At 43.0% G+C, this 126,512-nt stretch overlaps 2 protein-coding genes across 8 annotated transcripts; one reads left to right on the top strand and one right to left on the bottom strand.

Moving 5' to 3' along the window:
- Positions 1 to 23,038: 23,038 nt before the first annotated feature.
- PRKAA1 (protein kinase AMP-activated catalytic subunit alpha 1) lies at positions 23,039 to 95,599 on the top strand (the record flags this gene model as incomplete). Of its 7 annotated transcripts, XM_080636593.1 has the most annotated exons (13): positions 23,141 to 23,183; positions 26,361 to 26,438; positions 26,986 to 27,127; positions 30,436 to 30,529; positions 32,169 to 32,313; positions 34,035 to 34,122; positions 34,979 to 35,203; positions 40,888 to 41,374; positions 42,756 to 42,882; positions 50,393 to 50,621; positions 74,961 to 75,042; positions 85,531 to 85,662; positions 92,830 to 95,599. In XM_080636593.1, the coding sequence occupies 10 exons, from the start codon at positions 30,470 to 30,472 to the stop codon at positions 93,178 to 93,180; spliced, it is 1,926 nt and encodes a 641-aa protein (XP_080492719.1). In that variant the 3' UTR covers positions 93,181 to 95,599. The 7 variants fall into 7 exon arrangements, with proteins under 7 accessions (XP_080492723.1, XP_080492718.1, XP_080492721.1 ...); XM_080636592.1 differs by lacking the exon at positions 26,361 to 26,438 and having other exon boundaries at positions 23,045 to 23,183; XM_080636595.1 differs by lacking the exon at positions 26,361 to 26,438 and having other exon boundaries at positions 23,045 to 23,183; positions 85,562 to 85,662; positions 92,830 to 92,964.
- Positions 95,600 to 100,316: 4,717 nt separating this feature from the next.
- On the bottom strand, positions 100,317 to 110,061 carry PTGER4 (prostaglandin E receptor 4). The gene is made up of 2 exons (XM_080637130.1): positions 108,668 to 110,061; positions 100,317 to 101,195 (listed from the first exon to the last, which is right to left on the bottom strand). Exons 1-2 carry the CDS (start codon positions 109,496 to 109,498, stop codon positions 100,602 to 100,604), a joined length of 1,425 nt encoding a protein of 474 aa, XP_080493256.1. The 5' UTR covers positions 109,499 to 110,061; the 3' UTR covers positions 100,317 to 100,601.
- Positions 110,062 to 126,512: the final 16,451 nt, after the last annotated feature.

Genomic DNA, 126,512 nt, shown 5'->3' with positions numbered 1-126,512 from the left:
TGCAGCAGAAGTGTCAGTGGTACTGGCAATGCCGGTGGCGTTGCTACCCCCACCTGTGCTGCTTTCTCCCGCGCTTCCCGGTGCTACGCACTCCATTTCCTGACTTGCCCGCTGGGTCTTCCACTTCCTCCACCCAGAACCCTCTCAAACTCGGCGCAGAGCCTGCAGTGCACGATGAGCCTCGGCAGTGCCATGTTCCTGAGCTACGGGACTCAAGGGATGGGGTGCACCCACTGTGGGTCTTGTTACTCCGTGGGGCTGAGGAACATGACCGCGAGATGTGGCGAGGCTCAGTCCCACAGAGGAGCCGAATCACAAGCCTCTCGGCTTCGGTTCCCTGGCAAACGGTGGGGATGCCTTGCAGCAGCATTTTCCTCAGGGGTGCTGCGCTTGAAGCAGAGCTGCTGTTCCCTGGAAACACCGCACCCTGGCAGGATCCAGGGGCTTACAGCTGCCCCGGGGAGCTCTGTGTGGCGCTAAGGTGCGGATGCTCTTTGCAACGCACGGGGAGCCAGCACTGTGGGTCAGGGACACAGCAGGGCAAGAAATCTGCAGTCTGTTCTTGTCCTTGGTTTCCAAAACCGATGTCTCTGGAGATAAACGAAATGCTGGGGGGCTTCTTGCGTCTGGCCATGGAAAAGCTGCACAGTTTAGAGCTAGCAAGGAGACCCACTGGCTCTCAGGAGGCGTCTAGGTCTGATGATGAGACAGTACGAGAAGATAAGGATGGAAGACCGTAGGAAAAAAAGGTCCTCAGCTTTCTTAACAATATTAAGGGGGCTGGTGGATGTTGATGCTCCCATTAGGATCTCCTTCCCATCACTGCTACGATTTGCCACCATGCGCTCGGCTCTGGCCCTTTCCTTTGCTACTCCTTGTTACCACGGGTTATACCGCCTGCTGCTTCTAAGGACGCCAGGTCCTATTTTGGCGTTCCCGTTGCTCCCCCTAAAAGTCTGTTTCGGCCAGCTCCAGGCCTGTATCTCTGCTGCTGTTTCCAGCTTTGGCAAAACCCATAGGACCATAGAATGGATTGCACGGGAAGAGACCTGTAAATGTCATCGAGTGGACCTTGAAACACAACCCGTTTTGGGAAAGGGACCACGTCCTATGGTGTCTCCATTGGGTGTCTGTGATGCAGCCACCTTTGGCAGGCAGACTGACACCCAGTGCTTGGGGCTGGAGTCAGCCATACGCTGGGATTCTCCTCTGGGTAGAACAAGATCCCCGAGAGCAGACTGCTGCCCGTGACCTGCTGTGGCAGGAAGCCGGGGAGCCCAGAGGGCTGTCAGCGGGGCTGGGGTTTGGAGAGAGCTTGTGGGACTTTGTCCTGACGTCTCCAAGGGAGGCACGAGGTGTTATGTAGAGGACCCTCTGGCTGCATGCGCCTGGGGAAGTCAGCCACAGCCAGAGCAACCTCGCGCTGAAGCAGGATGAGGCGGCTGGGGCCTCGGTGACGGGTGTGAAGCACTGATACGGGGCACAAACAAGAGATGGGGGGTAGGCGGACAGTGGCGTTACGGTGATGCCAGGCACATGTGTGAACGCCCAACCAAGCGATGGACGGTGGTGCTACCGAGCAACGGGCTCTGATGTCACCGAGGGCTGGAGCGTGACATTCCAAGCGATGGATTTTGACATCCTGTCCCTCGTGGCTTATAGGCGGGCGCCGCGTCTCACCCGTCGGCTGTGGCCGCACTCCAGCTGAGCGAGTTCGTGAGCTTGGAGTGTTGAGCGAGGCTGCTGCTGGAGCTGAGGTCGTGCTCAGGAACTTCTTCACTGCAACTCTCAGTGCCCGACCCCAGAGCCGCTGGAGGATTTTACCCGCCCTGTCTGGTTCAGGCAGCCGGGACACAGCGCAGGAGCGCTCACAGCAGCAGAGGTGAGCTGTGCCCGGAAACCTCACCCTGGGCAGCCAAGAGGGTTTCCCTCTTGAGGAGCCTGGACGTTTGTTGCAGCCCTCCCTGGAGCAGCGGATGACTGACTGTGGCCTCTCTTCCAGCGTGACACCCGCTGCTGCAGCGCCAGGGAGAGGGAGTGCCTCGACACCGCCTGCTCCCCCCAGCCCACCGCAGCCCATGGAGAGCACGGCCACGGAGCTGGAGGACCACTGTCCAATATGCCTGGACAGCGGGGAGGGGGCCAGCTACGTACTGCCGTGCCTTCACCAGTTCTGCTACCCCTGCATCACGCAGTGGGCTGACAGCAAGCCCGAGTGCCCCCTCTGCAGGAGGAGGGTGACGTCCATCGTGCACTCGGTGCGGGCGGACGACGACTTTGAGGAACGTGTCCTGCCACCGCCTGCGGCGGCACCGTCCGTCATCCGACGGACGGCAGGGGCGACGGCACACGCAGCCGTCCAAGGCCTCCGTGGCCCTGCAGCACCCCAGACACCAGCTGCGGGACACCTGCGCATAGAGCCACTGGGCGGCTTCCACGTGTACGTTTGGGCTTTCATCTTCCGCGCCCACCCCGCTGTCCTCGATCCCCTGCTGCCCTGGCTGCAGCGGCAGCTGGGGCAGCTGGTGGAGGACGCCCAGGCAGTGCCGGCAGCGCCGGCAGCGCAGAGCCGCGTCATTTCCAGCCTGCGCATGTTTGGGTTGGATGAGGAGGCTCTGATCCAGGTGCTGCAGCCCTCGCTGGGCCGGCGCACGAGGAGTTTCGTCCACCAACTGATCGACACCGTCGTGCGCCAGTGCAGCGAGGAGGCCCGACACCGCATGGGCCTTGGGAACGCCCGTGCTGCCGGGGGCTGGGAGGGGATCCCCGAGGCTGCTCCCGGCTCCTCTGCCTCCCGTGGGGGTTCTCCTGCCCCCAGACCAGAACTTCGTGGGGGTCCCGGCAGCTCCCGCAGTGCCCGCGTTGGCACCCGTGGGGAGCAAGCAGAGCGGCAGGAGGACGCGCAGGAGCCTGTGCCCGGGTCCTCCACTCCCAGCCGCAGCAGCCAGAGCTGCCCTGGGAGGCCCCGGCGAGCCCTGAAGAGGAGGGCTGGCAGCCCCGAGGACCCCTCCCAGCCGCCCAGGAAGCCACCCCGCCGTCGGTGACACTGGGAGGCTGCCTCAGTGCCCGGCCAACATGCAGACAGGCTGCCAGGAGGGGGTCGAGCCAATCTTCAAAAGATCCGGCATCCGGCCCCGTTGTTGTTATTATTATCATTAGTTTTATTATTTTTAATGATTACTTATTATTCAGGAAATAAAGAACATCATAAAAACTGCAGCAGAAGTGTCAGTGGTACTGGCAATGCCGGTGGCGTTGCTACCCCCACCTGTGCTGCTTTCTCCCGCGCTTCCCGGTGCTACGCACTCCATTTCCTGACTTGCCCGCTGGGTCTTCCACCTCCTCCACCCAGAACCCTCTCAAACTCGGCGCAGAGCCTGCAGTGCACGATGAGCCTCGGCAGTGCCATGTTCCTGAGCTACGGGACTCAAGGGATGGGGTGCACCCACTGTGGGTCTTGTTACTCCGTGGGGCTGAGGAACATGACCGCGAGATGTGGCGAGGCTCAGTCCCACAGAGGAGCCGAATCACAAGCCTCTCGGCTTCGGTTCCCTGGCAAACGGTGGGGATGCCTTGCAGCAGCATTTTCCTCAGGGGTGCTGCGCTTGAAGCAGAGCTGCTGTTCCCTGGAAACACCGCACCCTGGCAGGATCCAGGGGCTTACAGCTGCCCCGGGGAGCTCTGTGTGGCGCTAAGGTGCGGATGCTCTTTGCAACGCACGGGGAGCCAGCACTGTGGGTCAGGGACACAGCAGGGCAAGAAATCTGCAGTCTGTTCTTGTCCTTGGTTTCCAAAACCGATGTCTCTGGAGATAAACGAAATGCTGGGGGGCTTCTTGCGTCTGGCCATGGAAAAGCTGCACAGTTTAGAGCTAGCAAGGAGACCCACTGGCTCTCAGGAGGCGTCTAGGTCTGATGATGAGACAGTACGAGAAGATAAGGATGGAAGACCGTAGGAAAAAAAGGTCCTCAGCTTTCTTAACAATATTAAGGGGGCTGGTGGATGTTGATGCTCCCATTAGGATCTCCTTCCCATCACTGCTACGATTTGCCACCATGCGCTCGGCTCTGGCCCTTTCCTTTGCTACTCCTTGTTACCACGGGTTATACCGCCTGCTGCTTCTAAGGACGCCAGGTCCTATTTTGGCGTTCCCGTTGCTCCCCCTAAAAGTCTGTTTCGGCCAGCTCCAGGCCTGTATCTCTGCTGCTGTTTCCAGCTTTGGCAAAACCCATAGGACCATAGAATGGATTGCACGGGAAGAGACCTGTAAATGTCATCGAGTGGACCTTGAAACACAACCCGTTTTGGGAAAGGGACCACGTCCTATGGTGTCTCCATTGGGTGTCTGTGATGCAGCCACCTTTGGCAGGCAGACTGACACCCAGTGCTTGGGGCTGGAGTCAGCCATACGCTGGGATTCTCCTCTGGGTAGAACAAGATCCCCGAGAGCAGACTGCTGCCCGTGACCTGCTGTGGCAGGAAGCCGGGGAGCCCAGAGGGCTGTCAGCGGGGCTGGGGTTTGGAGAGAGCTTGTGGGACTTTGTCCTGACGTCTCCAAGGGAGGCACGAGGTGTTATGTAGAGGACCCTCTGGCTGCATGCGCCTGGGGAAGTCAGCCACAGCCAGAGCAACCTCGCGCTGAAGCAGGATGAGGCGGCTGGGGCCTCGGTGACGGGTGTGAAGCACTGATACGGGGCACAAACAAGAGATGGGGGGTAGGCGGACAGTGGCGTTACGGTGATGCCAGGCACATGTGTGAACGCCCAACCAAGCGATGGACGGTGGTGCTACCGAGCAACGGGCTCTGATGTCACCGAGGGCTGGAGCGTGACATTCCAAGCGATGGATTTTGACATCCTGTCCCTCGTGGCTTATAGGCGGGCGCCGCGTCTCACCCGTCGGCTGTGGCCGCACTCCAGCTGAGCGAGTTCGTGAGCTTGGAGTGTTGAGCGAGGCTGCTGCTGGAGCTGAGGTCGTGCTCAGGAACTTCTTCACTGCAACTCTCAGTGCCCGACCCCAGAGCCGCTGGAGGATTTTACCCGCCCTGTCTGGTTCAGGCAGCCGGGACACAGCGCAGGAGCGCTCACAGCAGCAGAGGTGAGCTGTGCCCGGAAACCTCACCCTGGGCAGCCAAGAGGGTTTCCCTCTTGAGGAGCCTGGACGTTTGTTGCAGCCCTCCCTGGAGCAGCGGATGACTGACTGTGGCCTCTCTTCCAGCGTGACACCCGCTGCTGCAGCGCCAGGGAGAGGGAGTGCCTCGACACCGCCTGCTCCCCCCAGCCCACCGCAGCCCATGGAGAGCACGGCCACGGAGCTGGAGGACCACTGTCCAATATGCCTGGACAGCGGGGAGGGGGCCAGCTACGTACTGCCGTGCCTTCACCAGTTCTGCTACCCCTGCATCACGCAGTGGGCTGACAGCAAGCCCGAGTGCCCCCTCTGCAGGAGGAGGGTGACGTCCATCGTGCACTCGGTGCGGGCGGACGACGACTTTGAGGAACGTGTCCTGCCACCGCCTGCGGCGGCACCGTCCGTCATCCGACGGACGGCAGGGGCGACGGCACACGCAGCCGTCCAAGGCCTCCGTGGCCCTGCAGCACCCCAGACACCAGCTGCGGGACACCTGCGCATAGAGCCACTGGGCGGCTTCCACGTGTACGTTTGGGCTTTCATCTTCCGCGCCCACCCCGCTGTCCTCGATCCCCTGCTGCCCTGGCTGCAGCGGCAGCTGGGGCAGCTGGTGGAGGACGCCCAGGCAGTGCCGGCAGCGCCGGCAGCGCAGAGCCGCGTCATTTCCAGCCTGCGCATGTTTGGGTTGGATGAGGAGGCTCTGATCCAGGTGCTGCAGCCCTCGCTGGGCCGGCGCACGAGGAGTTTCGTCCACCAACTGATCGACACCGTCGTGCGCCAGTGCAGCGAGGAGGCCCGACACCGCATGGGCCTTGGGAACGCCCGTGCTGCCGGGGGCTGGGAGGGGATCCCCGAGGCTGCTCCCGGCTCCTCTGCCTCCCGTGGGGGTTCTCCTGCCCCCAGACCAGAACTTCGTGGGGGTCCCGGCAGCTCCCGCAGTGCCCGCGTTGGCACCCGTGGGGAGCAAGCAGAGCGGCAGGAGGACGCGCAGGAGCCTGTGCCCGGGTCCTCCACTCCCAGCCGCAGCAGCCAGAGCTGCCCTGGGAGGCCCCGGCGAGCCCTGAAGAGGAGGGCTGGCAGCCCCGAGGACCCCTCCCAGCCGCCCAGGAAGCCACCCCGCCGTCGGTGACACTGGGAGGCTGCCTCAGTGCCCGGCCAACATGCAGACAGGCTGCCAGGAGGGGGTCGAGCCAATCTTCAAAAGATCCGGCATCCGGCCCCGTTGTTGTTATTATTATCATTAGTTTTATTATTTTTAATGATTACTTATTATTCAGGAAATAAAGAACATCATAAAAACTGCAGCAGAAGTGTCAGTGGTACTGGCAATGCCGGTGGCGTTGCTACCCCCACCTGTGCTGCTTTCTCCCGCGCTTCCCGGTGCTACGCACTCCATTTCCTGACTTGCCCGCTGGGTCTTCCACCTCCTCCACCCAGAACCCTCTCAAACTCGGCGCAGAGCCTGCAGTGCACGATGAGCCTCGGCAGTGCCATGTTCCTGAGCTACGGGACTCAAGGGATGGGGTGCACCCACTGTGGGTCTTGTTACTCCGTGGGGCTGAGGAACATGACCGCGAGATGTGGCGAGGCTCAGTCCCACAGAGGAGCCGAATCACAAGCCTCTCGGCTTCGGTTCCCTGGCAAACGGTGGGGATGCCTTGCAGCAGCATTTTCCTCAGGGGTGCTGCGCTTGAAGCAGAGCTGCTGTTCCCTGGAAACACCGCACCCTGGCAGGATCCAGGGGCTTACAGCTGCCCCGGGGAGCTCTGTGTGGCGCTAAGGTGCGGATGCTCTTTGCAACGCACGGGGAGCCAGCACTGTGGGTCAGGGACACAGCAGGGCAAGAAATCTGCAGTCTGTTCTTGTCCTTGGTTTCCAAAACCGATGTCTCTGGAGATAAACGAAATGCTGGGGGGCTTCTTGCGTCTGGCCATGGAAAAGCTGCACAGTTTAGAGCTAGCAAGGAGACCCACTGGCTCTCAGGAGGCGTCTAGGTCTGATGATGAGACAGTACGAGAAGATAAGGATGGAAGACCGTAGGAAAAAAAGGTCCTCAGCTTTCTTAACAATATTAAGGGGGCTGGTGGATGTTGATGCTCCCATTAGGATCTCCTTCCCATCACTGCTACGATTTGCCACCATGCGCTCGGCTCTGGCCCTTTCCTTTGCTACTCCTTGTTACCACGGGTTATACCGCCTGCTGCTTCTAAGGACGCCAGGTCCTATTTTGGCGTTCCCGTTGCTCCCCCTAAAAGTCTGTTTCGGCCAGCTCCAGGCCTGTATCTCTGCTGCTGTTTCCAGCTTTGGCAAAACCCATAGGACCATAGAATGGATTGCACGGGAAGAGACCTGTAAATGTCATCGAGTGGACCTTGAAACACAACCCGTTTTGGGAAAGGGACCACGTCCTATGGTGTCTCCATTGGGTGTCTGTGATGCAGCCACCTTTGGCAGGCAGACTGACACCCAGTGCTTGGGGCTGGAGTCAGCCATACGCTGGGATTCTCCTCTGGGTAGAACAAGATCCCCGAGAGCAGACTGCTGCCCGTGACCTGCTGTGGCAGGAAGCCGGGGAGCCCAGAGGGCTGTCAGCGGGGCTGGGGTTTGGAGAGAGCTTGTGGGACTTTGTCCTGACGTCTCCAAGGGAGGCACGAGGTGTTATGTAGAGGACCCTCTGGCTGCATGCGCCTGGGGAAGTCAGCCACAGCCAGAGCAACCTCGCGCTGAAGCAGGATGAGGCGGCTGGGGCCTCGGTGACGGGTGTGAAGCACTGATACGGGGCACAAACAAGAGATGGGGGGTAGGCGGACAGTGGCGTTACGGTGATGCCAGGCACATGTGTGAACGCCCAACCAAGCGATGGACGGTGGTGCTACCGAGCAACGGGCTCTGATGTCACCGAGGGCTGGAGCGTGACATTCCAAGCGATGGATTGTGACATCCTGTCCCTCGTGGCTTATAGGCGGGCGCCGCGTCTCACCCGTCGGCTGTGCCCGCACTCCAGCTGAGCGAGTTCGTGAGCTTGGAGTGTTGAGCGAGGCTGCTGCTGGAGCTGAGGTCGTGCTCAGGAACTTCTTCACTGCAACTCTCAGTGCCCGACCCCAGAGCCGCTGGAGGATTTTACCCGCCCTGTCTGGTTCAGGCAGCCGGGACACAGCGCAGGAGCGCTCACAGCAGCAGAGGTGAGCTGTGCCCGGAAACCTCACCCTGGGCAGCCAAGAGGGTTTCCCTCTTGAGGAGCCTGGACGTTTGTTGCAGCCCTCCCTGGAGCAGCGGATGACTGACTGTGGCCTCTCTTCCAGCGTGACACCCGCTGCTGCAGCGCCAGGGAGAGGGAGCGCCTCGACACCGCCTGCTCCCCCCAGCCCACCGCAGCCCATGGAGAGCACGGCCACGGAGCTGGAGGACCACTGTCCAATATGCCTGGACAGCGGGGAGGGGGCCAGCTACGTACTGCCGTGCCTTCACCAGTTCTGCTACCCTTGCATCACGCAGTGGGCTGACAGCAAGCCCGAGTGCCCCCTCTGCAGGAGGAGGGTGACGTCCATCGTGCACTCGGTGCGGGCGGACGACGACTTTGAGGAACGTGTCCTGCCACCGCCTGCGGCGGCACCGTCCGTCATCCGACGGACGGCAGGGGCGCCGGCACACGCAGCCGTCCAAGGCCTCCGTGGCCCTGCAGCACCCCAGACACCAGCTGCGGGACACCTGCGCATGGAGCCACTGGGCGGCTTCCACGTGTACGTTTGGGCTTTCATCTTCCGCGCCCACCCCGCTGTCCTCGATCCCCTGCTGCCCTGGCTGCAGCGGCAGCTGGGGCAGCTGGTGGAGGACGCCCAGGCAGTGCCGGCAGCGCAGAGCCGCGTCATTTCCAGCCTGCGCATGTTTGGGTTGGATGAGGAGGCTCTGATCCGGGTGCTGCAGCCCTCGCTGGGCCGGCGCACGAGGAGTTTCGTCCACCAACTGATCGACACCGTCGTGCGCCAGTGCAGCGAGGAGGCCCGACACCGCATGGGCCTTGGGAACGCCCGTGCTGCCGGGGGCTGGGAGGGGATCCCCGAGGCTGCTCCCGGCTCCTCTGCCTCCCGTGGGGGTTCTCCTGCCCCCAGACCAGAACTTCGTGGGGGTCCCGGCAGCTCCCGCAGTGCCCGCGTTGGCACCCGTGGGGAGCAAGCAGAGCGGCAGGAGGACGCGCAGGAGCCTGTGCCCGGGTCCTCCACTCCCAGCCGCAGCAGCCAGAGCTGCCCTGGGAGGCCCCGGCGAGCCCTGAAGAGGAGGGCTGGCAGCCCCGAGGACCCCTCCCAGCTGCCCAGGAAGCCACCCCGCCGTCGGTGACACTGGGAAGCTGCCTCAGTGCCCGGCCAACATGCAGACAGGCTGCCAGGAGGGGGTCGAGCCAATCTTCAAAAGATCCGGCATCCGGCCCCGTTGTTGTTATTATTATCATTAGTTTTATTATTTTTAATGATTACTTATTATTCAGGAAATAAAGAACATCATAAAAACTGCAGCAGAAGTGTCAGTGGTACTGGCAATGCCGGTGGCGTTGCTACCCCCACCTGTGCTGCTTTCTCCCGCGCTTCCCGGTGCTACGCACTCCATTTCCTGACTTGCCCGCTGGGTCTTCCACCTCCTCCACCCAGAACCCTCTCAAACTCGGCGCAGAGCCTGCAGTGCACGATGAGCCTCGGCAGTGCCATGTTCCTGAGCTACGGGACTCAAGGGATGGGGTGCACCCACTGTGGGTCTTGTTACTCCGTGGGGCTGAGGAACATGACCGCGAGATGTGGCGAGGCTCAGTCCCACAGAGGAGCCGAATCACAAGCCTCTCGGCTTCGGTTCCCTGGCAAACGGTGGGGATGCCTTGCAGCAGCATTTTCCTCAGGGGTGCTGCGCTTGAAGCAGAGCTGCTGTTCCCTGGAAACACCGCACCCTGGCAGGATCCAGGGGCTTACAGCTGCCCCGGGGAGCTCTGTGTGGCGCTAAGGTGCGGATGCTCTTTGCAACGCACGGGGAGCCAGCACTGTGGGTCAGGGACACAGCAGGGCAAGAAATCTGCAGTCTGTTCTTGTCCTTGGTTTCCAAAACCGATGTCTCTGGAGATAAACGAAATGCTGGGGGGCTTCTTGCGTCTGGCCATGGAAAAGCTGCACAGTTTAGAGCTAGCAAGGAGACCCACTGGCTCTCAGGAGGCGTCTAGGTCTGATGATGAGACAGTACGAGAAGATAAGGATGGAAGACCGTAGGAAAAAAAGGTCCTCAGCTTTCTTAACAATATTAAGGGGGCTGGTGGATGTTGATGCTCCCATTAGGATCTCCTTCCCATCACTGCTACGATTTGCCACCATGCGCTCGGCTCTGGCCCTTTCCTTTGCTACTCCTTGTTACCACGGGTTATACCGCCTGCTGCTTCTAAGGACGCCAGGTCCTATTTTGGCGTTCCCGTTGCTCCCCCTAAAAGTCTGTTTCGGCCAGCTCCAGGCCTGTATCTCTGCTGCTGTTTCCAGCTTTGGCAAAACCCATAGGACCATAGAATGGATTGCACGGGAAGAGACCTGTAAATGTCATCGAGTGGACCTTGAAACACAACCCGTTTTGGGAAAGGGACCACGTCCTATGGTGTCTCCATTGGGTGTCTGTGATGCAGCCACCTTTGGCAGGCAGACTGACACCCAGTGCTTGGGGCTGGAGTCAGCCATACGCTGGGATTCTCCTCTGGGTAGAACAAGATCCCCGAGAGCAGACTGCTGCCCGTGACCTGCTGTGGCAGGAAGCCGGGGAGCCCAGAGGGCTGTCAGCGGGGCTGGGGTTTGGAGAGAGCTTGTGGGACTTTGTCCTGACGTCTCCAAGGGAGGCACGAGGTGTTATGTAGAGGACCCTCTGGCTGCATGCGCCTGGGGAAGTCAGCCACAGCCAGAGCAACCTCGCGCTGAAGCAGGATGAGGCGGCTGGGGCCTCGGTGACGGGTGTGAAGCACTGATACGGGGCACAAACAAGAGATGGGGGGTAGGCGGACAGTGGCGTTACGGTGATGCTAGCCACATGTGTGAATGCCCAACCAAGCGATGGACGGTGGTGCTACCGAGCAACGGGCTCTGATGTCACCGAGGGCTGGAGCGTGACATTCCAAGCGATGGATTGTGACATCCTGTCCCTCGTGGCTTATAGGCGGGCGCCGCGTCTCACCCGTCGGCTGTGCCCGCACTCCAGCTGAGCGAGTTCGTGAGCTTGGAGTGTTGAGCGAGGCTGCTGCTGGAGCTGAGGTCGTGCTCAGGAACTTCTTCACTGCAACTCTCAGTGCCCGACCCCAGAGCCGCTGGAGGATTTTACCCGCCCTGTCTGGTTCAGGCAGCCGGGACACAGCGCAGGAGCGCTCACAGCAGCAGAGGTGAGCTGTGCCCGGAAACCTCACCCTGGGCAGCCAAGAGGGTTTCCCGCTTGAGGAGCCTGGACGTTTGTTGCAGCCCTCCCTGGAGCAGCGGATGACTGACTGTGGCCTCTCTTCCAGCGTGACACCCGCTGCTGCAGCGCCAGGGAGAGGGAGCGCCTCGACACCGCCTGCTCCCCCCAGCCCACCGCAGCCCATGGAGAGCACGGCCACGGAGCTGGAGGACCACTGTCCAATATGCCTGGACAGCGGGGAGGGGGCCAGCTACGTACTGCCGTGCCTTCACCAGTTCTGCTACCCCTGCATCACGCAGTGGGCTGACAGCAAGCCCGAGTGCCCCCTCTGCAGGAGGAGGGTGACGTCCATCGTGCACTCGGTGCGGGCGGACGACGACTTTGAGGAACGTGTCCTGCCACCGCCTGCGGCGGCACCGTCCGTCATCCGACGGACGGCAGGGGCGCCGGCACACGCAGCCGTCCAAGGCCTCCGTGGCCCTGCAGCACCCCAGACACCAGCTGCGGGACACCTGCGCATAGAGCCACTGGGCGGCTTCCACGTGTACGTTTGGGCTTTCATCTTCCGCGCCCACCCCGCTGTCCTCGATCCCCTGCTGCCCTGGCTGCAGCGGCAGCTGGGGCAGCTGGTGGAGGACGCCCAGGCAGTGCCGGCAGCGCCGGCAGCGCAGAGCCGCGTCATTTCCAGCCTGCGCATGTTTGGGTTGGATGAGGAGGCTCTGATCCAGGTGCTGCAGCCCTCGCTGGGCCGGCGCACGAGGAGTTTCGTCCACCAACTGATCGACACCGTCGTGCGCCAGTGCAGCGAGGAGGCCCGACACCGCATGGGCCTTGGGAACGCCCGTGCTGCCGGGGGCTGGGAGGGGATCCCCGAGGCTGCTCCCGGCTCCTCTGCCTCCCGTGGGGGTTCTCCTGCCCCCAGACCAGAACTTCGTGGGGGTCCCGGCAGCTCCCGCAGTGCCCGCGTTGGCACCCGTGGGGAGCAAGCAGAGCGGCAGGAGGACGCGCAGGAGCCTGTGCCCGGGTCCTCCACTCCCAGCCGCAGCAGCCAGAGCTGCCCTGGGAGGCCCCGGCGAGCCCTGAAGAGGAGGGCTGGCAGCCCCGAGGACCCCTCCCAGCCGCCCAGGAAGCCACCCCGCCGTCGGTGACACTGGGAGGCTGCCTCAGTGCCCGGCCAACATGCAGACAGGCTGCCAGGAGGGGGTCGAGCCAATCTTCAAAAGATCCGGCATCCGGCCCCGTTGTTGTTATTATTATCATTAGTTTTATTATTTTTAATGATTACTTATTATTCAGGAAATAAAGAACATCATAAAAACTGCAGCAGAAGTGTCAGTGGTACTGGCAATGCCGGTGGCGTTGCTACCCCCACCTGTGCTGCTTTCTCCCGCGCTTCCCGGTGCTACGCACTCCATTTCCTGACTTGCCCGCTGGGTCTTCCACCTCCTCCACCCAGAACCCTCTCAAACTCGGCGCAGAGCCTGCAGTGCACGATGAGCCTCGGCAGTGCCATGTTCCTGAGCTACGGGACTCAAGGGATGGGGTGCACCCACTGTGGGTCTTGTTACTCCGTGGGGCTGAGGAACATGACCGCGAGATGTGGCGAGGCTCAGTCCCACAGAGGAGCCGAATCACAAGCCTCTCGGCTTCGGTTCCCTGGCAAACGGTGGGGATGCCTTGCAGCAGCATTTTCCTCAGGGGTGCTGCGCTTGAAGCAGAGCTGCTGTTCCCTGGAAACACCGCACCCTGGCAGGATCCAGGGGCTTACAGCTGCCCCGGGGAGCTCTGTGTGGCGCTAAGGTGCGGATGCTCTTTGCAACGCACGGGGAGCCAGCACTGTGGGTCAGGGACACAGCAGGGCAAGAAATCTGCAGTCTGTTCTTGTCCTTGGTTTCCAAAACCGATGTCTCTGGAGATAAACGAAATGCTGGGGGGCTTCTTGCGTCTGGCCATGGAAAAGCTGCACAGTTTAGAGCTAGCAAGGAGACCCACTGGCTCTCAGGAGGCGTCTAGGTCTGATGATGAGACAGTACGAGAAGATAAGGATGGAAGACCGTAGGAAAAAAAGGTCCTCAGCTTTCTTAACAATATTAAGGGGGCTGGTGGATGTTGATGCTCCCATTAGGATCTCCTTCCCATCACTGCTACGATTTGCCACCATGCGCTCGGCTCTGGCCCTTTCCTTTGCTACTCCTTGTTACCACGGGTTATACCGCCTGCTGCTTCTAAGGACGCCAGGTCCTATTTTGGCGTTCCCGTTGCTCCCCCTAAAAGTCTGTTTCGGCCAGCTCCAGGCCTGTATCTCTGCTGCTGTTTCCAGCTTTGGCAAAACCCATAGGACCATAGAATGGATTGCACGGGAAGAGACCTGTAAATGTCATCGAGTGGACCTTGAAACACAACCCGTTTTGGGAAAGGGACCACGTCCTATGGTGTCTCCATTGGGTGTCTGTGATGCAGCCACCTTTGGCAGGCAGACTGACACCCAGTGCTTGGGGCTGGAGTCAGCCATACGCTGGGATTCTCCTCTGGGTAGAACAAGATCCCCGAGAGCAGACTGCTGCCCGTGACCTGCTGTGGCAGGAAGCCGGGGAGCCCAGAGGGCTGTCAGCGGGGCTGGGGTTTGGAGAGAGCTTGTGGGACTTTGTCCTGACGTCTCCAAGGGAGGCACGAGGTGTTATGTAGAGGACCCTCTGGCTGCATGCGCCTGGGGAAGTCAGCCACAGCCAGAGCAACCTCGCGCTGAAGCAGGATGAGGCGGCTGGGGCCTCGGTGACGGGTGTGAAGCACTGATACGGGGCACAAACAAGAGATGGGGGGTAGGCGGACAGTGGCGTTACGGTGATGCCAGGCACATGTGTGAACGCCCAACCAAGCGATGGACGGTGGTGCTACCGAGCAACGGGCTCTGATGTCACCGAGGGCTGGAGCGTGACATTCCAAGCGATGGATTGTGACATCCTGTCCCTCGTGGCTTATAGGCGGGCGCCGCGTCTCACCCGTCGGCTGTGCCCGCACTCCAGCTGAGCGAGTTCGTGAGCTTGGAGTGTTGAGCGAGGCTGCTGCTGGAGCTGAGGTCGTGCTCAGGAACTTCTTCACTGCAACTCTCAGTGCCCGACCCCAGAGCCGCTGGAGGATTTTACCCGCCCTGTCTGGTTCAGGCAGCCGGGACACAGCGCAGGAGCGCTCACAGCAGCAGAGGTGAGCTGTGCCCGGAAACCTCACCCTGGGCAGCCAAGAGGGTTTCCCTCTTGAGGAGCCTGGACGTTTGTTGCAGCCCTCCCTGGAGCAGCGGATGACTGACTGTGGCCTCTCTTCCAGCGTGACACCCGCTGCTGCAGCGCCAGGGAGAGGGAGCGCCTCGACACCGCCTGCTCCCCCCAGCCCACCGCAGCCCATGGAGAGCACGGCCACGGAGCTGGAGGACCACTGTCCAATATGCCTGGACAGCGGGGAGGGGGCCAGCTACGTACTGCCGTGCCTTCACCAGTTCTGCTACCCTTGCATCACGCAGTGGGCTGACAGCAAGCCCGAGTGCCCCCTCTGCAGGAGGAGGGTGACGTCCATCGTGCACTCGGTGCGGGCGGACGACGACTTTGAGGAACGTGTCCTGCCACCGCCTGCGGCGGCACCGTCCGTCATCCGACGGACGGCAGGGGCGCCGGCACACGCAGCCGTCCAAGGCCTCCGTGGCCCTGCAGCACCCCAGACACCAGCTGCGGGACACCTGCGCATGGAGCCACTGGGCGGCTTCCACGTGTACGTTTGGGCTTTCATCTTCCGCGCCCACCCCGCTGTCCTCGATCCCCTGCTGCCCTGGCTGCAGCGGCAGCTGGGGCAGCTGGTGGAGGACGCCCAGGCAGTGCCGGCAGCGCAGAGCCGCGTCATTTCCAGCCTGCGCATGTTTGGGTTGGATGAGGAGGCTCTGATCCGGGTGCTGCAGCCCTCGCTGGGCCGGCGCACGAGGAGTTTCGTCCACCAACTGATCGACACCGTCGTGCGCCAGTGCAGCGAGGAGGCCCGACACCGCATGGGCCTTGGGAACGCCCGTGCTGCCGGGGGCTGGGAGGGGATCCCCGAGGCTGCTCCCGGCTCCTCTGCCTCCCGTGGGGGTTCTCCTGCCCCCAGACCAGAACTTCGTGGGGGTCCCGGCAGCTCCCGCAGTGCCCGCGTTGGCACCCGTGGGGAGCAAGCAGAGCGGCAGGAGGACGCGCAGGAGCCTGTGCCCGGGTCCTCCACTCCCAGCCGCAGCAGCCAGAGCTGCCCTGGGAGGCCCCGGCGAGCCCTGAAGAGGAGGGCTGGCAGCCCCGAGGACCCCTCCCAGCCGCCCAGGAAGCCACCCCGCCGTCGGTGACACTGGGAAGCTGCCTCAGTGCCCGGCCAACATGCAGACAGGCTGCCAGGAGGGGGTCGAGCCAATCTTCAAAAGATCCGGCATCCGGCCCCGTTGTTGTTATTATTATCATTAGTTTTATTATTTTTAATGATTACTTATTATTCAGGAAATAAAGAACATCATAAAAACTGCAGCAGAAGTGTCAGTGGTACTGGCAATGCCGGTGGCGTTGCTACCCCCACCTGTGCTGCTTTCTCCCGCGCTTCCCGGTGCTACGCACTCCATTTCCTGACTTGCCCGCTGGGTCTTCCACCTCCTCCACCCAGAACCCTCTCAAACTCGGCGCAGAGCCTGCAGTGCACGATGAGCCTCGGCAGTGCCATGTTCCTGAGCTACGGGACTCAAGGGATGGGGTGCACCCACTGTGGGTCTTGTTACTCCGTGGGGCTGAGGAACATGACCGCGAGATGTGGCGAGGCTCAGTCCCACAGAGGAGCCGAATCACAAGCCTCTCGGCTTCGGTTCCCTGGCAAACGGTGGGGATGCCTTGCAGCAGCATTTTCCTCAGGGGTGCTGCGCTTGAAGCAGAGCTGCTGTTCCCTGGAAACACCGCACCCTGGCAGGATCCAGGGGCTTACAGCTGCCCCGGGGAGCTCTGTGTGGCGCTAAGGTGCGGATGCTCTTTGCAACGCACGGGGAGCCAGCACTGTGGGTCAGGGACACAGCAGGGCAAGAAATCTGCAGTCTGTTCTTGTCCTTGGTTTCCAAAACCGATGTCTCTGGAGATAAACGAAATGCTGGGGGGCTTCTTGCGTCTGGCCATGGAAAAGCTGCACAGTTTAGAGCTAGCAAGGAGACCCACTGGCTCTCAGGAGGCGTCTAGGTCTGATGATGAGACAGTACGAGAAGATAAGGATGGAAGACCGTAGGAAAAAAAGGTCCTCAGCTTTCTTAACAATATTAAGGGGGCTGGTGGATGTTGATGCTCCCATTAGGATCTCCTTCCCATCACTGCTACGATTTGCCACCATGCGCTCGGCTCTGGCCCTTTCCTTTGCTACTCCTTGTTACCACGGGTTATACCGCCTGCTGCTTCTAAGGACGCCAGGTCCTATTTTGGCGTTCCCGTTGCTCCCCCTAAAAGTCTGTTTCGGCCAGCTCCAGGCCTGTATCTCTGCTGCTGTTTCCAGCTTTGGCAAAACCCATAGGACCATAGAATGGATTGCACGGGAAGAGACCTGTAAATGTCATCGAGTGGACCTTGAAACACAACCCGTTTTGGGAAAGGGACCACGTCCTATGGTGTCTCCATTGGGTGTCTGTGATGCAGCCACCTTTGGCAGGCAGACTGACACCCAGTGCTTGGGGCTGGAGTCAGCCATACGCTGGGATTCTCCTCTGGGTAGAACAAGATCCCCGAGAGCAGACTGCTGCCCGTGACCTGCTGTGGCAGGAAGCCGGGGAGCCCAGAGGGCTGTCAGCGGGGCTGGGGTTTGGAGAGAGCTTGTGGGACTTTGTCCTGACGTCTCCAAGGGAGGCACGAGGTGTTATGTAGAGGACCCTCTGGCTGCATGCGCCTGGGGAAGTCAGCCACAGCCAGAGCAACCTCGCGCTGAAGCAGGATGAGGCGGCTGGGGCCTCGGTGACGGGTGTGAAGCACTGATACGGGGCACAAACAAGAGATGGGGGGTAGGCGGACAGTGGCGTTACGGTGATGCCAGGCACATGTGTGAACGCCCAACCAAGCGATGGACGGTGGTGCTACCGAGCAACGGGCTCTGATGTCACCGAGGGCTGGAGCGTGACATTCCAAGTGATGGATTGTGACATCCTGTCCCTCGTGGCTTATAGGCGGGCGCCGCGTCTCACCCGTCGGCTGTGCCCGCACTCCAGCTGAGCGAGTTCGTGAGGTTGGAGTGTTGAGCGAGGCTGCTGCTGGAGCTGAGGTCGTGCTCAGGAACTTCTTCACTGCAACCCTCAGTGCCCGACCCCAGAGCCGCTGGAGGATTTTACCCGCCCTGTCTGGTTCAGGCAGCCGGGACACAGCGCAGGAGCGCTCACAGCAGCAGAGGTGAGCTGTGCCCGGAAACCTCACCCTGGGCAGCCAAGAGGGTTTCCCTCTTGAGGAGCCTGGACGTTTGTTGCAGCCCTCCCTGGAGCAGCGGATGACTGACTGTGGCCTCTCTTCCAGCGTGACACCCGCTGCTGCAGCGCCAGGGAGAGGGAGCGCCTCGACACCGCCTGCTCCCCCCAGCCCACCGCAGCCCATGGAGAGCACGGCCACGGAGCTGGAGGACCACTGTCCAATATGCCTGGACAGCGGGGAGGAGGCCAGCTACGTACTGCCGTGCCTTCACCAGTTCTGCTACCCTTGCATCACGCAGTGGGCTGACAGCAAGCCCGAGTGCCCCCTCTGCAGGAGGAGGGTGACGTCCATCGTGCACTCGGTGCGGGCGGACGACGACTTTGAGGAACGTGTCCTGCCACCGCCTGCGGCGGCACCGTCCGTCATCCGACGGACGGCAGGGGCGCCGGCACACGCAGCCGTCCAAGGCCTCCGTGGCCCTGCAGCACCCCAGACACCAGCTGCGGGACACCTGCGCATGGAGCCACTGGGCGGCTTCCACGTGTACGTTTGGGCTTTCATCTTCCGCGCCCACCCCGCTGTCCTCGATCCCCTGCTGCCCTGGCTGCAGCGGCAGCTGGGGCAGCTGGTGGAGGACGCCCAGGCAGTGCCGGCAGCGCAGAGCCGCGTCATTTCCAGCCTGCGCATGTTTGGGTTGGATGAGGAGGCTCTGATCCAGGTGCTGCAGCCCTCGCTGGGCCGGCGCACGAGGAGTTTCGTCCACCAACTGATCGACACCGTCGTGCGCCAGTGCAGCGAGGAGGCCCGACACCGCATGGGCCTTGGGAACGCCCGTGCTGCCGGGGGCTGGGAGGGGATCCCCGAGGCTGCTCCCGGCTCCTCTGCCTCCCGTGGGGGTTCTCCTGCCCCCAGACCAGAACTTCGTGGGGGTCCCGGCAGCTCCCGCAGTGCCCGCGTTGGCACCCGTGGGGAGCAAGCAGAGCGGCAGGAGGACGCGCAGGAGCCTGTGCCCGGGTCCTCCACTCCCAGCCGCAGCAGCCAGAGCTGCCCTGGGAGGCCCCGGCGAGCCCTGAAGAGGAGGGCTGGCAGCCCCGAGGACCCCTCCCAGCCGCCCAGGAAGCCACCCCGCCGTCGGTGACACTGGGAGGCTGCCTCAGTGCCCGGCCAACATGCAGACAGGCTGCCAGGAGGGGGTCGAGCCAATCTTCAAAAGATCCGGCATCCGGCCCCGTTGTTGTTATTATTATCATTAGTTTTATTATTTTTAATGATTACTTATTATTCAGGAAATAAAGAACATCATAAAAACTGCAGCAGAAGTGTCAGTGGTACTGGCAATGCCGGTGGCGTTGCTACCCCCACCTGTGCTGCTTTCTCCCGCGCTTCCCGGTGCTACGCACTCCATTTCCTGACTTGCCCGCTGGGTCTTCCACCTCCTCCACCCAGAACCCTCTCAAACTCGGCGCAGAGCCTGCAGTGCACGATGATGAAAATTGAGAAATGGGAAATTATTTGAAGTCATCAACACAAAATATTTGAAATCAGAATTATCAGATGATACTCTGTTCTTTCCAACTTTGTTATTTTTGGTAGAATTTTGTTTACATATTCTTTAGGTATTTTTGCACTTGATTTGGCAGATGAATGAGAAAAATATGGTAGCTTTTAACAGTGATAAAAATAGATTAAATTTCAAACTTTTGTTTTCCTTTAGTATATGATAGTCTGTATTTTTATTTATGCGTCTCTATTTTTCATAGTGATCAAAGCAATAATGCCAATCTAAAACTGTGTATGTGCAACCTCAACATATTATAAACTTTATCATCCGAATCCATGCAATTAGAAATCAGGAAGCTATGCATGGTACAGCATGCACAGGAAGTGGCCGTCCATGTGTTGTTTTGTTTTCACACTGCCTTAATTAATGCATCATATTCTAGGTGTGAAATAGTATGTCTGTGCAGATTGTATACCATTCAGAAAACTTTTTTGATACACATTTGTATTACTATTTACACAAATGAACCTGCAAATACCACATTTCCTACAATGTTACAGATTAGCGCCTTCCACAAGGCCATAATGGTCTTACACAAAATACAGCTCCAGGTTACTGCTGAAATTCTTAAGCCATTACACACAGCCTCTAACTTGGAGCCAATGTCCCTTTCTGAGTACTCTTATAGACATCCTCCAACTTTACCCTTCTGTACTGGACTTAACCCAGCCAGTCCACAGTAGCCTGGAGGAAAGAAAGTAATCACCAAATCACTGTCCAGTTGGCAGGATGGGATCTTGGGTCACTATTAAATCACCTTGCTTGGTATATACGAGCATTTTACAGGAATATGAAGGGAGAAAAATAAAAGAGGGGAGAGAAGAGAGAGAGAGAAACAAAGCAAAACTCAAACTAGGGTTCCTGCCTGGCTGCCGTAATGCACATTCCCAAAAGATCAATAAATGAAGAAAAAAACCTGATAGTGCTCTCAGCTTGTATGTTGTTTTTGGCAATAATAAGCAGCAACATGAGATAAACCCCATGCAGCTTGCACACCATGTCACATTTGTCACCTCTAAAGGTCTGACCTCTCTTCAAAATTCAAAGAGTAATTGATCACTGGAGTCCTGTCATCTGCTTAGGTACAGCTGTAATTGAATTTTTGGTTTTATTTACATGTCTGGTTTTGTATTTCTGTGATGTCTGCTGACTGTTCTTGGTTCTCTCTATAGCAGATGCTTCTATGGCACCACTGAAGGCTTCTCAGACGTGAAACTATTACTTTCGACAGAGAACATTTTCAATGAAACAATGTCTAACCTTGATGCTGATTATTCTTCTGCTGTGCGATATGGGAGGCAGATTGCTGATAGGTAAAATATGCCACAAACTAAAAAGATTCTGAGTTTATGTTAGTCAATGTTAAATAACGCTAGCATTTTTAAAGCCAAGGCCTTTTATTTTAGAACTGAATTTTAAGTAATTTAAAACTCATTCTACAAGTCATTGTGGAAACTAACAGCTGTGAACTTGTTCTATTTTTCCTTAAAAGTACCGGATGCCACTTGCATTCAAGCAGAACTGTAGGAAATCACATAGATACAGATGAGTACAAAGCCTGATGCTTCCTTGTCTCCATTCTGCGTGCTTTCCGTACATATGTCAAGACACTGTTAAGAACTGATGGGTCTGACAACAGAAGACAGGAAATTCTGTGACAGAGAAATTAGCAGATTTCTGTACTCTCTATTCTTCTTCTAATTTGAAGGAAAAAAAAAGGAAAAAAGCACAACAACATGATTCACAAGCCTACTGTTGCTGAGAGTGAATTGTGATTCAAATTAGAATTGCTGTGGCAATACTTCTCTTTAGGTGAGATGTCCAGAAAGTGCATAATTAACTTATATGAATTCAAAAGTCAGGAAGTGAAAAATCTGGCACATTTACACATTAATGCAGGCTTACTGAAGCTCTTCCTGTGTTACATAGTCTCTTTTAACATTAATTTATGACATTGACATGAAAACTTTATACAGATCAATTAAAGCAGGCTGAAAGCCTCCCACATTTTCTGCTCAATTATGATCCTTAGGAAAATGTTTGAATTAAAATTCTAAATCACTCAAATAAAAATTACATATGTTCTACTTTCCTGGTTTTGACTATTTTACCATTTTAAATGTTAATTTACTTCATGTCATGCAATTTTTAGCAGTGTAGATCTTATAAGCAGTCCTTACATTCCTTACTGGTCAATGTTTCAGCACTGGCTGAACAAATTACTTGATTTTGTCAAATTAAAGTATCCCTTATACTTCCTTTGTATTTTCTTTCATATTTTTTCTTCTATAGTAATGAACAGAGTTTATTTTTTTTTACCCCTTTAGGGTAGAGGGATGTTTTAAAATAGCAAGATTTTCCATGGACCAGAATTTCTGCTTCCAACTTTCTATTACATTAATGACTGTAATGTAAGTAACACTGAATGGTCTCTGAACCAGATTTAGGACAGTTACTAGAAAAAACTGTTCAATTTCCTCATGTCTGCACATTTTTAAATCATTATATTTATTTATCTGTTTGCAAGCACATTCAGGGGCTGTGCCTAGAGCAGGTAAGAGAAAGCATTTCAGTTAGCCTGGAATACTGGGGAGAGGATGTGAAGGAATGGGAGTCCCTGATAACCCTCCTCTTAAGTGGATCTCTCCATACATAAACACCTCATCCAATTGTTACTCCTCCAGATTCATCTGTTTCTTTGGAGGTAGGGTTCGAAAGTGATTTAAAAATAATCCAGTTACAGTCAACAATAAAAGAATATAGTCTTGGGTATGTAGAAAATACCATACAATAAATCAATGGAAGGAAGGCCTAAATGCAATATGAATGAATGTGTTGGTGAAACAAACTGGAGGACAGGTCATCTGGTCAAGGTAGCAGGACTTAATAAGGTCCTACTTCTCTTTGTATTCCTGTAATAGGGTCTGGATTTGGACCAGGGAAGAGGAAGAGATAAGGGAGAGAATGAACATTTAATTTATGTGGCTGATGAGAAATATGGAAACTTGAGACATCTGTTTTTCTGAAGGTGGCCATGTTTCTGTCATAGGATCCCAACACTCCTGCTTTAGTAGAATTGATCTTGAAGCAGCTTATGCTCCTGAATCACCGTAATTAAAGGTTGGCCTGGCGTTTCTGGCACCAGGGAGGGACGCCGGAACATGGCTACAGTAGCCTTCTTCATCTTGTAATGTCACGGGCCTTCCCTCACTGCCGAGCACGGGTAGTTGGAAAACCGAGCAAGATTTATTAATTACAGCTACGGATGTGTCCCCTGTACCGGCTCACCTCCACATCAGGAGGGACACCCCGCATCAAGCACAGCGTTGAGCTCCCGGTTCCAGCTATCTGCGGGCAGAACCCGCACCCGCGCGGCGCCGCGCGGCCTACCCAGCACTACCCTCCTCGAACCGCAATGGTTTGTCCCAGGGAGAGCGGGAAGGCGCTAAAAGCGGAGCTCCTTCCAGGTTTCGGGGTGGGTGCTGTGGGTTGCTCCTCCTCCGCTAAGGCTTCCGCGCGGGCGGGTACGATGCGCAGACTCGGCCCTTGGCTAAAGATGGCGGCGGCGGCGGCGGGTGATAAACAGAAGCACGAGCACGGCCGGGTGAAGATCGGACATTATATCCTAGGCGACACGCTCGGCGTCGGCACCTTCGGCAAAGTCAAGGGTGAGCAGCGGGGAGCGGGGCTGCCGCCTGCCCGGCGCACCGGACTGCGGGCAGGGGGGTAGCGGCCAGGGTTCAGCGGCGGGGTCTCTGGGTCTCTCCTGCTGCTGCCGCCAGCAGCTGGCCCGTTATGGCCTGGCGGCCTCAGAGGCCTGGTAGGGCAGGGGGGATGCGGATGCCGCTGTCGCAGCCCGGGCTTGGTCCCGCTCCGTCTCCCGCCCGTAGGGCTGCGGCGGGCCAAGCCTCTCCAGCGGCGACGCCGGGAAACTTGAGCTGCTAGGCGCCGCCTGGCCCGTGCCGCCGGGCGGTTGAGTCATGGGCTGCGGCGGCGCTGCCAGTGTGGTCCGGTGGCGCGGAGGAGAGGGGCCGGGAAGCGGCGGCTGGTCGGGCGGCCAGTACCGCCCTCTCAGGAAGGCGGTCATGGGCCGTTAGCGGAAGCCTTGGGCGCAGCCGCAGCGGGGACCGGGCGAGGGGGCTCTGTCCGAGCGTGCAAACATCGCCCGATGTGCTGCGCGTGACCCTCGGGAGAGGAGGTGTGTGGCCAGCCTAACGGCGGGGAGTGAGGGTTGGGGTTTGGGGAGCGGCTTTCTTCCGTGTTCACAGAACTAACTACGGCAAGCTAAAGTTGCTGCATTTATTGCAGGCAGCACCGGATGTGTAAGGGAAGTAGGGAGGCTTAATTCTTGAGCTGTCTGTACCTTGCAATTTGCTGCACAAGTACCAACTCTTGATGACCTTGTAAAGGAGGCAAGACTTCTCCCTCTGCAAAGAGAGGAATAAGCATACAAAGATGATTCTGGAATTGCTGGATTAACTGGCAGCACAGCTGACATACAGATACAGGAAGACTTTATGCTAAATCCACGGGACTAGTGGTTACCAAAGGAGTTTTTTCTGTCTTGGGCTTTAAAAACTTTTCCCAGTAGGGGTGCAGATGCCGCACTACAGATTTGAAGCCTAGCAGAAATAGAAATTAAGCTTTCCCTCGATGCCAACTGCCACAGGTAGTAAAGCTGCATTAGCTTATACTGTACGTGCTGTGATGTGTGTGAGAATTGTTCAGATACTGAGGTGTGCAAATGCAAAATAACCTTTCACAACTGACTTAGACTATACTCTCATTACATTCTTTGTAAGGTCTTTTATGGTTATCCTAATGGATTTCTCATGATTACAACCAGTAGAGAGCTGCAGCTTATCCTGTTATATCTAATCTGCTAGCTGACTTTTAACATGTTTTTACAGTGTTTCTGCTCTATGTTCTCTGCACAAGCTCTTTCAGCTATTAGCAAGTTCTGAAGAAATTGCTCACGTATAGAAAATAAAAGTATATTTGCCTTTAAGAGTAGCTAAGAAAATATTTTGAGACTAGAGCCCTCCAGGTCTCCTTTCTTCAGGACAGTTTATGAAGTGATACCCCTCAGCCACTTGGGAGCAGCTGGAGTACCATTGCTTTCTGTGGGATCTTAGCACCTCCTTAAAAAGAGAGAAAATGAGATAAGGCAGAAGGCAGGGATCAGATCCTTTCTTCCCATGGAGGGACTACATGGCTGAGGGGAGGAGGCAAGTCAAAAGATGTGTGATTCTCCCCCTTCCCAATGCACTGCACAAAACTAAAAAATGCTTACGTAAGTGTTCTTGTCTCTCTTGGCAAAAATGTATTTGAAGTTGACACCTTAAAAGATAATTTTGCGGGGCTACTGTTATAGTTTTAATATATTATTTAACATCACTACTATTAATATTTCATAAAAGAGAGTTAGGTTAAAACAATTTAAAAAAAGAGGTGGAAGTTTTATTATTGCTCTGGTTTTATTATTGCTGTTTCCATAATACCCCTCTGCCTGCCTCATTTGATTTGCGCTTACAGATAACTTAGTGATGTGGTGTTTTCCTCTGGCTGTATTAGTCGGAATTAACAACTAATTGACTCTTGACAGCACCTCAGATGGACAGTCATGGAGGAGACAGCTGTTTCTGGCCAAGATCTAGGCAAACCTAAAATGCCACTTATTTTTTTACTTCTGTAAAAAGATGCAGGGTAGAAGAGTACTGAGCTAAATCATGTGAGACACATTCTTATTTAAACTTGGATTTGATGTAAAACCTCTATCCCTATTTTTGATTTTTTTGTTTGTTTGTTTTTTGTTGGTTTTTTTTTGGGGGGGGAGGTAGGGGCATGGTTTTTTTTTTTTTTTTTTCAGCCACTGCTGATGTTTCTTGGTGAAACTGAATGCCGACTTTGTTTCCAGATAGTTTTGGGAATAAAGTTAACTTTCACAGAAGGAAAAGTAGTCAGGCATCCAATGGTTTGTACTGAGAAAATGAGGGATTCTACTTAAGTTTGTAAATACACAATAATCGTTCCAAGCCTGTTCTGTTGTGATGGTTCAGGATCTTGGGTAATCCACTATGTAGTTACCTCCAGGAATTTAGACAAGATGCTTTATTTTACATAGTGGCTGTCTTTGTTGTAAGAATAATTACTCAGGTGCTTACCATTATTTCTGTGTCTTTGCTAAGAACTTCTTCTCACTTGTATTTTTTCTTTAGCTAAAGGCAGCTAGAAAGTCTCGTGTTGGGAAGAGAGATTCACAGATTGATAAGTGCTTGCTAATTCCATCCATATTATTTGTTGAATGCAGGAAGGTTTTAGTGGATCATTGCTGCTTATCAGAGTTTCCCACGGATATATTTAAATAAAGCTTGAAGCCTGGGGCTTAGTTAAATCCTCAGGTGAGGAGGGGCACCCAGATGAGTGAGTCAGCATATGCCTGTTAGCAGTGTCCAGGTGAACAAGGCTGAACCATGTAGGTGTCCCTGGAATCTGACAAATAGTCAAAAGGCAGGAATCGAGATGGCAAATGAATATAACTGTGTGCAGAAATCCATACAGATAGTGAAAACTTGCAGTGAAACAGATGCTTACTTGCCTTCTATGCTTTATCTGTGATCCAGTGTTGGGTTTAAGAAAAATATTCTTGGCAATGTTGTTGTGATTGCTTCACATAGCACTTCCAAATTAAGAGGGACAAGTGTTGAGGAACTGTTTTACACTTCCTCTCTTGAAAGAAAATTAAACCCTTCTAGAAGTAGGAAAGAAACTGAGGAATATGAGGTTGCATGTTTGCATTGCATCTCGTAGTTACAACTGATTTTTATTTTTTGTGTTTCCTGTAGTTTTACCACTTATGTAATAAAACCCTGGTGTTTACTGCACAGACTGTGGACTGTAGGGTCAGACTGTTCTAAGGACAGGTAATTATTTTTCAAGTAAACTGATACTCTATGGTAATTCAGAGTAATTGCTGAGTCTGGCTTCTTGAGGAAACAATTATTTCTTTACTAAGAGGGATCTTTGCAGATAAAGTAGGAGAGCTGCAGGAGAACATGTCTGAGTTGGTTACCAGGTGAGCTAAAAGTTTGGAGTGACTTACACAGTTAGAGAAAATGGTGTCCCTAATTAGCAAGGGTGCCTTTAGCAAGGGTGGGTTTAACAAGGATAGCATTTTTGGTGTATGATTTGTTAGCAGTAGTGCAAAAAATGCAGTCATGCTTCAGGACATCTGAGGGCTAGGTTTAAGGTTTTTTTACATATTCCATTAATCTTCTAATGATAGAATTGTGGGAGAAATTGGAGTAGGGCAGAAGAAATTACATGCCATCTGGTTTTCAACTGCATTTCAAGATAACGGGGATATGTGGAATGCAAACATCTTAGTATTTCTTGGCTACGGTTGAAATGAACAAACTGTCTTTATGGAGCAGTTAAAAACTCTCACTAAATACTTCCTTATTCTTGCAGTTGGCAAACATGAGTTAACTGGGCATAAAGTTGCAGTGAAGATCCTGAATCGACAGAAGATTCGCAGCCTTGATGTTGTAGGAAAAATCCGCAGGGAGATTCAGAACCTCAAACTCTTCAGACATCCTCATATAATTAAGCTGTAAGTTTTGCTTGCTATATTCAAGCATATTTAAGCAGTAATCTCTTTTTGCTCTCACTGATCTGAAATATGTTTAAAGGGCAATTCTAGGAGTATATTGTCAGGAAAGTAACCACATCCCAAGTACAGAACCATTTTCAGTGTCCTCTGTAATGTGTTTTCGTAAAACTGACCTCTGCAGGCTGGAGAGCTTCCTTTAGATCTTTACTCACAAATTCTTTGAATGGATATGTAAAAGGTAACGCTGCGATAGATACTTCCAGTACCATCCATCTCAGCTTTTAGCTTAGAATCATAGAGTAGTTAGGGTTGGAAAGGACCTTAAGATCATCTAGTTCCAACCCCCCTGCCATGGGCAGGGACACCTCACACTAAACCATGCCACCCAAGGCCTCATCCAGCCTGGCCTTGAACACTGCCAAGGACGGAGCATTCACAACCTCCCTGGGCAACACATTCCAGTGCCTCACCACCCTCACAGTAAAGAATTTCTTCCTTATATCCAATCTAAACTTCCCCTGTTGAAGTCTTAACCCATTGCTCCTTGTCCTATCACTATAGTCCCTGATGAATAGTCCATCCCCAGCATCCTTGTAGGCCCCCTTCAGATCCTGGAAGGCTGCTCTGAAGTCTTCACGCAGCCTTCTCTTCTCCAGGCTGAACAGCCCCAACTTTCTCAGCCTGTCTTCGTATGGGAGGTGCTCCAGTTCCCTGATCATCCTCGTGGCCATCCTCTGGACTTGTTCCAACAGTTCCCTGGTTTTATTTGACCTTTCTTCTGCTTCAAAAATCAGTTGTAAAAAACACTGTAAAGGGCCATTTCAGTAGTAAGTTTATTGTGTTTTCTTACTCAAAATATGTTGTTGGTGATGTGCTGGTCAATGATCCATGGTTTTCCAGCATAAATGGCACTCTGTGAGATACATTGTGAATTAGGAATGTGCAGTTTGTTTAATTATTTTGGAATTCTTCAATAAAGCTGCCACCACTTTGTCTAACTGTGGTGTTTACAGTGTGTCTATTTACATCTGTTAGTTGATCAGTAGTTCAAAAGTGGAGTTCAGGGGGCAGTTTAATATGCCGCAGAGTAGACCCCTTATCTGTGGTCTGATAAGTTATAAATGCTGTTGATTTTTTGACTTTCATTTCCTGTAATGTATATCTGCACCTCCATAGTGTGGGTGATTTTCACTATCTTAATTGTGGTGTTGGTCCTATTTTTTTTTTTTTTTTTTATTGGCAGCATCTTCTGTTCGGATGCTGCTGCCGCTGGCATATGCCAGCACTGTACACTCCACTTAATTTTGCAACAGCTCTTAACGCTGAAGCTAAATTTGATGTTGTAAGATCAACTCACTTCTTCAGTGGGTTAATTTTCAGAAGACTGTTGAGCTGATCTGACAGCAGAATTGCTGGTGCTGCCAGTTAGAGTTCCGGAACGAGTCCAAAGGACATACTTATAGCCAAAACAAGATAGGAAGTGTCAGTGTACCAACTGAGATGTGGAGGTGGAACAGGAATGTGTACTTGTGGAGTTGCTAAACTGTTAAGTTTGCTTAACAGATTTCAGATGACAGTTTCTCAGGGAAGCATGAGGAGATTTTTTTTTTAACTCTTGCATGTGAAGAGAAGGGAGGAGATGGTATTCCATCAGTTTTTTCACCAACTTTTCAATTGGTCAGCCTGCGTTTCGAAAGAAGAAGGATTATGAGCTTGTATGTATGTAGCATATAAGACAAAATTGATACTGTTATGCAGATAGCTGGACATCTGGGATCATGCTGCTCATACTGTTAGAAGCTAAAGAACATGGAACTGTTGGAACAAGTCCAGAGGAGGGCCACAAGGATGATAAGGGGACCGGAGCACCTCCCATATGAAGATAGGCTGAGAAAGTTGGGGCTGTTCAGCCTGGAGAAGAGAAGGCTGTGTGGAGACCTCATAGCAGCCTTCCAGAGTATCTGAAGGGGGGCTATAAGGATGCTGGGGATGGACTCTTCATTAGGGACTGTAGTGACAGGACAAGGGGTAATGGGTTCAAACTTAAACAGGGGAAGTTTAGATTGGATATAAGGAAGAAATTCTTTACTGAGAGGGTGGTGAGGCACTGGAATGGGCTGCCCAGGGAGGTTGTGAATTCTCCATCCCTGGTGGTGTTCAAAGCCAGGCTGAATGAGGCCTTGGGTGACATGGTTTCGTGTGAGGTGTCCCTTCCCATGGCAGGGGGGGTTGGAACTAGATGATCTTAAAGTTCTTTCCAACCCTAGCTCTTCTATGATTCTAACTGGACTGGGGAACTGTTAGATAGCAGCTTAAGATATCTGGGGTAAAGGTGAACAGATCTCTTCAGCTTAATATTACGAGGTAGACAATGTCTAATTTGAAACATTTCCGTGCTTTATGAAAAATTTCATGCATGGCATTAGCAGTATACACAATTGCCAGCCTGTTGTAACAAGATTGTCTTTCTATACCATGCTTTAAATAAAGCCTTCGGAGCATCTCCTCTTGCAGTTTTTGACCTTTAGCAATAGAATGCATCTTGTTTTCCTACCTAAATTCTTTTTTTTTTCCTGGTCATCTATGCTGTATGGTTTGATAATCTTATCTATGTTATAGGTATGTAACTATTCCACAACCTCCTTTTCCATACCCAGAAAAGTGAGCTGACTATAGAGAAGCTTGGCTGTAACTTTTGGATTTAAATTGATTAAAATACTATCTCTGTAGCAGTCTCTTAGCCATGGCTTTAGAATGTTGTTAATGTTTTAGTACATAAGGTACTTTCAACCATGGTGTTAAGAGAAAATTGGTAAAGGTAATGCATGTCTGATCTCATTGCTATATGTAGTTCAAGAATAACTTCTCAATAAGCTGAAGCACGTCTGTTTGCCCATTTGTCTTTAAGTGTAGTTTTATTTATGCAAGTTGAGGGTTTTTTTGCGCTTTGGGAAGTATACATTTGAGATGCCAGCAAAGTCCTTTTGAATTCCTTCCTCACTGAACCAAGCTGTGTGCAGGGCAGCACTGTACAGGAATTGTTTGGACTAAGCTTACTCTCTGAAACTATAAAGGCTGATATTCCTGTTCTTAAATATAAGTATGCTGCTAATTTTGGCAGTGATGACATCTCACAGTGGAAAGAGAAAATTGCTTCTGAAAAATAATGGAATTTCAATAGCTGTAAACTGGCTGATAAATATTTTAAAGTATACTTTTATCTGACTCTGCACAATGTTGTTTTTAACTAAATGTAATTTAGCATCATTTACTGAGTGTGTAGACTAATAAATACCTTCTCTTATCAGGTACCAGGTCATCAGTACACCAACTGATATTTTCATGGTGATGGAATATGTTTCAGGAGGAGAACTGTTTGATTATATCTGTAAAAATGGAAGGGTAAGAAGTAGTCTGACTACAAATCAATGACTTGTATTCTGTTACTGCTTTTGCAACACTTCTGTGTCACCTGGCTTTGAAAGTACAGGCAGGTTCTTTTGGGGGATCCTTTTGGGGATATAATTAAAGCTTTATTTTCTTAGCAAGATATTATAGTTAGTGTAGCACAGAATTTGTGACTAGAGTGACACAGGATTTCAACAAGCAGAATCAATGTAGTACAACTTTTAAGTAGTGTAATAAAGAATTTATAATATAATTTAACCTTTAGATTTCTTATTACCTGGACCCTCTGCAGATCTGGTCAGATATTAATACACGGTTTACTGTATCAGTACAACATCCATAGTCTAGACTTGAAAGTCGTATGGAAAAGCATGAGTCACTCAGTCTTTGGAGGAAGCAGAAGACGGTGGAGGTGTATCTTGCCTCCAGTGAGTTGTGGCTCTTGTCCAGCAGTGGTTCTCTTCCAGGTTCCATACTTAGGACTTGTAATTGAGTTCACAGACAGTGCTCTGGGTGTTATTACACTTCCCTGTTCTGTGATGGTATTATCGCTACCACCAGGCTGATTAGGTGCTTTGGACCTTCAGAAGCATTAAGGAAAGCTGTTATCACCCTGGTGCCCAGGAACCTTGAGGCCAGTAGAGATGGGAAGAAGAAATGTTTGGTTTGCGTACTGGGTTTACAGCACCATTCAGGGCCAGACAGTGAGGGAAAGGGCACAAATACGTGACTCACTTAGGCACAAAATGGCTGCTTGCCTCATAAAGTGGTGCTAGTTATGCTAATCAAATTACCGGGGCCAGGAGCAGAGTGTACCAGTCACACCCTGTTAAGTGAAGGTTTGCTTTTCTGTATTTGGCATTAATTTTGCTGTTAGCAATTTAAAGATACTGTATGACTACATCTTTTTCTGAAAGTGAAAATGGTAGAATGTTAACATGTTTCATGTTTTTTATGCATGACTGTCGTAGCACTTTTCTATGCTGATCTGTTAATTTACAGTTACTGGGAGCAGACTGGGTGAATATGTATCCAGCTGAAGTATTTAAAAAATATGTCTTGAGTATAACCCATTATTGGGAAGCTACTGTTGTGGCCTTAATACCTTCTTCTACTAGTAGAACGGTTTCTGTGAAAGCTCTGAAGTCACTTTTGACAAATTGGGATACTTTAGTTGTTAGAGCAAACTCTTGACATGGATTAGGGCATTTTTGTAGGAAATGTCCAGCTAAGTCTGCTTTTTGGGCTGGCTGCTTATACTATCCGAAACTTGTCACTTCTGTGATGCATGTCAGCAGCTTTTGTCAACTTAAATCTTATGCTGTACTTTGGGTGCTAATGTTTCTCGTTACAGAGCATGTAAGATCTACCTAACCAATTTCAAAAGTGCAATTAGAAATTTCAGGGACTTTGTTAGTTGGTGGGTATGTTTTATAGTCATTTTTGAGCTGTGGTACAATCAAAATGGTGTAAGCTATGGAGCTTTCTGCTACAAATTCTAATAATCTGCTGTATAAAGTATCAATGATAAATGATAACTTTAGGTGGTGGGAAAATATCCTTTAACTCGCATATATAAAAGCCAAGTTATCTTCCACTGTCTCAATTGTTTTAAACCCTTTGTCTGCCTTAGCTGGATGAGAAGGAAAGTAGACGTTTGTTCCAGCAAATCCTTTCTGGCGTGGACTACTGTCACAGGCATATGGTAGTACATAGAGACCTGAAGCCTGAAAATGTGCTGCTTGATGCGCACATGAATGCCAAGATAGCTGACTTCGGTAAGCGTTGCTGTTCATGTTTCTGGTGGTGTTTATTTAGCTCCTGTTAATTACTATGGGAAATATTCAAGTATACACATTTTTTTAAATATCCTGGTGGTGGGACACAAAACAAGAACCTGAAGAGTATGAATATAAAGCTGAATTATGTTTCATGCACATGTGTAGAACTTGTTTTTCTCTGAAGCTTTCTCTTTAGGAATTTTCTGTGACTGAATGAAATTACAAACTGATTTGTTTGATTTTGCGTAACAACGTTTTCTCTGAAATGCGAGATAGACTTGGTTCCTGACCTTTCCACTTCAAAATTCAATCCTATTGCCTGTTTCACCATCTGTAAATTGTGGATGCTTAGCTTTCTTGGAAGTACAGTGCAGGAGCAGTTCATAATATTTAAGAACTACATCGCTATGGTAACTAGTCCTCCAATCAAGCTACTCTGAATTCACTTTAAAAACTCTATAAGGTTGTGATTGAAAAAAATGTAGTTAAAATATAAGAGGTAAAATAAGAACAGTTAATCTTCTGAACTCATGTTCTTTTTTGCTGTATACCTGCCTAACTGATCAAAAAGCTTAATTGTTTATATGACCTATTTATGACATAGCTGTTGAAGACTAGCAGCTAGTTCTTGGAGATACCTGAATCAAGAAACCTCACCATATAAGCATAGTAAGGTATCCATACTGCTATAGTATCATGATGTATCTCTTGTAGACATATTGGATAATGCCTGCCTGTGTAAAGTCTTTTGAGGTCTGTACAGTGCTAGGTAATCCTGAGTGTTCTAAGTAAGTGCATTGTTCAAATATGGCACTGGGGATCATACTGGTTTTTTTGTGCATAGAAAATGCATATCTGGTGAAGAAATGAATTACAGAAACTTAACTATATTCCTGTACGTTACGAATCAGCAAAGCTATGGGACTCAGTTGTTACTAGTGCATCAAATAAGATGTTAATAGAAGGTTTTGTATATTAGAGTATGGAAACTAGCCAAACTGTATTCTTTCATCTTTCCCCTGCCCCCTGTAAAAGGAGTAATTCCTTCTTGGAGACTGAGTAGTCTTGATAGTGCAGCCTCCGCTGAAGAAACTAAATGCATTTTCTACAGCTATTCTAGAAGTGGTAGTTCTTTACTGATCTTAGACTATACTGAAGGCTGGTGAATGAAGATGGCCTAGTTCTACAGTACACTTTAATTACTCAATGGAATATCTAAAATCAAACTAATGAACTACAGTGATTCAGGAAATTGTGAAGTCAGGTGTAGTCCTCAGTTGCCATATTTTTTATGTCTCTACAAAACTTTAGGCAATTCTGTATAGCATCTTCCACTTTAGCATTTAGAAACAAATGTAGTTTTTAAGACTTTCTTGTTAATGATCAAAATTCTGTCTTCCTTAGAATAACTTTGTTTTCCATCATGTCTGTGTCATCCAAATCAGACTGGTTTTTGTTTTAGAATTAATGTGTTCTCAAATACTTCTGGGTTGTGTGCAGTAATGAATTGATATTACTCAAATTTCTGATAAACTAAATGGAGGATTATGTGGCATGCTCATGTAAAAATTTCAGTAATTCCAAACAATATTACTTCTTTACTGAGATTAATTTATTGATTTTTCTCATTTGAATTACTAGTGATCTGTTCTAGATGGTATATGCAGTATGAAATCATTTTGCTCTCCCAATTTTTAGTAACTCTTATACACTTTCAGGTCTATCAAATATGATGTCAGATGGAGAATTTTTAAGAACAAGCTGTGGTTCCCCTAACTATGCTGCGCCAGAAGTAATTTCAGGAAGGTAGTTTCTTTTGTTTTGGATACATGTGTGCATGTACTTCATTTTGCTGCTTGATTCTAAAGGCTACAGAACTAGTTCATTTGACAAGCTTGATGCTGAGAAACTATGGGCTGAGCTTTCAATTGGCTTGATAATTTTTCATGAGGATTTAAGGCTTCTGGGAACTAGCTTTGAATAGCTCCTGCAAGGTGAAGGTTATGTCTGTTGCCCCACATGAAGTGTGCAGAGTGTGCCTGAATTGATCCTAAAAATCTCACAGCTCAGACCTTGAAAGTAGAGGTGTGAATAGAATTAAAGGCAAAGTCTGCTATGAAGCTGAGCGGGTACCTTCAGAATGAGTAACTTCCTCTTTTTTTTTTTTTTTTTTTGACTCTTTGCTGCCTTCAGCTACCCGCTTAATATTGCCTCTTGCTGATGGATGCCAAATGTCTATTTTATTCAGGCAGCACCACAGGATACGTGACAAGTTCTGCTTTGTAACTTTTCAGCCTCACAAATCTGGGGGGGATAGTTGACTTTCCACAGATTTTGCTGAAACCGTTGTAACAGTATGTAACATGGGCTTTCTTAGTAGGAGGTGCAAGTTTCTTTGGGTTTGCCATTGACTTAAACTGTATTTGTGAACTATTGTTACAAACTACAGAGGAAACCTATGTACTTGTGCCTTGTTTTATATTTGAAGTGGAAGGACACTGACTTTTAAGGGAAGCATGTCATAGAACTGAAATAGCATAGTACTCACAGATTAGTTGTCCAAAGTTAATACACTTTTAATTACTGTGGTACAGTGTAAGAAAGTAAAGAAAATATTTAAATGTATTAAACACAAATCACTAATAGTTAACTTTTTTCCCAGATTATATGCAGGTCCGGAAGTAGATATTTGGAGCAGTGGGGTTATTCTCTATGCTTTGTTATGTGGAACACTTCCATTTGATGATGATCATGTGCCAACCCTTTTTAAGAAGATATGTGATGGTATCTTTTATACCCCTCAGTATCTGAATCCATCTGTAATCAGTCTTTTGAAGCACATGCTGCAAGTGGATCCAATGAAGAGAGCAACAGTCAGAGACATTAGGTAAAACACTAACCGATGTCTGATCACAGGATGCTGGAATGATAATCTCGGTGCAAATACGCAGAACAAAGAAGTCATTCATACAGCTAGTCTGTGTTTTGTAGGGTGAGGAAAAATTTCAGCTGCTGATAGTTTGGCTTTACCTCTGATTCTCATCTTCAGTGGTCTTCTGTCAGCGGTCATAGTAAAACAAGTTATATAGTGTTGTGCAAGATGTTGAAAAATTTTTGTTACAGAGCATGGATAGCTTTTGAATCATAAATAGTTCTGTCATGTTATTAGCCATAAGACATGTCACCTCACACTTTGAAGGGCAAACTGAGTTCAATAGAATACCTTAATTTTTATTTTTTTTTTGGGGGGGGGATGTTATGCCTTTAAAGAAGGTCTTGCAAATTCCCTAAGCAAATGTATCGCCATTGAGTGGAGGTATTCATTATTTGAGGGAATTAGTCTTAGTGGAGGTGATTTGTAGCATCCTGAATGATGACCAGGTATCCAAAGACCTGGTTGAGATTTTGATGCACACGGTCCATGCAGTGCAAGTTTGTACTAAATGCATTGATACCATATGCCAACACCCTGGTGATAATGAGCTGGACAGACATGGAGGTGCCAACTGTAGATGGATTGGACAGCTGACTCTGAGAATTTGAAGAGGATCTTGCTTCCTCCATCTTTCTCCTGCATTTCAGATGTGGAGAAACACACAGGTTTCTTTCTCCCTGCCATCCCAGTGGTGAGGAGTTAGCAGGCAACTGTGTGGTGCTTAGCTGCTGGCTAGGGTTAAGCTGTATAACTGCTCATAAATCTGTAGCAAGTGTTTGTGCTCTAAGCTGGAATATTGTCGTAATTGGTATCATGATGTACCCTTCAGCTAGTTAGGAAGGTTACTCGCAGCACAGAAACCAATCATTTCTTTCCTGTATGATTGGGTAATGCAATTATTTGGTTCCTTCTGTATCTTTCCTTTTCCCTTTTATAAATACCAGTGCATGAGTACTGATTGGCAAGGCACAGCTACAGGTTGGGCAGAGAAGAGATTCAGAGCAGCCCTGCAGAGAAGGACTTGGGGGTGTTGGTCGATGAAAAAATGAACATGAGCCGGCTTCAGTGTGCGCTCGCAGCCCAGAAAGCCAACCGTATCCTGGGCTGCGTCAAAAGGAGCGTGACCAGCAGGTCGAAGGAGGTGATCCTGCCCCTCTACTCTGCTCTCGTGAGACCTCACTTGGAGTATTGTGTGCAGTTCTGATGTCCTCAACATAAAAAGGACATGGAACTGTTGGAACAAGTCCAGAGGAGGGCCATGAGGATGATCAGGGGAGTGGAGCACCCGTATGAAGACAGGCTGAGAAAGTTGGGGCTGTTCAGCCTGGAGAAGAGAAGGCTGCGTGGAGACCTCCTAGCAGCCTTCCAGTATCTGAAGGGGGCCTACAAGGATGCTGGGGAGGGACTCTTCATCAGGGACTGTAGTGACAGGACAAGGGGTAACGGGTTCAAACTTAAATAGGGGAAGTTTAGATTGGATATAAGGAAGAAATTCTTTACTGAGAGGGTGGTGAGGCACTGGAATGGGTTGCCCAGGGAGGTTGTGAATGCTCCATCCTTGGCGGTGTTCAAGTCCAGGTTGGATGAGGCCTTGGGTGACATGGTTTAGTGTGGGGTGTCCCTGCCCATGGCACGGGGGGTTGGAACTAGATGATCTTAAGGTCCTTTCCAACCCTAACTATTCTGTGGTTTCTATGAACACATTTTTTCTCAGTTTCAGTAGCAACTAACAGGTTGTCAGCATATTGTAGTAAAGTGCCTCTGTGTGTGTGTGTGCTTCCCAGGGTTCTAATTCTTGTGCCAATTGATTTCCAAAAATGGTTGGACTGTTTTTAAATCCCTGAGGTAACACCGTCCAAATGAGCTGTGTCCTTCTTCCTGTTTCAGGGTTTTCCCATTCAAAAGCAAATAAATTTTGACTTTCTTTGGCTGGGGCAGACAGAAAAATGCATCCTTTAAGTCCAGACCTGTAAACCTCTTCTGATTATTATTCAATTTAGTCAATAAGGTATACAGATTAGCTAGCTACTACTGGGTGAATATTTTTCACAATTTTGTTGATTGCTCTGAGATCTTGAACTGATCTGTAACTTTTCCCATCAGATTTCTTTACTGGCAAGACAGGAGGATTATATTTCAATTCATATTCAATTAATAATCTATATTTTAAAAATGTATCAATGATTTCTTTGATTTCTTTTTGATCCTCCAATTTTAAGGGTATTATTTTATTCTAATTGGGCAGGCCCCCCTTTTTATTTCTACTTTAACAGGCAAAGCATTTTTTTTGCCTTACCTGAAACTTCAGATGCGCATACTCCCAGATATACCTGATTAAGTATTTCTTTTGTTTCAGGGAGGTCCTTCTGTTTGCTTTTCTGTTGAATTAAATATAAACTCAAAACTGCAATTAATTGATCGTCTTTAGCTGTTGAATAATTCCATTTTGCCTTCTTTAAATGTTGCTTCTCGCCCTAATACAGATTTTGGAGAATTTGGCATGCATAAAAATTTATGCATTCCTATTTGTTTTCCCAATTCGTACTTTAAGGGTTTCAGAAAGAATTCCACTTTTCTTTTTTTTTTTTTTTTTTTTCCCTTTGTGGCCAGTAGCTGCCACATCTGTAACAAATTCTTTTTCCTCAGATTGAACACTGAATATGTTGCTCCTGTATCCACTATAAACTCCACTTCATTTTCTCTAGTCCCTAGCTTTAATTTAACCAGTGGATCTGCTAGGGTAGATACCCCAGGTCCCCCATCAGTCTAGCTCTAATTCAGTTACTGGAACCACCTTGTGGGGTATTCCTTTTAGGGCAGTCTCATTTCCAACATCCAGATTCCTTACAGTATGCACACTGATCTGGTCCCATAGGAGAACTCACTCTTTCACCTCTGCCTCATCCTCTAACATTAGTCCCTCCACCAGTTTCCAGTTGTCCCAAAGCAGCCACTGTAGCTGTGGCTATAGCACGACTCAGCTTTTTCTTCTCTACCTGTTCCCAATTCCTGTATGCTGTCTGTGCTTCTTCCTTTATTTCTGTTTGTATTTATCCAATAAGTTCTTAATCTCCTGGGGCCTATAGTTTGTCAATATGCCTGTTCTTACTTGTCCATTTGCCCTAGTAATCATCTTACATTTAAACACAGGAGCTGCGTGAGCTCCTTCCTCCCTTTTTTTTTTTTTTCTTTCTCACAGTTGCTCACCCTGCTCTGCATCGGCTCCAGATGCCTGCCTCTGCAACAGCACTTCTGTTTTAACCCTTTCTTAACTCTGAATGTGAGTCTGCTGCTTGTTGCCAGTGACAGCAACCTCTTCCTCCTTATCAATATCAGATAGGACAGATGCAGAGGGTGCTCCTCTTGGAGGTACTTGTGATACATAATTCTCCAACCTAACTTCCTGATTACTCTGTTTTTTTAACTTTAAACATCTTTCCCCAGTATCACAGGCTGAACAACATCTCTCCAGCTTAGCTTTTTATTTTTCCCTGTCCTTTTCCAAAGCCAAAATTAAAGGAACTGGTGGAGCTATATTAATTTTGCATTCAGTCTGTCACTCCAGGTGGTTTCTTAAAGAGAAAAACATCTGCATACTTCACTTCATCCCATTTTCCTTGTTGCTGTAAGAACAACATCAATTGTAACAATCTATTATAGTTCAGAGTTCCATTTTTAGGCCATTTTTCCTGATCTTCCAAAGTGTATAAAGGCCACCATTGATTACAGTATTTTATCAGTGTTTTCTTGTTTACTGAGCCCCCAGGAGGCCCTCCCAGTTCTTTCCAATGTGCCAAAATACACCCTGAAGGACTCTTTTTCAAAATTTCTCCACTCTGTTGATTTCCGATTATTAATTTCACATTCACACACACTAGGGATCCCGCAGACACACTCCACACAGTTACAATACTTGAGACAGAGACTAAATTCAATCAAACAAACAACAATTAGTAACACAGTTACAACATGCTGTCGCCAATACCAAAATTGTTACCATAATGAGCCACAAAATAAGTCAAATACCAGTAAAATCAAAAACCGTTTCCACAGGATGCCCCCTGCATCTTGCAGGACCTAAACCACAAGACACCACCTGCTTCTTGCAGGTGTATACCAAATGGATGCTAGCAACTGGGTATTTGCCTTTACCTATGATATTTCCTATCTCGATTTATGGAAGGCTTCCAAACCTTGTGTATGCTTACCAACCCAGTTTAGTCTTTATGTAAGATGCCCCCTGCATCTTACAGAGTATATAAAACAAAAGAATACCTTTCGTAAAGGTGGTCCTTGTCTGCTCCTGCAGCAATCCGAATGAGTTGAGGAATCCCTCTGGGAAAAGTTCAGAGGGAGGGACCTAGGGAGCCCTGTCCTCAGCAGGTCCTGCAGCCGAGTAGAGAGGGTCACATCTGGGGTGCCAGATTGATTTGGGGAAATCTCAAGGAACTTGCCAACAAAGTTGAAGTTGACAAGCAGGTATTCTTTATTGCAGCACCGGGAGACACGGGGGATAGCTCCTCCTAGCATGTCTCTGCTGAAGTGCTATGCAATCTGTCCTTATGTGTCACTAAACATACATATTCATTACGTACATGTGTATTCATGAGGTTACTTATGTATTACATCATTCTTCTAGAAAGTTTCTCCTGCATGTGCACAAAAATGTGGTGGTGGTCTTTGGGGGTCGTTTACTTCTTCCAGCAGTCTTCATCACTTGGCCATTCGTGGAACTTTCGTCCTGGCAGCCTTTGAAGCATGCACAGTAGATAAATGCTTAACACCAGCTTAATTAGTCTAGTAACACCACTGACATAATTGAGTGTTTCTCCCTGTCCTTCTACTTATCAGTTAACTCAGCTGCAACTCATCTTGAACATCTGCTGGTTTCAGGTAATCTTTATCTACGTGTTCTGTTTTGCTTACCATAAGTTTTGCACAAGATTGCAAGGTCCTAGAACTACAGCAGCTACAGTCATTTATCTTATACAATGATGATCACTAAGAAGAACTGATTTACTCACTTATAATGGGTTATATTTCAGCCTATATTTCTTTGTACAGTAGTGAAGAGGTACAGATTGACCCTTCCAGAGCTTCCTTCAACCCATTTTAAGTCTTGAAGAAGCAACTGCAAGTGTTACAAATGGAAAAATTACAAGCAGCTTGTTTGGGGTGGGAAATCTAGCTTCTGTGTTCAAAAACCTGTGTCCAAACATCTACTAAAAAGTTATTCATCTTTGGCATTTCATAATTTTGTTAGTTATTGTTATGTGTGTATTTGGGGAGGGACAAATCAAGTGGATAGTGTAAGAATTTCAGTTGAAAATATTTTAAAAGTAGCATAGTGGCAGTAATAAGTATACCATTTGTATAAAAAGCTGGTTTAGCTATACAAAGGCATTTTTGGAATTCAGTTGATAAACTTAGGATCTTCTTAGTCTTCTGTGGAATGTCTAGGAAACTTGTGAAGGCGGTGTTTATGTACTCTTTTTATTGTCTTTGCTGCACAGAAGAGGACATGGAGTGACAACTGTTATTCTTTCTATACAGTTTAAAAATAATTTTGAAAGAATTTAATGTGAAAAAGGTATGCTTTTCATACTTAAACTTTTATGTATTTTTTTTTAATCTAGAGAACATGAATGGTTTAAGCTGGACCTTCCAAAATACTTGTTTCCTGAAGACCCATCATATAGCTCTACCATGATTGATGATGAAGCCTTAAAAGAAGTGTGTGAGAAGTTTGAATGCACTGAAGAGGAAGTGCTAAGTTGTCTGTACAGCAGAAATCATCAGGATCCTTTAGCGGTTGCTTATCACCTCATTATAGATAATAGAAGAATAATGAATGAGGCCAAAGACTTCTACTTGGCTACAAGCCCCCCAGATTCTTTTCTTGATGATCACCATCTATCTCGCCCTCATCCTGAAAGAGTGCCATTTTTAGTAGCTGAAGCACCTCGTCCTCGCCATACTCTTGATGAGCTGAATCCACAAAAGTCAAAGCACCAAGGTGTAAGGAGAGCTAAGTGGCATTTGGGGATACGAAGTCAGAGTCGACCAAATGATATCATGGCTGAAGTTTGTCGAGCAATTAAACAACTGGATTATGAATGGAAGGTAAAAGAATAAAATACCTTTACAGCAGAAACCATCAAATTTTTGTTTGAGCTGTGTAGCTTCATACTTCTAGCCTATGTAACTATGTTCTTATGAGTTGCAAGTGGTTTGGGAGAGGCTATTCATGCTGACAGGAAAAAATCTTGCTATCATGTCTACCTCTTCTACTGGGGTTGCAGGAATGGTTTTGTTTGCTAAAAAAGTCAAAACAAAAAGCCAAAGCCCAACACCAACAATTTAAAATCATGTACCACTGAATGAAAGAAAAAAAAGGACAAACACCAAAACACAAAACCCAAAAAACCCTCCCACTTTAAAAAACCCAGAAGCAAACAACAACGCAACCAAGGCGAAACAACCAACCAACCTGCAAAACACCAACCCTTCTCTCTTTCCCCCCACCCCCACGTGTTCTCCCTTAACCTCCCCAAATCAGAGCTACGGCAGGGAACCTTACAATCACAGAATAGTTAGGTTTGGAAAGGACCTTAAGATCAACTAGTCCCAACCCCCCTGCCATGGGCAGGGACACCTCATACTAAACCATGTCACCCAAGGCTCTGTCAACCTGGCCTTGAACACAGCCAGGGATGGAGCATTCACAACCTGCCTGGGCAACCCATTCCAGTGCCTCACCACCCTTACAATAAAGAATTTCCTTCTTATATCCAGCCTAAACTTCTCCTGTTTAAGTTTTAAACTGTTACCCCTTGTCCTATCACTACAGTCCCTAATGAAGAGTCCCTCCCCAGCATCCCTATAAGGCCCCTTCAGATACTGAAAGGCTGCTATGAAGTCTCCATGCAGCCTTCTCCAGGCTGAACAGCCCCAACTTTCTCAGCCTGTCTTCATATGGGAGGTGCTCCACTCCCCTGATCATCCTCGTGGCCCTCCTCTGGACTTGTTCCAACAGTTCCATGTCCTTTTTATGTTGAGGACACCAGAACTGCACACAATACTCCAAGTGAGGTCTCACGAGAGCAGAGTAGAGGGGCAGGATCACCTCCTTCGCCCTGCTGGTCACACTCCTTTTGATGCAGCCCAGGATATGGTTGGCTTTCTGGGATCTGAGCACACACTGAAGCCAGCTCATGTTAAGTTTCTCACTGACCAACACTCACAAGTCCTTCTCCACTCAACCTGTAGGTGTTCCTAGGGTTGCCCCAACCCAGGTGTAGGACCTTGCACTTGGTTTGGTTAAACTTCATAAGGTTGGCATTGGCCTACCACACAAGTGTGTCAGGGTCCTTCTGGATGGCATTCCTTCCCTCCAGCATATCAACTGAATCACTTGATAATACCATTGATTTGAAACGATAAAAATAATATGCAGTGCTTTTCAAGCAGTTCTGGTTACTAACTCAGATCTCTTTTGTACTAGGTTGTAAATCCATACTATCTGCGTGTCCGAAGGAAGAATCCAGTTACCAGTGCATATTCCAAAATGAGTCTACAGTTGTATCAGGTGGACAGCAGGACATACTTACTGGACTTCCGTAGCATCGATGGTATGTGAAGTCTTACATAAATGTGGAGAATTGTACAGGAAACCATTCTAAATGCAAACTTGTCATACTTCACTTCTAAACAAGTAAATTAAGCGTTACCTTTTAATTTAAGCTAACCTAGATCTCTGTTGGTGTTTCTTAACTCCTTCCTGGTCTAGTGTTCCTATGAGCAGATGGTTAGCTGATTCATCCATTAAATAATAGCTTTTTAGCTATATCTGTTCCTGCTCCATTTTGTGTCTACTCCAGCACTAATACCACTAGTGCAAAAGGGGACTGGACTATGAGGGGTGAGATTTGGATCAACCTAAACTCTCTTTGGAGCCTCTCCCCCAAGTTTAAACATGTAGATGTAAGCATGTGAATAAACTAGTGAAGATGAATCTGGGCATCTAGGCATTAAAATGTGATTTGGACTGTACACTGCTGTGCTGGGTCTGGCTGAGATGGAGTTCATTTTCTTCATAGCAGCTTATATGGTACTGTGTTTTGAATCTGTGACTAAAACAGTGTTGGCAACACACCAATGTTCTGGGAGTTGCTGAGGACTCATTACATGGTATTCAGCCTTTCTTTCTTTCCTCACTGTCAAACCAGGCCAGGAATGAGCAAAAAGTTGGGAGGGGATGCAGCCTGGAGGGCTAAGCCAGATTGTCCAAAGGGGTATTCCATGCCATATAATGTTATGCTTGGCAAAGAAATTGAAGGATGGGGGCTTAGGAAATGCAGCCTAGAGGCTGGCTGAACGTAAGTCTGCTTTGGAGAGATGGCAAGTGGTTGCTTTTCCATCACTACCGGTCCCTCTCCCTTTCCTCTTACTAAACTACATTTATTTCTACTCATGAGTTTTCTCACTTTTGCCCTTAAAATGTTCTTGCCCATTGCTCAGAGGTATTAGCTGCCAGGCAAAGTCAACCTGCCAGTGTTAGTGGTAGACAAAATTTTGAGATAAGAGTTGTATGCTTGCAGTAATTTAAGCCTTGGAAGCAGTTCGTGTAGCCTATGGAAAGGTATATTTTATAGAGTGACAGCAATGGAGCATACAAATCCCAGCTGGATACCTTCCTGAAAATGAACAGAGGAGCTGATAGTGACTGGCTGCTGTGCTTGTTTATGGGTACACTAGACGTAAGCAGAATTGGCTGCAGCCAGTGATGTAGATGACATGCCTAGGAAAACAAGTGACATGGAAAAATGATTTACTGGAGTGTGGCTGGATTACATTATAGGGTGGCTGAGGCCATATCTTGTGACAGTTCAGTCTCATCTGACTTGGTGGTAGAGTTCTTGCCTTCTGACAATACAGGTACCTGCTTAGATCCAGTGGTACTTGATAGAGAGGACTAATCATTTTCCTGTATTGAGCTGCTGCAGTATAGGACAAATGTCATCCCTTTGAGAGGGAGATGGCTGCTTAGAGCCACACAGCTGGAGGAGGGCAGCCTGCTGCAGTCCTGCCCTCAACTCTTGAGGAAATACAACTCATGTTGCACAAGCAGTATATGTACTGATTGAGACTTTAAAAAACCCAAGATATTGAAGTGTGAGAAGGGGCAGATACTTGCTGTGTCTTTAACTAATCTGATACTGATACTAATTTTCCTCCTCTCTCCCCTGGCCCCCCAGATGAAATTACTGAAACGAAGTCTGGGACTGCAACTCCACAGAGATCAGGTTCTGTGAGCAACTATAGATCCTGTCAAAAAGATTCAGATGCTGATGCGCAAGGAAAATCTACAGATACATCCCTTACCTCATCAGTGAACTCATCGCTTGACTCTTCTACAGCTGACTTAACTCCAAGGCCAGGGAGTCATACAATAGAGTTTTTTGAGATGTGTGCAAATCTTATTAAAATACTTGCGCAGTAATTTTGAAGATGGGCTTATTTCTCTCACAGCAATAAGCATGCCTAAATCATAGCCAGATGCTTCCAGTTATAATCAAGTTAAATTTACTAAGGCGCTGAAAAAGCTAGCCACAGAATACAATTTGTACAGGAATTGAAATGATTATGGGCAGTTCACATGTACTTGAAGCTGGAGTGAATTCTGATTGTCTACTGTCCAGTAGCAGAGGTGCAGGAAATCACATGCCCTTGGGGCACCATTCATAACAATTTACGTTGAGTGTGCGTTAGGCTGCATATAACATTTAAGTTAGATGGACTTTTTTTTTTTTTTTTTTTCCACTGGTAATACATACACCTGATGCACTGTAAGTAAATGTACACTCAGTGACCTGAGTATGACTTGTGGGTCACTATGCACAGTTGTGACTCAGTTGGTCAGAGCTGTCAACATCTTCTAAGAGTAATGTGTTAAAACTGCTGTCTTTCTCCCCCCCCCCCTTGACAGTAAATGATAAAGAACTGTTTAATGCATTAGAGTGTATTACTTTTAGCAACGGGTAGATTTGATTAGATGCATGCAGGTCCTACCAGTTGGAAACATATGTAGGTGCTCTGTAATGCACTAAGGATGAAATGCCGTGGGCTGTGAGTAGAACAGAAATATCAAATATATATAGTTTGCAAAAGCTGCTTATATATATCCAGAGATGTTTATGCCATCCAGAGGGACCTTGACACGCTTGTGAGGGGGCTGATGCCAACCTTATGAAGTTTAACTATGCCAAGCGCAAGGTCTTACTCCTGTGCAGAGAAGAGATTCAGAGCAGCCCTGCAGAGAAGGACTTGTGAGTGTTGGTCAGTGAGAAACTTAACATGAGCTGGCTTCAGTGTGTGCTCAGATCCCAGAAAGCCAACCATATCCTGGGCTGCATCAAAAGGAGTGTGACCAGCAGGGCGAAGGAGGTGATCCTGCCCCTCTACTCTGCTCTCGTGAGACCTCACTTGGAGTATTGTGTACAGTTCCGGTATCTTCAACATAAAACTGGAACTGTTGGAACAAGTCCAGAGGAGGGCCACGAGGATGATCAGGGGAGTGGAGCACCTCCCATATGAAGACAGGCTGAGAAAGTTGGGGCTGTTCAGCCTGGAGAAGGCTGCATGGAGACTTCATAGCAGCCTTCCAGTATCTGAAGGGGCCTTATAGGGATGCTGGGGAGGGACTCTTCATTAGGGACTGTAGTGATAGGACAAGGGGTAACAGTTTAAAACTTAAACAGGAGAAGTTTAGGCTGGATATAAGAAGGAAATTCTTTATTGTAAGGGTGGTGAGGCACTGGAATGGGTTGCCCAGGCAGGTTGTGAATGCTCCATCCCTGGCTGTGTTCAAGGCCAGGTTGACAGAGCCTTGGGTGACATGGTTTAGTGTGAGGTGTCCCTGCCCATGGCAGGGGGGGTTGGGACTAGATGATCTTAAGGTCCTTTCCAACCCTAACTATTCTGTGATTCTGTGATTCTGTTCTATATACAAAGATTTAAAAAACCCAAGATTTAGAATCTTTACTGAGTCCACAACAGTGGTGAGAGACTTAATGCTGAGGAAACTTGACACCCTTGATAGGGTGACTATAAAGATAGACTTGATAGCCTAAAACACAATGTTACCCTGTGAAGAGAGATGGTCTGATCTGTGCATATACCTTAGTGTAGCAGCAGCACAGCAGCTCCCAACTGCTACTGCAGGCTCATAATCCTGGTCCTTAGAAATACGTGCATGTAATTAGGAGCACAGCCTATGTGTGCTAGTCCAGAATCTGAAATTGACATTTAACAAAAAATATGTTAGCACTTCGATACAGCTCTATGTCACATGTTAACTTAGCATATACTATTTAAAATTCACTTTGCAGTTGAAACTACATATATAGGTCAGGTTTTCCCAGGCCACATTCGTATCAAACTTTGCTGTTTAAATTAATTGTGAATATTCTAACTTTTATGTTGAATATCGAAAACTGATCGTGACAACTTGAGCACTGATATGTAAGAAGTCTTCAGTAGTAGGCTGCAATTACGTGTAACACCCTTTTGCATTTATGGTTTTTGCAGCATTTCAGGGAGAAAGAAATGAACCTTATGTTAAAATCACGGCTAGTACTTGCACAAAATCATGTAGTCTCTTGTAAATTGGATATAATTAGCCATAGTTCTATTTTCCTCTAGCACTAACAAGCATAAACCATAAACTATATGTCATAAAATGTTTAGTTTTGCATTCAGTGTTCTCTTCAAAACAAGCTTCATGATCCACTCTCCCAGGGAGAGACTGGAAATCAAGGCATTATTGTGAACAGTGAAACCTGGACTCTTTTAAAATGCAATGGGGATCCTTGCCAGTGACTTGGGACTTTATCCGTGGAAAACTACTAGCTACAGATATTAAGAACAGTTTAATCCAAGCCCACTGGCTTCAGTCCAGAAATTCATCTGTTGCGAATATGCACAGAATCTGAAGAAACATAAAGCTGCTTTAAGCCCTGGAACTGCGGTAACTGCGTTCTGGGCAATTGCATGATCTGCCTAGTATGTAGGTGCAAGTTAAAATTTCAGTTCTGTAAGTGTCACACGTGGTCCCTGTGATGCAAGGTTCTATTGTTGTACCTCAAAGAGAAAGATTTTTCCTTAGATAAAACTTTGGGTTTAAACTCCCAAGATCGAGATGTCAGCAGGAGGGACCAGCTGCAAATCCTACTTCTAAGTCACAGTTTTAGTCTTGTAGAAATCGGATCTGATGTACTTAATAAATCACTGTGTTAATTTTTGTTACCCTTTCATTTTGAAGTTGTTACATGTTGCACTTGTACAACTACAACAAACGCACAGGTTTTTTAATTGTAGTAATTCCTCATCTGGAATTGGTTTGGGATCACTCTTGCATATGTTTAAACTAAGTATATGTATACATGGTGTCTGACCCGTGTGATGCTGATCACGAATGCAAGGTGTCAAGGTGCAAAAAGCTTTGATACACTTTTTTTGGCCCTCTTGTGCATTAAGGCAACCATAGGTTTTCCTTTGTCTTGTTATCTGGAGGTCTAAGGAAATTTCTGGCAGCAGCATACTGTATCTGTAGTTTTAAATAGAGTAAGTTTATTGGTATGATAGATCAGTTTTGATGGCCAGAAGTTTTCTGATTGAACTGAGATTTTTATAGGGGAGAGGAGGGGATTGACAACCTTGTTAAATCCAGAACAGTTGTCTGTTGTGAGACTTTCCCATGCTTTCAGATCTTGCTGTTGAAACTGCTTTCTTCACATGTTCCTACTGATACTGCAGGCATTTTTTTAGTGTCGGGCTATCTGCCAACAGGCTGTGAAGCAAAACTTCTCTAAGAAAGCTGCCAGGGTTGTAAGGAGGCAGCTTATGCAAATACACAAATTGGTCAAGTATGTTACTTTGTGTTCCCAAGCTTACTCCTGTTGAAGTACCTTGAATTATCTTGCCTTTGTATTGTAATTTTTTCAAAAGCATGGATGAGCCTGACTGTCCATGTGCAATATAACTCACTAGATAAGGGATAAAAATTCATCTTGCTGGTGCAATACTGAAAAAAAGGAAAAAACTTTGTTTGTCTTGCTATGAGTGTTTAATACAAACCTGGAAATAAATTTTATTTTACCAGTTGATTACCATTGTAAGATATGAAGTCCTGTTCTTTAAGAAAGATGTGCCTACTTCCTATGTTCATTTCTTTTGACAAAGCTGAATGGCAAAAATGCTTGTTTATACCTGTATAACTTTTTAAACTTTCAAAACTTAAAACTAAGTAAACCTGAAATACTCAGTCATTATGTCTGAAACTTTGTGCATGCTCTCCTCTAGTTTTATAAATTAACATGAGGACTGTTAGACATGTTTTTGAAACAACAGCACTTAACTGACTTCAGCAGCAGAGTGACACAAGTTTACTGCAGCATTAATTCCCAGCAAGATGCAAGCCTGGAACCCTGACTGTGTCTTTTCCCCTCGGTCTTGTTAGCCCTTCCTTTTGCTGCTGAAAGCAGTTTGAGATGGAAGGGTTGCTGGATGCTTGTGCAGAGGTTCCCCTTGCTCCTGCCCTGTGGTGACCCACTTTGCCTGCAAAGAATCACAGACTGGTTTGGGTTGAAAGGGACCTTAAAGCTCATCCAGTTCCAACCCCCTGTCATGGACTCTTTTAAAATGCAATGGGGATCCTTGCCAGTGACTTGGGACTTTATCAGACTGTCATGACATTCCACTAGACCAAGTTGCTCTAAGCCCTGTCCAAACAGGCCTTGAACACTGCCAGGGATGGGGCAGCCACAGCTTCTCTGGGCAACCTCTGCCAGTGCCTCAACACACTCCCAGTAAAAACTTCCTAATGTCAAATATGAATCTACCCTCTTTCAGCTTAAAGCAGTTATCTTCCACCCTGATCTTCTCGGACACTGTGGATAGTTCTTTAGTCTCAGTGCTTGCCCCTCTAACCAAAGAGCAGCCTGTCTGACGTTTTTCCTCCTTTTTAGGAAAACCTCTCTTTCGAGTCTTGGTCCTTTCCCTGTGCAGATTCCCTGGCACTCAGCTGGCCCTCCCTCACCTCTCCCCTGCGGTTCCCGAGCACTGCCAGCAGGTGCAGTCCTCGTCCCCTGGCGGTGCTGCTGTGCTCAGCGCTGCGGCACCCACGCGCTCAGACTGCGCCTTCCCCCATGCAGCGGGGCCCGCACGCCTCCTGCTCGGCTCACGGAGGCCGCACTTCACCGGCACTCTCGCCGATGCGGTACCCCCAGCGCGGGAGCCTCTCGCGGGGAGCACGGTTCCGGCACCGCGGGACTACAGCTCCCGGCACGCCGAGCGAGGCCCTCCCTGTCTTCCGCTTCCTGTTGGCTGGGGTCAAGGGTGGCGTGGCCCTTGCAAGCAGGAGAGCAGTGCCTAGGGGACAGAGGTAGGTAACGGTTATCTTGCCGCGGCCCTGAGCGGGGATCAAGCGTCGGCGGGACGCGGGCGCTGGCGGGGCCACCTCTGCGCAGAACGTGGCCTCCTCAGCCCTGCCGTGGTTCGGCGCCTGCCGCCTCCCCGCCGGTCGTGCCGGGCCGCGATCCGGGGATGGGTGGTGGGATGTGCGGTCCGGTCTGGGAGGCGCCGGTCCCGAGCGCCTCCCTGGCAGCGGAGCGGCTGCCCCAGGGAGCTTCCCCGCAGCTTGGGGGGGCGGACCGAGGGCGTTTCGGTCCTTGCAGCGGAGTGTGCAGGGTCGGTGCTGCTTGTCCGGATAGAGTCCGTGCCTGTGATATGTCTCTCATTGGAACGAGTCGCTTCCTTCCTGTGTTGTGTGGTTTCAGACAAACGTTATATAGGGCTTTCTGGTATGTCAGAGCTCTGGTCTTTGTTTTATTCTGTTTCCTTTTCTTTTTTTTTTTTTTTTTTTTTTTTTTTTTTTTTTGCTGTCAAATTGCCGCTTGCAATTGCTCAAGGCTATGCTTGCCTGTCTGACATCTCTGGTGAAGCTCATAGGCAGAGTTTGCATTGGGGAGGGTCAGTCTGTTACATGGTAGTGTATTAGAATCGAGGTGAACAGGGTGTATTTTTTCATCTATTCACGTGAAAGCTAAATTGCCTAATTACTGAAAATACATTTATCTCTAGTTGCCCAGATGGCTTCTTTTGGGTGGAAGAGAAAGATTGGTGAGAAAGTTTCAAAAGCTACTTCCCAGCAATTTGAAGCAGAAGCTGCGGATGACAAGGATGTGACTAATGAAGATGATGCTAACTGGGTGCATGCAGCGAAGAGAAGAAAGGAAATTCTCTTAGAAGACTGTGTAAAGAAAAGTAAGGAGCTGAAGGAGGAAGGTGCAAACTTGGCTGAAAAGAAGAGGTACTAATGTTAACTTACTTCTTTTCATTGACTTAACAAGTGCTCAATGATATTTTAATCCCTTCTCTAAACACTAGGTAATTTGCTAGCAGCTGCAGTCATTTTTTTCACATTTAAAATAGTGACCATTTTTTTCGTTCTACCTTTACTGATTGAAACTAAATAAACAGTTTCCTTTGGTGGTATTGGCAGCTATGAAATGAAGTCTATTCCATGTCATTTTTGTGTGTACACATAACAGAAAAATGATAGAAGGAGGGAAATGAGAAACTGATTGAATCTCACAGTGAGATAAGCTGCACTGTGCATAATGCTTTAGCTAGTCTGGTAGTTTTCTCCTCTCTTGTAAATGGTTTTTTTCCCTTATTAAGAGTAAGCTTATTGTACAGTGCCCAGGCAAATGCTGCAAAGCAGCTAATGCACTGTTAACCTATCTAATGCTTTTGGAAAGTCAGGTTCAGCTAGCTGCTCTGGCTATCTTCTGATAGCAGTACTGAGTGTTGAGAGTTTGGCAATTTTGGAAGGATATTGTAAAGATGGTTCTATTGTTCTATTATGCTTTAAGCAGAAAGTATACTTGGCAGGGCAGGCGTTAGAAGAGGGGAAGAGAGACTATAAATTATATAGTAACTACATAATTTGGCTGTATCTTCTCTGTAGCGGGGAAGAAAACAGTTCCAGGTTTAGTCCACTTAAAATCTTCTGAGTGCTTGACATCTAAATCTGTATCTTGACTTTACCTGAATGAGCATCTCCATTTTATTCATTGTCCTAGATCAGACATATTATTATTTTCCTGATAGAATCAATTCCATGATAAGTCAGTATGTGCTGCTGAGATGTTAACTTCTTGTTATCAGAAATTTCATTCTAAAAAAGGGTTCTCTGGGCAATATGGAGGATGAACAAATTAGAGGTTTAAAGCAGACAAGTTTATGTATGATAATAAATACACCCTATATGTGGTCTGCTCTGATTTAAAATATATAAATATAACATAATTAAATACAATATGTCTTTGAGAAAAGTTTTATTTGCAAATATTTAAATACTGTTTCCTCTTACTACTGTTTGCCTGAATGGTGACACTTTGCAGGGGGGCAGTGACTCAATTCTGTAGATCCTTTTGAGTTCCTGTGTTATGTAATTCCTAAATGAAATTGTGAAGCCTTTTAAAGTTGACTTCATCTTTAAATCAGCTTTAAGCATGCTGCCATTGTATTAATATTTTTAATGCAGTAGCTGAATAACGATAAAATCCTAGAATGGTTTGGGTCGGAAGGGACCTTAAAGAACATCTACTTCCAAACCCCTTGCCATGGGCAGGGACACCTTCCACTAGGCCAGGTTGATCAAAGTCCTGTCCAGCCTGGCCTTAGACACTGCCAGGGATAGGGCAGCCACAGCTTCTTTGGGGAGCCTGTGCCAGGGTCTCACCACCCTCGTACTGAAGAATCTTTCCATAACATCTGATCTAAACCTATTCTCTTTCAGTTTAAAGCCATTCTCCCTTGTCCTGTCACTACCTGTCCTCATAAAAAGTCCCTCTCCAGATTTCTCATTGGCCCTTTTAGGTACTGGAAGACTTAAAAGTCTCCCCAGAGCCCCTTCTCTTCTCCAGGCTGAACAAGCCCAACTCTCTCAACCTGTCTTCATAGGAGAGATGCTCCAGCCCTCTGGGCATCTTCGTGGCCTCCTCTGGATTTGCTTCAAGAGCTCCATGTCCCTCTTTTCTTGGGACCCCAGAGCTGGATGCAGTACTGCAGGTGGGGTCTCATGAGGGCTGAGCAGAGGAAGAGAATTGCCTCCCTCAGCCTGCTGGTCATGCTCCTTTTGATGCAACCCAGTATATGGTTGGCTTTCTGGGCTGCAAGGGCACACTGCAGGTCATGCTGAGCTTCTCATCAACCATCACCCCGAAGTCCAGGTCACCAAAGTCTCCCAGGCTGGTTGCATTACTGTTAGTAGCTGAAAGCACAGAATACACATTGAGTCAATTAGCATCTTTAACACGGGAAATAAATTATTCAGTGGTCTGTATAAAGGTATGTCTGTTATGTCATTTTCAGGATATAGAGATTGTTACATAGAGCTTTCAGAATATAGAGCTTGGGCAATAAAGAAGAACTTCTAAATGTTTTCCTTCTACAGCTGGTAATCACTGATATTTACTTTATTTACCCATATTAAACAGATAGATTTTTATTTCTGTCTACCTTTGCCTTCCTCATGTTTGCTTTGGCTCTCGTGTCTTTTCTTTGTGGATTTTTATGTTCTTTTTTGATTATTTTTGTGAATTATGTAAAGTGTAATCAAACAGCAGCAAATAATCTTTTCTATATGTGGCTTAGGGCAGGGAGATACAGGCTGCTTCATATTTATTTTGAACAGAAGTAATATTTGATGCTTTTACATATCTTAAGTTTATCTTTGAGTTTTCTTTTACCTGTCAATTAGAAAACAATACAAAAGCTTAACCCATCCATAAGTAGGAACGTAAGTATTTTTTTTGTGAATTTAGTAAGAATCATAGAATCATAGAATAGTTAGGGTCGGAAAGGACCTTGAGATCATCTAGTTCCAACCCCCCTGCCATGGGCAGGGACACGTCACACGAAACCATGTCACCCAAGGCCTCATCCAACATGGACTTGAACACCACCAAGGATGGAGCATTCACAACCTCCCTGGGCAACCCATTTCAGTGCCTCACCACCCTCTCAGTAAAGAATTTCTTCCTTATATCCAATCTAAACTTCCCCTGTTTAAGTTTGAACCCGTTACCCCTTGTCCTGTCACTACAGTCCCTGATGAAGAGTCCCTCCCCAGCATCCGTATAAGGCCCCCTTCAGATACTGGAAGGCTGCTATGAGGTCTCCACGCAGCCTTCTCTTCTCCAGGCTGAACAGCCCCAACTTTCTCAGCCTGTCTCCATATGGGAGGTGCTCCACTCCCCTCATCATCCTCGTGGCCCTCCTCTGGACTTGTTCCGACAGTTCCATGACCTTTTTATGTTGAAGACACCAGAACTGTACACAATACTCCAAGTGAGGTCTCATGAGAGCAGAGTAGAGGGGCAGGATCACCTCCTTCGACCTGCTGGTCACACTCCTCTTGATGCAGCCCAGGATACGGTTGGCTTTCTGGGCTGCGAGCGCACACTGCCGCCTCATGTTCATTTTTTCATCGACCAACACCCTCAAGTCCTTCTCTGCCCAACCTGTAGCTGTGCCTGGAATTGCTCCGATCCAGGTGTAGGACCTTGCACTTGGCATGGTTAAATTTCATAAGGTTGGCATCAGCCCACCTCACAAGTGTGTCGAGGTCCCTCTGGATGGCATCCCTTCCCTCCGGTGTATCAACTGAACCACACAGCTTGGTGTCATCGGCAAACTTGCTGAGGGTGCACTCAATCCCACTGTCCATGTCACCGACAAAGATGTTGAACAAGACTGGTCCCAACACTGATCCCTGAGGGACACCACTCGTTACTGGTCTCCAGCCGGACATCGAGCCATTGACCACAACTCTTTGCGTATGGCCATCCAGCCAGTTCTTTATCCACCGAGTGGTCCACCCATCTAATTGATGTCTCTCCAATTTAGAGACAAGGATGTCATGTGGGACAGTGTCAAAGGCTTTGCACAAGTCCAGGTAGATGACGTCAACTGCTCTGCTCCCGTCCATCAGTTTTGTAGCCCCATCATAGAAGGCCACCAAATTGGTCAGGCAGGATTTCCCCTTAGTGAAGCCATGCTGGCTGTCACCAACCACCTCCTTGTTTTTCATGTGCCTTAGCATGCCTTCCAGGAGAATCTGCTCCTAGAGTTTGCCAGGCACAGAGGTGAGACCGACTGGTCTGTAATTCCCTGGGTCATCCATTTTCCCCTTCTTGAAAATGGGGGTTATATTTCCCTTCTTCCAGTCGTCGGGAACTTCACCTGACTGCCATGATTTTTCAAATATGATGGCCATAGGAGGTACATTTCCTCAGAAGTGCTTATAAGAGCTACTGAGAAACACTGAATGGCTTGTAACAGGTTTGAGGAACAAGTAACAAGAAATTAAAATGCAGCTTTTGGGAGGTTTGTAAGGCATAAGCTCCATGTATTAACGTTCTTATATCTGAGGTTTAACAGAAGTTCTAACTTAAAAATGTAGTTTCCGTCAATTACTCTAGCACACTCTGTACACTCTAAGCAATTATGGTGGTATGGTGCTGTCAGAGTACATACCTTTCAGGCAGATTTTTCTCTAAAAAAAGAGATTTCACATAGATTAGAGACTAAACGCAGTGGGAGGCTTTTACTACTTGTTACAGGTGGAATAGTTGACATACCATTACAGGGAACTTGAAGCAGACTGGAAAGAATATTTATTCTCTCTGGTGTAAAGTTCCGGTAAGAGAAGGCAGCGATTCTGCTACATCCCCACCAAGGATTTGTTAGTGTCTGTTTATGCAGCAAGTCAGTTTCTGTGGATGAATGAACAGAAGTAATATTTGATGCTTTTACATATTTGACATATTTTACATATTTGATGCTTTACATCTGGACTTGTGCTTGTAAAGTGAGTCTCTGTGCTTCCTGAGGGATGGAGTAGCAAATGGGCTTCGCGGGAATCAGAACTTGTACAGCTTGCTTTCTTTGCCTGATGGCAAACTTGGAAGTGGCATGGGTGAATTGTTCTGGAGGTGGCAGACTTTTCATCTTTTGTAGGAGTTGCTTGAGGATTATTTGTACCTGCTGTAATGTGGGTGTGTGAACCTGTTAAGCTGAGACTGAGGCACACATAGAAGAAAAATGATAGTGAAGAGAACAGTTTCAGACCTTGATCAATAGGCAGTTTTGAAGATGATGTTTGAATGAGTGATCTTGCTGTCAGAACAGAAAGAAAAGGCAGATACTTGGAAGAAGTGTCACACTGTATGCTCTTGGGATATGAGGGAAGAAGCATTAAAACAAATATGTACAAACATACATACAGTCTTTTGGTAAACAGACTGTTGTCTGCTGATGGAAAGAACAGAGAATATTCCAGAGGAGAAATTGGTTTCACTTATATGAAACTTCTAATGCTGGCAGATTATCCAGCTTGTGACACCAGTATGGATGTGTCTACATACACTGGAAATAAAAACAAAACATGAAAAGAAAATCAAAACAAAACCAACATAAACCCAAACAAAACCCAATAACAACAAACCAACCAACCAACCAAAAGAAAATAACCTAAAAACCAACAAGCATAATCCAGGTTGATAGTCCTAAACTGTTTTAAATCCAGCATAATTCTAAAGGATAAAATCTCATGTGCTCAGCCTCAGTATTGAATACAGCAGTTTGCAATTGCTATTTTGACTGGTAGATAGGTCATCTTTGACTGTGGAATGGGTTTAGATGAGATTCAACAGTGAACTATAATGTCCTGAAACATACAGTATGTAGAGAGCTAATAGCAAGGACAAAAAAAACTTTTCTTAGACTGCCATCTTCAATATAATGGAATTGCATATGCATTAAAATGGCTTTGCAATCCCCCTGTGCCATTTTCAAACTACAGACATTTTCTTAGCTGGTCCAGTAGGTGGAGATAGAATTCTTCTCAATATACCCCGAAGATGAGCAGAAAATGCACATCTAAGTACTTATTTTTCTTTTGCGAGTAGACACTATTAGGTTTAAGTCCTTCATTTGCATTTATTTTTTCTATTTTGCTAAATAAAAGTTAATACTGTTCTCACTTCTGATTATTTATTTGTTCCATATTGCAGTAAAAATATCTCCATCTCTAAATCTAGTATTGGTTTGGGAAGATCATATTTTCAGCTGGAGCACTCATACATTTTGTCTGAGCTTACAGAGATTCATCTATGTTAAAATAAATAGTTGCAGTCACTTTGTCACTGATGTGTAAATTAGTAAGGTTTTACTCTTTCTTTCATCAAGCTTTTGCAGCAGCAAAAGGACATGTCAAAGTGCTATGAGCAGGCTGGATAATAGGTCAATTTGAATGAAACTCTTTACTTTTCTAAAGGAATTAGTAAGAATAGCTTAGTTTAATTTTATAATCTATTAAAAATATTAAACTTCTGTAAAGTGCTACTTTTTCCACATTTTAGCAATTGAGGCTTTTTTCCCTTGATGCTAATATGCCAGCATCACTTCACCCTGTGTAGCATATGATTCCTTAGCAATATGAGCTGTAATTTTTCTTTCTCGACATTGTAAGGTGTTTGTGTCAAATGATAAGGCACACTCCTTTAAAAACTGTGTTTAGTGTAGTGGAAAGCTAATTTATCAAAAAAATAATATTTTTAGCAATGTAACAGGAGAATAATACCTATTTAAATAAAGTTGTAAAGCCTGTCATGCTCTTATAGCATTTGTGTTTGTTGAATTTACTCATGTCTTTCAGGTTTAGATTATGATTAGCACTGGATTACTAGTGAGTTATGAAAATGCTAAAGTAATAAAATTGCTTTCAGATTATCTTGATAATTTATACTGATGCAACTAACATGACAAAGGGCAAAGGTCATTGTGTTGAAATTGCCTTTGAATTTTCAGTCAATTAAACTGATGTTACTTACATAGTATAGTGTTAATAAAGAGGTTTCCCAGAAGATCCAGCAGCTGTCTGTAGCAGGAATATTTCAGCAGTTTAATAGGCTCATTTGCGTTACAGAGTAGGCCAGGAGAAGCATGGTATGGTAGGGAAGAATTAGGGACTCAGAAGAGCAGGTTGCTTCCTGCCGCCCTCCCCCCCCCCCCGCCAGGTATCTCCTCCAATCTTGAGAGTGGCTCATCTTGATGAGGAGGGAATCAAGAAAAGGTGATAGTAGTTCTGTGTAGATGTACAGGGCTCTCCTGACAAAATCTGAACATGAAATGAATAGGTGGGAGCAGGGTCATGAGATCCAAGAAGAGCATAGAGACCACGTTTGACCATGCAGGAATGGGCTTAGGAAAGCCAAGCCTGCCTGGAATTGAATCTGGTGAATAATGTGAAGGGCAACAAGAAATGATTCTACAGGTGTTTGTATCTGCAGCAAAAGGCAGACTGGGAAAAATGTGGGTTCTCTGGTGAATGGTCTAAAGAATCTAGTGACAAAGGCTGCTGAACAGGCTGAGGTACTGAATGTCTTCTTTGCCTCAGTTTTTACTGGTAAGACTTGCCTTCAGGAACCCCAGGCCCGTGAGACGATAGGGAAAGTCTGGAGCAAGAAAGACCTACCCTTGGTGGAAGAGGATCAGGCTATGAAATACTTAGATAAACCTGACATATACAAGTTCAGGGGACCTGATGGGGTGCATCTATGGGAGCTGTTTGAACTTACGAACTCTTTACTGCATTTAGAAGGTCATGACAACTGGGAGCAGTTCCTAAGGCCTGCTGGAAAGCAAACATCACTTCTTCATGAAGGGTAAGAAGGAGGATTCAGTGACTTATAGGCTCATCAACTTCTACTCTGTCCCTGGGAAGGTGATGAAGCAAATAATTCTGGAAACCATTTTGAAACACAAGAAGTACAAGAAGGTTATTGGGAGTAGCTGGCATCAATTAGCAAAGGGGAAATCATCCTGATGGATGACAGATTGACCAGAGAACGATGGGGACTTTCCATCCTTGTTGATACTCTGAGATCTGTAGATGTTCATTCCAATCTTGGTTGTTCTGGATTTAATCCCATTAAAATTACAGACACATTTAAAATCCAGAAGGTAGTTCCTCAGACTTTGAATTTGATTGTGTAGGTCATTGGTGTGGAACCTTTCTTGGTGGGTGGGAAACTTCTGTTTATTTGTTTCACTAGTCCATATGTGTCTTTGGTGGAATGCTTTGGGTACAGAGAAAGATGCAGAAAAATGAGCAGTCTTTCCTCTGTCTTCTTACCATCTCTGTTTGCTAACTGACCTCATTTAAAGCAAAGATGCATTTTAAAAGTTAGAAAATTAAAAGGATTGAGGTAGTAGATAATCTGGAAGTCTACAAACTTAGCTTTTATTTCTGCCTCCTACAATGAAGTCTAAAATTCTGTTAAGCTGCTGGTATATTGCACCAGAAATACTGATTCTTATGGAAGAGTGATCTGAAAGCCTTAGACAGATTTTGTAATGAAGTGTGGGGAAATCCCTGGAAAAAGCTTATAATGAAACTGGAAGGATGTAGTAAGTGCTCACTCCTACTGTCATTCGTAGGCTGAAAGTAACTGTTGGGTATCAGTCTTAGATGTAATTTGCATGCAAGGTATAATTAGCTATTCTATATAGTGCTTACCTTTTTCAGAGTGAATGACCAATACCACTCTTCCAAATAAAATGAAAATTTTTAATGTCAATAATTATTATCTTTGATTAGGTTTAGTGTTTTCTAAGGTAAATCATACAAGAATGCAGAGAAAATAAGTAGGCTTCCCTGTTTTCTTATCTATTTTTTACTTCAATATGAGTAGAACTTTATAGTACAAATGGGGGCTTGATTGCAGTGGTTATGACTTCTAGTCAAAATACCTGACCACTTTTACATGTTTTTCAGTGTTTAGCATTACTGTCTGTTATGTGTATATAGGTATATATATACACACAACTTCTGTGCTTTTAGCTTCCTTAACAATACTTTACACTTGATCTGCTCAGTAAGATGAGGCTAAGGGTGTGTAAACTCTAACTCTTAAGTGCAGAACACAAGAGCTGAAACAGAAAAGACTCTGAACAAATACAGACTTTACTCTTTTTTTGGGGAAAAGCACATGTTGCAGCTTCCCTCTTATCACTCAGAACATATCGCTTGTTTTGCAGGCCTCATAACCTTTCCACTGAATTAAAAAATAAGTTCAGGGGGTGTTTCACAGCGTTTAACACCCTCCCATAAATTGCCATGTGAAGTAATACATTAATTTTTGTCTAAGTTAATTTTTATTGCTAGACTTACTGTTTTTCCTCACTACTGATAGAGTTGTTGCTTCCTTGTAATACATCTATTTGTCCTATCGCCTTAAGGAGGAAGTTCTTTGCAGAATGTTTAAGTAGTTTCTTTATTGTAAATTGCAGTTTAATGTATCTAATTTCCTTTTGTTCTGTCAAACATTATTTTCCAATTATTGGTTATTATTTGGGAAAGCAGGAGTTCAGTTTAGAAATTGTAACTAATTAAGTGAGGATTTTTCTGAGTTTTTGTGCAAGAATAATTGTAGATTATTTGAACTGTAGACAGTTTCAATGATTTTTAGAGCATAATTTTGCTAGAATTATTGCTACTTGAATTGTAAGGTACCGTCCCTATGTATTTGAATGTATGTGTGGTTTTGTAGGTATATATTTGTAAATAGAAACAGAACGAATATTTGTCAAACAACTGGACATAGACTGGAAGCATTTTTTTATGTACGTATATTTGTATTTTCCTTAAGTAGAAAACATAACTTAATTGATGCCTATGTATCATCCTGTGTGACTTTAGGCACTTAGTCAACCAAGATATAAATCTTTATTTGTTCAACGTCTCTTCACAATGTAAGGAGACAGAGGTATTGGCATAATTCAGATCATTTAAGAGCTTAAATTGGGATTTGGAGGTTCCTGTTGCTTGCTGTTAACCTTATAGATACTCATGTACAGGACCATTTGTAGTGCTTTTTGCCTTCCTGAACAGAGTGGCTGTGGGAGAGTGCTGGCTGGCCACGGCCATGCCAGGGACTACTCTGTAAGACTGAGAGTGACATTGCTGAGATGTCCATGTCTGGGAATGTTCCCTGGACTAGTGCATCTGCTAGCGCAGACACAGCCCATGAGGCTACAAGGTGACTGGTCTTAGTGTGAATGCTTCAGGTTAGGTGCCTAAACTTGCGTGCATGAATCGGGTTTGTCTGCTGATACCTGTTGGAGATGAAGGATAATTTGTTATCTGTCTTTCAATTTAAGTGTAGAGTGTAGTCCTTCTGTGCATGAAATATAATCTACAGGACTCTATAAGTGAAAAGCTGTTGTATTCACTGGACATGTGCTATGTAGTGTTTTTTAAATGAACTCTTTGAAAACATGTCTGTTTACTTAAAAACTCTTATTTAAGTATGTATATTGCTGGAGTTGAAGCCCAAGAAAGAATTCAGTCTTAAGTCAAAGTTTCATCTGTATATTTTAATTTGTATGTATATATTAATATCTCCAAATAGAGGAGTCAGGCCTGACAATTAAGTTCTTCTATCCCCCTAATGCATGTGAAGTTACTCGAAAATAATGGATGCTTACCTCTAATTTTTACATTTAATTAAAAAAGATCTGTATGTACTTCTCAGTAATCAGTAGGACAGGAATTGATAGTTTCTAAATTTCTGCATTTTTAGTGGCATATGATGCTTCTGTTTATGACCAAACGGACAGTTTTTGTTTATGACCAAATAAAATATTTGCATTTAATCCCAGAGTAACTCTGTAGTACTATTTAAGATCTGATCAGGAACTTCAAAATGTAATGGACTGTAAATAACCATATCCATTTTTTAATTTTTTTTACAGCAATATTTTACATTTAATTTTTAATCACTCATCATGGCTGTGCTTGAAAAATAAAAAAATGGGTGAAAGCAGGTGAAAGCACATGTGCTGGCATATTTCTAGCCTTGTAAATTATACAGAAGTAGAGAATTAACTCTCTTTACCTTTTCTGCTTTATTCCTTTAGACATTCTGTGGTTTTCTTTGACTCTGATGTGTGTATGCCATGCAGCCTTGGAGATATTTTTCCTCAGCATCGCTTAAAACCTTTTACTGCATATGAGGGATAATAAGTATTCACACCAAAGTGGACCTAGTGCATTTAATTTCCTCTAAGTGTTCAGTTGAGATGAAATGCTCTATTGCAAGCTTCTCTCACAGCTGGCCTATCTGTTTTCAGAATTGATCTCTGAAACTGTCTTCAGTCCTTTTCTCTTGCTGCACATTACTGCTATAAACTGGCTGTGACAGGGACCATCTTTTGAAATGCTAGACAAAGTGGCAACAAAACCAGCGCTGTCGCTAGCCTGCAGAAACCAGTTTCTGTTAGCAGGTCTGTATGGGTAGATGGTGGCCAGAGATTCATGTAAATAATGCAAAAACTATCTAGCAAGTTAACGAACATGTTTCTGACTTGAGCTAGGAGATTTTTCCCATAACTTCTACTGTTAAATACACCTAGTTGCCTTTACTTGAATAAAAACCCTTTTGTATTTAGGGTTTTTTGGGGTATTTTTTTTTTTTTTTTTTTTTTTCTGTAATATTATTTCTTTTCATAGGGGAAGCTGCAGGGGAAAAAAATAAAGTTATGTCCTTATTTAATACCTTTGTCCAGTTGCTCTTAAATCCCCCCCTAGTTACTGTTTCTGACAGATAATATTCCCCTCCTTCCCTTTGTTTTAATTGTCTTTTTGGTGCGTGGAGTTCAATTTTGAAAGAGTAATTCAGTTCACCTTGCATGATCCTCATTGAACCTGTTGTGTACCTGTTGTCCATATCTTCTAAAATTAACATGTACTGAATTTAAGAGATCATGATTGCCTGTCAGCATTTATCTCAGCAGTTTTCAAAAGAAGTAGGCTATGTCAATGTGTTTTGCTACAAAGATCTTGGTTTCTAAGTTCCCTACATGGTGTCCTCCGCATCATATGGCATATCATAAGAGTACCCTTCGACTGCAAAGGATGCTTGGCAATAAAGGCTCAGAGTAAAAATTCTGTAAGAGCAATGTCTTGTTCAGTCAGGTCTTTTGAAGGGTTAGTCTAAATAGCAGCTGGAGAAGATCAAGAGTGGTACATTTTCTTTTTTAATTTGTGGAAATATTTGATATTATAGGACTTCTAATTGTTTAAGAGATGACTTCATAACATATTATACTCCCACAAGAAAAATCACTTGTAAGGGTCTTGTACACTAACGTGTGGTCATCAAATTAATGGAAAAATGATTTATTGTGGATCTTGACTTCCCTTACTGCTCTTTGTCCTGTTCATTTATTTGCATGGGAGTTAATGATTTAATAATTTTGTAGACAATTGTTAAATTGTATCAGGAAAGAGTTAATTGAAAGCAAGGACTGGTATAGATGCTACCTAGCTTTGATTGTTTACAAGTCAAGTATCTAGTCAAAGGTTGCAGTTCCATCACTAGTTAAGCTGATTTCAGTCAGAGTCAATGTTGTCCAACTCTCCAGCCCTCTCATTCCACCCCTTTGCAGAGTCCCATGTTTTTTCATTTTACCCTGTGGGGAGCCACCTTTGAATACTAGTTTGTCACTAGACTGGAGAAGAACCCTGGCTGGAAAATAGACTCCTTCAGGTTGTTGGCTCTAATATGTTTCACAAATGCTTTTGCCAAAATACACAGGAAAATGGGTGTTAGAGTAAGTGGCTGTCATGGTTTAAGCCCAGCGAGTAACTCACAAACATGTAGCTGCATGCTCACTGCCCCCCCTTCCTCCCCCCTGCTCCCAGAAGGATGGGGAGGAGAATCAAAGAATGTAACTCCCACAGGTTGAGATAAGAACAGTCCAGTAACTAAGGTATAACACAAAACCACTACTGCTACCACCAATAATAATAATGATAAGGGAGATAACGAGGGAAGAGAATACAACTGCTCACCACCTGCCGACTGATACCCAGCCCCACCTGAGCAGTGATATAACCCTTCCGGGTAAACTGCCCCCAGTTTATATAGTGGGCATGACGTGCTGTGGTATGGAATACCTCTTTGGTTAGTTTGGGTCAGCTGTCCTGTATCCCAGCTTCCCCTCCTCCCTGGCAGAGCATGAGACTCACAAAGTCCTTGGTCAGAGTAAACATTACTGAGCAGCAACTAAAAACATTGGTATTATCAGTGCTGTTCTGAGGCCGAAAGTCAAAACCACAGCACTGCACCAGCTACTAAGGAGAAAAATGGCTGCTACTGCTGAACCCAGGACAGTGGCCAAAAGCAAGGGGAGTGGAGGCCAGTTCTTCCATTCATGTGGTGGTGTTGTCTAGTTGCTGCCTGTGTGTTATGGTTATTGTACTGCACTTAAAATTTGAAATAGATGTCTGTGAATGTATTTTAATTCTCAGGTCAGACATTTCTGTTTTTACACTTTTTATATGTTCATTGCCTTAAGAATGAGTCTAATTCTTCAACTCACTTTGAATGAGTGGGCCTTCAACAAATTACTTGGCTAGTAAGTGACTGTGCTAATGTGTTAAAATGCAGAGCAGTTATTTTCTCTAATTTTAGCAGTACATAACTGAAGTACACATTTTTTAGGAAGTATAGGTGCAGAGGGAGTCATAACATGTCAAAATTGTTAACATATACTGTAAAGTATTTTTGGTAAATTGTCCTATATGAAACAGGTGACAGACATTGTACATTTTTCTTAGTACAGTGATTTGGGTGACCATAAATCCATCCGAATCTCTAGAGAAGAATCATGATATTTATAATATCATGCTCAATTTTCTAATAGGGTGTTTAAATACCGTAAGTCAAAGTTTTTAGGCAAAAAACCCATACCTTTCTACCTGCTAGACTAATACCATATAGTGATAGAGATAATGCATCCTTCCCCTCTTTCTTACTCCCTGAAAAAAATCTGAGAAATTTTGTTTTTGTGGAGAATGGAAGTTTGCTGATTTGGAAGCCAGTTCAAACTGATAATTTTTACAGGCTCCCATTCTTACAAGTGTATTGGTCATGTTTTCACACCAATCTCAGGAGTTTCACTGACTCTAGAAATTAAATTGTAAATCTTATAAAAACATTGTTTGTTTTATCTTTCACCTGTCAGCTGTAACAGAATTCCAATGTAGTGGACCATGGCTTATGCTTTTCGTCTTCTGCAAAAATTAAGAAATGACAGTTAAGATAAAGTGCAGATGGTAGTTGAAGATTTTTTTTTTTTTTTTGTAAACTTAATTCTTTGGATAAGAGATGTTAGCAATGGACAATGGTTTTTATTCAGCTGCCTCCACATTCCTATTTACTGTTAAAAATGGAGGCACTTGTTAAATAGGATAAACTTACTGTGAGGAGTTCTACAGCTTACAGTTCTCTGTACGAAGTTGAGTTTGTCTAGAAGCTTTAACACAAGCTTTCCTTTTCCTGGCAGTCAGCTTTTGTGATGATCATAAATTAATCCTTAGTAAATTTGTATGCTGACATAGATGTTTTTAATTGTCTTTAATCTAGTCTGTCAGTGAAACTCTTTTGTTTGTCAAAAGGTTAACATTGCCTGGTATTTCTCACACATAATTTATTTTCCTGGACATTTATTTGAAGTATTGCATGTTCTAAAATAGAACTGTAGTTCAGTGAAGTATTTCAGCTTTCAGTCTTCAAACACCACTTCTGATCTGAGTATGATTCATATTTGAGACTTCAAGAAGGACTTAAATAGGGACCTAATAAAAAAAAGGTTTGTGTAAAGCATTCTGGGTGATAAGATAGTAAGTTGAGATTGAAATAAAAGTTTTCCAGTACAGAAAATTCTGCTTTAGCTAGCTGTTGCTAGACCATCTTTCCATCACTGCCAGATTAGAAAAAATACATAGAGTTCTCAGTATGAAGGTGGTAGGAAGCTATTTGCTAAAGATGCCTGTTTTTTATAATGCATTCAGTTTCATGACGTATCACAATTCTTGTCTTGTTTAGTAAAGTACAGAAGGTGAAGTTCTCCAACTTCCAAACATATATTTGAGACGTTAAAGTTTAGCTACCATGTGAAACCATAGCAGTGTCATCACTGCCTAATTGAAGATCTGTTCTTTGTTTTCATGCAGCTAAGTGGAGAATTACACTGGGAGCTGCTTAGTGTTTTAAAACAAACTACTGTCATAACCTGGTTATGTTAACTTAGTTTAAGAAGCAAAAGCTTTTATAGTGGTGTAAAGCAGGGGCTAGGAAGTAGACTGAGGTGGAAGAGTGCGGAATGACTTACAAGGACTCACTTAGAATGACTGTACAACTTTATATTAAGACATTTGTATTTGCCTTTCAAAAATGTGGCAGAATTCCAGTACTTCTGTATTGAGGGTGTAATTGCATGAACAAGATTTCAGAATTATTTTGTATTTTGGTAGCTGATTTCTTTTGTGGGATTCAAAATGAGAAATGAATTCCAAGCAATACTAGAAAAAAAAATTATTGACATACAAAATTAAAGAAATGAATGCTAAAATTAGAATTGTGAATGCTATCATTCAAGGAAAGGCTGGATGGGGCTTTGAGCAACTTTGTCTGGTGGAAGGTGTCCCTGCCCATGGCAGGGGGGTTGGAACTAGATGAGCTTTATTGTCCCTTCTAACTCAAACCATTCTATGATTAAAATGTCCTAATTGATTTCCAGAGTAAATTACTGTCATAAAATCTCAGGAAGTCATATGTAAATTGCTAGTATAAACAGCTGTTAAATGGAGCATTGCGTAAGTATGGGAAAAATCCTTAACCTAGCTTTTTTTCTGGGTAAATTATATTTTTTTAGCATATTTTAAATAATCGTGAGAGTGACTAAGTTATTTTGTTTCAGTCGTCATATCCTGCTAATAAATTGAGATTGAGATAAATTTTAAATAACTGGAAAAAAATCCACCAAGTTGAGTGTATTTCTCAGTCTTAAGAAGTTACACTGATGCTGTTAGAGTTTGTTGATGGTAGCTTTTGTTAAGTCTAGGAAAAGAATTTGTAGAGAGAGAAGGCTTTTACAAGTCAGACTTAATTATACTTAATCAGTGGGATCAATCTAATGTTTAAAGAGGGAAGATAGTAAGGAATACACATTAAAAGGCATATTTTTATCATTGAGACACTCATCCTTTATCTGGATACAATACTGAAGCTATCAGTCTTTGATGGCTTCCATATTTTTTTGACTCAGAAGAGGGGATCTTCCAATTCACAGATGCATTGCAGCTATGTGCAGTGTGGCAACAAACTAGTGTCTGTTGTCCTGGTTACTTTTCTGAAAGTGAGTTGTAAATCTGTGGGTAGTTTAATGGGAAGGGCATCCTTCAGAACTCAAAATACTCTTTGCAGATGTTCCCTGATAGGTAGAGCATAGGATCTGAGTCATAAAATAAGAGGAAGAGTTCATTTTGGAAGTTAGGCTTCAGAAGCACAGGGTAGCATGGACTAAATGGCTTAAGTATTCCCATCCAGTAATTAATGTAGATAAAACCATGTGAAATATTAATCTTCTGTTGAATGTTTAATGTTTTATTTTGCATCTCATGCTGTGCTATAGGAAATATTATGGAGATAGTTCCAACAGTTCTTGCTGTTATTCTCTTTTGATAGGCATTGCTGTGTGTATGCAAAATCACACTGCCAGCAAAAGTTATCAGTCTGAATCTACTGGTTCTTCTAAAGTTCACGGAATCATGAGGGTTGTAAGGGACCTCTGGAGATCATCTAGTCCAACCTGCTGCCAACGTATAACCTTGAGCAGGTTGTACAGCAACGTGTTCAGGCGGGTTTTGAATGGCTCCAGAGAGGGAGACTCCACAACCCACCTGGGGCAGCCTGTTCCAGTGCTCTGCCACCCTCAACGTAAAACTCTTCCTCATGTTGAGGTGAGACTTCTTGTGTTTTAGTTTATGGCCATTGCTCCTCATCCTGTTGCTGGGCACCACTGAAGAAAGTCTGGCACCATCCTCTTGGCACCCGCCTTTGACACATTGATCTGCATTGATGAGATCCCCTTTCAGTCTGCTCTTCTCTGGACCAACCAGGCCCAGTTCCTGCAGTGTCTTCTCATAGGAGAGATGCTCCAGACCCTCTGATCACCCCTGTGGCCCTCTGCTGGACCCTCTCCTTGTCTTTCTTGTACTGAGGAGCCCAGAACTGGACACAGTACTCCAGATGTGGCCTTATAAGTTGCTTATTGGTAGAAACATAACAGTATTGTAAGGGACTAACTAGCTCTGTCACAGAAATTGAAGCACAGACTTGCCTCATCTGTACCTTTACAGAACATTTTTGCTTAGTGTGACTGAGGCTTACCTCTCCCTGTCTCTGCAGTGCTGGCAGTGAGAGTTCCCACTTTTCTTGCCGCTTTTCTGTGTATGATTTACATGTTAGTCATCTTGGGATTTATAAATGTCTGATACTCTCCTTCCTGGAATCAGTTCTGGATGGTGACATTGAATAATCTGCATATATGTACATATATGTCCTTGCAGGTAGAATCTTCTGTTTATTACACATCAATATGTCACTTATTTCAGGTGACTTGATGTTGTTTGCTGACTAGTATTTGCATTGCTGCTTTCTAGTAGTTTTACGTCAATCCTTTCAAATTGTTTCATGGGTGTTTTATAGGGTACTTTCTTATTTAACTTATTGGTACTTCATGAAAAATGAATTAAATTTGCCCTTTAAGTCTCTTTAAAGTGCCATAGAGGGTTACATGTTTCCTCTGTCTTTATCTCTTTCTCTCTGCTTTTGTATATAACTTGTCATTATTACTCTGATGTTGACATCAGCAAATACTGTGAAGAGGCCAAAAGTAATAGAGGGACAGAAAATGAAGGGAAATTACATTTAGTAAAGGTAACAAGAGCATGTCAACTAGATAAAATGGAACTACTCAGAATAGAATGTGAGCACACTATTGCTTTTTTGTGTATCATCTCTCCCAAAATGTTTTGCCCCCTTAATACCCTCCTCATGAGCACCATATTTTGCCAATAAGTGATTTTGGGAAAGGTAGAGAAATAACTGGAATCTAAATTTCAGAAACTTTTTTTGATGCTGTTACAGCTTTTGAGTTCTTGACTGAGTTTCTATGGCTGATTTCTGAGAACCAGGAGGATCATAGCATGAGGTAAGAGTGACAGAGCTGTCAGTCATGTGTGGACAAATAATTAAAAGATACAAAGGATTAATGCCTACTCAACTAAGAATAAAACAGATGGTACCTATAATTACAGCTCTACTACTATTTTTCTAAAGGCTATCTGAACTAATAATTCTCAAGACCAGAATATGAACTCAAAATTTCTTCAAATGCAGCAGAACAGTTTTTCTTCTGCATTTTTCTTCCTGCTGCTTTCACAGGAACTACTGTTGAAACTATTTTGAGGAACTAAAGGTTTGTACTTAAAATTTAATATCAGCAATAAAAATACATCACTTACCTCTGAATACTTAAAATATGAATATTGGAGTATCTGAGACTCAATTTATATTAATAATATATTTGTAGGTTTTGTTTAAGATATTAAAGTAGTGAATTGATTTTACTGCAACTGTACAATTACGTGTCTTTTGAGAGCTTGTAAGGTTATGGTGGTCTGTTCTTACTGCTTAAGTAATGAAATAGCAGCTGGATGTGTTGCACTTGTGTTGTAAATTTTCTTGTCTCCTTGCAGTAAGTGCAGTATCTGAGTAGGGTGGGTGGTCAGTCACTGCAACAGGCTCCCCAGGGAGGTGATCGTGGCACCAAGCCTGTCAGAGTTGAAGGAGCATCTGGGCAATGCTCTTAGTCATATGGTTTAGTTTTAGCAGGTCCTGCAAGGAGCAGGGGCTTGGACTGTGATCCTTATGAGTCCCTTCCAACTTGAGATATTTTATGAATCAGTAATTCACCAGATTGTAAAGAAGGGTATAAAATAAGTCAAAGGCCGCAGGGCTGTTGCCCACAATTCAGTATAAAATGTATTTGTGAAAGATGCCTTATGGAGACTCTCGAGTATAGGCAGCATCCTATCCTACTCATTCCCCATCATTACCTAGTACTCTGTTGCATTACTCCACTGTCATTTGTTGTTAGAATTTACTGCAGTATATTGCATTCCTGGTTCGCAATAAAAGAATTGTGAAGTAGTAGTGTGTGATTAGTTTTTCACATGGTATGTGAGGAAATATAAATTTTGTTCCACATGAAAGAGGATGTTTCTGTCTGAGACAGTACCAGAATCCTGATTTTGTGGCTTTTGTTTCTCTTAGATAAGAGATCATTTCTCTCCAGTACTGGATTCATACCTTTTCTATGTCAAAAGTAGTCTCAAATCTGTATTTGCCTAATAGATGCAATGATAAAAAGTGTCTATATTTGCATGTGTGGCTGAAAGATATTGAGTGTTCCTTTCATTCTCCTTTATTCTTTTTAGCTTCCTTCTTCACCTGTTCTTTTGAATCTTTTCTCCCGTGGTCCAGCCCTTCGTCATTTCGTGGTTTAAAAAGGGAAGTCTGTTCCTGTAAACAATTTCTGCTTTGCTTTTAATTTCACTTTTCTTGGTATGTACTCTGTATAGTTTCTGACTAGCGTTCTTTATCTTCCACCAAAGTCTGAATTTGACCCTACACTACATTAAAATTCTTCTAGCTTGTGTTTCTGATGGCCACAGACAGTTCACATTCATCCTTTATGGTATGAGGATATGACAGTTAAACATGGTTGTGTTTTTGGTTTTGGTTTTTTTAAATGTTCATTTTCCCTTCTTTAGCTCTCTGTCTGTCTGAGTCCTCCTCATCTGGTTGCAGGAGTGTCCCTCCAGGTCTCTAAGAATTCCCGGTAGTTATGTTGCCTCATCCTTTCTCCTGAATCTGTACTTCTGTGCTCTGCCTCTCTCCTGCAGGCCTGTCTCATTTTACCTGACTTGATATCATCTCATCTCTTCAATGTATCTTCAGATATTTTCAGTGTCACTCTGAGCATGCCCTGTTCCTGAAGCATCAACTGTGGCAAGCCTGTTGGAGTAAAATTAAAAGATTCCAAATCTGTGTGATATGCAGTGATAATTCTTAGCATTTTATCTATATCTATATATCTATCTATATGTAGATGTATGAGATTCAAAAACTGACCTCTGTATAACATGAACACAGTTTGCTTTTTTTTTTTTTTTTTTTTTTTTAACCAAAAGCCTCCACTAAAATATTTTTTATGGAAATGTGAACTGGGTTTAATGATTTTGTTTAAGAGTTCAAGAGATCCTGTTTTCCCGGAAGTGGTCGTGAAAAATGGAGTGTAAGCATGAGATGTTTGTTTCAAAAATTTAGCAAGCTGTAGTAAAATGTGCCAAGTCTCTATAGCTCCCAGATGGTCAGTAGCGTGTCTGAAGAGAGCAGTTTCAGTACTTTAGGGCAGCTTTGGGATTTCATATACTGTTAAATAAAAATTGGTAAGATCCATCAAGTCTTGTACACTGAAGGCGTTCCACATGTATCTAGTTCTCAATAATTTATTTCTTTTTATGGCACTGCAATAAAGAAATTTATAATTAAGTTTTAGTTATAGTTGTGTATTTTTTTTTCATAGTGAGGTGCACTATTTTACTGAAATGACTGTGGGTAAATAAAAGTAAATATACTGTATCGCTGTACTCACATAAATAGTAACTCAGTACTTCCAAATATGATAGTTTTTTAAAAATGCTTTATATTACTGGAGTTTTGTTGCTTAGTTACAATGTATATACAAGTCAGGTTTCTACTTTTGCTGGAAATCTTAATTTGGTATTCTATAAAATCAAGATATGCCCACTATTAATATTCTGTGACTTACTTACTGCTATATTAGATTAATTTTCATAGTAGCCCTTGACATCTAAAAATTAATGGGTCTATTTGTTGCAAGATCATATTTTGCTTAATATTTGCTTTCATTTAGCCAAGAGATAATCTTATCTCATCTTAAATCATGTATCACTAAGGTTGCTGATGTAGCATCATATAATCCTAAGGAATCCTAAGCAAGGTCAACTAGGGGTTGCTCAGGATGTTGTCAGTTGAGTTTTGGATATCTCCAACAGTTGATATGTTTAAATTGGAATTCCCTATGCTTCAGTTTGTGCCTGTTGCTACTTGTCCTGTCACTGGGCACGACTGAGAAGAACCTGATTCCATCCTTTTTACTCCCTGCCCCCTTCTGAATTGAGTATTTTTACACTTTGATAAGATCCTCCTTGAGCCTTCCCTTCTCCAGGCTGCATAGTCCCATTTCTGTCAGCCTCTCCTTATATGACAGATGCCCCAAAGTCCTTAATCGTCTCTGTGGCCCATTGCTGGACTCACTTCTGTATATTCATGTGTCTGTCGTGGTGTGCAGCCCAGAACTGGACCCAGTGCTGCAGATGAGGTCTCACCACAGCTGAGGTAAATCACCTCTCTCTGCTGGTAATGCTGGCAGCCCAGGATGCTGTTTGGCTTCTCTGTTGCTAGAGCACATGCTGGCTCATAGTCAAGTTGCTGTACCTCAGGACCCCCAGATCTTTTTATCTGCAAAGCTGCTTTCCAGCCAGTAGGAATCCTTGGCATTAATTTCCACTTCGATAAATATCAGAGGTTTCTGAAGAAGGTTTATAGCATCACCAGTGAATGGATCTGTGATTTTTGGGTCTCATGCTTATTTCAGAGATGTTATTTTTGACAAAAGTTTGATTTTTTTTTTTTTTTCAAGTGCTGGGTTTCATATCTCTTTTTTTTGAAGGGGTATAAGATTCAGATGCATATTACTGTGCATCAGTTGTGCCATAGGATGTGCTCTGATCATGTGTGCTCTCTTTCCATATCAGGCATATGGGAAGAAGTTCAGGTAGACCTCAGTAGAACAGCATTAAGCTAAAATTTGTTACTTCACTTTTGCCAGCCATGACATGGCAGTTTTTGCAGCTCAGCTGATGCATACAGGTTTGTTAGCTGCTAGTCACTCAACTGTATGTGAGCTTATTTATTTGCTGAGGAAAGATATAGGAATAGCAAATGCTCATTAAAGCTCATTGAATTTTTGTTAATTGAACCAAAAGCATATATCATATTTATATTGTTTTCCTTTTCAAAACTAGTTCTCCCTCCTGTAATGATAAAGATTCTGTACAGTTCAGCTCAAAGAAAGATACTGAGAGACCGTAAAATGATCTATTTTTTTAATTATTTATTTTACAACACAACCCCTGTGCTAGCTCACTTCTTATTTCAGGCAAGGTTTATGGTTTTCATAAAACATTTACTGGAACATTGACTTTATGATTGTATCTTATATCCCCAGGCAGCTTTTTTGGTAGAGTGTTTGATATTAATAATTATAGTATATAATCTTTTCCTTCAAAAGAAAGAGGTAGAAAATTCTTTGCATCTATGATTATCTTTAGAGAAAGGACTTCCTGAATGTACATTACTGAAGCAAGCATCAGGGCTCAGTTCTCTTAAAAAGAATAATCTCCTTAGTTTTCATTGAAACAACAATGAAACATCTTTTTTTCCTGAGTATTTAAAAGCATAGAACACTCATGTTTTTATCAGACTTCATTCTTAAAGAAATATGTGTGCTGGAAAGATGAGTATTTCACAGCCATGTGCATATCTCCACTGTAAACTGGTTGTCAGCAGCCAGTCTCTTTGAGCAGGTAATTCAAGATGTACCTGCAGCATCTTCCTTCTCCTTGCCTCCCGTGTTGTGTTCTTAGTCCTGGGAAGAGACTGTGTTGTCACTTCTCTTGGATCATGCTTTCTGAAGCTCACAAGCAGAGTTGAGTAACTCACTGGTCATACACAGAACAGGCATAGCACATTTCTATGAATGGACAGACAAACCTCTTTTCCTTTGCGCATCTTTATTCTTTTGACAAATGGGCAGCAAACCCCCACAGGATTTGGGGCAATATTTGCTTATATTTGACGCTCCCTTCAGAGGTATCATGTTCTGGCTAGGAGTTTTTATCCCCTTCAGACTGACACTTGGAGCAACTCTGTCCCAGCTGTTGAAGTGGAAATAAAGATTTCTGAAATGCATTTTTTATCCTTCTATTTGCAGAATGACAGTAATCCCTCCTTTATGGTTACTATGGTTGTTACTGTACTTGGTCCTACTGTACTTGGTCCGTTTTCCAAAACTGTCTTTTTCTAAGCTTTTCTAGGACACTCACAACATTGTGTCTTGCTGCATGGCCAGGACACTGCGTAACTGAGCTGATGATTTCCCTTACTCATGTAGCTTTTATTGTTCTATGTTTGTGCTACGTCTCAAACAAAACTGTAATTATCCTACTCAAAAAGTAGTTCTTGCTAACCGAATGACTAAAGAAGCTTAAGGCTTCTACTGACATACGTAGAAAACATGGTGATGTTTCCTTTAGTGTCAACACCTGCACATGGGGAATGAACTGTGATTACAAATGCACAGCTGGTGGCTAAACTTTGAGGAAATGTGAAAATTTATTGAAACATCCTTTGCTTAGCACTCAAACATCATACTTATCAGTGTCATTGACAAACTAATAACTCCTGAATCACAATGAGAGTTTGACTGCAGTTGCATTGATTTTGCAGTCTATTCTTCTGTTCCCAATTGGCTCAGAACCTTTTGAAGTCTTCCTGTCACTGCTCTGGAAAACCTGGAAGCATTAATACAAGCCAGAGGACTGAAAAATGGGGAAAGGAAGGAAGAATGGAGAGTAGGGGAAGATAAAACCTGTTTCCATATGAAGATTCTGGGAAAGTGAATTTACTATATTAAAATTGCAGTGTGTTTTCATGCCTTTGCAATGAAATTAATATGGAACTATGTAGGTGCTTCTGTTTTTGTAACAGATGGATTTTGGAACAGATTCAGAGAACATGTGGCACTGCACAGGCTTGTTAATCTGAAACCACCTTTAGGGCTGAAAGACTGCACTCCTGTAACTGCGTCTTACTCTGCAGTTACAGTTCTTCAGTATGGTTCAAAACTAGTATACATTTGTCTAAGTTTTACTTCTTTGTTCAAGACGAAGACCTGCTTTTTATTGATTTTGGTCAACTCATCTCTTTTTTTCTGTTTTCTAGAGCAGGGAAACATATTCTGAAGCTACTGTATACCTTTCTAAAGTTGAATGATCTCAAAATAGGTTTTTACTTTTAACTTCCTTCTTATATTTGTATACAAAAGTTACTCAGATATCTTCAGTATCTTACAGTACAGAAATGCAGGAGGGCAACTCCTATGTTTCAGCCTTTTTAGACTGAAAAGGAATTTTAAGTTACAGCTGTAGGGGGGCGTGTTGGGTTCAGATTATATTTCTTTATGCCTGACTAAAGGTGATTTTGACAATGAGAGGAATTGGATTCAGTTCAGAATTTCTAGTTTTAAGTCATTGCTTTGCCATACGCTTCCTATGTTGATTTTTTAAATTCACTTGAGGCCAGTTGTGCATTAGTATTTAACATCCATTTGGTCAAAAGAACAAATAGGTAGTTCCTAAAAACAGTTCGACATATTTTATAGGAAAGTGGTTATAAAAATCGTTAATGCTAATGAGGTGCCACGGCACTTCATCACATGGCATGATATCAGGATATAAATTGAAATATCTAGTATCTTTAAATGTAGTGAGACTGTAATATTGTTTTAACTACAGGTACCGAGAGGCTATTCAGAAGTGGGATGAAGCACTTCAGTTAACTCCAGAGGATGCTACACTGTATGAAATGAAATCGCAGGTAAAGCGTGAGAGTTCTTTATCAGAAAACACCATGCTTGTGAACAGATACTGTGCAAAATTGTGCAGTGGTTGTGCACATAAAATATGGAATAATTTAGGTCTTTCATTTTCCCCAACCCTATGGGGCATCTTTTAACAGGAATTAAAATAATGCTGTTATCCCAGCCAATCACAATAAACAACATCTTTGTTAGGACAGGAATTAAGATGTTGCAGCATGAAAGAAGCAACTGGAATATCTGAAAATTGTATTGAGAGGAACAAGGAGAGCTTGACTGTGATAGATCAGAAAGTTTGACCACTAAAAATCTGCCTGCTCTTTCTAAAGAGTTGGTTTAATACTGTCAACATTAAACAAGGATACTGTATGCAAGATTGTCTCTGTTCTGTTTTCATATTTAGTGTTACATAGTAGTAGTTTTGGAAAAGATCCTTAAACAGAGTATACTTATGATGTCAGTTCATCAGAGCCTTTATTCTAAAGCTGAGGAAAAAGGCTTGCAGCCATCAACGCCTCACTGAAGCTATGAGATCAGCTTGTAATTTCAGTGTGTCTTTGCATGGCTTAGATGGCAAAAGTGCAAGGATCCATTATTTTGTTTGGATTAGGAAGCTTTTGTCTCCATCTGTATTCAAAGATATAAAAATATGTATTGTTATTCTGTATTAAATAAAAATGCTCTTCTGCAAAAATAAAAATAGTTTGAATTTGAATTGAAGATGAGAACAAGAAATGTATGGTTTTTTTCAACCAAACGGACAGATGAGATTGGGATAAAGTATTTTTAGGATGGTAGCTACTCAAGACATGGCTGAAAAAATACATTTTTTTTTTTAAAGATAGGAAAAAAAGGAAAATAAAAAGTAAAATGGTGTTAGTAACTTCTAGGAAGCTTGCTATATTGCTTAGTTTTAAAATCTTTGTTGTTTCTGTCATTTTTTTCTCTCATAAAATCTCAAAACACCACCACCGCCCCATCCCAAAAAAAAACCAAACCACCCAAATCCCAACTTCCCCCAGACCAAAGGTGTGGTGACTGCTCTTTTTTTCCTGGATGCTGTCACATCTCCTCCTCAACTCACAGTCATGTTGTCTGTGAAGAAAGTTTGATACTGCAAAGGGATTATGTGAATAATTATAAACTCATTTCAACGCAGTAATGCTGAAGGAGGCTTTTGTTTTACATAGGTGCAGAAGGTTTAGGTCTTACTTGTGTTTGCATTTGGTTTGAGAAATAATTTATAGCTTTAGAGGTTTTTCTTCCTGAATTATTCTGGGAGAAGTGTATTGTTGGGTTTCTTTGTCAACATATCATATGTGTGTAAGGAATCCAGATAAACTGTATAAGAAAAAACGAAAAACTTCTAACACAGGAAGGGCTGTCTATGAAGGGTTAATTTCTGATTTAGTTTGTTAATTTGAATGGTGTTGACAAGACGATGCAGTAATTGTTTTTACTTTAAATTGCTGAATTTTTCTAGTGCAATTTTCTCATTCTATACCCTACATGATGAAGAAAAGTGAGCATTTATTCTTCCCATTTTCTCACCAGGTTAGACTTGTAGTCAATTATTTCTTCCTAACTTCTAAAACTGGAGGAATATAACTTTTTAGAAGAAAATGAAAAAAACAAACCTTCATGCATGTTTTTCAGACCTGTTGGAAATTCCGCAGTGGTACTTTCTTTTAACTTGGGCACACTTAGGATCAGATCTGTATGTTATTTAGATAGCATATTAGAATTAACAGATGTCCTGTGTGATTTAGGTGCTTGACTCCTGCATACTATTATGGTAACAAAACATCATAAACATGTAGACCTCCATTAAATATTTACTTGTATTTGGATGCTTTTACATCAATGCTGGCTTAAATGAAAAAGCTGTCTAGCATAGTATGCTGACAACTTCCAGCAGTGGATGGCTGTCACCAAGACATAAAGGCTCATGTGAATGGTATGAGCCTGTAGCAGTACTTCCCTCATGATACTTTTCCCAGCCTCTAGCAAGTTTTGACCCAGGAACTTCTCTATGTTTCGAAGTGCTTGAAAGATATTTTTTCAACAAATTTATCTCATTGCTATCTGCTGTCATGTGAACCTTGAGCATCTGCAGAGCTGTGTCAGGGAGTTCCAAATCTTTAATTATGCATTATTGCAAGAGACAGAATAATATAATTCTGTTTTAATTAGCAACTTTCTAGGATGCTGTAAACATGGTTAACTTATGTAGCTGTCCACTTGTACATTTAAATTTTAACTCCACTAGTAAAAGAATTCTGTTAAGATGTGAAAATAGTCCTGTAATGTTTGATATATATATTTTTAACTGTTTTGAATAAAACAGACCAGCTAATGGGATTTCTTTTAGTTTGTGAAGAAATGGTTCACGTGCTCTTATGCTGGTTCTTTAACACAGGGTGGTTTTGAAGCAGCCTTTATTTTGTGTTTAGAAATGATATTTTTTTTTTTGCTTTTACCTTTTTTTTTTTATTAGCTTAATGTCAAGAGAAAGCTGTTGAAAAGGACAGTTATACTCAGTGGGACAAATTAATGAATAGTTCTCTTGTAACAGCTATTTATTATAGTCTTATGTGTATGCAGGAGTTAAACCAGCTCTCCAAAAGTACTGTATTTAATTTGAAATTATTTGAATACTAAAATATTTTCCAGTGGAAAAAACAGGAGAACAGGGAATAATGTTATCTTACCAGGATCCGAACTATGATGCAATGACTTATCTAAATGGATGCTCACTACAACATCCTTCAATCAGTGCTCCAGCTGCAATGCTTTAATACTGAGAGGTGGTTGCTTACTTGGCACCCCATTCCCTGTATTTCAGCTAAATGGCGAAGGTGAGTTGGAGCTGAGCTGAGGAGCCAGCTGTGTGACTTTGAGCCGTCTTATAAAGTATTTTTGCCTGTCTAATGAAACTATTGGGGATTAATGACAGCTGAAAGAATAAAGGGACCCAGGCCTCTGCTTCCACCATGCACTTGATTCCTTTCCTGAAGAGCAGTTCTGGGCAGCTGCACTGTTTCTTTCTAATTTCATTTCTGATATTGCATAACACTTCTATATTACACTGTGAATGAGAACACAAGAAAAGCTTATGTAAAAAATATGCATTTAGAAAATTATTTCTTGAATCATGTTAACAAACTGTCTAATTTTAAATGGATAACATCTCTCTAGTACATGCAAATAATTATTACAGATGTCTTTTGCAGCATGACTTGTGCTTACTGGAAGCTGGTAAGTATAATGTGCAGTTTGATACCTTTATGCTTTCGAAGGCACTGATGTGAGCTGTAAAAATCCGTTTTTGCCAATGTAGAAATATGTAATTCATTCAAAAAATATTTTGGTTAATATTTAAATGATACTGGCTTAGAGCTTACTGTGTTATTCCAATCCAGCATACCAGCACAAATACTGCAGCTAATATTGTGTAGCTAAATGAAAAACTTTGGGTAGTTCCAGATCTGGAAGAACTGTACACCGACTTCAGCAAGGGTTTTGAGGAGCGCTGGGCTTATGGATATCTGCATGTCTTGGTGTGCGAGTCACTTGAGGAGGTCATTCATGTTAAGAATGATTTTGAGTGATATGCAAAGATTCTTTATAGTGTATACTAATTTTCTTTCAGTGAGGAGAAGTTTTCTCTCAAAGTAATATCTTTTGAGAATTAACATTAGATGGAGTGTTTTGCACAGGCTTGAATATCTGTATGTCTTGTCACATTGATTAAGATAATCTAACGCTGGGTTGTGTAGCAGCTTTCCAATTCATCAGTATTACCTTTCTCAGCAGCAAACTTAACATTTTAAATACTCTGCTGTTTAATATGCAGCTCAGATAAATATGCTGATGACACAGTAGGAATCGGTAAATAATAATGGTAAGTTCTTAAAGATCTGTATTTTAACAGATGGAGTACGTATGTCTTTCAGTATTTCTGAAGAACAGAAATAACATTTAAAGTTGTCAATGACACTTGCAGTAAGTGTATTTCCAGAAAAACATATGGAAATTGTGAAATTGCTCAACTGCTTCAGAAACCCATAAAAACTGATGAGATATTATTTTCCGTTGCACTCAGCTACTTTTTGATCCATTTAAAAACATTATTATGGTGTGTGGAGAATTTAAGGATGCATCTAATACTGTTCTTTGCATGCACAATGTTTCAGTGTATATACTTGACCATTCCATTACGCTAAATGGCTCCCCCATTGAAAGAACAATGATTGGTAAGTAAACGTTTATGCAAGCAATTAATTTCTATATTTTTGTTGAAACAAACAAAAACACACCCCAAAAAAACCCCAAACAACCCCTAAAAAAACACACGCAAAAAATTTAAACCTCCCAGTCCCCAAAGAACAGCCTAATGTTGATTATAGTATTAGATAAATTGTATCATATGTATATTCAAACTAGTGTATAAAGACTACCTGTATTAATACGTTTAGTAAGACTGATTGAAATTTATTGTAGGTTAGGTTTCTTAAACATTGGCTGGATTATTTCATTGCTGCTTTGAATTACAAAGAAGGGAGGAGTAGACTTCGATAAATTCTTGGAATTAGAATATGAACATTTGCATGCCAGCCATGTGGGACTCTTTCTTGGATGGAGGGAGACTTACTACATTATGATACATATAACAAACGCTATTGGGAATTGGGTACTACAGCACTCCTGAGGATTTCATAGAATCATAGAATAGTTAGGATTGGAAAGGACCTTAAGATCATCTAGTTCCAACTCCCCTGCCATGGGCAGGGACACCCCACACTAAACCATGTCACCCAAGGCTCTCTCCCACCTGGCCTTGAACACCGCCAGGAATGGAGCATTCACAGCTTCCCTGGGCAACCCATTCCAGTGCCTCACGACCCTCTCAGTAAAGAGTTTCTTCCTTATATCTAGTCTAAACTTCCCCTGTTTAAGTTTTAACCCGTTACCCCTTGTCCTATCACTGCAGTCCCTAATGAAGAGTCCCTCCCCAACATCCCTATAGCCCCCGTTCAGATACTGGAAGGCTGCTATGAGGTCTCCACGCAGCCTTCTCTTCTCCAGGATGAACAGCCCCAACTTTCTCAGCCTGTCTTCATACGGGAGGTGCTCCAGTCCCCTGATCATCCTCGTGGCCCTCCTCTAGACTTGTTCCAACAGTTCCATGTCCTTTTTATGTTGAGGACATCAGAACTGCACACAATACTCCAAGTGAGGTCTCATGAGAGCAGAGTAGAGGGGCAGGATCACCTCCTTCGCCCGCTGGTCACACTCCTCTTGATGCAGCCCAGGATACGGTTGGCTTTCTGGGCTGCGAGCGCACACTGCCGCCTCATGTTCATTTTCTCCCAAGTCCTTCTCCACAGGGCTGCTCTGAATCTCCTCTGCCTAACCTGTAGCATGTTGGATTTCCATGTTTCCCTGGTTTCATGTTGGTCATCCAGGGGTACTTCTACTGCAGATCTCAGATAACATAGAAGCAAAGAATCGTAGAATACTTAGTGTTGGAAAGGACCTTAAGATCATCTAGTTCCAACCCCCCTGCCATGGGCAGGGACACCTCACACTAAACCATGCCACCCAAGGCCTTATCCAGCCTGGCCTTGAACACCGCCGAGGATGGAGCATTTACAACCTCCCTGGGCAACCCATTCCAGGGCCTCACCACCCTCACCGTAAAGAATTTCTTCCTTATATCCAATCTAAACTTCCCCTGTTTAAGTTTGAACCCGTTACCCCTTGTCCTGTCACTACAGTCCCTGATGAATAGTCCAACACACTGTGCAACTATGACAGTATTCCTGAAGTACACAATATAATTGTTCATAGATGTTTACAGAAACACGTAAATATAAATGAAAGTCAGGTTTATCTCCATTTAGTAAGCGTTTTGGATATTTGTCATCTGTTGTCTGAGGATCTTGTTTCTGTACAATCCTGCATCCTCGATATGGATTGATTGAACAGGACCCATCATGCTCACATTCAAGTAATTTCATTTCCCCTCTTCTAAAGTTTCCTTAATCTTTAACTCAGTGAATAAGTGATATCAACTGCCACCACTGCTGCTACATAGCAAAAAGCATTACTTTGTGGTACAATGGTTTTTGCTTTACAGCATGGAGAAACGTAAACTGCTTATGGGTAGGAAGATTTTTATGCATCAGTGTTTTGAAATGAGTTTCTGGGTGGAAGAAGGAATTGGGTCAGTTTCACTGGACTTGGAATGCATCTAAATATAGTGATTCAGCTTCAAGCCAGTGAGCTCATCTAAAACCAGGACTTAACTCAGATTCATAACACTTCCAAAAATATTCTGGCCAGGACAGGGTGGGTCATTCTACTGCCTGGATTTTTAATGCTTCGTCAGTCTTCTGATGACAGTGGCTATGTTTAATTGGGTTTTCTGACACTGAGTTGTTATAATTCTGATGTGTCTCATGGGTTTTTTTTAAGCTAGGTTTATTAGACTAAGTCATCATAGTGACACATAAAACTTTGTTTTAATGCACGTGATGATAGTAAGTCTATGTTGGAATAGAGAAAGTTTTGAAAATCCACCTAGTGAACATCTTTGTAAGATAGCTCAGTAATTTTTAGTATGTATGTGCTTGAGGGTCTTAAGATGTTTTTTCTGCATTGTAAGATTTTTTCAAATTCTTTGATTAGTTTTAAGAGTGTTTTCTAATGAAGTGTTATCACTATATTTGGAACGTATATCAAATATTAAGGGAGATTACTTAACTGTGAAACTTCAGTGCCATCCTGCTAATGAAGATGGTGAAAGAAAATTAATCTGAGAAATTTCTTTGAGAGCAACAGGAAAGGAATAGAATCGAAGTGTGTCATCTCTTAAAAGGTGTTCATAAACAAACACACACATCCTCATATTTACCTTAGGTGATTCTGACAAAATATTCCTTTTCTGTAATAGCTTGCTTCAAAATAGATTAAAGACATATTTTGCTGGTAGGATTGCCCTTTTTTATGGTTTTCCTCAGCATAATTTTGGTAAGTAAAAGCTTGACATCTTCATACACTCAAATGACAAGATTATTTTTGTGCATTTTTCTGAATGCATGACAATCTAAAGAATCTAAGTTAATGTTAAAACATTGAGGAAGAGGGATTTAAATTGAGTTTTCAGTGATAACATTGCCCTGTGAAGCATCATGCTATTTGTCTGGTTATTGAAATATACCCTAATGCAACTGAATTAGTTTTGTAAAAACTGAACATCTGTTTAAAAAAAGAACTGCTATGCTTGAGAACTCTATTACAACTATAATGGTTTGTGACCTTTTCAGAATAATGCCTGCTTGTTCCTTTTTTTACTAGTAATTTGAATGTTTTGTGGGAAGTAACTAGCAAAGAGTCATAACTCTGCTGTTGAAAAAACCCAAACACTGAAACCACATTGAAATTAGTGTAAAAGTAACTTGCATTAAAAGAGATTGCACAGTTACTGGTTACTGATGAGGCTAAGTAATCAGATACAGGTCTGGATTTGTGCTGATGGTGGCTTGTATTTTAAAGTCAAGTGTACTGAAATAGTCCACAAAGAATTAAAAGAGGGTCATGAGTTTGCTGTAATACGGACAGTAGAGCTCCCAATAAGAATGCTCCCCACACAGAGGAGATCACTATATTCTTTTGAAAGAAATTCAACCTGATCAACACATGCTTATTTTGGAGGGAGCCCTTAGGGGTGTTCTATAGTGTTCTATTTATTCCATTTTCTACAAAATACTGTTTCAAAACAGTTATTAAAGTTAAATGTCTAAGTGAAAACAGGCTATTAAAATAAATTACTGTGACAATGGGATGAAATTGAACAAAGGTAAAAATCGCAACCAGAATTCTGCTCTTGATTGGGTGTAGGGGGTGCTACTGGCTTCCAGATTCATGTTTTACTCACACATCTGAATGAAAAGACTGTAGTTTTCTAATCAGCTGAAGTGTTTCTAGCATATGGCCTGAAATGAAAGATCTGGGGAATCTTTGTAAGAAGCAGAAAAAAAGACCATTATGCTCATGCCATGTTGGAGCAAAAAAGAGCAATTTACTCAAAAGGAGACAAATAGTATAGATTCTTAAAATGAGAGGAGAAAATCAAGTTGTATACAGTAGAAAGTGGGAGCAAGACTTTGAAAAATTAAGGCACCCATGAGCATCTTTTTTATTAAATCAAATGGACTTTGGTCCATCAAGGTGTGATATGTAGGGATCAAGGAAACCAACAATAAAGAGTTTTGTAGGTAGCGGAATAACCTTGCCTTTATACAAGACATAAATAAATATAATTACATTTATGCACAGGAAGACAAAATTAAAATGATACTGTCATGATAATGACAGCACTACAGATAAAGGAAAGTAAGATGATTTAGGAAGGAGGGAAGGAGTTCAGTTCTGGCTATGTTTAAGCTATTGATGAGTTATGCAAGATCTGAAATGCAGTGAAAATAGTATTTAAGAGTAGCTGCATCCTGGAAAATAAGCCTCGTGTCTTGCATTGTCATGCAGAACTCAAGATTATTATATTATTCAAGTGTGCATAAATACTGAAGTACATGTTTTGCATTAAATGTTGTCTATGGAATCAGAAGTATGATTGTAGATTTTTGTTAGGTATGGCTGAGTTGGTTTTTTAATAACTGAAGTAAAAAACCACCTGTGCTGGACAAAGCACATATACATTCAGATGTGTATTTGTTTCAATGTACATTGAGAAACTGATGCTGTATTTAGTAGAAGCACTGTAATTACCACCAGGATCTGGAAGAGCATTTAGGGGGGTGTATACTTGGATTTGTTTTCTCTCATGAGAATAAACATATTAAGAGATAAATGTAAAAGCTAGCTGGTATTTGCAGAATCACTTAATCTTGATAGGATACGCACCTATCCATTAGTAACAGTTTGATTTGATTCACACATCTGCTGCAGGTAAGAGAGACTGCACACAAAATGCATTTGAACTGAAAGTTTTGAAGGAATACATTGTATTCATTACAAACATTGCTTACAAAGCATAGTCATTGAGAGCTGTCAAGGGAAAAAGGGAAAATGACATGATATAAAGCTGTGGGTTGTTTTTAAAAGGTTTTTAGGTACTTCTAAATTCCCATGTGCAGCCTATTAAATGGAATTGGAGAGAAGCCATAGGACTAGTCTAGAAAAAAACAGTTTTACTAATTTAGTTTTACTAAACCAGCAGGAATATGGATCCAAAGGTTTTATCAGAAGCTAAGCTATGCTTTCTGTGTTTCTTGGGTACAGAATTACTTTCTGTAATAAAGATTTTTTAAATTTTTTATTCACCCCAGTGCTGTGCAAGTACTTTGTTAATTAAATACTGAAGATCATTGTATTTGATTCCTCCTCTACTCCATGCTCATATTTATCTAATTAATATATCATAGAACAGTGATATTAAATAAATGCTTTTTGCACTTTAGCAGTAGTCCTATTATATTCTATCTAATATTATTCATCAAACTTGTGGGGCAGCTGTGATGAAAGTGGTTGCCCATACGAGTCTTATTCTTGTGGTTGATGTTCTCATCATACTGTAGGAATGCAATCATCATTTGTTTCTTCTGCTGGTATCTATCACCACTGCATGTGGGTGTCTGAAATCATGATCTGAGAGTGATGCAGGTATTCAGATAATGCGCCAATCTCACGGTGGTCTTGGAAAAATAAGGCAAGCTTTGAGCCATGTTATGTATCGTTAACTATGATTTATAGGCTTGGTTATGGAGATACAATGCAAGGAGTGGAATAGTATGGTAACAGGGTGACACTAACCTGGACTGCTGAGTAAAAGAGATTTCCACATTAGGAAAACACTTTTATTTTAATGTAGTTGACTTCATGTCTAGGTTAGGCTTTGCTATTGCAGAATGCTTACTCTCCAAATAGAACAGTCATTGTTAAGGGCTGTTTCTATGCTGGATTACAGGGATTGTTTCTATAATTATATTGTGTGCATTCCAACTGTATTTGGTTGATTACAGTCTTCTATTAACATGATAAAATACAACCCAGGAGTTTTTCAACAATATTTGCTTATTTATTGTGTGTAATTCTCAATGTGTTTGTCCTTCAGTATATTCTGTTACATTTTTGCAGAGTGTAGGGTTTGTAGGGCTTTACAGAGTCTAGCAAGGAAGAGAGAGGGAGAGACACCTTCAGAAGCAATTAATCTACTTCTAATAGAGTTGCTTAAATAGTTCAGGTGAATCACTCTCTAGCATACCTGTTTCTGTGGGCTATGGAATGAGTCTGGGTGGCTATCTGCAATTAGACAACTAACTTTTAGACTAGAAAAAGCTAGGTAAGATGAACCTGTCCTTAGTGATTGAAACAATGATGGCTGCCTGGGTAATTGCAGAAAATTTGCATATTTTTCAATTTTGATTATTATTATTTCTCCTATTTTTATTTTTCTGTCATAGGTCCTGATGTCTTTACATGAAATGTTCCCAGCAGTGCATGCAGCAGAAATGGCTATCCAGAGAAACCCACGTTCCTGGGATGCCTGGCAAACTTTGGGACGTGCCCAGCTTGGATTGGGAGAGATAGCACTGGTAGGAAAATGAACATTAATATGCTAAACTTGTAAACCACATCCTCTGAATTGCATGTGAGAGAATGAAAGTACAGAAATATCAAGGTAGCTGCATATCCTTATGTAATCTGAAAGTAGGCAAAGAAAATGTTATTTATCTCCAGTATTCATTCTACTTTGTTGTTTTTCACAAATGCTTCCTGTGTGGTTTTGTTGCTGGGCTTGTGGAAGACCTGCCTAGCTCAAAACCTTTTGTGTTATATACTATATTTATGTGGTGGCTGTATGCAATAGAATAATTATGTTGACATAACTGCACATACAACATTCTGGGTACTGTACTGCTACAGTACAAAGCTAACCATAGTTTGAAGATGAAGGTACTGTGAAGTCCCAGTTGATATTCGCTTGGTTTTATATATGCTTGCTACTACAATTCTAGTGTCTTGTTTTCAGTCTCCCACTTCCCTGCCTTAGGTGCAGCAAACGGTGTGCTCATTCATGATTTTCTCTGGTTCCTTGACCCCATATGGTGGCTGAAGTTGCTTCTTTTCTTAATAAGAAAGCAAAAGGGCTATGATGCTCTGCAGTAGCTCAAGTGTATCTTTTCTCTAGCTGCAGCTGCATGCCGTAGTGCTGGCTTGGTGACATAATGTGATGCAAAGGAAGACTCTTCCTCCACATCACATCACCCTCCACCTACAGGCTATATACCTGTAAATAATGTAACATATATTTAGAGTGTGTGTTCTCCTAGTCAGTATGGAAACATAGTGAGTGAACTTTTAAATTCAGACACATCCACAAAGTCCATTAGGAAAATGCTTCATCATGAACTCTCAGATAAAGAAAGATATTGATTTTATTTTATTTCTAATAGAATTAGCTGTCTGTTGGTGTGATAGAAACAATTTTGTTTTAATTTAGAGTGATTTTGCAAAGTTACAATGTTTAGAGTGAAAATTTTCAAGAATAAAAAGAGAAGCATGAGGGCTTTTTTGGGAGGAGGCTAACAGATCATCAAAAAAGCAGTTTATTTTAAAAATGTATTAAAGAGCAGTTAAAAAGAACCAACCAACCAAACAAACAAAACCAGCCAACCAAAAAACCCCAACAGATTGTGAGAATAACATAAGAAAAAAGCTGTGTGTTGACCTCCTGCCATAGACAGGGACACCTTCCACTAGACCAGGTTGCTTCAAACCCTGTTCAACATCCCTGCCAGGGATGGGGGAGCCGCAGCTTCTCTGGTCAGCCTGTGCCAGTGTCTCACCACTCTCATAATGAATATAGGAGTGGATGTCATGGGTTAATAGTGGTGGAGACCCAGTGTTCACATTATATTTATTTTGGTTTACATCAGAGTAGTATTTCAGGTGCTCTTTTGGTGGGCACTGTCAAGCTTTATTAGAGAGGAATGTAGTTTTTGTAAGTCTGAGAGTATACCATGATTCAAACCAAAGCATTTTAAGTGGGAACAGTCTCAGATTTTCACCAAAGCATGTTTTCATCTGAAACAAAACACTACTTTAGGTGCTCCTGTTATTATTATATTGACCTTGCCATCTGTGAAGAGAGAGGGAGGAGGAGTTATCACCATGTAGTTTGCCGTCTTAATGTTTTTGTCTGTCTCCAAGCAGGGAGTCCAGAGGTGGGTATGCTCCTGCTGGTGTCTTCAGTGCTTTAGAACTGGGTGTTCTACTTTTTTGCCTTTCTGCCTTTAAAGCATACTGAACTGCCTTCTGATGAATATGCTCTCACATATAGAGAACTTGGATAGTTACTCTTAAATGCAGTTAATGTTCACTATTTATTTTTGAACGAATCAATTTTTAAGGAATCTGAAAACATTAAGAATGGAGCAGTCTTTAAGACTCAATTAAGGTTAAATGTTTTCATAATTATTGAACCTGTGGAGGCTTCTTGACCAGGTGATCTAAGTCATAATTGTACTTTTCTAAGTCATAATTGTCCTTTTCCTATTTGCTTTCAGTTGTCATGATTTACTAGTGTTTCATTGCATTGTGTTTACACACAAAAGTTAATAAAGGATAAATGTCAGAGCTTTTTAGTAATGTTTGAAATTTGTGAATCACTGCCCTTCTCAAGAGTAGCTTCTTCTGTTTCTTTGTTTCATTTCTCCCCTACCAGTGCCTGTCTTCACTACCCCCATCCTGCCAAATGGTCTGTTGTAGATATTTTTATTACTTCACAGTAAATTATCTTAGGAAAAAACAATTTAGTGTATTTTAATTTCAAGTTTCTTGAAAGAAATAGTTCTAGGTCTTTTACATAATGCTGGGAGTTATGTACTAGCAAAGAGAAGAAATACTGCATTTTATTGAGTCCAGCTAATTAAATAATTCTGAGTTTGAGAGAACTTTTCAAAATGCTACTAATGTTAAGTATGCAGAAACAGAGATTTTGGTAATCAGAAGGAAACTGATGGTTGGCTTTCCATTGAAAAGCAATCAAGTATATGCTTCAGATTATGTTCCTATCCACTTGAAGGGAAAAATAATGCAGGTATTATTTTATAGGTCTATATGAGATTAAATTATTTAATTGTGCTGCTGTGATAATCTTCCTTATATGCACAAAAAAAGGTGTGTATTATTGTATAATGATGGAATATTTCACTTTATCATCCAGGTTGGATGGGGCTTGGAGCAACCTGATCTACTGGAAGGTCTCCCTGCCCATGGCAAGGGGTTTGGAGCTAGATGATCTCTAAGGTCCCTGCCAACCCAATCCATTCTGTGATTTTATGATTATTATATTAATATTCTTGTTAGGTATTCTTCTTATGTGCATAAATAGAAGGAGGAGGTGCAATTTTGAAAATTGCTATTTGTTGTATGATTTTGGCCTAGAATTTCTTGTTATTCCATTTATAGGTTTTGTGTCACACTTTAAATGGTACTGTCTTACTTATCCGGATTTGATAAAAGACATTTCTTCTGAAGATAAAACCTGTGACAAGGGCATATTTCTGTCCTGCTGATTTCATCTTCTACTACACTTCTGGGCTCATCTGTAACATGACAGACCCTGGCAGGGGTGCTTCTTGTGAGCATTCCCCACTGACTTGGCTGAGGCACATGTCCTCTGATCTCTCCTGCCAGCCATCAGTCAGGCCATGTATCCCAGGGAGAACATGATCTGAGTCACCCCTGGGGGTGATGCACCTTCATCTACACTGCATCAGTTCTCTGCAGTTCAAAGTTAAAATAGATAACACATTTATCATTCAGATTATATCATATAAACTATTAAACTAGAGTGAATATAGCTGAAATAATTGGAATTTTCTATTTGTCCTGGGTTCAGCAGTAGCAGTCATTTTTTCTCCTTCTTAGTAGCTGGTGCAGTGCTGTGTTTTTGACTTTCAGCCTGGGCACAGCGCCAATAACACTGATGTTTTTAGTTACTGCTTAGTAATGTTTAGGCTGACCAAGGACTTTCTGAGTCTCATGTTCTGCCAGGGAGGAGGGGAAGCTGGGAGGAAGCAGAGACAGGACACCTGACCCAAAGTAGCCAAAGAGGTATTCCATACCACAGCACGTCATGCCCAGGATGTAGAACTGGGGGCAGTTACCTGAAAGGGCTAGATCACTGCTCGGGTTGGGCTGGGTATTGGTCGGCGGGTGGTGAGCGGTTGTATTCTCTTCCCTTGTTATTTCCCTTATCATTATTATTATTGGTGGCAGCAGTAGTGGTTTTGTGTTATACCTTAGTTCCTGGACTGTTCTTATCTCAACCCATGGGAGTTACATTCTTTCGATTTTCCTCCCCATCCCTCCAGGAGCAGGGGTGGGAAGGAAGGAGGAGAGTGAGAGGGACTGTGTGGCAGCTGGGCTTAAACAACGACACTTTCTTTAAAGAAATGCAATGAGGAGTTTTTAAATATACCAAAATTTCATGAGTGTCTCTGTTAAAGGTTTCTGTAAAAATTACTTATGTTCATGGTAAGCAGTACAAGAAATAAGATGTAAATTCCAATAAATTATTATCATAGAAACTTAGAATGGTTTTGGGTGCAAGGGATGTTTAAAGGTCATCTGTTTCTGCAGTGAGTAGAGACATCTTCAACTAGGTCAGGTTGCTCCGACTCCGATCCAACCTGACCTTGAATGTTTCCAGGGATGGAGCATCTGGCACCTCACTGTTCACTGTTTCACACACTGTTTCAGTGTTTCATCACCCTCATTATTAAAGATTTCTTCCTAATATTTAATTTAAATCTACTCTCCTCCAGTTTAAAGCCATTCCCCCTTGTAAAAAATTCCTCTCCAGATTTCTTGTAGGCCCCTTTAGGTACTGGAAGCTGCTGTAAGGTCTCCCCAGAGCCTTGTCTTCTCCAGGCTAGACAAGCCCAGCTCTCTCAGCCTGTCTTCATAGGAGAGGTGCTCCAGCCCTTGGAGCACCTTCTGGCCCTCCTCTGATTCACTACAACATCCTTCTTGTGTTGGGGACTCCAGAGCAGAATGCAGTGCTGCAGGTGGGGTCTCGAGAGCAGAGCAGAGGGAGAGAATCACCTTCGACCTGCTTGTCCACTGATGCAGCCCAGCATACAGTTGGCTTTCTGGGCTGCAAGTGCACATTATCCGGTCGCCCAGCTTTTCATCTACCAGTATTATGTTGAATACTGTTAAAACAAATCCATATTTAGGGAACATTAAACACAGAAAAGGTTTACATATAGATGTATGCATGTCTTCACTGATGGACATCCTTTGAAATAGGTCAGATGGTGACTGTCAGATGTAACATAAAGGCCTAATTCAAACCTTGGGGGCAGGTGTGAACTGCATAAATTCTTAAAATGCTCTCTTACTTTTTTTAGGGGTCACTGTATAGTGGCAGTTACTGGGTCTGTATGTTACAGATACCTGCTATAAAAAAAAGGTAGTCTGATCACAACTTCCCTTCACATTGAAAGACTCTGTAAACCAGCAGAAAATATTCTTCTCATAGGAGAAATGAAAGATTGCTACAGAATACCCTATAGTGAGATGAAATGTAAAATATTTTAAAAATATCAATTCTTCAAATATTATAATTCAGCAAGCAAGAGCATCTGCAGGAGATTTTATAATACTGTTCCCTGTGGAAGTCCTGTAGCCCTTACATGCAGGGTCTCTTTAAGATCAGAATGCCCTTTAAAATGAGGCTAGAAATGCCAAATTTGTCTAGTGCCATTACATTTTCTTGTAGTGCCAGACAGACAGTTGGAGATTTACATCTCCATCGGGGAGAATTAAAAGTAGCACTGTTATTTTCTTTTCTTTCGTTTCCATGGAAATTAATGGCTGTGGAAGCAGTTACAATGTCAACATAAAATTTTATGTGGATGGCAGTTCTGTATTTTTAGTGTTACATTGCTGCTTTAAGATGATCTGATCTTCTGCAACATTTCAAATTTACTTTCTTTTTAATATTTTATGATTTATAAAAACATCACACAAATTTTTTTTTCTAATAGATATACAAAGATGATCTTTTTATGCTGTATTGTATGAATCAACAAAGCAGCTTCTAAGCTTAACAAATGTTACCTTGTATTTGATTACTCTTCAGTGTTGTTTATTGTGCATATACATAACTATATAGACAGGTTTTAATTAGGGCACATCTTTCATGGAAAACAGATGGTGTTTGTTTGCATTTTGTTTTCAACAGGAATACAAAAAAAGAGCATTTTGTGTTTACTTACAGCTCATCTATCACTGGAAATTAAAAGCTAGTGAGGTTTGAATAAAATGACACTGTTTTGCAAGAATTATACTGCATTCCTTCTGTTTAAAGTTCAGCGTGCTCATACACTTCAGGGCTTGCTCTGGGCCAATCATAAAGTAGTATTTTTTTGAACTGAAAGGCTGACTATTACAACAGCAGTAATACTGATAGTACAATCAGCATTTCTTAAATCTGGTTTGTATTTCTTGTCTGCTGAGTTCACGTCATATGGATTTCATATATTAATCTGAGCCAGCAGAAAGATGAGTTGGCAATTTCTGTCAATGCAGAAGAAATGTTCTAATTTTTGAAATTGATTTGCATTCTGTAAGTATTTATAAATTACAACAGAATATGGCATTCAGTGGTTGTTCAAACATCTTTAAAGTCTTTAAGTTGCTAGAACTTTTTCCAAATACAATCCAAATCCATATCATCACTGTTTTCCCACACTACAGGAAGGCTTCTGTTCATCATCACACAAGAGTTTTTTCACTCAGGTGGCCATTTCCACAACTGACCATACAGTCATAAATGTGAAATACACACAGGCCTGTGCATACATACACCTAAATCTGAGTAGGTAGGATCAGTCTTGACCTTTTCACTGTGAATATAACTATAAATAAAATACATTGTACATTCTTGGTCTAGCATTTTTTCAGTATTGTAGCAATCTCTTCTTGTTGTTGAATATCACATCTACTGGGTTAGATGGTCACATTTTTCGTACACTTAACAACTTCTGTGTTGATTATTTTATTTGTAAGACTTTTCCCAGTTGAGCTAAAAGATAGGAGAAGCAGTGTCAACTATATTGGTATTGATATTATATTGTTCATAAGAATATAAAAATTCTTTCTTAGAATAAATTTCCAAGTTGGGAGTTAGTTTGTCTACTTTTGTATGTTCACGTAAGTGTGTTTGCAACCACAAACCTGTCACAGAAAGTGCATATCTGTGATTACTGTAGTACTAGGTATGTATGGGATATGACTACATGCTAATTAAAAAGCAGCAATATTAGTGATGCATGAAATCCCAGTCACTCCTTGTCTATATTTCTTTAAACCGTATCTGTCTGCTCTTGCCTTCCCATACATCTGATGATAGGAGAAAAGTGGGATAGAAAACCATTTAAAGAAAAATTATTCTTGCTTTTACCTTTTTAATTCCAGTGTTATGTTTGACATGTGAACACTTATTTGTGCCCTTGTTGCCAGATCTTTTCATTCTTCGTACTTTCAGATAATTGTATGCACAGTTGCTAAGGGGTAACACTGCTATTGAACTTACACCTGAGGGAGGATTGTTCCACTAAAGACAGACTGGAGTAAAATTGCTTTTGTCTTTGAATGATGTAGTATTTTGTTGTTGGTAATTTCTACTATGAAATATGTAGGTTTTAAAGTGTCCAGTCCTTGTTTCTTTCCTATTCTGTTTCTAGGCAATCCGAAGTTTCCAGGTGTCCCTACACATCTTTCCAATGAACCCTGAAGTATGGAAAGAGGACCTTTCCTGGGCAAGAAAACTATACGAACAGCAGAAGGCAACAAAGACTGAGGCGATGCACACACTAGCAAAAGTTAAAGAACATGCACAAGAATCAATCCCAGACTATGACTTTGAAAGTGATGAAGTTGTGGCAGTCTGTGCTGCCATTGCAGAGAAGGAGAAAGCTCTTTCAGAAGCTAAAACAGTAGTGATTGTGTCTGCTTCAGGCACAGTACAAACTGTTACTGAGAAGGAGAATTGTCCTGCAACTCCTGATGAAACCCTTTTCATCAGAGCCCGATAGGGCAGCCTTATGGGTTGTCATACTCCTTTAAGAACTACTGTTATTTATTGTGTTAGGCTTCCTTTTTTTTTTATTTTCTAAGCAGTGGGACAGCCTATGAAACTTAAAAAATTACAGTTACTTTACCTTTGTATATTGAAAAAGAAATGACCCAAATTATTTCATGCTTGTTTTCAGGGAAGAAAGCCAAGAGCTTACAAACAAATACATTGTTAAAATGCTTAACTACATTTTAACAACCGTTTTCATATGTATGAATTACATAATTTTACAACTTAGTGTCTACATTTTCCCAGTAATTAATAAGCTTTTATTTAAACTCATTGAGAAAAAAAATGGATTTATTCATTAACATTGTTTTTGTTCCAGAGAAAGTGTGAACTGTTCTCTGTTATCAGAAGTCTTCATTTTCTTTATGATTACTTTTCTATGAGGAAGCTTCCTATGAAGTAGAGGTGGATTATTATTTTGATTGTGTGTGTGATAGATCCGCCATCCGATTTGTAGTCAAATGAAGTCAATAGAAACTTTCCTGTTGCTTTCATAGGTGGATAGGTTATACACTTTCTGATCAGATGAAAGGGAATGCTATATCAAACAAGTCCCTGAATACTTAGTTATTACTGAGTGTTTCACCAGAAGAAAGAATATTCAGATGAGACAGAAACTGGCCTTGAATGCTGTGCTACAGACATCACCAAAAGTAAAATGTTGGCAGCTGGAAATAGGTATATCTGAAGTATATTATGTTTAGGCTTTTATTTCATAGTAAGCTAATTGATACAAGGAGGCAATTTATTTTTCCTAATTTTTATGACCTGATACTTAAAGTGTGTTCTTAGTGAACCAGTTCTTCAGGATAGCATTACCTGAGTCTTCCTTTTTATCCTTTTTGGATTTTGGGTGCTGTGATGGGTATTCACATTGTGTTAACTTAGGGGTGTAACATAGGAGATTTATTTAATGTTCATCTTTCTTTAGGGGAAGGCGTGTGTTTGTTTCTCACATGAGAAGTTCAGAGAAATGAGATCAGGCTGTTTCTTTTCTGTGCTCTCTGCTGAGACTGCTCTCTTTGCATTGCCTGGAGACATGATAGAGATGGTTGCCTCATAAACTAGGCTGGGAAAATATGGTCAGTGGAGGATTCAGGGGCAATTCAGTACTGGGAACACATAATTTGTACTTGAATTTTTTGACATTTTGCATGATAAAAACATTTTTGAATGATAGTTTTATAGATAAGGGAAACCTTTTGAAATCAGTTATCTTTGTATTTTTCATATCTGATTTCTATTTTCAAAGTAACACATTTTAAAAGGAAATAATGTTGCTTGAGAAGCATAATGATTTTTGCAATAGCGTAATGTAGAAAAATTATCTCAGATCATGCTTTCAGTTGAATAACTTTATTGAGGAGGACACAGTCTTTGCAGAAATTAATTATCCCTTTCAAAAACTTAATTGCCATGTTGTACTTCCTAAATTTGCATTAATTTTTGCAAGATTCTTCCTGAATATATTTTTATGTATGTATGAATTTTGAACTCTGTGCTTGCATGTGCACGTGCAGTTTTACACTTTTTAACATCTCTAAGTATTCAAAATAATTATAATTACAGTGACTAAAATATACTAAGAAATGTAAAATATCACCATGCTACATCTTCATTTGTTCATTCAGTTTAGAAGTGCATCTTAAATGCTTACTGAACAGATGTTTGATTAAGATATGGTTTGATAGACAATTTAAATTGTCTCAGTTGAAGAACTTCTTCATCTTATTTTTCCTAACAAATAATACAATGTATTCAGCCATAGGAAGTTAGTATGAGAAGGATTTAGACATATTTCTTCAAAGAAGAGACATTCTCTGGCTAGAAAAGGAAATGTGCTGGAAGCTGTAAGGTATGTTTTTATTTTGAAGGATCTTGGCTATAATCCAACACGTCTTTTCTTTGTGCTTTATACTTGCATCAGTGTTATGTATTTACTCATACAGGAAGAACTGCCTCCCTCCTCTCAGAAGTCCCATGTTATCACAGAATCTGTTTCCACTGAAATTATTCACAAAATTCATACTGACTTCAGCACTGCTACGCCAAACTAATGGAGGGGTGTGCATCTGCACCATCAGGCAGAATGGCCAAGCCGGCTTCGAGGGGTGGTTGTTTCTATCCCCTGTGCTAAATGTTTTCATTATGATTAGATTAGGTGATGAACTCTAGGTACTGTCTGGATTGTAGTGTTTTGTAGAGCACTGTAGAGCAGATAATTTCTTGCGATAGTGTTAATCTCAGACTGGGAAGAAGTTAAAAAATTAATGATTTCAACATTGGTTTTTATACGGCATGCCATGTTTTGCTTGTATGGGATTTTTTGCGTCTGTTTGAATAAAATATTGACTTCTCTGCTGCTTAGTGATGCCTGTTTATTCTTTTGGTTATAACAAAAATAAAGGTTAACATTGACTATTTTAGAATGTCACTCATTTAATCACTTGGCTTCTTGTGTCTCTGCTGAACATGTTGATGTGTTACAGTTTTTAAAAAAAGAAAGGACATCTTGGGAAAAATGTTTAATAAAAGGTAGTGAGTGTTCAGTGCTCTAAAACCTCCCAGGGGTATCCAAATGAGAGGCACCCAAAGGAGAAAGCCTTCCTTATAAAAAACAGGGTGTTTATGAAGCACGCTTCCACTTTGCCATCAGCAATTTATTTTTATTGTTGTTCATTGTCACTTGTGGCAGTGGCTGCAGCAGCTTCCGTGCGTTTGCCTTCCATATGAATCATATACATTGAAATGCTAATGTGTTGCAACATTGTTAAAGAGGAAATCTCAACAAGGTTAGGTGGATTAATTTGCTTAATTTGGAATCAATAAATAAACGTTTAAATACAGGGTTTTTTCCCTTTGAATCCTTTCATATCCAGTGTAAAGGAATACACAGCCTCAGAGAGCCATTCATATGCCTGGTGTTACATAAGAATCTTAGGATACCTCCCAAGGTGCCTAATTTTTTTCTTTGGCTAATATGGAAGCTGAAGATGACTGAGTGGAAGTTAACTTCAAATGCTGAAACGGGGCAGATGAATTCCACTGTTAGAGATGGAGATAGTATCTTAAAAAAACCTCATAGATTATACTGAGAGAGAATAAATCCTTTCTGACAATACTAGAGGGTAAAAAAGGTATGGATCAGATAACACAACAGTGACTAATTTGCTAATAACAGATTGGATTTTACAAGTAGTTATGAAGGGAAAAAAGCAAATGTTAACAGTTTACTCTTGTAGTTCCTGAAAGTTGTCTCAATATCTGTTCGGGATCAAGATTAGAGTGGTAGCATTGGTAGCTTACCTGGCCATAAAGGGTAAGTGCATCCCAGATCCTAAAACCAAGGATCCTAAAACCAAGGATCCTAAAATCAAGGGAAAGGAAGTAAAAGCTGGTGTTAAGGGTAGGTGCTCTCTTAAGTTATTTTGAGGTCATATAATAGCTATAAAACTGGTCTTGGTTTATTGGCAGGCTGCTGACACCATGTGTTTATTGGTAGGTATTGTAGGTTGGTATCACACTAACATCATATTCTTGAATGGAGTCCTTGGCCCGTAGTTATCTTCAGAGAGGACTGGTTGAGAAGCTTATGAGCATGGGTGATTGCTGGATCCTCCCACATGTGCTGGTCTGGATTTGAGGGTTCGTTTTCTAGGAGCTCTGAGGCTTATAGAGGGTAAATGATCATGGGAAAACATTAGAGGTGGGGAATGAGTTGACTGAGTTCAGAAAGCAGATGATTTAGACTTCTCTTGATTTCCAGATCTGGTAAAACTGTCAGGTCTAGAACAAGCCTAGGAGTGGAAAAGTCTGGTGGCATTCAGTAGTTCTAATAGTCAATCTGCCATAAATAGAATATGTTTGCAGTTGTCTCTAGGAGCAGAACTAAAAATTGTAGAAAGCTGCTTGTTGAGGGTGATGGCTGGTGCTATTTGAAGGCAGTGGGTTACACTGATTTTATTAGCGCTTTGCCATTGCGCCTATAGCACCAGTTTGGGTTAGGCAGTAGTGTTGCAGACAGCAGAGAGCTACAAGCTTGATTTAAAACAGCACCCTACAACCTACCCTTATAGTCCAAGTTTTCTGTCAGTATATCCAACACCCTGAACCTGGGGCCAGTTGTAATGCTACCTTGTATTACTGATCAGAGATTCAAACTAATTACAAATATTTATAGAAACCACTGTCTTGTGCAGATACTGTCACCCTATCTGTGGTGGATAGATCCTCCAAACTGTGCCACAGGACATGGCCTTAAATTGAGTTAGGGCTGGGTCTTGGGGTCCCAGTAGTGAGATGGGGGTCCAGCAGTACCCCTGGGTGGAAGGGGTTGTGTGAAGAAGAGGTATGGGATGTGCAGACTGAGGGAAGTGAGGGTGCAGGGCTGCTACTCACAGCACTTGCAGGTGGAGTTGGGGAGACACAACTGTGGTGTGAGAAATTCTCGAATGGCAAATCAGTGCATCTTCTGTGAACACAGAGGGCTGGGGAAGTGGCATGCAGATGTGAAAGACAGGCTGTTGCTAGGGTATATGGACCTCTGGGGGACAGGAGTGGAAGGGAGCTATTATGTGTGAGAAGGGAAGCCCTTTTGAACGTATGTGAATTACAAAGGAAAATGACCTTGTAACTTTCATGTGGCAAATTAACCTCTAAAAACTTGTAGCTTTATTTTATGAGACTGGTTATGCTCAGGGAGGCTGAGGACGCTAATTCACTAACGTGTTTGTGGTCAGCATGGAAGAGCGTGCCAAAGCTGAATGGGACTGTTGGGCAGGTCAGGGAGACATAGTAGTCTGTCACTCTCAAAAGTCCAGGCTACTTCTGAACGCTCACCTGTGTTTGCAGCGAGGCAGTAGAAGTGCTCCCAATTTCATCTTTGTGCGCTGCCATTGTGCTGTGGCAGGCAATTCCAGTACTGCTCAGGATACTTTATAAGGCTACTGGGAATCCTTGAGTTCAAGACTGAAGAAGTCTGTGTTAATGATGTGTGCTGTGAGTCCAGTCCACTACTGACACACCAACAATGCTGGTTGGAGCAACACCTCAGGCTTATTGTATGAGTTTGCTAAGAAAAGCTAAAAGGTCAGCTACTTAGGATGGTCTGTTCTTGCTTAAAGCTCTTCTAGACCACATGCACTTCTCATCAATAATGATGAGAAATAATAAAATATCAATAAACCAATTAAAAATAATGAGCCCTTGCTTATTTAGATACGTATTATACACTGTTGATGCTTCTGTCATTGCATACAGCAGCAGTAACATTGCTGTGCTACTTTGGGCTGGCTGCAAAGGTGTGGTCCGATAGTGGTACAAGTGGCAGTCCTGCCTTCCCGCTCTGCCAGGTATTATTTCTGGTCTGGGGAAGTACGATGAGTATATGCTATGTGTTGGTCACTAGTAAGCAACTGACCATAAGTATGTGGTTTAATTGTAAAGGATTCAGGCAGACCTTTATCTGCAGACCTTTATCTGTAGCTGCAGTAAGAACTTGAGTGCAGCTTAACTGGTGGAAAAGTGGCTTCTGCTGCAAGTATTTGTGTAGAAGTTTTAACTTCACTTTGATATGGATCAAGGCAAATAAGCTCAACTAGCTTATTATTCCCTGTCAAAGGAAAATGTCTTTGATTTTTGTTTGTTTGCATAAAGAATTTTCATGGCTTCACATTGGTGCTCTGGGGGGCATTTCTGAAGATGGCTGCCTCCTACTGGTATTGATCATGCTGTGGTGTCTGGGGAACATACAGGGCAAAGCATTCCAAGATGGGAGGCTTGTTATGGCGAGGAGCTGGCACTGAGTAACAGACTCGTATAAACAGCTGAGGTCAAGCAGAACATTTCCATTTAATTGTGATCTCCCAAATTACTCTGGTCAGTACAATTGCTTAAACATATCAACATAAGGCTCAAGACTGTCACTACAATATAGCATTCACATGAAAACACGTTAAGCAGCATAACATGCTTAGGATTTGACAAAACATCTTCCAAATATCTATACAGAATTACTTTGATAAACATTGTTTCTGGAACAAGATCTAACCTTTACAACATAAAACACAAAACTCTTTTTGTCAGTGGTTAACAGCTGGTTTTAGTGATGTATTTGCCATTAAAACTGTAAGAACAAATTATTTTCAAGATGAAGTTATGGCTTTATATACCTATACTTTAAAATAAAGATTCTGCTTCCATGGTTTTGTACGTTTATTTGATGGAGTATCAGATTACACAGTCATAAAATTCTATTTACTATTTAAAGTAAAATTATATATGTTAAGAAAAAATACCTTTATTACATCAGTGATGCTTTAACTAAAGTGAGTATTAAGACTATTAACCAGGGTTTAAAGTTTTAGGCCCTGATGTTGAAAGCACTTCTGTACATCTCTAATTTTACATGAAAAGAGTCTCCCTGACAGCAAAGGGATGACTCTGATGGGTGATGTGAAGTGTGTGCCTAAATGTGTGCAGACTGTGGGCCAAAATACTCGAAAAGGAGCGGATGTGTTATACAGAAAAACATTCTCAGCACATAAATAAAATCTGGCTTTTTAGTATGTACATATACTGAATAGGAATATTTTTAACTGAAAAGATGTGTTTTCTTTTTCTCCCTTAATACCACATATATTCCCATTTCACTCAGAAAGTGCTTATATATTCTCAGCTAAAGAATTACCTCATCAGCTGCAAATCTAGCATAGACAACAAATCTAGGCCAAGACTGTCTTATCAGCAGGAAATACTGGGGGAAAAGAAGGCTGGCAATCTTTACTATATACCTTGTATTAATAAGAAACCTTCTCACAGAGAAGAATAGACTTTTAAATATTTTCAGTCCCGATATATATACAATGGTAAAAATTCACATTTTCATGCTTTAGTAAGACACTTTAAAATCCTGCCCCAGGCAGCTCTCGGAGTAGCTGTGTCCAGTTCCTAGCAGCTGCCTCACATCCAGCTGTAGTACCAGAAACTTAAACTCTCAATACTGAGCAACCATGGGGAGAGAAAACACAGTTCTAACATATTTGGAAAGGGAAAGAAAGAAAAAACAAAGTGATGGGTCTTCCTATTTCCACGGGTGCAGCAGCTCTCCCTGTGTCCCAAAAGGCAGTTCATGTTTCCAGTCCCATCAGACCTGCCTTGTACCATTTTTGATGGCAGGGTCCAAATGCAGTGTCTGCTCCATACAGTCCTCAGTAGTCTAAAAGAAACATACCCATCACATGGCAAGAAAAGAAATAGCCCTTTGGAGCACAGTTGATCCCCTCTGCCCTTGAATGGCAGAACACCTCTCTATTGCACCAGTTTTTCCAATGTACCAGGAAGTATCCCCAATGTTGATGCTTTCGCAGCTATCTATATACACTTTTCTGACAAATTCAGTGTCTCTGTGGGGAAGGTGACCTGCAGAGGGCTGCCCTTCACTGTACAGCTGGCCCCGCCAGCAGACCCCATTTCATTCACCAGGAAGACACTCTCAGAGTCCTGACCCTGTGAGGAGTCTGAGGTCTCCGAACTGCGCAGTGTCCTCACTGAGGTGGTGTCAGACTGAGCCAAGCTGGTACTGGGACCTGGGAGCAGCACACGGCCCCCAGCACTGCTTTCACTTAACTCCGGAGGATAGAGCAGCGTTTGAGAGGTGCTGCTGATCTCCCTCAGCTCACGGGAGATGAAGGAGGGTGACTGACTTGACATGGCAGAGGAGGTCCTGCGGCCATCCACACAGTTGAAATTGCCCCCAGAGTGCTGCCTCCGAGCCCCTCCGATGCGGCAGAAGAGGCACTTGACCTTCTCGATGGCTTTGCTGAGCACGGTCTTGCGAAGGAGGATGTAGACCCATGGGTCTAAAATGGGGTTCACCGAGGCAATGCGGATGGCCTGCAGGTCAGGGTTCTGCCTCACATCTTTCACTGATTCCGGCTGGTACAGCTGGTTCACAAAGACACGGACCTACCCAAGGACACAGGAGAAAAGAAAGACACCGTTATACCATTACAGCAGGAAACCAAAGTTTACATTTCAAAGCAGAGACCTACATTTGCTATGCAAGCTATGACAAGAGAAGAGACTGGCAAACACAGGCATCTCAGATTGGCAGCTGTGACACTGTTTCTGGAAACAGCAAAAAGAGATGAATCTGCTATAAATTGGTCTTCTTTGTTACACATGGGAAAAGGAATGGCTCTTTCTCTCTCATTCTCCTCATAATTAATCCCTGAATCTCCAAATTTTGGCTGATCTTTTTAAAAATTCCTTATTCCTGATACAACTCTGGAGCAAAGATGTAGAGCTGTATCCTGTTCCCTTGGTACACTGTGAGTCTTATGCTACCTACAAAGAGATAGCTGACTGAGGAGACCTGCGTTGTCAGTTCCTCCAGCAAAGGACTGATTGTTTGTTTAGAAACAAACTGAAACACAGATTGTAATTCAAGTACATCAGACTCTGGAAGCAAGTCCAGAGCTGTCAATTCTGAAGTTTAGAAATGCATTTTGCTGGCACCTGTCCTTACTGCAATTATTTCTACACCCTCAAAGGCTGGCTCACTGCAGCATGGTTTTGAAAAACAGAAATGTGCTAAAAAAAATAATAAAGAAAGAAAGGTCCCCCAGCTAGGAGATTTTTAATCTTGACCTTTTAATAGGTCAAGATGATGAGGTGACTGCAGCACTGGACTGGAGTGCTCTGCCCTCCTACAGGAGCCCGCATTTTGGTTCTAGTTACATAAGCATAAGAGCACTGATGAAGTGGTGAAGAATTTAAGATGTTGAAGCTGAATCATGAAGGAAGTATTTAATTAGCAATTTTAGTTTATCATGCAAAAATATAAGACTAAAGGACGCTGTTTTCTCATAGAAATGGCTTCTTCATCTTCTTCCTCTGAATCCAAAAAAAATCCCCAGTAAACTAGTGCCTCTCCTGGTTTAGAAGCCACTTTTGTAAATGCTACTGTGAGTAACGCACAGCCCAATTCTTTGATATCAGTTGTTATCTTTCCAGTGTCACTAAGGAGGATGGAATCGTGGCATCATATGAATTCGCGTTGATCAGTGTCAAATAGCTATTATCCACTGCAAGCAGCAGTGTCCAATTACAGGAAGGCCCCGGAAAGCCACTGAAAAGAACTGATAATGGAAGATGCTGTTTTCTTTAGATTCCCTAAGGTAAGGCAAAATAAATCCCTTAATTATCTTATCTGATACAGTAAAAATCGAGCAGCAAAATGATGATGTTTTTAAAATCTTATCCTTGGCTCCTCAAACGAATCACATCTTGCCTTGCTAGGAAGTTACAGACAAGGAGACAGACAAATATTTAAATAAACAAGGCAAACTAACACAGATCTCTTCAGTTATTTTTTATTGGAAGTTCTGCATGTGAAACCATCCATGTCTGGTGAAGAATTTCACAATTCTGTCTGGACAAATTTTCCTGCAGCAGGCCAGTGCGGTGCCATTTGGCTTGTCAGAATTCAGAGATTGAGTATGTTCCAAAGCTATCAATAAAGTATGTTTAAAATAATGCGGAGTGCCTCTTTTGAAGCCTTGTGCATACAGTCTCTCTCAAAACGACTGTCAAATCGATATGACTGCCTCTACTTTCTTTCTTGATGATATTCTCTAGGTTTATGGGTAGCAACACCTGCCCATGGAGTTAAAGTATGGGAGAATCTTGAATTTATACAGCACTATAATGATGAGAGTTTTATTCTTGATTCCTAATGATTTCTAACACTGCAGATGTCTTTTTGACAACTCATTTATTTACCTTAGTTTTCTGTTAAGCCAAATATGTAATTGGAATGCTTCAAAGAGTATTCTCCTGCTTACTGAACTTATGGGATTTTCTTTTATGAAGCTTCACCTGCTTTAATTTTTTTTTCCACTGTTTAATTTATGTTCCCTCCACCCGGCACCCATCACCACGTGATTCCATAAGGAAAAGACCAGCCCTCCAGAGGCTGAAATAAGGCCTTCAAATAGGGCTGTTGATTCCTTAAAAACGCTCTTAACGAAACCCTCTTGCCCTTTGCTGGAGGGTGGTCTGCCTCGACGACACCTTTCCCGAGGGCACCGCTAGGTGGCACGGGTGTCCTGCGGTCACCGTGTCCCACGATCACTGTCCCACCGGGCCACTTGCCCCGTGCCCGGGGGTTGCCGCGGCGCATACCGGTCATGCGGATGGAAGCGGGCAATCCTGAGCTAACGCTGCAAGAGGAGATAAGTTCTGCGACTCTATTTGTCAGCTTGTGGAAGCAGAGCCCTATGACTGATGCTGGGGCTGAAAAGGAGCAGCAGTCAGGTGCCCTGAACCTGGAATGCTGAAAAATAAATTGAGGCTATGCCTGGCATTGGCTAAAATCTGTTCTTGAAATACTTGACCATTTGAGAAACATTTTTTGCCCCTAAGAAATGGTAAGAGATCAAATGTATAAATATGCAAAGGTAAAATATAGAAATACACCATTCCCCAGGAGATTTAATTTGTGCCATACCAACTCTTTCCCGAAACACTCCTTTTCTTTTTCTGCACTGAGATTTCCTTATGCAGGGGAATACACCCTGAAAGTATGTAAATGCTGCTCTATGTATTTGAACAGTCGATCACCGGACAGGTACGTGCCCTGAAAGCCAGGAGTCCAAAGGACAGCGTTGAGGGAGTGGAGGCTTTCTAGCAGCTCACACAACTGAACACCGTCATTACTGGGAAGATTAGAGGTGTGACAGGGAGGGGTATTTGCTGATAAATCCATCCAGATCACAGAATCCAAAGGCACACTTTGAAGATAGCTGAAGAAGTACACAGTCCAGCTAAGGAGACCTGACTTCTTTCTTTTTTTTTTTTTAAAACTTGGAGCTCTAGTTACATGTCAGTGATTTAATAGTTGGATTGTTCTTTTGATAAGCTGCATGGGAAATTGAGGTACCTATTTCACCTTTCTCTGTCTGGCTTTGCTGAAAGACAAAAATGTCTTTTAAGTGTTCACCCTGTGGCAGAAAAGGGCAATTGCTAATTGCACAGTGCAGCTTGCTTTATGTTATCTCTGTATGCTTTATTTCCATTTGACAGCTATGCAGCACCTACAGGTTAGAGATTTGTAAAATGGACAAACTTAGTGAAAACTTTGGACTGTATGAAACTGTTTCTACTTCCCGAAAGGCCTTACATCTTCTGTTAGAAGCCCCACAAATGTTAAATGCATCTATCAAGACAGACCTACTGCAGGGATTACATATTAATCACAACAAAGTAAAAGTTAATCTGTGTTGGAATGCCAGTTTTATTTTATTTATATACTGGTGAAACAGCACTTACTAATGTATCATATACAAGAACAGCAAGAGATGTATCCTCTTTTGGCCAGAAGCGTTCTGCTGCAGGAGGCAGAGTAACAAAGGATATTGCCTTGCATCTTGTAAGTCAGCACCAAGTAGAATCCACTACTAAATTAGCTAATCTGATGCTTGAATTTGTGCAATTTGAAATCCTACTTAAAGAAAGAAGCACACTAGAGCAATAAAAATCTCAAAAGAATGAGTTTTGTACATTAGCTTTGTAGCTGTAGGATTCAGGCAACATATTGTAAAAGTAATAGCAGTTTGTTTGCAATTGCGTTAAGCAGGACATACCTCCAAGGTATGTTGAATTTACACTCAAGTTATAGGGAGTTGTAGGATCAGTCCTGTGAGCTGCTTGCTGCTTTTCCATTTTACTAACTACAGACACAAATCACGATTTCCAATCCTATGAAGTACACAAAGTGACTTGTATAGTTACAGTCATGCTGGTAATTGTCTTCATAAATTCCACCTGCCCTCAAAATCTCCTCACATACTGATAGGATAAACTTAAAAACCATACACTACTAAGCAGGAACAAGTTTTTCAGCTCTGCAAGCCAATATCTTTTGCTCTTCAAGGGCCTGGTGTCCGCTTGGTGTCTATTCCACTGCTCAAAACTTATGTCTTCCCCCTTGCTGTTGGCTGCAGACAGTCCCTGATATTTCAAAAGTCAAAACCAATCAAGCCAGAAGAAACCCCAAACTTTCAGATCAGTTCAGCATTAATTTAAAAACTCCTGATTATTTCATGCATGTGCCTATTCGCTCTTGAAAGAGTTTGTTTTTAAATGCCGGATAATAATTTCTACTCTATTCCTGACAAAAATCTTTCTTAATATAACTTATTCTCTACTTTCAACTTTACCCAATTCTATCTCACAATATTTTGGAAGATGCACTACCAGTGCGGAGTTCAGACAAGAGTCAGCACACAACTTGCACATTTTCCTTATTTCATTTTTAAACTAGTGTCAAATTCTCATGTCTTTTGCATTGCTTTCTGCATACTAAGAACACAAGGTTGTAGCAAAAGTTTCACGAATATTTTCCATGCAGCTTTTCTTTCCTTGGCAAATTTGACCAGCTTTAAGTTCTGTAAAATTCATTCACCATTTTGCATAATACCCCACAATTTTGTTATAGTACTCATCACTGTAAAAGTTTGCTGATTTTATGAATAAATCATTAAGACACTCAAAAAACCTATTTGTAAACTGAGTGCTGGAGCATCTCATTGTTAAAAACTGCTGCTCTTTGTGACTCAGCTTGCTGTTCTTTAACAACTTTTTAAATCAAGACAAGCCTTTACTTATTATTTCAGGGCTATTTAATATTTTAAGACTTGAAATTTTTTTGTCAAACCCTAATAAATGTAGTCTGCATGACTGCCTCTGCTGTTTTATTATGTTGTGAAAACGTTCATACTAAAATGTTAAGAGATTTATTTCTCTCTTAAGTCTTTCAGAAGTTGCTTTGCTTTGACTTAGGTGCTGGTTTATTCAGCTGAAATCATCAATAGGAAGTCAGCTCATCTGAAAACTTCAGTCACAAAGCACGCTCTGAGCCTGCTCTGTGTTTCTGAATCATGCCGCTGCCACCACCTCACCCCTTGCTTGCTCTCAGTGACTGCCAGGCCGTCCTGCCGCTCAGTGACAGTTCCTTAAAACTCCAAGTCGAGAATATGTACCTCTGTATTAGTGAATGATCTACCTCTGCTAGTGGATCCTTCTAGGGATTTATAGTATAAAAGTGTCACTTTTTTGAGTTTCTCTCTCAGTTCTTAACCTCAGACTATATATATGGCTTAATACAGCAGCAAGCACAAAACAGCATATGCAGCCATAGCACTCCCACAGGGGGAGGTAAACAAATAACAAAAGCTGCTAATGAAGAAATTTAACCACACTGGACACTGTGATGATAAGCATGTATGTGGTTGGCTGGCCATTTTAAAAGAAATCTTCCTTTTTTTCTTAGTCATCCATCTAAGTGAAATGGCAGGCTCTTGCCTCATTTTAGATACAAAAAAGATGATGATTTAGCGGGGAAAAGCTGACTTACATGAATGCTGCCGAGGTAACACCGTGCCTTTACAGGTAGTGAAATCAAGGTCTGAAAAAGCTACACAACTTAATCACCTGCACCTTCACGTACCTTCTGCGATACACAAATTTTTCACTAACTACTGTTTAAATAATAAACCCTCTGCCCCACCCCGCTTCATTAAGTGTAACTGTCAACAATCCAGTTCACTTTCTGTTAACCCTTCCCGCTTCAATTTTCCCTTTTTTTTTTTTCTTATATTCTGCCATGACTGCCTATGTACAAATGGATGTGCAGTTTCATTTTGTATTTTAAACTCAGAGTTCTCAGCCTTCCTCTAACTGCTTGTCTACACAGTAAGTTCTGGCTTTTTTTCCTCAAACTGCTTAAGTCCATCACATCACAACCCTGTATTTAATTTCCACAACCTATTTTCTGCATTTACCAGCATCTGTTTTGAAAATGCGATATTGTTTCTTTGTCAATTAGCTGTTTTAATACCAGATTAATCAAATTAAATATTCTCAACACACAGTACTGTCGGGGTTTTCCCCACTCCATGACCTGATGCTTCCCAGTGCAGCAAGCTGCAGTTTCCGGAGCTGGACTGCAGGACAGGTTGTGCTCAGCTCTCCTATCTAACACACATGCAACTCCCAGAGATACCCTGCGTGCAGCTCAGTACCTCTCAGCTCCCTTCAGATGTCAAGCAATGGACACAAGTAATTTTGCTCGGTCATGCCATGGTGCAATGCAAAGTGACAACAGCAAAGGACGGGACAGGGCTTTTTGTGACAGCTGGGGCTGCAGCACAGCCACACTTCAGTAGCTCCCGTTTATGTTAGTAATGTGGCAAAACTGGCTCAACCCTTGCGATTACAACTCCTCTGAGGCAGGGGGACAGACTTGCTGATGTCTCAAGTCCTGTATGTTTACATGCACTTCTCTAAATTTTCTTACCATGGTATACACTATTTGTTTCACATCCCCATCTGGCCAGCTGTATTTCACACAGATCTCCCTACTGACAACAAACCACCTCAAAACAATCCTGCTAAACCACTTTCTGTCTGACAACCACTGCTTGGCTCCCTATAGTGTGTTTTGGAAGGTGGTGAATAGAGCAAGCCACCTATTTGTTTTAACATTTCTGAGCCAGAAAAGTTCACCAGGCTTTATTATGGGGGGTGGCAAGAACTGAGCCTCCAGCTGGTAGGTGGTTGTTATTTTATAGTTCCTTGAAATAAGGTGGAGGAACAGAAGTAGATCCTGCATGTCAATTCAATGCCACTAATTGTTCAGCCGTTTCAGAAAATTAGCAAATGGTTAATGGTACTGTTGCTTGACATTTCAGCATGATCTCTAGGTTTACAAGGATCAGATTGCTCCAACTCTTATTCAAGTGAGCATTACACTGGCTGATGGTTCCACCAAGTTTCCTTCTCCTACAGCAGGGAGCTGCTGGAGGGATGCCTGTGTGGAATCTACCCCAGGGATGGTGGGTTAATCCCTCCCTTAGGACGGGAAGCTCATCTCAAGGTTTGGTTGTGAAGCACTCTGCATGTGGCTGGTGCCAAGTGAACAGAGCTGTGTCCTCCTTCCACATATTAAGGACTACTGTACCCCTTCAGCAACAGCGTGCACATTTTAAAAACGCAATAAGCATCCAGAAACACAGGCCAGACCCAAAGCTCACACACCACAAATTATTTTTGGAAGTGAACTTTAAAGTGCCTCTAGCTCTCAGCAAGATTTTTGCTATGCGGATTCCAGATGAACAGTGGAAAAATTACTGAGAACTTTTGACGCTGCATTTTAACCAATTAAAAAAGCCCAGGACTTGGGATAAGCAAGTTTTTCACGTAAATATGAATCAACACAACTTTCTCTCACCATGCACGTACACTAACAGCCCTTAAGTTATTCTAACAGTTTGCAGTGCCAGCTAAATAAGAGTCTGTCCTACAAGCACACACTAGGAGCAAGAAAGCTCAGTGGTGCAGGCGATGGAAAAGAAGGGTTGCACATTGTTACTCACCACCAGAGGAATGGAGCAGATGACCACCACCAGGGAAGTGGCAATGAGCAGAATAACCATCTGGATCTCTGCTCCGGCCATCCGACGGAAGCTCCGGCGTCTGCGAAAGTCAGATAAACGGCTGGAGGTGGTGTCTGTCCCCAGGGACGTGCGCCGCATGAACTGCCGGTGCATGCGGATGAGGGCCACGCACACCAGGATGTTGCAGACTACGGTGACCATGATTAGGAAGGAGCTGAAGCCGGCATACATGTAGGAATATGCCGCATGCGTAGCCTCTTTTGCTCGCCAGTCTATGAAACACCAAGTGTGAGGGTACTGCAAGGTAGACTTGCCAAGCCCCATGCTGGGGAGGGCGCAGAACAGCACGTTGGAGGCATAGATAGCAAAAAGCGTGAGTCCTGCCAGCTTCTTGTCTACATAATGGTTGTAGAAATAGGCATGGTTGATGGCCAGGTACCTTTCTATGGACATGGCACAGATAATACTGAGGCCAGAGAGTCCAAAGAAGAGGAGGATGAAGGAGCTGTACTCACACAATGCCGGTCCTCCTGGCCAGCGGTTCTGCAGGTAAGTGGCAATAGTGACTGGACTCACCAGACAGGTCCCTAAGAGATCAGTGACCGCCAGTCCACATACCAATGTGTAGAAAGTGGTTTCCTTCTGCTCCTTCCTGGACTTGCAGAGCACTACGATGGCTATGAGGTTGCCCACCACACCGAAGATGAACATTACAGTGGGGATGGTGGGGGGCTTTCCACCCTCGGCTCCCGTGGCGGTCCCGTTGGTGGAGCCGTTCGCAGGTGGCATAATAGTAGGGTCGAAGGACATGATGTCCACGGTGCTGCTGGTGGACTCGAGCAGAGGCTGGAGCGGACCCGGAACGGCAGAGTAAGGGAGGGGAGGAGTAGTTCAGCGTGAGAACAAAACTTGAAGTGAGGGAAGACAGAAAAAAAAAAGAAAAAAGTGGTGTGTTTTTGTTAAAAAAGGGGGAAAAGAAAGTCCTAAAGAGGCGCCTAAGCGGGGTGCCGTCCGGTAGAGACCGACTGCAGCGGAGGAGCCGGAGCTGCGCCTTCCTGCCGCTGCTCTGCCCGCGGCGCTCTGTCACCCAGCGCGAAGGGGGACTGAGGTGGTCCGAGGCGGAACAGTCGATGGGCGCAGGGCCGCCTCTCAACTTCTCACACCGACGCTGGGGATGGCTCGTCTCGTCTCAGCTCAGCGCGGCGCTGGGGCGGCCCTGGGCGGGCGGGCGACGGCTCGAGATGCCCCCGAGGACGGCGCGGGAAAGTGCCGGAGCACGGTGTCCGTCGCTCATCCCCTCCCGCCGGCCGGCGGTGCGGAGTGAAGAGGAGTGAAGAAGAGCGGAGAATACCGACGCGATGACGTGCGGATTTCAAACGCCGTCTGCCTCCTCACAGCGCTCCCGCCGAGTTTCGCCGCGGAAGCGGCAAGGGCAACTCCCGCCGCGCTCCCCGCCCTCTCGCCCCATTGGCCGCCCAGTGGAGGGCAGGTTGCTCGGGGCCGGCGGCGGGCACCTCCGCCCGGGGCTGCATGAGGGGGGAGGTGGCCCGGTTCATGACAGAGGGGGGCGGTGGTGGTGGTGTGTAGACTTGTGTGTGTGGGTGTGTGTGTCTGTGTGTGACGGCGGGCGCTGGCAGGCGGGGAGCACCTGCGTGCATGGTGTCCGCTTCGCTTCTGCTTTCTCGCGGCCGGGAGGCGCCTGTGACCCCTCGGCCCTTCCCGCGTGTGGGGTGAGGGCTTCTCCCACCTTCCCTGAAGAGCAGCGCTGCCGGACGGGCGCTTTGAGGAAATGTTCCCGCCATATTCCCGCCCTTGGTGGGGGGAGGCCGTGTCGCCTCCCTGTTCCCAGGAGAAAGGGCTGTGACACCGGCTGCCAGCTCGTGAGGGTGAGCTGGGAGAGGCGGGGCCGAGCCGCTTGTCAGGAAGACTCGCAGCGAGGCAGTGGTACCACAGTGCGCGGCACCTGGCAGGGGGTGCTGCTGTCTAAGGCCAGCACGGCCTGTGCCTCCCGCTGCAGGAGAGATGTCCTGATGTACTGCCTGTATCTGGCCTCGCTTAGTGATGTTAGTAAACACAGGAAGGGTGTGTGTACATTCGAGGGAAGTATTTATACGTTTGCTTGAAGAACTTGTGCTGTCTTGACTATGGGGCAATTGTATATCAGTTGGAAATAGGGTCACACTTGCTGGCAGAGCACGATGTTCATCATTCAGTCTCCAGCTGGAGTGGTGGAGGGACAGCAGGCATGCTGTGTGATGCTTTGCGGTGGCCTTCATCCGAGTGAAGGTGGTGGGGAGTCCCTAGTCCAGAAATGCCCACAAAACCCACAACAGGTATGAACACGGGTGTTTCTGCTGGAGGGGAAAGTACTAGTGACCGTGCTGATGCTGTTGGGCCATGAAGGAAGCCTCACACCATTGTACAAGGTCGGACACGCAGATCCAGCTGGTCTAACATTCTTGTACATTAGGTGACATGGGTTGCTACAAAGAATACAAAATCTGTGCCCTGAAGCATGACATTTATACCCTACAGAAACGTCTGACATAAAGGCGAAATGTATTATAAAAGTCTGATATTTTTTCAGTCTTGCTATCTCTCTCCTCTCTTTATTTAAGCCTGTGAAAGTGATGCCTGTGGACTTACTAGCATTCAGCAAAGTCATGACAGTATCATGACATCCTGGCAGCAAAAGTACTGACAGAACAAAGAGCAAGTGTGTACTGTGGAAAAGAGAACATAGTTTCTGTTTTAAATGCTGTATGAACAGACATGAAGAGAAAAGCTATTTTTTTATTTGATCAGCTTTTTAGTGTTGTTATCTAACTGCTTTGAAAACTAACTTTTAGTTTTAGAAAAAATTGCTTTGAAGCAACACATGGAGAGAGAAAGGATGGTGGTGGTGGTGGTCTGGTCTGCTCAGAGAAAATGAACAGAACTTTTCATTAATATTTTGCTAGTATTGACAGCTCTTCATCTTTTACAAAACTGGAAAATCATTCCATCACAAGCACAAAGCTATGTGTGGAAGTAGAAGTCACTTAGGTTTACCTGATTGGCAGAAGCAAATTATAAGCACTTCAAAATGCTTTCATAAGAAAGCAGAGCACAAAGGTTGTGTTTTCTTATCTTTTAAACAGTGTTTGGCAGTTGCAGAAGGGCTGAACCAGGTACTGAGCAAGCTCTACATTCAGGCGATGTGATTGCACCTGCTTTCTCAATACTCCTCCTTTCCTATGCTGAGACTTTGGTGCTCTGATATTAGAGGCCCTAATTTGGGATTATGTTAACACAGGTGCAGCAGTCATTACTGGTATGGGAGAAGAATCACCTTGCTTCCCTGCAGTGGTGCAAAGATTTTTAATGACTAAGGACAGAGGAAATGATTTGTGTTTCTTTGTTGCTGCCTTTTTTTCATTTTTTTACTTGTCTGCAGTTCCAGACTTACATGGTATTTTGTCCATGTCACAACAGTGTGTCTTCAGAAGCCTCAGTCTGTAACAGAGGGTTCTTAGGTCCTTCTGTGGGTATGTATACACGTGTGTATGTGAAGGAGTGAATGCTATTTTACATTCTGTGAGGCCTGTGAGGCCTGTGATACATCTAAAGAACTAATGGAAAATGCAGGGAAACCAGGAAAATCAGTGAAGAAACAACAAAAGTATAGTTTTGAGTGCAAGGATAGTAAGATCAGTTTTGTGAAATAGTGCTAGTTCTATAATTAAAGAATGTGATAGAAATCAGTCACAGAATTGTATGACGTTGCATGGGAGCTTATTGTATCTACCCATTGTGTAAATCTTTTAAAATTATTAGAAAAAATCAGTAACTTCTGTGAGTTTCCCTTTGAAGTAATGGTTCTGATAACTGGAACTACTAATTAGGATGAAAAGCGTAATCACACAAAAACCTTAGTCTTCATAGCAAAGAGACAAAGTGGAACTGAAAAACTGAAGAAATTCCACTTGCAACACAAGTAGTCATGCTGTCATAGCAGAAATATCACATGTGGTAGCACTGAGTAACCACCAAAGAACTTCTGTTTGTGCAGAAACCACTTAGGTGAGAAGTAAAAATATCTGGAAAAAAAAAAAAAAAAAAAAAGAAAGATCTGAAGTGATAATCATGTACAGAAAAAAAAAACCCAAACCACCAAACAAACTACAGTTCTTTTAAAAAATACTAGATTAGAAAAAATAGACACTGAAAATAATTAAGATAAACTTTTACTTGTCTCAGAGTAAACTTTTTCTGATTTTAATGTTGTTACACTTTTTAGAAGATTAATTCTGAAGTACATGAGTCAGCTACTATAGTTTCATTACTTGAGCTGTGTAACTAACTGTAGTCATATTTCTAGCTCGGTGAAAGATTTAGATTAAACTACTTGACTTTTTTTTTTTTCTTCTTCCGTGGCATGTCTCAGCCGCCATGTTATATCCCTTACAAAGCTCCTTTAGCCTCCTGATGGTTCCAAAACCTTACCTGCTTTGCTCAGAGACAGCTGGAATATAGACAAATAAACTACGCAAAGGTCTCCCTGCTGTATGTAACTGTGATTTTAACACCAAAATTCCCATGTAGGCATGTGAATTGATGGGTATTTTCTGGAGGTGCTTCTGTGAGCTCCACTTCCAGAGGAACTGTGTGTTCAGCAGGCAGTAAAAGTGGATATACAGCCAATTTTGGAAACTTTGGACTGCTGTTAACGTGCTGCAGGTCTGAAAAATGTTTTGCATGATAAACTCCCGTTATATATCTGAAGTTCAGTAATGTTCTTGACTTGGTCAACAGTTTGTGAACCTTTCTTCTTTGCTGGCCATAGGAAAACTTGTTGCTTTTTTGCTTCATTTTTGTTCAGCTGTCATGCTTTTGACACGCAAAGTTTTTCAGGAAAAAACAACCATTAGACTAAACTCTGTCTGTATGCCAAAATAAAATCATTATTAATAGACAATGGAAATAGACTGAACCAAATGTTACATAATATTCTCTCTTTAATTAACCATTAGAAAAGAAGAAATATAGACAGAGTAAGTTGAAAAAAATGTTTGAAAGGAAGTGGGGAATTCTGTAATGTAATTTGAATAGAAATAGCATTGTAATGAGAGAAAAAAAAATATATTTTTTAAGAGTAATATTTTCCTGCCCACATATTTTCATATAAAATCATCACAGATAGAAACAGTATAAAATTTATTTTAGGAGTTCTGGTTATTACTGGTATGACTAGCCAGAACTTCTGGCACATTTCCTTTGTACCTGATAAGACAGCTTGATGAATGGGGGCTTTCCCTGGGTGGGGGAGTTCCCTGGGAAGTGAGAGCAGTCATGTCCCCTCTCCACCCCCCCACTCTTGTCACTGCATGACTGAGAAGAGAGCTTCAAACTGCCACTGGCAGGGGATCTGGTGGTGCCTTGCTGGCATGCAAGGCACCTCTGCACTCCAGTAGGACACCGTCGTGCCAAAAAATGCAGCTGTATAATTTACTTCACAGTCATGTGTTCCATATTAGTCAATTGTGCTACTGAAGTTTGAGTTTTTTCCCCCATTTAAATGATTCTGTTAATCTTTATAGCACACTGAATGACTTTTTCCTCTGTAATAAGATTTGTCACTGCAGTGGTACATAGTTTCATTTTAGTAGTTATGAAGTCGGTATTAAAAATTAAAACACTTTTAGGCTGGGTTTTTTCAATCCATTTCTTCAAAGCAGTATAGATTAAATCAGCTTCTTCCTCAACTGTTTACAGTGTTTTTTTCTGATTTTTTTTTTTTTTCTAATGGCAGTTCTTACTTGCCTTTCAAAGGCCAACAGTATAAAGGGGAAGTTCATAGAAAAGCACTAATAATTAGCTGCCAATTTTTTTTTTTAAATTTTAGAGCCCTTAAGATAGTTTTAACTACTTCAGGTCTTACCTGATGAATTAGAAGTAGACAGCCAAGTCAGACCCTATGCATAAAAACATGTTATGAATAACATTCTTCCTGGGGACAAATTGTGGCACTTTCACTAAGGTAAACTAATATCTTTTTAGAACATATGCTGGGTTGCTTTTACAAGGAACTTTAGAATATCATTTGTAAATATTAATAATTGGAAATATTTATATTATTTTAGCTTTCTGCAGTTGGTTGTATGTGGTGGTTCATTTTGTTGTGATAAGGTACAGTAATCGACAGCTGTGTGGAAGCAGAAACAATCCATCATTGCACCCGAAGCAACTGTCTGGCTGGTCCCATTTGAACCTCGCTGTTCTGCAGATTTTCCATGAGACATCTGAAGACTCTTTCCAAGGATCCTGACTGTAACTCTGTGATGGTATCTGTGTGCCTGAAATTTCAAGACAGTGGCAGACTTCTTCTTTTTGTCTTTCTTTTTTTTCTCTTTACTTCTGTTCCTTTTGTTTTTTTCTTCTGGAGGTGTGGTAATGGGACCCGGGAGTGTGTTAAGCAGCCCTATTCTGTAGCTTTGAAGAAAGAACTGAAGCTGTGCATTTCCTTTGAAAGCTGAAACTTTTATCAAGTGTTAAAAACTGTGTACCAAAGACACCTGTGATGAAATCAGTGGACCTGTGATTTTTGCAGCCAGATTAACAGTCATGGAAGTGGCTTAATTCATGATATGGTTTTGTAGCATTCCTTTCTTTGTTGTCATACTTGGCTTTGGGGTTTTTTTTAAAAACATCTCTGTGTAAAATAAAGTGAAGTTTCTCTGGAAAGTATACCACCTGTGCGTACATCGTGTTCTCTGTTTCTACCCTGGAGAAGCACTCCAGAAGATTCTCAGTAATTTTGAGGTAAAATTTGTTTTCTTCTGTAAAGGTGCCTGATTGATCTTTGGAAAAAGGGCAAACTCCTTTGTAGTAGATGCTGAGGCTGTATGCTAACTCTGCATCATGAAGGCTGGCTTAGGCATGTGATTTGAGGCTAGATGTGAGTTACAATCAGCTGAAAGTTTAATAGAAGTTTTTTCTTGTACCATCCTGCCCACTGTGGGGCTGGGCTTGAAAGCATTTGCAGCTGTCAGGATGGATTAACAATTAGTAGAGCAATGCAGTGGCTCTTTCATTGCCTTGTGGAAGAATTTGCCTAATAAATGCTGAGGCTGTGCTCTTTGGGAAACATTTTTGCCTTCTGTAGATGCTTACCATTGCAATTATTCAGGAAGTTTTTGTACACTATGTAAGTATTGTATGTAATCAAATCTTGCACGGGGTGAATTATATCATGGGGTGAATCAGAATTAAGCTTTGCATTCTGAAAGATTCCAGAACCGGGAAAAATAATACAAACCAACAAGCTACTGGGTGCTATCTGTAAATCAGCACTTTGGTTCTTAGAAAAATTTATTTAAGCTCATTGAAAAGAGCCTAATTTTGTGACAATGATTCATGTGTTAGGTGAGTCAGTTATCTTGCAGTAAGAGGACACTGGCAGCAAGATCATTGGAATAAATGCCAGTTTTGGTAAGCCTGCAGCAAATGACAAACTGTATTTGCAGCTGAATGCCTTTAAAAAGGTTGGCAATAAGTTTTTAAGGAGCAGTTTTCTTGCCTGTAAATTCTCTGTTACTCCAGCAGAGGGTAGTTTATCCTCTAGGAAGCTAGGTGTGTTGAAGGAATGATCAGGAAAGGTAGCTTAATGATTCCCATTTACTTTTATTTGAGATAGGGCAATGAAAATTAACTTCAGCAGACTGACTTCATCAGATTCACAAATGCTGAAACATACTGTTAGGTTACAGTATGTTCTTAAGCTGGAACTCGAAAATGCAGCCAAATTTAACACTAGTCCCATTTCTGTCCTGCTACCAAACACTTTGTTTGCCCTTCGTGAATTACTACAGCTATTCTCAGCTTATGCTGACAACAACTGCATTATGAGCTGATGCTTAAAAAGCTATCTGACTTTCATTTGTCAGCTGTAAAGTAGATACAACATGAAATAATTTTTAAGCTGAATGCATACAGTCACTCTTAAGTTGAAGAGTATTCAGCTTGATCATGGTTGCTTAATAACTCTTTGAGATCTGGACTGATACAGTTGTGCCTCGGTTTAGTTCTTTAGGGCAAGGTTATTTAGCTGTGGCAGTCGGTCTGTTCCGGTGGTATCTGAATCCACCCTTCCTTCTGCCACTGTACCCACTGCTACAGCAGATGATGTTAGGGAGAATATATATTTGTGGATTGTTATAGTAATATTTGCCTGCATCTACTCTCTCTTGTACTGATAGTGTGTGGTGACTAGGAGGATACTCTGAGTTGTCTCTTCTCTGATAATTTATTTTAAATCAGTTTAAACCATGACAGTAAGCTTCTGTGGCTGTCAGTCCTGAAGTGCAGCAGGAGCTCTCTGACGTGAGAGCATGAGGGAGTGCAGTGACCACCCAATCTTTGAAAGGATAACAAAAGGAATAAGTGGATCTGCAGCTATTGTGTTGCTGTGATTCAGTGAAGCCCTTTTAATCAGCATTTGTTGCCATTCAAAGCAGCATTTCAGCTTCTCATGGATATTAGTCTTTTTACCAGATTTCTAGAAAGAGTAGTTTGATCTGCTAATGAAAAGAAAGGAATGTTGTGCTCTGAGAGTTCCATGAGGGAAAACTAAGTATGGGTCAGTACTTCGGGCTCATTTGGGCCTCTGTGGATCTTGCAGCTGGCATGTGAAATTTTCAACATTGCCACTGATTAACCACATAACAGAATAGTAAATAATATAATGGCAACTAATATTTATCAATTTATTCATCTTATTCAGAAGTCTAATTAACGAGTACTGCACTGCATATATTAGTTGCAAACATCTTTATCATTTGCTCTGGAAAAAAAACCCAACACACCAGTACTCCTTTAAGAAACTTGTAAATATGCTTAGTATTAATCATGCCTGTGGAAATGCTTCCATGGCTAGTTTGATCTTGACATTACCATCATTCAGAGTTTTCTTTGTCGTCGGGACTTCTTTTTTTTTTTAATTTTTTTTTTAAAGTATATGTCTGTGTGGTAGGCCTGTAAGTCAAATCTAACTTATGCCTTTGTGTTACAGAATCATAGATCATAGAATGGTTAGGGTTGGAAAGGGCCTAGACATCATCTGGTTCCAACCCCCTACCATGGGCAGGGACACCTCACACTAGACAATGTTCCCCCCTCTCTTCTAGTTTTGAATTTGCTTTCAGAAATGACACCTATTTTTTAATATTTACTGAAAAAAAAACAAGCAGACTGTATAAGGGAGGAATAATGTATCTAAATTCTTTATTGCAGAGCAATACAGATATAACCAATTACCTTGATTTCATTTTGAAACCTATATGTCACATGATCAAAGGAATGCAGAAAGGCTTTTATATGGATCAGTAGAAGATTTATGCCATGCCTTCCACTGATTATACAAGAAGCCTAGGCAATTAATCACTTTGGTTAGGTATCTTACTCTAAATGGGATGATTCCAGGCCTGAGTACTGATCTGATATCAGCAGACAAAAGAAGGTGGTGGAACCCAGGATGACTTTCCCAAAGACACACAAAGGGTTAGTGCCAGAATTGTTGCTTGTCTGTTCCTTGCAACCTCAGTTGACTGTGTTACCTTCCAAAGTGGAAATAGATTGGTCTGGAAGAGACAGACCATTTATAGTTGATTTAATGTATTTAGTTTGAACTTTATACTGTTTCACTGGTAAGCAGTTTGCAGAGGGCTAATGTCTGGTTAATTGAACTGCAAGCTTGCCACAGATGGAGAATGTAAGTGTTAGCAAATAATATACTTTAAATAGGCATAAGTAAACTTTGAACCACTGCTTTCTATAATCAGCAGTTCACCATTTATTAAAGGTATTTATTAGCTTAGTAATACTTTTCAGCAGTTTATAAGTGAATCTTCACTCATATGTTGCTCTCTACAACTACCTGAAAGAAGGTTGTAGTGAGGTGGGAGTCGATCTTTTTTCCCAAACAACAAGCTGTAGCACAAGAGGTGACAGACTCAAGCTTCACCAGGAGAGGTTTAGACTGAATATTAGGAAAAGTTTCTTCACAAAGAGGATGATCAGACATTGGAACAGGCTTCCCTGGAAGTGGTGGAATCACCATCCCTGGAAGTTTTCACGAATTATAAAGATGAGGCCTGCAGTGATATGGTTTAGTGGTGGACTTGGCAGTCCTGGGGTAATGGTTGGACGTGATGATTTTAAAGGTCTTTTCCAACTTTGCTGATTCTATGCTTTGCTCCTCTGTCTGGTACTTATGCATCCGATCCATTATTATAGCATCTGGCTGTAGCAGAGTAGCAGACTGGAACAAAAATGAGTTCCATTCTCTTTAGAAATGCAGAGGAATAATAGTTTTAAGTAATGTACAAATTGAATTCCTGATGAGGTTTTCTTCAGCAGCTGGAAAGCCTCTCACTGTCAGAAAGGCATTCAGAGTGTTTGACATTAAGGGTGGGGGAATGTTTGTGTAATTATAAATGTTAGACTTGCAAACACGCCTTTTCATTGCAACAGGCTGAACTTTCACATGTCAACAGGAGTCGTAACTTTTCACAAGATAAACCTTGGTTTCTGTCCGTTGGCATTTGTTGCTGCTCTTTTCTATATTATTTCAGTATTCATAGCACTAAATTGTAGCTGAAGTTTACATGTGTGCACATTTCTGATGAGACATTTAGATAATGTAAGTATTCTTGACTAAACATTCAGTTGCTACAGCTACTGTATGCTTCTGTAACAGTTTTGGTATTGTGATGAAAGCTCAAATGGCACCAAGTATGAGTAATTACCTGTGATCATACAGGCTTGTGATGTCTTGTGCAGTGCTGCTGAGCCTGGTAGTAATTTTATAAAGCTTTTTGATTGCTGAGGTCTGAACATTTTCAGGGAACTCTACACAATATTTTCCTAGTTATTTAGCACAAAAAAATGTAAGTGGTCTACAGTGTCTTTACAGTGCTTCATGTGTTTGTTGTTGTTGTTGGGGGGGGGTTATTTGGTTTCAGTTGCAAGAATTATCTAAGAGCTTAAGAATGGATTTAGAAAGTGGGGTGCTGCAGTCCTTATCTAATCTGAGGAGGAAGAAAGAAAGAAGATTGAAGCTGCCTCCATGTCATGTGAAGGATTGCAGTTTAGGACTGTTTGTTTTAGTACAGTAAATGAAGTGACTGTGTGCTTCCCATCCATTCTTAAATAAACTTTCATATGCATGACATTTCTAATCTGAAATTTGAAATGACTGGGCAGTTCTTAGAAAATTGATAGCTGAGGTTGTATTAAACTTAGTACCAAGTATTTCTGTGCTGTGTGAGACTCCTTGAGATATGCTGACAAGAAAGAAAAGGGAAAACAATGCAAAGTTGCAGTGTTTCTTGTTGGATGATAATGCCTATGGAAATCTCAAGGATTTAGGCCATCTCATTTGTAATTTCTTCCTGCATCTGTAATGTGCTTATTGCAGTAATGCTTCAACCACACCTGTCTGAGCAGGTGCAAGTATAGCAGTGTTGTGGGACACCCTTTCTGACATCTCAGATCTGGAAGTAATGTGTGTGACATATCACTCAGTTCGTGGACAAATATGCCATGTGGAAAGCATTCCTGCATAATGGACTGATGCATATTAATTAGACAAGCGAGATACTCATGTGATGTAAATCAGATAGTTTCTTGGAAATGTACTGATTTATATCGCAACTGAGAATCTAGCCCAGTATCCCTAATTAGGGGAAATTACAATCTGTGTTACAAATAATCTAAAATTATTTTTCACACGTTCAGGGAGAAATATACACATAGAATGTTTTATTTTAATGATTAATGGTTAATGGTGTTAATTTTATTAGTATGATGAGAGAAGGGATGTTATCTGTAAGGCTGTGGAAAGATGGTAGCTTTCAAAAAGACAGCTGGTGTCGTGTAAAAATTGTGGGAGTTTTGGTGGTAAGACCGGAAATAATGGGAGACAAAAACACAGCAGGAGCTTGTAGAGAAGTAGAGTTGGGGAGGACTCGGTTTTTAGGTGCACTTTTCCTCTGAACTTCACTGTTTGAATATCCAAAGCGTTTTCTTCATTTTCTCATGACTTTCTGCTGAATTACAGTAAGTGCTTTCAGTTTGGGCTCTTGCTTTAAACTCTTTTGGCTAGAGTCCCCCCAGACTTCTGCTGCCACATAAGTCATCAGTGTATTTCCCCATACTGGCAGTGACAAACTATTCTATGATTCTATGATCTCTCAGTCTCTGGGCATCATACAAGGAAAATCACAACTCACACAGCTCTGAGCTTTGCACTACCTAGGTGCTTGGTGTTAGTGAATTAACATCATAAAGGTTAGCTGCTCAGTGCCTGTGGAAATGAGAGCTATCTAGCAAATACCAACAAGCTGACTAGAGTGCTGCTTGCAATAGATCTTTAAAAGAACTTCAGGTGGAGGAGTGCCTTAACCAGTGTCATTGTCTGTGACTAGGATCATAGAATAATAGAATGGTCAGGGTTCGAAAGGACCTTAAGATCATCTTCTTCCACCCCCCCTGCCATATTCAGGGACACCTTGCAGTAGACCATGTTGCCAAGGCTCTGTCCAACTTGGCCTTGAGCACTGCCAGGGATGGAGCATTTACCACTTCGAGCAACCTGTTCTAGTGCCTCACCACCCTCACAGTAAAGAACTTCTTCCTTATATCTAACCTGAACTTTCCCTAAGTTTGAACCCATTTCTCCTTGTCCTGTCACTACAGTCCCTGATGAAGAGTCCCTCTCCAGCATCCTTATAGGCCCCCTTAAGATATTGGAAGGCTGCTATGAGGTCTCCACGCAGCTTCTCTTCCCCATGCTGAACAGACCCAACTTTCTTACCATAGTATCCTTCATCACAGGATCCCTTTCCTGAAATAAGCCATATAGCCTTTTTTGTTCAAAAGCTCTTACTGTTCCGTTGCTTGCCTGCCACTCCCAGTGCATGCTATGCACTAGCTCAGCAGTTAAAGGCAGCAAGATTGCATTTGGTTTCTTCCTCTGCCTGAGGGAGCTCTAATCAGCAGCTCCTATCTTCCAGGAAAGTATTCTGGCTATAAAGTACGCTGAGGTGGGATGGTTGCAGTATCTCCTCTTGAAGGTGTTTTGCTATGCATGGAATAATTAAATATTAATTGGGAGTGCGAAAGAAGAGCAGTTTATGGATTAGGTCGTAGAATCATAGAACAGGTCACACATCTGGGAGCAGAGAGGCATGAGTTTTAAGCGCTAACTCCAGGGAACACTTGTCATTAGTCTTACTGTTTGTCTTCAATCTGTTTTTTTGAGGATGTCCTTGATTAGTGTGTCACAGCTGAGGGAAGCAGAGGAATGTGGAACTATAAGTAGATATAAACTGAAGTGAAACTAATTAAAATTAGGAGGTTACACTAGAGGTGTCAGCTATCTTGAGCAATAGCAGCTGAGTGTGCTGATATTCAGGGTTAAGTGGCAGTGATGATGCTGAGTATCTAATTTTGGAATTTATGTACTGAATCAAGCATCTGAATCCTACCTACTATATATTTACACAGATCTAACCCTAACTATTCTATGATTCTATGATTCTGTGTCAATGCTGAAAATGTAAGGTATTTTTAAAGTCCCTTATAATTTCTTGTGCTGCTGTTACTGCTTTTATCCTTTTTGTATTTTATGTGCCTGTGAAATCTCCTCTTTGTGTTTCCTATTTTCCTGGCTTCGCAGTTCTGTATATGTTGCCATGTATTCTTGCATGGCAACATATTTCAGTTTTCATGGCAGAATTTTTCAGTTCCTTTTCGCTAGATTCCGTGTCTGAAATTGCTCTTCCAAATACACTACATCATCTATCTGTTCAGAGCTGATTATCTTACCAATAGTTTCTGTAGGTTGTTTTGGGTTTTCATTACTTCCTTATTGAAATACTTTCTGATACTGCATTAACCAATTTCACTAATGTATGTCACTGATAGTATCAGTGTTCTTTCTGCTCACTTTTTGTTTCCTACAGGAACTAATTAATGTATTTTATCTGAATTATAATCCTAGTTTTTGTTGATTATTTTACTGGATAGTCACCTTTTGAGAGATTAATGGATCATCCAGTACCTTATACAAACATATAAAGATTTAAATAGTAGAAATTATCTGTACCAGTCAGATTTTTATCTGAACTCTTCCAACATTTGGGAACTATGCAGATTATGCATTAGTTCTATTTCTTTAATAATAATTTTGGCCATCAGGATTTTTTTTTTCTCCTACCAGTTCAGAAAGAATTGTGATAATAACTGAATTGTATTTTCAAGCTGTACTTTCATATGACTTTAGTTGTAATATACTAAGCATATAGTAGTGACCTCAATGTTGAAAACTGTGAGAGTTGTTAGCACTACTGCAAAACACATTTTTTAGCAGAATCCAGAAATAGTCAAGAAGGCTAAATTGGTTATGGTAGTTTGCTCTCACTGTCACAAGGATTTGCTAATGAATAGTGTGCTTGGTGAGACTCTCCCAGTAGCTGAGAAAACACCACACAAATTCAGAAAGTTCTATAATAAAATACATAACTTCTGTAAATGTCTAGTGTCTAGAAACTGTTAATACAAAAGCTGATCTTGTAGACATAAATTTCTGAAGTAGTTCCTCTTCAGGAAACCTGAATGCCAGAGGCATCTGTAGTGAGCAGTATTTTGAAAAAGTATGTCTATTATCATAGGACCTTACTTGCAGTTCTAAGCATTATGTTTTGTCTGAGAATAAGAAGAGAATGCATTGGAGCAATACGTAATCTTTTATAAACCCCCTCTGAAGTCCATTATAATGATAACCAGAAACCTGTTTAAATGTCTGAAATACCACAGCATGACAGATTAATGGGTATTTTAGTGATATGGAGAACTGCATTATCTATTTTAGTAGACCAGCATGAACTTTTCAAAATACTTGTTGTTTTATCTGAAGTACACAGATATTAATATCAGTCCATTTTTAAGAAAATGGATCATCATGACATTTCAAGAGCGCCAGTAAAGGTAGTTTTGCTTATATGCTTTCCCACTGATTTAAGAGAGTAGTGCATTTTCATTCATGCCCAACATGCATTATCCACCCCTTTTATCTGCAGAGACAGAGTAAAAAGCACTTATTCTTTTAATACTTTCATTAAATGTTTGCAGCATTATATTTTTTTCTCTGTGCTGCATTAAGCTAACAGTAGTTAGTATAATGTATGGTTTTCGTGCAGACTGATGTATTAAATTATTGTCATCAAGGTGTTTAGCATTGCAATGATTTCTGATATCATAATTAAATCCAGAATTAACTGCTTTTATATTTTTTTTACTCTCCAGCTCCCAAATTACTTAATACTAATGAAAAAATGTGAACTTACTTGATACAACGTGAAGTAGTTGTGATGCTGGTCTTTGGGGGGGAAAGAATGCAGATAGGGTTGGAATTGCCCAGTTACTAGCTTCTCTCTAGTTTCCCCGTAACAGGGAAGAGGTCAGAGAGGATTTTTTGATAGCCTGACAAGAAAGTTGCATCATAAATGTTTTAAAATGACAAAAATAATTCCATTAATTATGAGCTGTTTCTACGAAACTGTAGTGATGCACCTAAGTGAAAACAGATTGAAATCATGCTGTGCTGTTCCTGGCTGGTGTTTTCAAGACACTTATGTTATCAGAATATTTGCTAACTGTGGTTGAATTGAAGATACATTAAAAATGTCATCAGTCATTGTCATGATGAGATACACGGGTGGGCTAACAGTTCCATTCTTTATCAGTTATTTCTTCACTGACACACTGTATAGTAGAGAAACGATTTTTTTTTTCTTTTTAAATTTTAAAACTTTTTGTGTGCTCTTCATTTCATTCTTCACTTCTATTTTTCTCAAGCAGCATCAAATTTGATTTGAACTGGCTGATTTGTTCAGTTATGTTCATGTCTCGAGAGATATCAGCAGTAAGTAAACCCATAAAGTAATATAAAGTAATACTGTATAACAATAAAGTAATACACTAAATATTGGATACCAACTAGTATAAAGTAGTATTGGATAACAGCTACAAGTCCTTGTAGTTCTTGTTTAATTTTAAAAAATAATTTTTTTTTCCATCCATTTTCTTATTTTGGATGTGTGTTTATAACCCTTGAAACTACCACTTTGGGTTATTCCTGGAAATAATGTCATTGCAATGTGTTTATGGTACTGGCGAGTTAAAATTAATCTGGATCATGTCTTCTGTCTTCAGATCACCAGCCTTAATGCCACTTCTGAACTCCAGTGTGGCATGTGGTTTTGAGAAATATTGCAAAGGGGCATAAAAGAACTGCATCCTAATTTTATGCTTCATTTCCTCCACACGTTTGAATTTGGCCTCCAGAAGTTTGTTGGTAGAGGCAACAGAACTCTTGAGCACTAATGAGGTACATAAAGATAAATATGCTTCATAATAAATTTATGTTACTATCTGCTCAGAGCAAATTTTAAGGAGGCAAATGAAAATTAAATATTTATAAATAAAATGAACTGAATTGCAAAACAAGTATCAGTCCTCAAGAGGAAGGGGAAGCCTTCTGAAAGCTAAAATTGCTGTTACAGTAACTGAAAGGCTCAAATATTGCACAAGAGATTTAAACTGACAGCAGATGAACAGTTTAGGGAAATGAGCAGCTGAGCAGCTCTGTTTCCAGTAGATGTAATAGACTCAGCAGATAACTTGTGGAGACTATATCCTCAGGATGGGAGGGGTACTATGGTCTGTCATTGTTTGCCATTTTTAAGCCTGAATGACCTATATTTAAAAGGCACACTGAAAGATGTTGCTGCTAGTTTTAAGAAGGGAGCTCAGAGGTCATATGCTCTTACCTTGCTGTTTGATTTTCAAGTTGTCCTTGCTATTTGATTTTCAGCTAATTCCTGAGCCTTTCGTATGATGGCTGGATGCTTTCTTTTTGCTGAAAATAACTTGCAGTTGAAGAAAATTTTAACAAATGATTTATTCAATGTCTTGCTGAAATATACATTTCAGAAACTTCTGTCTAGTTGATTTACATCGATAACTTAAGTGTTGCAGCTTTAGATTGTTGGAAGGCAGGCCTTTGTCTTCAGAGAGATTAGATCGCCAAAAAAAATCCCAACCAGCATGGAGATTTTCATCCAAAAAATGACTCTGTAGATCTTCACAGATCATTGATCTGTACTGTAGGGATCAATAACAATGGTAATTTACTTTGTATGATATTTGAAGAAGTATCTGGGAGAAAATTCCTTGCTGCTTTTCAATATAGCCTTTCAATGATGCAGTTAAAGAAAGAGACACATTTTCAAACATCTCTGTCAGGTAGCCTCAGTTCTGCTTTCCAAGAATGTTTCCCTGTTAAGTCCCAGCATTTCCTTCTTTCTCTTTTGAGTCAGAGGACTACCCATGTCACCATTTCCTTGGTAATTACAATGTCCTCCCGCAAGTTTCTCTGTCATTTTGCTTCTGAGTAATGCCTTCTCTTTCATTCTTTATTTTTCTTTCTTTTCTCCATTTGTCAGAGGCTTCTGTGAACGCTGCCACCTCTGTGGTTTGCCTCATGTCTCTGGTATCCTTGATGGTCTGGATCTGCTTTCTCCTGGACACTGTAAAGCAGGAAAAATACCTAGTGTTTTTTGTTCTTTTTTCCATTTCCAGGTTTGCAAATAAAGATTTTACTCCCATTGCCACACTGCTTGGTAATATTTTCTATGTACACGTTGCTTATAGTAGCTTTTATTTGAAAAACACTACTGCAGTGGTTTTTCACAAACTTAAACTTTCCTGAATGTGACTTGAA

Source organism: Psittacula echo, assembly GCF_963264785.1.
Source record: "Psittacula echo genome assembly, chromosome: Z".
NCBI lineage: Eukaryota > Metazoa > Chordata > Aves > Psittaciformes > Psittacidae > Psittacula > Psittacula echo.
The sequence above is the reverse complement of the archived record's forward strand: the minus strand, read 5'-3'. Positions and strand labels throughout refer to the sequence as shown.

Excerpts from the sequence above, each read along its gene's own strand:
- PTGER4 (XM_080637130.1), bottom strand. The coding sequence starts at position 109,498 with ATGTCCTTCGACCCTACTATTATGCCACCTGCGAACGGCTCCACCAAC. Across the intron at positions 101,196-108,667 it reads TCTGCTCCATTCCTCTGGTG|GTCCGTGTCTTTGTGAACCA; the intron begins GTGAGTAACAAT and ends GTCCTTGGGTAG.